This window comes from Neofelis nebulosa, chromosome 2 (assembly GCF_028018385.1).
Source record: "Neofelis nebulosa isolate mNeoNeb1 chromosome 2, mNeoNeb1.pri, whole genome shotgun sequence".
NCBI lineage: Eukaryota > Metazoa > Chordata > Mammalia > Carnivora > Felidae > Neofelis > Neofelis nebulosa.
Window position 1 is genome coordinate 166,672,491 of NC_080783.1, and position 144,179 is coordinate 166,816,669.

The following is a 144,179-nucleotide window of genomic DNA, read 5'->3' on the forward strand; positions in this document are numbered from 1 at the left end:
GTAGGATAGAAGGAAACGGTTAGAACTATAGTGCTTACATAATTGTGCCTTTCTGTAAATTTACCTGCCTGTTGTGGATTGAAAATATCTCCATTTTCCCTGTCCATAGGCAACACACATTGTCATAAACTAACTGACTACTAGAAGGAACTCCTCAAAGTAGATTAGTTAGGATCTCCCAGTTTAAGATGTATAGCTGGGTCAAGACTGGGAATTGCTATTGCCTACAACACTGGTCTACCCATTGGGGAGCAGGCTAGAGGGCTCTATCTTGCCTCAGGGCCCAGATGCCATATGTGGGTGGGAATGAGCAGAACAAGGAGTAAACTGTTGACCCCTGAAATGGGAACCTAGTGACTCTTGACTCTGAATAGAGATGGAAAGCCTACCGCCTGTATATGGGGAAGTGATATAGCAGCCCCAGCGATTTGAATAGGCCTGGTTTAGGGCTGGTAATCTGGCTAGAGAAAGGGAGTAGGAAACTTGTCCTGAATTTGTGCTTGCATAGAGGGTACACTGTTTTTCCTTAGATGACTGCATTTCTTTGTGGTAGCTTTAGTAGGGGTGAGTGACTGAATATTACAGTGTGTAAAGCTCCTGAGACATTCCCTTGGAGGTATGACTAAATATGCAAATCCCATTAGGTAGACTTGATTTGGGAGGCTTAAGATGTTGTATGGTGGTCTAGCACTTCTGTACTAAAGGAATAAATCAATATTATGGAAGGGTGTGGAAAATGGTGGGTGGTTGGATGAGATGGTTTTTAAAGTAGCCCATAAGAGCCAGAGCATGTCCCCTGATATATGAGTATGCTCAGGGGAAGATGCTTTGTACATATCTACCCAATTCTTGGTATGTAGGATGCAGTGGTACAGCCCAGTCCTCTCTACACCTGTGTGTAAAATAGGTGCCCCCATTTGAGAGGGCTTACTGTACTACAATGGGTAAAGTGTGAAAAGGATCCCTTCCCACTCCCTGACTGGGACAAGACACATATCCACCTTCCTTCCTGGGTAGGCACAAATGGAACCAAAATGACAGAAGAGGGCCTTTAGAAAAGCAACACAAAAAGGGGCAAGAGAGGATGGCTTTTTTTGTTTTTCCTAAAGCAAACCACAGCTTTGAAATAACTCCCCAATTCTTTGTAGAATAAAAGTCTAATTGTTTAACAGATGTTTGACTAGGGAAGTGGTTTCCTCCTCCCAATTTCTTCTCTAAAGAACCAAGAGAGAGGCAGCTGCATGGATGGGTGCCCGGAAATTGAGGATGAGAGCAGAAAAGCCCACTGTGATTGCAGATGGTCATATGCAGTGAGCCACCCTTCATGGCCTGAAGGTATTTCTGTATATACCATATTAAGGAGCTTGATCCTAGGATAAAGAACTCTTCTATACTTTCCAGTATACTGTAGACTATATGAAGTGAAGACTTATTTTGCTAATTTATTGTGACATCCTGTCTTTCTGTTGTTATAGGCCCAATGAAGGGGCTGCATATTCTTGGGTGTCTTCTAGGTATCAGCATACACTGTACTTGAGGCTATGGCTACAGAGAAGATGTTAATAGCTTTCAAGGATCCTTAAGTGGGAAAGAAGACAGAATTTAAAAATTAAAATGCAAAAGAATGAATTTTTGCAAGCTTCAGGACTGAACGCCAGCTCCTGTAGGATAAAGTTTACCTGATGTGAGTCAAGCTCTCAGGCTCAGTTTCTTGCCTGGTCCCTCAAGTTTGATCTCACACCTTTGCCTCTGAACTTGATTTTATGGTATCAGCATAACTCTTTCAACTGCCTCTCCTGCTGCCCCATCATCCTCCAATGGATGTGTACCATACCACGTCCACTTTGCTTCACCAGTGGGGTCCACCTCACTGTCTCAGCCTGCCCTACTTTTCAACACTCACAAGTCTGAGTAATTATGAAAAGTACAATTTTAGTTCTACAGTCTTTCTTTAAGAAGGTAACAGAAAATGTTATTCATTTCAGAAAGCTTTTAATAGAAAATATTGAACTTATTTTTCTAACTTCAAGGCCTTGAAGTTATGTTTTAATTATCTTGAGGGTAGTCTTACCTGGAAGAGCTCATTATTCACATATGCCAGATAAATGAGGTGTCATTTTATTAATTTTCTCAACCACTGAATTAATAACCCCATTATTCATAAAGAGATATGTAGACTCTTTGAAGAGAAATGAATACCATAAATCTTATGACTCATCCAGAGGATGGTACCTACCTGTAGCTGCCTGATTCTTCTCAGCCTCAAGCACCTGATAGCACATTGAGCTGTGTTGGAAGAATGGGTGCTACAGGCTGAATCATTGCTATTTCCTGTGAGGTGTGCATTAAAGGTCATCTTTACCTTACTTCCTTATGAGTGTGTTAGAGACTTAAGAATGCTAAGAAGTGGAGATGATTTTAAAACTTTCAGTGCACATCTCAAGCTTTTAGATTGCATATATACTTTTAAGGGGGTCAATTTCCAGAGTCTCAATTTCCATTACGTACCCTTTCCTAAATTTGATTCCTCTGAGAATGATCCTGGGTTCACAGTAGTCATCCTCTCATTTCATAAGGAATGGTATCCCTCCATGCCAAATCTCAGCATGCTGAATTACCCTGGGTATAAATAGCTGCAGTGTACCAAACAAACAGATAAATGTAAATACTGGTTTCAGGGAGACCTCTGTGGATAATTAGTCAGGGGCTTTAAATACTTAAGGCTTCTCTAGCCTTTGCCTGTGAAGCTTACCAAAATACTTGTATTTCAGCTCATGTTGAGATACTCTGAATTTTAGCCAATTTGGGGATATTTGGATCTCTTTTGGAATAGTCTGACTACCAGGCATCAGAAGCAATATGGAGGACTTACGGTTATTTTCTTGAATGTAAATGAAATTTTTGATGGACTGTCATATTTTTTCTAGACACATTGGATAAAACTCATGGTTAAAGTTTTACTTGATTTTGTTCAGACTTAATGTACTTTATTCCATAAGGTAGTTCATGGCATATTTGTTCCTATTACAGCTTAGTTGAACTTACTTCACCATCTAAAATGTTTAATAATTTCTATTGTTTATTTAAAAAGAAATAAACTTACTTAGACTTATGTTTAACATTTTAGATGTTAATTAAAAATATACAAGTGGGTACATAATTTTAAAAGCTTCTTTTAAGAGTATTTAAGGAAAATATTTGGAAGACCACTGCACTAGAGCTCAACTATGCAAGCCAATCAAAACCATGGTGGAAAAAATACATCAAAATCTCAATAGTGGTTTTTTTGATTATCAAATTATCAAGTTTTTTTTTTCTTCCTTTTGCTTTTCTGTAACTCCCTGTTTTTAGGGTGAGTATATTATATATGATAATTTTAAAACATTGAAAAAATACTAAATACAATAAGGACAAGGAAAAGTTTAAATGAAGGGATATAAAGGGGAGTTTCCTTCCTAGTCAACTCTGAAATATGAGACAGTTGGAGGGAATTATTGCTATGTCTGCTGATGTACATATTTTATTTATGCAAATTTAACTATAAGGGGCAGGAATGAGGACAGTTTTTCTTCCCATAGAAGAAAAATCAATTCTTCTATACCTTAAGACTTGGACCTTAAGCCCTTAATGATTCAAAGAAAAGAAGACCAATGAAAAATGCAATAATAATAATAATAATTTTTTAAATTGAAGTAAAATTGACAAATAAAATTATATATATTTCAGGTGTATAACATGATGATTTGTGTATATGTGTGTGTGTGTGTGTGTGTGTGTATGTATGTATGTATTAAATGATTACCCAAATCAAGTTAACACATCCATAACCTCACATAGTTACTTTTTTTTTTTTTTTGGTGAGAACACTTCAAATCTACCCTCTTAGCAAATTTCAAGCGTATAGTACATTATTATTAACTTGAATCACCATGCTGTACATTAAATCCTCAGAACTTGTTCATCTTATAACTAAAAGTTTGTACCCTTTAACTAATACCTCCCCATTTCCTCCACCCCACAGTCCTTGGCAACTACCATTTTACTCTCTGTTTCTATGAGTTTGACTACTTTTTGGATTCCCCACATAAATGATACAATACAGTATTAGTCTTTCTTTTTCTGGCTTATTTCATTTAGCATAATGTTCTCTAGATTCATCCACGTGGCAAAGGACAGAATTTCCTTCTTTCTCATTGCTGAATAATATTCCAGTGTGTGTGTGGGTGCACACGTATGCATCATATCTTCTTTATTCACCTTGTCAGACACTTAGCTTGTTTCCGTATCTTACCTATTGTATATAATGCTGCAATAAACATGGATGTGTAAGTATCTTTCCAAGATAGTGATTTCCTCTGGATATATACCCAGGAGTAGGATTGCTGGATTATGTTGTAGTTCAATTTTTAATTTTTGAGGATACTTCATAATGTTTTCCATAATGACTGCCCCATTCTACATTCCCACTAATGGTATATAAGGGATCCCTTTTCTCCAGATCCTTGCCAACATTTGTTATCTGTTGTCTTTTTATAAAAGCCTTTCTAATAGGTGTGAGGTGATATCTCATTTTGGGTTTGAGTTGCATTTCCTTGATGATTAGTGATGTCGAGTGCCTTGTCATGTACCTGCTGCCCATTTGTATATCTTTTCTGGAAGAATATCTATTCAGTTCCTCCAATTTTTAATCAGATTATTTGTTTTTCTGCTATTGAGTTGTAGGAGTTCCTTATATATTTTAGATACCAAGTCTTATCCAGTATATGGTTTGCAAATATTTTCTCCCATTCTATAGGTTGCCTTTCCATTTGTTGATTGTTTTCTTTGCTGTGCAGAAGCTTTTCTGCACAGTTTGATATAGCCCCACTTGCTTACTTTTGCTTTTGTTGCTTGCACTTTGGTATTATATCCAAAAAATCTTTGCCAAAATCAAGGTTGAGGAGCTGTTTCCCTGTTTTCTTTCAGGAATTTTAGAGTTTGGGGTCTTAAATTTAAGTCTTTAATTCATTTCAAGTTACTTTTTGTGAATGTGCAAGATAGGGGTCCATTTTCATTCTTTTGCATGTAGATATCCAGTTTCCCCAGCACCATTTATTAAAGACTATTCTTTTCCCATTGTGTGTTCTTGGCACCTTTGTCAAAGATTAATATGTGCGTGGGTTTATTTCTGGGCTCTTTATTCTGTTCCATTGATCTGTATATCTGTTTTTATGCCTGTACCATATAGTTTTGATTACTATAACTTTATAATATAGTTTGAAATTAGGAAGTGTGATGACCTCAGCTTTGTTCTTTCTCAAGATTGTTTTGCCTATGTGGTCCTCTGTGGTCCCATAAAAAGTTTATGATTGTTTTTTCTATTTCTGTGAAAAATGCCATTGGAAGTTTGATAGGGATTGCACTGATTCTGTAAATTGCTTCAGGCGGTATGGACATTTTCACAATATTAATTCTTCTAAGCCAAGAACACAGGATATCTTTCCATTTATTTGAAACTTCTTCAATTTCTTTTATCAGTGCCTTCTAGTTTTTAGTGTACAGATCTTTCACCTTCTTGGTTAAATTCATTCTTAAGTATTTTATTGTCTTTGATGTTATTATAAATGGAATTATCTTCCTTAATTTCTCTTTTAGATACTTTACTACATAAAATGCAACTGATTTTTATATATTGATTTTGTACCCTAAAAGTGTACTGAATTTGTTCTAATTATTTTTTGGTGGCACTTTTAAGGTTTTCTATATATAATATCATGTCATCTGCAGAGACAACTTTACTTCTTCTTTTCCACTGTGGATACCTTTGATTTCTTTTTCTTGCCTAATTGATCTGACTTGTTGAATAGAAGTGACAGGAATGGGCATCCATGTCTTGTTCCCGATCTTAGAGGAAAAGCTTTTCACTGTTGAAAATGATATTACCTGTGGGATTGTTACATGTGGATTTTATTATGTTGAGATACATTTATTCTGTACCTAATTTGTTGAGAGTTTTTATCATGAAAGAATGTTGAATTTTGTCAAATGCTTTTTCTACATATGTTGAGATGATTATATGATTTTTATTCTTCATTCTGTATCACATTTATTAATTTGTGTGTGTTGAACCATTTTTGCATTCCAAGGACAACCCCCACTTGATTATGGTGTATGATTTTTTTAAAGTGCAGTTTAATTCAGTTTGCTAGCTTTTTGTTGAGGATTTGTACATCTCTGTTCATTAGGGATATTGGCCTGTAATTTTCTTTTCTTGTGTCCTTGTCTGGCTTTGTTATCATGATAATGCTGCCTTCATAAAATGAATTTTTTCCACCTTTTTGGAAGAGTTTGAGAAAGATCAGCATTAATTCTTTAGAGGTTTGGTAGAATTCACAAGTGAAGCCATCTTGTCCTGCACTTCCCTTGGTTAGAAGATTTTAGATTACTGATTCAACCTCCTTTTTACTTATAGGTCGTTCATATTTTCTATTTCTTCATGATTTAGCCCTGGTAGGTTGTATGTTTCTAGGAACTTATCTGTTTTTTCTAGATTATTTAATTTGTTGGCATATAACTGTTCATAGTAGAATTTCATGATCCTTTGTATTTCTGCAGTATCAGTTAAAATGTTTCCTCTTTCATTTCTGATTTCATTTATTTGCATTTCTTTTTTATTTGTCTAGATAAAGATTTGCCATTTTTGTTTATCTTTTTAAAAATCAGATCTTTGTTTCACTTTTGATCTTTTATATTGTTTTCCTGGTCTCTGCTTCATTTACTTCTGCTTTGATCTTTGTTATTTCTTTCCTTCTGCTAACTTTGTGTTTAGTTTGTTCTTCTCTATAGTTTCTTGAAATGTAAAGTTAGGTTGTTTACTTGTGATCTGTTCTTTTTCTTAATATAGGTGCTTGTTGCTATAATAATAATTATTAACAATGAAACATACTATCATTAATTATTATTATTATTATTAATGTTGGCTTTGATGGAAAATTTATATCATTTTAAAAAACATATTATTAGAAGAAAAAAAGTTTTCCTTATCTGTTCACCACTGTCCATTGGTGGGAAAAATATTTATGAATTCTTTCATGATGTTCAAGATATTTTTAGAGAATTTTTCAGATAGAGAACAATGGAAATGAACATGATCAAGGCACACACTCATCACTCTGTTTTGCAGAAGCACACCCCTCCTTCACTTGGCCTTTGCATATAATTCTTTTTTTTTTTTTTTAACGTTTATGCATCTTTGAGAGACAGAGGGAGACAGAGTATGAGTGGGGAAGGGGCAGAGAAAGGGAGACACAGAATCAGAAGCAGGCTCCAGGCTCTGAGCTGTCAGCACAGAGCCCGACACGGGGCTCAAACTCACGAACTGTGAGATTGTGACCTGAGCCAAAGTCGGACATTCAACTGACTGAGCCACTCAGGTGCCCCAGTCTTTCCATATATTTCTAATGGAGGCTTGCATTGTAAGGATGACTTTAGGCTATTCAAATTAGCAAAGATATTGATAAGATATTTTAATGTTCAAATCCATTCATGAAAACAGTTTTGAAATTTAAAGTTTCCTCCAATAAGATTTAGAGTCCTGTCAACTCAAATGAAAGAGTGAGGACCCAGCTACATGAAATCTAAGGATTTTCAGTGGTTTCATTGCCTCTGTTCATCTCCCTGAAAGGAAAAATCTGATACTTAAGAGGACTTTGGATGATACAGTTAACATTTGAAAAGCATCATTTAAATACTTATCTTCAGTTTGCAAGTAGGTGCTCAACGTTTTTTGTGTTTGTTTGCTTTGCTGGTGCATCCAAACAGTAACTAGATTATGCTTTCAGGGTAACCACTTTAATGCTCCAGTTATCAGCTTCTCAAAGTGACATTTCATTTTTTTTTTCTTTTTCAAGTTTTTATTTAAATTCTAGTTAGTTAAAATATATTGTAATATTGGTTTCAGGTGTAGAATTTAGTGATTCATCACTTACATTTAATACTCAGTGCTCATCAAAATAAGTGCTCTCCTTAATACCCATCACTCATCTAGCCCATCCCCCACTCTCTTCCCTCCACCAACCCTCAATTTGTTCTCTATAGTTAAGAGTCCCTTAGGGTTTGTTTCCCTCTCTTTTTTTTTCCTTCCCATATGTTCATCTGTTTTGTTTCTTAAATTCCACACATAGAACTACCTTACAACCCAGCAATTGCACTACTAGGTATTTACCCAAAGCATACAAAAATACTGATTTGAAGGAGCACATGCACCCAATGTTTGTAGGAACATTATCAATAATAGCTAAATTATGGGAAGATCCCAAATGTCCATCAACTAATGAATGGATAAAGATGTGTGTGTGTACACACACACACACACACACACACACACACACACACACACACAATGGAATATTACTCAGCAACCAAAAAGAATGAAATCTTGCCATTCACAATGACATGGATGGATTAAAGTAACATTTCAATTTAGTGCTAAGAAGAATTCAAGAATGGGCTTGAAAATTCAGTATGTAATAAAACATACTAGTGAACAACATCATTGAGGTTATACATTCCATGAACAGTTCCAGGAGAAAATTCAGTCATGGAGATTCACAGCAATCATGGGCAGACCTGAAGCCCCCTTCTGTGATTCATGTAGTATTCAGATTACCACACTTCTACTTGCTTTAGCCTTATCCAAAAAAGTAATGTCCAGAAAAATCACAGTTCTGATATTCTGGTTTTATTTTTTCTAATACATATTAAAATAAACACATTGATATTAAGTGTAAATGGTTATCTGTGTACACTCTAAAATTACTCATTTATCACCAGAAATATACACACTGCATTAAATAAACTTGTTATGTGTATCCCCTATAGCAAACTGAATTTTTTTAGAGAACCAAAAAACCTTTTTTTAAAACTGCTATACTTTGGCTAGCATATTTTCTCTGCCATTCTACCCATAGATATACTTTAAAATAACTGAATGAGAGTGTTTTTTATTAAACAATGTAAAATATATTGTGGAATCATTCTTGCCTTCTATATGCATTGATAGGTATAATTCAAGGGAAAGAAAAATGATTCTTTATCATTTTGTTCTACACATATTTGTTCTGACCTTACATTCATTTGTTGAAGAGATATTTACTTTTTCCTATGTTCCAGTAACTATTCTACTGAAAATAAAGCGGTAAACAAAACAGAAAAGAAAATCTAGTCCTCATGGAGTTTACTTATATTCAAGTGTAAGGAGACAGGTAACAAGTAAAATAAATAAGAAAAGTATAGTTTTAGATGATGATAACGTTTGGTGAAATTTAAGTAGGAAAGGCAGACAGAGGTCAATGTGCTCAAAGATCTTGCTGGAATGCATCATTTGAGCAAAGATCTAGTAGAAATGAGGGAGTTGCTACAGAGGTAATTTGAAGAAGTGTGATTCAGGCAGAAAGAACAGTTGGGGACAGGGGAGGGGGGAGAAAAAAGAAGCTCTGGGGTGCTTTTGAGGGCCAGGAAGGAGGCCAGTGTGGGAGGAGCAAGGTAAGCAAGAGGGACAACAGTAAGAGATGAAAACAGAAGGAAATGAAGTCAGAGAAATAACTGCAGTGAGGGGGGATGGGCCATAGCATAAGGCTCCACAGGGCTCTGGGCTCTTCTGATGATTGAGATGAGAAGTCATTGGAGGGTTTTAGGTAGCAGAATGATGATGATTTGACTCCAAGAAACAAGAAACAAGAAAAGAAAGGAAGAACAGAAGACCCAAGGAAGTAGACATTGTATGTTTATGGGTTTTCATTATGAAGGTGCAGCTTGTAGGAAATGTGTATGGGTGTGTTTTTAAGTTATGTATGTTACATAGAACAGGAAACAAATATTAAAATAAACAGTGCTGTAAGTATGGGAGAAAAAAGCAACTAGAAAGGTTGGGTAAAGTAGCCACTAATTGATATGAGGTAAAACTTGAAGAGGAAAATATTTTGCAGAGGAATGGGGAAGGGAATTAGGCATTTGTTTTGGGACATTATCAGTTTAGAGTCCCCATTTTGCATCCAGACAGAGATCAGTGGGCAGTTGGTCACATCAGTCTAAAATTCAGAGAGACAGTTAAGATATAAAATTTTGAGTGTCATCTGCACATAGATGGAACTTAAAGCCACTAACATGACTGAGATTACTAAGAAAGTAGATATAAACTAGAGATTGAAAAGGACTGTGCCCAGAATATTCTTATGCAAAGATATCAAGAAAAATAAACCAAGGCAAATTTTCTACCAAGTATCCGTAAGATCGTTACCAGAAAATTCATTTATTTATGATTGGAAAAATAATTACCTGCCTATATCACAAAGAAAGCTAAAGAAACTTGAAACTAAAATAGACCTTAACCTTAATAGGGATGATGACATTCAACATGTTGGCCTTTTGGCAACAACTATTTTGACCTTTAAAAAACCAGGTGATTGAGTCATTCATTAAATTCTAACTTAGGGTTTTAATTTCAGTCAAATGATGGGTAATGATTGAATGTGAACTTCCAGTATAAAGTAGGTAGATTAGAATAAATATGGGTTTACTCGTACAAAAAAAAGGGATCTAGTTTTTAACTCCAGGGTTTGGATGGGGAACCACTCAATTTCACAAATATTTATTCAGTGCCTATTATCACTTGAAAGGATAATTTGGAAAATATAGATAATATAAATAAGTTGCTCTTTTCCTTCAGAAATATTAAAACAGAATAATGGCGAATGAGATAAGTAAAATGTGATAAGAGACATAGTGAGGCAGAAACACCTTATGAAGGTTTGTGCTAACGAAAGTGATACTTCATTGGCTGCATTTTAGAAGTACCATACAGGACACAGCATTTAAGATAGCCCCTAAAGTATGGGCAGAATTGGATATTGACAGGTAGAAGATACAGTATGAGCAAAGGCCTTCCAGTGGGAAAGCTCAGGAGTATGTTTCACTAGTGGGTGGTCATGTCCCCAGACTACTGTTATTGTCATCCTATTTCTTTCATTTTTTTCCTTCCAAAGTAGGTAAGCAGAGATTGCACAAATAATTATTAGCCTGACTCCATTAAGAAAATAAGTGTATATTTGCATACTTATGTTCATCGCAGCATTATTCACAATAGCCAATAGGTAGAATCAATCTAAATGTCCATCAATGGATCAATGAATAAGAAAAATGTGGTATATACTTGTAATGGGGGCATTTTTCAGCCTAAAAAGAAGGAAATTCTGTCAGGTGTTACAACTTGATTGAACTTTGAGGACATTATTCTTTTTTTTTTTTTTTAATGTTTATTTATTTTTGAGACAGAGAGAGACACAGCATGAACGGGGGAGGGGCAGAGAGAGAGGGAGACACAGAATCGGAAGCAAGCTCCAGGCTCCGAGCCATCAGCCCAGAGCCCGACGCGAGGCTCGAACTCGCGGACCGCGAGATCGTGACCTGAGCCGAAGTCGGACGCTCAACCGACTCAGCCACCCAGGCGCCCTGAGGACATTATTCTAAATGAAATAAGCTGGTCCCAAAAGGACATACTGAATGATTCCACTTATATGAGATATCTAAGGTAGTTAAGCTTATAGAAATGAAGAGTAGAATGGTAGTGGCAGGGATAGAGAGGAGATGGAAAAGAGGAATCATTGTTCCATGTATGTAGCATTTCAGTTTCACAAGACAAAAATGTTCTAGAGATCTAGAACAATGTGCACATCCTTAACACTACTGCACTCTAATTTGTTAGGTACTACACTTAAAAATGGTTAAGATGGTAAATTTTATGTTACATGTTTTTTACCACAATAAAGAAAAACAAAAATGTTTATGTGCCGATACTCATTTGATTGTAATTAAACCCAACCAAATTAGCTTAGTGAAACAAAGGAGAATTTATTGGCTCAGAGAACCTAAGAAAGGGTAAGGAAGCAGCAGAGCCTTAACAAGAACTGCAACCAGAGACTCTAAACAGCCTCTAGGTGTCGCTCTCTGCCTCCTGACTCATTTCCTTTCTCATTACAAGTATGCTTTCTCTACAGGCTGATAACTCCCAAGGTTTACATCTTAGACTTTCTGCCATAGAAAGTGTGCCTGATGTTCTCCCTCCGAATTCAAAGCATTGAGAAGAACTCTAAGTAGCCCAGTCAGCCTCTGGACCAACTGTTGATAGGATCTTGTAAGAAGATATTACAAGGAGTCAGATCTTATAATAACTTGGTAAGTCCTGTGGGAACCATATGATGGGGAGTGAATGGAGTAGGGTGACAAGTATACCAGCTAGCTATTATCACTTTAATGCTGTATAACAAACATCCCAAACTAGTGGTTGAAAACAACTGTCAATTATTTCTATGATGTGCAGATTGGCTGGTGCTGCTCTACTTCAGTCTGTGGTGACCATGGTGTCCATATTCCACACATTGGTCAACCTCCCCGGGGACAGTAAGCTAGCCAGGGCTTGTGGAAGTCCTCTGAAGTTTAGACTCAGAACCGTCTTAACACTTCTACCCCCACCCACAAGCCATCAGTCAATGTATATCCCATGGCTAGCCAATAAGGGCCAGGGAAACACTTTCTGGCCAAAGTGAAGCTATAGTCAGAGTGGGATGCAGCAGATAGGGAAGGATGAGACTGAATAATTCAATCCACCATAGGGGGTAAATGTGAGAAACAGCTCTCAGAGAAAGATGGGATGTTGGGCAAACAATAGGTATCCAATATGGTATTATTACATAGATACAAATGTAGTAAAAACAAGTAGTAAATATTGTCAATCCCCAAATGTTACAGAGCAATTGGAAGAGAAATAGTCTCATAATGTAACAAGTACTGTACTAAGAATCTAACAGATAGAATCTCAAAGGAGAAACAATAAAAGCTGTATTTAACTGAGACAATGTCATTTTGTCTATAAACTCTCTTAGTTAAGCTCCAAAGAAAGTGTCCTTGAGGATTCCAAATTAGTATCTCTTTTCCAATTGCTGCTTTTTTAGGAGTAGGTCATGCCCTCATTTAATCTCTTTGTCTATAAGAGAAAGACACTAACTAGCATGCTGCCTCCTTTTCTTTCCAGTATTGGGAAATCAAAGAGTTCACACTTATAAACACATTTAAAAAGGCAACTTATAGTACAAATTTTTACTTTCTCATTTAACAAAGTAAATCTTGGCTAATGAATTTAAGTAATTTGCCTTCTTTAGATACCTTTATACTTTATACATTTCATATGGCCTTATTTATAAGAACCTTTATATTTTGCTGAGATATCTTTCTTCAGGTAATACTGATCAGTTGTTAAAAAAAAGAATGATCCAATTTTCTAGAGTTAAATCTTTGTTCATGTTTTACTCTAAAATCAATAGAAAACTTTATTAAGTCCAGAGCATAGTACTGTTCAGTAGTAAAGAATTTTCAAAGAGTTTCATTACTTCATATTATATATCTCGTATTTTCTGGTTAGCAAAATTATAGAGACATTCTTTTTTTTTAAAACAAAAGTTTCAAATTGGAGTTGCAAGAGAAAATAGTAAAGCTGAGTAAGTTTTAAAACTGTCATTTTATTCCAACAAAGCGTATATTTTCCATAAATTTTTCCCATTACAAAAAACTCCAAAAATCTAATTTCCTTTTCTTGAACAATTGTTAACCATATTGGATCATCGCAACCACAAGTTACACAAGCACATTGATTTCTAATTATATAACTCTAAATATGTGCAACTTCAGCTCTTTTTACTTTAAGTCATTTTCCCCATTTTCTCATTATGAATGTAAGACAGATCATTTAAAACAAAAAAAGATATTTTTACCATTTTGGCATGCTTGTATTTTCAATAGTCAGAATTTTTTTTACTATGCCTGATAGAAATCCAACCCAAATTACCTACATAAAAAAATGAGAATTAATGGCAAAATAATGGGGCATATTATAGAATTAGTGGAATTTTTGTGAGGAGCAGGTCACTTCAGGTATCTTGAGGAGAGAAACTTCTAGCTTGACATGATCAGGACTCATTCTTTTTTATACCATTCATCTCTCATCTGTTTAATTCTTCTAGACTTTGTTCTTTCCAAGTATTGTCCACAGAGAGGCTCAGATTACAACCTTATTCTATACCTCAAGAATGAAGGAGTGTCTTCCTGAAAAAAATCTCAAAGAAGGATTCTGATTGCCCTATCATTGGGTCATTACTCATCCTTTAGAATAATCCCTTTTCCTGGAGAAATGAAGTATCATTGACCAGAACATGTTTGTGTTCCTATCCCTGTGGGCTATTATCCCTCTACTATAATTGAAAGTCCAACCATAGCTAATCAGAAAGAAGGAAGGGCAGTTTCTCTAAGCAGAAGGGTAGCTGTTAGTAAATGAAGTTGAGGTGAGGAGAGGTACTCTGCACTGATTAAATAAATAAACAAAAAACATTAAATGTCTTCAGTCTTAATTCCCTAGAATATGGGCATGCTGAACCTCTTGGTTTCAGCCTTCTCTAGACATATCTGATGTCTGGTGATGCTCGTATCCTTGGATCTGTTTACATGATGGACCTTGGTGCCTCTTTGGAAATACTTCAATCCCAGGGAATGGAATTTCATGGCACAGAACTATGGCTTAAGGACAATGGCCAAGGTAAAGGAGGATAAATGATTATGAATGCAGCACAATTTCTGTCTATCAGTCAGATTGGTTTTTGGCCAAGCCCCCATAGATTCAAGCCTGAGTCCTAGGATGAAAGGGGTACACTTAAAATGTGAGTCAATCAGAAGAGCCGTTGTACAGTGATCTCTGTGGGACACTGAAGTACAAGAAGTCAGCAGCATTCATGACAAAACTTCTGTAGTGACCTGAGGCCACACCCCAGTGTAGACATCTACACTCTCAACATCAAGTACCAGCAGCATTAGCAAAGACATTGGCAGGCACTGATAACCAGTCTGGTGAGGCAAAGACTTGGAAGGCAGCAGAATTGTCACTTTTGTCATCATGTGCATAGAAGACATGATCACATTAAGCCTGAATAGGAGCAAAGCTGTTGACTGGGCTGAGAGGTTCTTCTGTCCCACATGATGTTGACGGGACATGTAGTCATCTTGGCTCAATGGGTCTGGAATATGAAAATGGGTCATGCATGGGGCTCATAGCTTGCACTGGCTAGCATTTGGGAAATCAGCTGGGACTGTTGACCAGAGTGCCTCAGTTTTCCTCCTTCTGTCTTCTCCATGGCTTGGGCTTCTGAAAGCATGTTGCCTGGTTTCCAAAGGGGAGTCTCCAAAGCAAAGAAATTAGCAACTGTAGATATTTTAAGTCCATTCTTATAAATTGCACAGTGCCACTTTTTTCCACATTCTATTGACTAAGAGTGACCATAGGGCCAGTCCACTCAATATGGGAATGGTTTGCCTAAGATATGAGCACTGGGAGGCATGGTTCACTGGGGGCTGTTTCAGCAAACTGGCTACCTCAGCCAGAGAATGTAGTTTTGTGCCTTTTTAAATGATCCTGCTTTCCCTACAAGTTATGTGGCAAATATAATAGCTACAAATATTATTCGTTCGTGTATTCATTAATTCATTCAACAGATATTCAGTTATCTAATATGTGCCAGTCCCTGTGCATGGTAATGAACATATTAACATGAGTCTGACAGTGAAATGAATTCTGACATGGGAATAAAGAGCTACATGCAGTGCATAAGGTCTAGAAAAGAGTGGGTCCTGGGAACACAGAAAAGAGGAGATGGAACAAAGTGTCAGGGAGGATTTCTTCCTAAAAGGCAACAACTTCCTAAAAGTTAAATTTCTAAAGATGCATAGGAGAGACATTCCCAGGAGGAGCAGCATATTAGAAAAGCAGAATAAGGTACCTTTGAGAACTGAATGGGATGAATATGAGCCTGAGGGGAGTGGCCAGTGAGGTAAGTGTTAATCAGGTTTTTCAAGCATCCTAGAGCCCATGCTGTGGAATTAGGATATTATCTGCTGGGGAATGGGAAACCATTTAAAAATTTCAAGTGAGAACAGGGAATTAATATAATATTATTTTAGAAGGGTCACTCTGGCTGCACAGTGGAATATGCATGGGAGATGGCTAAGGATGGGTGCAAGAAGACCAGTTACTTAGAGGCTGTCCCAGCTAGAGAGACAATGAGGACTTAGTCTCTGGCAGTGTGGAAAGAACAGAGAGGAAGAAGAATTAGGGAGGAATGAGATTTGCTGATTGGTTGGATGTGGAGAGTAAAGGAGAGGGAGGAATTTATTGGCATATTGCCTGTACCAGTCAGGACAAGCTAGGATACACTGTGCTCATAACAAACCCAGAAATTTCCAGAGCTTACCACAGAAGTTTTATCCTTAGTCATATGGAATCTCTTTCATCTTGTAGCTATGCCATCTGGAATTCATGGCCTCTTAAGGTTGCCATAGCTGAGGAACAAAGAGATCGAGAGGAACACCATTTTTTAAGTGCCATGGCCTGGAAGAAACATACATTACTTGCATTCACATTTCATTGGCCAGAACTAGATAGATGGCCCCAACCTAATTGCAAGGCAGGTGGGAAAATTGTTAGACACATATGGATATTTGGTGCTATTATCACTAACAGTGTGGATTAGTAGTATGGGCTCTGAAAACATACTGCCTGAGTTTAAATCCCACTTCCTCTACTTACTAGCATGTAGCTATGGACAAGTCTCTGTTCCTCATTTGTAAAATGATCTGAACAATAGTACTTACTTGTTTTGAGTATTAAAAAGGTGACACACATAAAAGACTCAGTGCCTGGGACAAGGTAGGAACTCAATTAGTAATATTATTATTCACATTAAAGTGATTTTAATATGTCACTCTCAATGATGGGACCTCCAGTGGAGATGTTTAATAGGTAATCACAAAAATAAAACTAGAGCTTCAGAGAGAGTTGGGGCTGGGAATATAAGTCTAGGAATTATCAGTAAGTGGGAGGAGGTGAAACACTTTAGATATGGGTGAGATTGCTTAGGGGCGGTGACTAGGTTGAAGGAAAATAGAAGTTTGAAGATAAAACCCTGGATAATACCAAAATTTAAAAAATGAGGAGACAGTGGTGTGCCTAGGTGGCTCAGTTGGTTAAATGTCTGACTTCGGCTAAGGTCATGATCTCACAGTTTGTGGGTTAGAGCCCACGTCTGGCTCTGTGCTGACAGCTTGGAGCCTGGAGCCTGCTTTGGATTCTGTGTCTCCCTCTCTCTCTGCCCCTCAGCTGCTTGTATCATGTCTCTCTTTCTCTGTCAAAAATAAATAAACATTAAAATAATTTTTTTAAATGAGGCGAGAAAGAAGAGCCCACAGTAGAAACGATCTAATCAGTAGGAGGAAACCAAAAGGAAGTAGAAAAGGGAGTTTGAGAACATATCGATCCTTTTATTTTTTTATTTTTTTGAGAGCTTATCAGTCCTCTTAGCATTAATAATAATTTATCAATGTTTAATTTTACATTTAGTTCAAAGATAATGATGTTATTTTATACAAGCTTTTTAAAAAAAGGTCTGTTTATTTATTTTGAGAGAGAGAAAGAGAAGCAGAGGGAGCCAGATTCTGGGCTTGATCTCACAAACTTGTGAGATCATGATCTGAGCAGAAAACAAGAGTCAGATGCTTAACTGACTGAGCCAACCAGGTGCTCCTTATACAAGCTTATGATTAAGTGTACTTAATAGAGTTTTTAATTTATCATTGTTAGGTAGTGTAAGAAGAAATATGAGTATAACACAAGAAATGAATACAGAAAAATGGTTATCATTATCAGCATTTATAATTTTGGTCAGCATTTTGGTTAGGAAAACAGCTCCTCTCTTACTGAAAAGAAAGATATTTTTGTTTCTATAAAAAATGCCAATATAAAGAGAGACAAATCAGGCCTTAAGTAGCAGTAGAGTAAAGAGATACACAAAGTAAGAAAGTGGTTTAAGTATTAATTCAACAGTTTCACTGCACTGTAATAGTAATTTCATGACTATAATAGGTATAAAAATGGTCAGGGCTAGGGGGAGAAGGGAAGCACTCTTACAATATAGTAACAGTAGCTTAATCTCCAACTGGAGAAGGGCACATTCTGGGGAAGTTGTTTTGGGGCCATTATTATGAGATATTCAGTGTCATTTGAAGACTTTCTTTCCCTTCCTTCCTTCCTTCCTTCCTTCCTTCCTTCCTTCCTTCCTTCCTTCCTTCCTTCCTTCCTTCCTCCCTTCCTCCCTTCCTCCCTTCCTCCCTTCCTCCCTTCTTCCCTTCCTCCCTTCCTTCCTTCCATCTAAACTTTGGTAAACTGCCACCAAGAGGTAGGAAGATGTATATAAGTAAGAGAATATAATTTTTCTCTTCATTTTATTCTATTGAAAATACTTATCTTCTGAAACTGTGTTTTATTTATTGAAGCTACACACATGCACAGACACACATGATATTATTTATTGGTCTCCATGGTCAATTTTGTTGATGTCCTGCCTATATATTCCTTCAGTCTACTCCTAAAGGTCACCTGCAGCTTCATGGAGAATTTCTTTATATTCCAGTGACATCTTATTTCAGTCATCTGTGGTCTCAAAAGTGAGCTCAGCCCACTTGTGGGCAGGGTGGAAGTGCCAGGGATATAATGACACAGAATAACCATCATTCAATGAGGGATGAGTGTTATAGATAAATACCCTAGCTTCTTCACCCATAGAAGGGACAATTCTGTTGTGTGTTCTACATCAATTCCAACAGCTCTCAGAGCTACCCAGGGGAACTGAGCCCCAGTTGCCAGCAGCAGTGACCTACTCATTAACATATTAAATTTTCTTCTTCCCTTGCTTCACTACCTCATCACACTTCCTGGGATTACTTGCTAAGTAAACTCCTTGTACTGAAATCTTTGTCTTTGCTTGGTCTGCTTTTGGGACAATGCAAATAAGATCGTAGAACCCTTTGTTTATTATTTTTTTTAATGTTTATTGTTTTTGAGAGACAGAGCGTGAGTGGGAGAGGAGCAGAGAGAGAGGGAGACACAGAATCTGAAGCAGACTCCAGGCTCTGAACTGTCAGCACAGAGCCTAATGTGGGGCTCGAGCCCACAAACTGTGAGATCATGATCTGAACTGAAGTTGGATGCTTAACCGGCTGAGCCACCCAGGCGCCAACAGTAGAACACTTTGTAATGATCTTTATATTTTCATTATCTATTCACCTTTAATTTTACTTTTGAAGGAAAAATTCTTCCCAGCACTATATCCCAAGTTATGCTACTCATTTCAAACAATCTAAAGATTGCCTATCTCTTAGGAGACTGTCCAATTTGTCTTGAGTCACAGACAGGATATTACACTCTACTTACTCTACATGAAGCACATGTATAGCTTTTGATTTTGTTATGCTGGGGAGGGTGGGGAGGAGGAGAAAGATCCTGGCTTTGAAAGGAAAATAAAAACATCCTCTCACTACCTAAGTAACTTTGTCAAATTACTTCATCTATCTGAGTGTCAGTTTTTTTGTCTATGAAATGGGGATAATAATACCTTTTTCTTAAGCTTGTGGGGATGATTGAACACAGTTCAATCAACAGTGATTTATTTCTGGGGAGCCTAGGTGGCTCAGTCAGTTAAGCCTCCAACTCTTGATTTCAGCTCAGGTCATGATCTCATGGTTCATGGGTTTGAACCCTGCATGGGGATCCATGCTGACAGTGAGGAGCCTGCTTGTGATTCTCACTCTCTCCCTGTCTCTCTGCCCCTCCCCTATTTGCATGTGCCCTCTCTCTCAAAATAAATATTAAACTTTTTAAAAAAGTGGTTACTTTTTAAATGAAATAACAGAAACAAAACATCTAGCAAAATACCTCATACATGTTTCTTTGCTCTTTCTCCCTGCCCTCTTTCTCTTAAAGTTTCACCTTCTTTCTCTAAATAGTACCAAAAAGAAAATAACAAAAGAGCTATCCAGGACATATTCTTATATGTACCATAAAACCCTCCATGATTATTAAAGAATTTATTTGCTCTTTAATCCCCTCCCCCACCTATTCAATTCATTCTGATTTCTCTCTCCTTCTTCCCTTCCTCCTGCCTTCTCTATCAACACTCCCTTATCCACCTTTGCCTGGTTCGTCACTGGTCTATGAGGGCTATAATAATATTTTTCTAATTTGGTTTTAGAGTATTTTTTTAAATATTTTAAAATAATAAGACAGATTTCTGAGAACTTTTAAAAAAAGTAACAGAATCCCTTGCAAAATTTCAAATAAAACATATAAATATTTCAAACTCACATTAAACTGCTTTTCTGTCACTGTTCTAGAAGAGTTGAAAAGCTGATTTTGGAATTATAATAAGATTCCGAATGCTAACTTAATCTAAGCAGGAATTTTATGTTCAATTCAGCATTAGAGACTCTATTTCAATTTAATTGGATGTATCCTCACTAGTTTTGAGTAATAAAAATATTTACATTTGATTTTGAGTCATAGGAATAACTAATCTATTATTTCCACGGTAGGATACAATCAAAACTTAGTAGTTTTGAAGTCAGAGCTAAAATGTCTTGCTCATTTCGGATTTTTCCTGCCTTACAAAGAAAACAGATTGCCTTATTGTATTTGTTTTTTTGGTTTTTTTTTCAATTTTTTTCAATTTGTTTTTATTGTGGTAAAATACATATGATGTAAAATTTACCATCTTGATAATTATTAAATGTACAGTTCAATGGTATTAGATACATTCAAAATGTTTGTTGTGCAGCCATCACCACTATCTATCTCTATAACTCTTTTTATTTTGTAAACCTGAAACTCTATACTCATTAAAAACAAAAACAAACAAACAAAACCAAATAAACAAACAAAAACAAAACTCTTCATTCGCCCCTTCCCCTAGCCACTGGAAATCACCATTCTACTTTCTGTACAATGGCTTTGACTACTCTAAGTATTTTATGTCAGTGAAATCATATCGTACTGTCTTTTTGTGACTGGCCTATTTTATTTAGTATAATGTACTCAAGGTTAATCCATGTTGTAGCATGTGTCAAAATCTCCTTACTTTTTAAGGCTGAATAATATTTCATTGTATATGTGTACAACATTTTGCTTATCCATTCATCAGTTGATGGACACATGGGTTGCTTCCACATTTTAGCTATTGTGAATAATGCTGCATCATACATGGGTATACAAATATCTCTGAGATTCTGCTTCCAATTCTTTTGGATATATACATAGAAGTAGAATTGCTGGATCATATAGTAATTCTATTTTTAACTTTTTGAGAAACCATCATACTGTTTCCACAGAAGTTGTCCCATTTTAGACTTCTACCAATAATGTACCAGTGTTCTAATTCTTCAAATCTTAACAGCCATCATAATGGATATGAGATAGGATTTCATTATAGTTTTGATTTGCATTTACCTAATGATTGATTATGTTGAGCATCTTTTCATATGCTTATTATCCATTTGTAATTTTTCTTGGAGAGATGTCTATTCAAATTCTTCACTCATTTTTGCATTGCATTGTTTGGTTTGCTATTTACTGAGTTTCAGGAGTTCTCAATGTCGTCTGGATATTAATCCTTTATCAGATATGATTGCTAAATATTTTCTCCCATTCTGTGTGTTCCCTTTTTACTCTGTTAATATTGTCTTTTGATGCATTATTTTTTTTAAATTTTACAAAGTTCAATTTGTCTTTTTTTTTTATGTTTTGTGATCTTGGTGTCATATCCAAGAAATCATTGCCAAATCTAATACTGTGAAGCTTTTGCCCTGTTTTCTTCTGAAAGTTTTTTAGTTTTCAGTTTTACATTTAGATCTTTGATCCATTTTCAATTACATTTTGTATATGGTTGGGTAAGGGTCCAACTTCATTCTTTTGCATACGGATATCCAGTTTTAGCAACACCATTTGTTGGAAAGATTGTCCTTCCGTTGAATGGTCTTGGTACCCTTGTCAAGAATCAGTGAACCATATATAAGAAGGTTTATTTCTGGGCTATCAATTCTATTTCATTGATAATTATGTCTGTCTTTATGCCAGTACCATGCTGCTTGGATTACTGTTGCTTTATAATAAGTGTTGAAGTCAAGAAATGTGAGTCCTCTAGCTTTGTTCTCCTTTTTCAAGATTGTTTTGGCTACTTGGGATCCCTTGAGATTTGATATGAATTTTAGGATGGGTTTTTCTATTTCTGCAAAAAACATTGCTAGGATATTGATAGGGATTGCATTGAATCTGTAGATTTCTTTGGGTGGTATTTACATCTTAACAAAATAAGTCCTCCAATCCATGAACATGGGGTGTGTTTCCATTTATTTATGTCTCCTTAATTTCTTTTGGCAATGTTTTATAGTTGTCATTGTACAAATCTTTCATGTTCTTGGTTGATTCCTAAGTGTTTTATTCTTTTTGGTGTTATTATAAATGAAATTGCTTGCATAATTTCCTTTTCAGATTGTTCATTGTTAATGTATAGAAATGCATCTTATTTTTATGTGTTGACATTGTATCCTGCTACTTTGTAGAATTTATTAGTTCTAACGGGTTTTTTTTGTAGAATCTTTAGGCTTTTCCACATATATGATCATATCATCTGCAAACAGAGATAATTTTACTTCTTCCTTTTCAATTTGGGCGCCTTGTATTACTTTTTCTTGCCTAATTTCTCTGGTTAAAACTTTTGATGCAATTAACTCATAGTTTTATTTATTTATTTATTTATTTATTTATTTATTTATTTATTTAATATATGAAATTTACTGTCAAATTGGTTTCCATACAACACCCAGTGCTCATCCCAAAAGGTGCCCTCCTCAATACCCATCACCCACCCTGCCCTCCCTCCCACCCCACATCAACCCTCAGTTTGTTCTCAGTTTTTATCTGTCTTTCTCTGTATGGCTTATTTCACTTAGCATCACACTCTCCAGTTCCATCCACGTTGCTACAAAAGGCCATATTTCATTTTTTCTCATTGCCACATAGTATTCCATTGTGTATATAAACCACAATTTCTTTATCCATTCATCAGTTGATGGACATTTAGGCTCTTTCCATAATTTGGCTATTGTTGAGAGTGCTGCTATAAACATTGGGGTACAAGTGCCCCTATGCATCAGTACTCCTGTATCCCTTGGATAAATTCCTAGCAGTGCTATTGCTGGGTCCTAGGGTAGGTCTATTTTTAATTTTCTGAGGAACCTCCACACTGCTTTCCAGAGAGGCTGCACCAATTTGCATTCCCACCAACAGTGCAAGAGGGTTCCCGTTTCTCCACATCCTCTCCAGCATCTATAGTCTCCTGATTTCTTCATTTTGGCCACTCTGACTGGCGTGAGGTGGTATCTGAGTGTGGTTTTGATTTGTATTTCCCTGATAAGGAGCGACGTTGAACATCTTTTTATGTGCCTGTTGGCCATCCGGATGTCTTCTTTAGAGAAGTGTCTATTCATGTTTTCTGCCCATTTCTTCACTGGGTTATTTGTTTTTCGGGTGTGGAGTTTGATGAGCTCTTTATAGATTTTGGATACTAGCCCTTTGTCCGATGTGTCATTTGCAAATATCTTTTCCCATTCCGTTGGTTGCCTTTTAGTTTTGTTGGTTGTTTCCTTTGCTGTGCAGAAGCTTTTTATCTTCATAAGGTCCCAGTAATTCACTTTTGCTTTTAATTCCCTTGCCTTTGGGGATGTGCCGAGTAAGAGATTGCTATGGCTGAGGTCAGAGAGGTCTTTTCCTGCTTTCTCCTCTAAGGTTTTGATGGTTTCCTGTCTCACATTCAGGTCCTTTATCCATTTTGAGTTTATTTTTGTGAATGGTGTGAGAAAGTGGTCTAGTTTCAACCTTCTGCATGTTGCTGTCCAGTTCTCCCAGCACCATTTGTTAAAGAGACTGTCTTTTTTCCATTGGATGTTCTTTCCTGCTTTGTCAAAGATGAGTTGGCCATATGCCTTATTGTATTTGTAAACTATCTTGGAGAGCAGGCCAATTGGAGAGGCTCCAGCTCTTATTCACACAAAAGCATCTTGGCTCCTCCCTCAGGAAAAAGTGCCACAGCCTGGAACAGAGAACAGAAGCATTTTAAAGGTGATTGCTTGAAAATTATCAATTATCTTTCTTTTGTCTACCTTCAACTTTTCTATTTTCTATTGGTTTATCCTTTACTTTTAAAATCATTAAGTTATTATTGTTTTAATCTTTAGCTTTATGTACTTTTGTAAAAACTTTTTTGGGGTGTTAAATGGAAAGACATTTTAAACTTTTTATTTTAAAAGGCTTTTGACTTTCCAAATCTCACAAGAAGGAAAGAAAACTTAAGGCCATACTGAAGTTTTTAAATAACTCTTTGGCTGCAAAAATAATACATATTTATACGTATTCTCTAGGTGTTAGTCTTTGTGCATTTAGGAAAAACAAGAGTAACAGCAGTAAAAAATTTCTAAGATACAATTTTACCGCCCCAAGGTAACCATCTTTTAGGATGTTTTATCACAGTTCTTTTTCTGTGAACAGAGACCCATATTTTATTTTGTCAAAAAGAAAATAATTCTATGTCTAAAGTCTTACAATATGTTTTTTTCAACTAACAATATCATTAATATTTCCCTAGATAATTAATATTCCTTTATATCACTTTTAATATGTACATCATATGTAACATCAAATGGCTAGATAAGAATTTAGATGAGAAAATCTAAAAATAGGGGCGCCTGGGTGGCTCAGTCAGTTGAACATCCAACTTCCGCTCAGGTCATGATCTCACGGTTTGTGGGTTTGAGCCCCATGTAACGTAACGTTTGTGTTAACAGCATGGAGCCTGCTTTGGACACTGTCTCCCTCCCTCTCTGCCCCGCCTCTGCTTGCTCTTTGTCTTCCTCTCTCTCAAAAATAATAAAATAAAACAGAAAGAAAAAGAAAGAAAGAAAGAAAGAAAGAAAAAGAAAGAAAGACAATTGAGAGGGAGTTAAGATGGTGGAGAAGTAGGGAGACCCGGATTTTCCTCGTCCCTCAGACACAGCTGTATTGAGGTCAGATCACTTGGAACATCCAGGAAATCAGTCTGCTGAGTACAGAAGGATCTCCACAGTTGGAAGGAGACAGCTTGGCAGGATCGAGGTGTGTGTATGTGAATTGCGGGAGATAAAACGGCATAGGCACAAAGGGGAGGGAACTTTTTCTGTGGAGAAACAAAAGGGAGAGAGAGAGAGAGGTGTGAAAGTGCAGTATCGAGTTAGGACAAGAGAAAACCTCTCTGGACCATGGACTGGGGAATGAGAAATATGGAGAGTTCCAGTTTCTTTTTTGCAAACAGCCTTAGGGGCTGAAACTTGAGGTTCAGAAGTGTGTGGCTTTCTCCAGAGCAAAACCGGGAGCCTTGGCTCATGCTCCTGGGAAGTGGGAGTCAGCCCCAGAGTGCATAGTTCAGTGTAGCAATCTCAGGGGTTCACTGGGAGAGAACAGTTCCCTTCCTCAAGTACTTTGGGAAGAGGCTTTATTGCCCTTCCAAGGACAAAAGACCCTGCAGGTGCCAACCAAAGGCCTTTTATCAGCAGGCCAGAGTGGCTCTATTCTGGAACAGGGGAGAGGAACCACACCCAGCTGGGTCCTTTAAGGTTTTGCATTTGACTCCCAGCTGAGTGCCTACAAAGATCGGGAGACTGTGGAGTAGAGCAAGCCGACTGCTCTCACTATTCTGTAAGGGCTGCCTGAACAGCATGGGTAGAGATATCTGGTCAGGGGGAAGAGATGTTCATTTTACCTTCAACACCAACGTGGTGGGACATCAGAGAGCAGCACAGTGGCCTCCAGTGGAGGCGGGACATGCTTACACAAAACCCCGCCACTCTGGACCTGGCAACTGCTTATCTACTGGAGAAAAACTGACACTAAGTGAACCAGATGGCCTCTCCTCCAAACCAGCACAGTCACTAGTCCCAGGCATCTACAGACAACTGTTTTTTTGTTTTGTATTTTATTTTAATTTATTTTATTTTTATTTTTACCCTTTTATTATTTTTCTTTTGGAATCAGGCTTATAGTTTCTGATTTGTTTTTGGTCAGTTCTTATTATATGTGTATATATGTGTATATATATATATATATATATATATACACACACACACATTAAACAATCATATATATATATATATATATATATATATATATATATATATATATATATATATATAAAATAATTATGCATCTCGGGGTGCCTGGGTGGCTCAGTCAGTTGAGTGTCTGACTTCAGCTCAGGTCATCATCTCGCAGTCTGTGAGTTCGAGCCCCACATTGGGCTCTGTGCTGACAGCTCAGAGCCTGGAGCCTGCTTCAGATTCTGTGTCTCCCTCTCTCTCTGCCCCTCCCCCATTCATGCTCTGTCTCTCTCTCTCTGTCAAAAATAAATAAACATTAAAAAAAATTTTAAATAATTATATATCTAAATGTTTTATCAAACATTTTTATTCTATTCTTTTTCCACCTTTTCTCTTTCTTCTTTATTTTCCTTTCTCTTTCTCTGGATTTAGACTTTTTTGATTGATTCTCTGTTTCATCTTCTTTTCGCCCCCTTCATTTTTCTCTTTTTCTGGGATCAGGCTCCTGCCCCCCTCCCCCACTTTTCCTTTCCCCACCCCACACCGCCAGATTTACTTGAACAAACAAATCAAAGCATTCCTGGTAAAAGGTCCAAACACTCCACCACTACAAGCAAGGAGGAGCTTTACAGAGGACTGACCAGTGGGACAGAGCAGCCAAAATGCAACAGCAGAGTGCATGCAACATACACCAAAAACACTTCCTGAAGTGACAGGACCTGGACAGTGTATGATCCCTTCTTAATATGAAAGTACTGGTAGGCTCAGGACAGACAACAAGAATTTAAAACACCCAGGGGTGCCTGGGTGGCTCAGTTGATTGGGCATCCGGCCTTAGCTCAGGTCATGATCTCATGGTTCATGAGTTCAAGCCCTGCATCAGGATCTGTACTGACAGCTCAGAGCCTAGAATCTGCTTCAGGTTCTGTGTCTCCCTCTCTCTCTGCCCCTCCCCAACTTGCACTCTGTCTCTTTTTTAAAAAAATTAAAATACTCAAAAGACAGAAACTTAGACAAAATGACAAAACAGAGGAATTCTCCCCAAAAGAAAGTTCAAGAAGAAATCACAGCCAGAAAATTGTTCAAAACAGATATAAACAATATATGTTGAAAAAGAATTTAGGATAAGTCATAAGACTAATAGCTGAGCTTGAAAGAAGCATAGAAGACACCAGAGAAACTTTTGCTGCAGAGATCAAAGACCTCAAAACTAGTCACAATGAATTAAAAAATGCTATAACTGAGATGCAAAATAAACTAAATACAGTGACAGTGAGGATGGAATAAGCAGAGGAGAGAATAGATGAAATAGAAGATAACACGGAAAATAATGAAGCTGAAAATAAGAGGGAAAGGAAATTACTAGATCACAAGGGGAGAATTAGAGAGCTGAGTGATCCCATGGAATGAAACAATATCCAAATCATAGGAATTCCAAAAGAGTGGGAGAAAGAGGCTGTGGATTTATTTGAGCAAATTATAGCTGAGAACTTCCCTCATCTGGGGATGGAAACAGGCATCCAAGTCCAAGAGGCACAGAGAACTCCCTTCAAAATCAACAAACATAGGTCAAAACCATGACATATCATAGTGAAACTGGCAAAATACAAAGATAAACAGAGAATTCTGAAAGCAGCTAGGGACAAATGGGCCTTAACCTACAAGGGTAGACACATAAGGGTAGTAGCAGACCTGTCCACTGAAATGTGGCAGGCCAGAAGGGAGTGGCAGGAAATATTCAATGTGCTGAATGGGAAAAATATGCAACCAAGACTCCTTTATCCAGCAAGGCTGTCATTCAGAATAGAGAGACAAACGCTTCCCCAGACAAAAACTAAAGGAGTTTGTGATCACTAAACCAGCCCTACAAGAGATCCTAAGGGGGACTCTGTGAGTGGAAAACAGCAAAGACTGTGAAGAACCAGAGACATCACAACAAACATGAAATCTACAGATAACACGATGGCAGTGAATTCATATCTTTCAATAATCACTCTGATGTAAATGGACTAAATGCCCCAATCAAAGGTATAGAGTATCAGAATGGATAAGAAAACAAGACCTGGGGTGCCTGGGTGGCTCAGTCAGTTAAGCGTCCGACTTCAGCTCAGGTCATGATCTCACAGTCTGTGAGTTCAAGCCCCATGTCAGGCTCTGTGCTGACAGCTCAGAGCCTGGAGCCTGCTTCAGATTCTGTGTCTCCCTCTCTCTCTGCCCCTCCCCTGCTCATGCTCTGTCTCTCTCTGTCTCAAAAATAAATAGAAAAACATCAAAAATTTAAAAAAAACAAACAAGACCCATCAATATGCTGCCTAAAAGAGACTAATTTTAAACTCAAGGACAACTGCAGATTGAAAGTGAGGGGATGGAGAACAATCTATCACACTAATGGACATCAAAAAAAGAAAGAAAAAAAGCTGGTGTAGTCATACTTATATCAACAAGCTAGATTTTAAACCAAAGACTGTAACAAGGGATGAAGAAAGGCACTATATCATAATTAAGGGGTTTATCCATCAAGAAGAGCTAATAATTTTAAGTGTTTATGCCCCAATGTGTAAGCACCCAAATATGTAAGTCAATTAATCACAATCATAAATAAATGTATAGGTAACAATACCATGGTTGTAGGGGACTTAAATACTCTACTTATAGCAATGGACAGATCATCTAGGCAGAAAATCAATAAGGAAACAATGGCTCTGAGTGACACATTGGACTGGATGGACTTAACAGATATATTCAGGACATTTCATCCTAAAGCAGCAGAATATACATTTTTCTTGAATGCACACAGAACATTCTCCAAAATAGATCACATACTGAGTCACGAAACAGCTCTCAACAGATAAGGAAAGGTAGAGATCATACCATGCATATTTTCATATCACAAAGCTATGAAACTTGAAATCAACCACAAGAAAAAATCTGGAAAGCCCCCAAATGCATGGAGGTTAAAGAACATCCTACTAAAGAATGAATGGGTTAAAAATGAAGTGAAAGAAACATTTAAAAATACATGGAAGTAAATGAAAATGAAACATGACAGTCCAAATCCTTTAGGATGCAGCAAAGGCAATCCTAAGTGGAAAATACATTGCAATTCAGGCCTATCTCCAGAAGCAAAAACAGGTCCCAAACACATAGTCTAGCCTTACACTTGAAGGACCTAGAAAAGGAGCAGTAAATAACACCCAAAGCCAGTAGAAAAAGGGATATGATAAAGATTAGAGCAGAAATGAACAAGATAGAATCCAAAAAAAAGAGATCAATGAACAGATCAATGAAACTGAGAGCTGGTTTTTTGAAAGAATAAACAAAATTGATAACCCGCTAGCCAGACTTCTCAAAAAGAAAAGAGAGAGGACCTAAATAGATAAAATCACAAATGAAAGAGGAATGATCACAGCTAACACCATGAAATACAAACAATTATAAGAGAATACTATGAAAAATTATATGCCAACAAATGGGACAATCTGGAAGAAATGGACAAATTCCTAGACGTTCACACACTACCAAAACTCAAATGGGAAGAAATAGAAAATTTGAATAGACCCATAACCAGTAAAGAAATTGAATCAATTATCAAAATCTCCCAACAAATAAGAGTCCTGGGCCAGATGGCTCCCCAGGGGGATTCTACCAGACATTTAAAACAGAGTTAATACCCATTGTTCTCAAACTGTTCCAAAAAATTGAAATGGAAGGAAAGTCTCCAAACTCATTCTATGAAGCCAGCATTACCTTGATTCCAAAACCAGACAAAGACCCCACTAAGAAGAATTACAGGCCAACATCCCTGATGAACCTGGGTGCAAAAATTTTCAACAAGATACTAGCAAATTGAATTCAACTCTACATTTAAAGAATTACTCACCATGATCAAGTGGGCTTTACTCCTGGGCTGCAGGGCTGGTTTAAAATTCACAAATCAATCAATGTGATACACCATTTTAATGGAAGAAAGGATGAGAATGATATGATCCTGTCAATAGATGCAGAAAACGCATTTGACAAAATACAGCATCCTTTCTTGATAAAAAACCCTCAAGAAAGTTGGGATAGAAAGAACATACCTTAACATAATAAAATCCATATATGAAAGGCCCACAGCTAATATCATCCTCAATGGGGAAAAACTGAGAGCTTCCCCCTGAGACCAGGAACAAGATAGGGATGTCCATTCTCACCATTCTTGTTCAACATAGTGTTGGAAGTCCTAGCCTCAGCAATCAGACAACAAAATGAAATAAAAGCATCCAAATTGTCAAATAAGAATCAAACTTTCACTTTTCTCAGATAACATAATACTCTACATGGAAAACCCAAAAGACTCCACCAAAAAACTAGTAGAGCTGATACAGGAATTCAGCAAAGTTGCAGCATATAAAATCAATGTACAGAAATTGGTTGCATTTCTATACACCAATAATGAAGCAGCAGAAAGAGATAAAAGTAATTGATCCCATTTATAATTGCACCAAGAACCGTAAAATACCTAGGAATAAACTTAACCAAAGAGTTAAAAGATCTGTATGCTGGAAACTATAGAAAGCTCATGAAAGAAATTGAAGAAGACACAAAGAAATGGAAAAACATTCCATGCTCATGGATTGGAAGAACAAATACTGTTAAAGTGTCGATACTACCCAAAGCAATCTACACATTCGATGCAATCCTTTTCAAAATACCACCAGCATTCTTCACAGAGCTAGAACAAACAATCCTAAAATTTGCATAGAACCACAAAAGACCCCCAAATAGCCGAAGTAATGTTGAAAAAGAAAACCAAAGCTGGAAGCATCACAATCCCAGACTTCAAGCTGTATTACAAAGCTGTGATCATCAAGACAGTATGGTAGTGACACAAAAACAGACACAGAGATCAATGGAAGAGAATAGAGAACCCAGAAATGGACCCACAAATATATGGCCAATGAATCTTTGACAAAGCAGGAAAGAGAAACCAATGGAAAAAAGACAGTTTCTTAGCAAATGGTGCTGGGAGAACTGTACAGCAATATGCAGAAGAGTGAAAGTGGACCACTTTCTTACACCAAACACAAAAATATATTCAAAATGGATGAAAGACCTAAATGTGTGACAGGAAACCCTTAAAATCCTACAGGATAAAAGAGGCAGCAACCTCTTTGACCTAGGCTGCAGCAACTTCTTATTTGACATGTCTCTGAAGACAAGGGAAATAAAAGCAAACATGAACTGTTGGGACCTTCTGCACAGCAAAGGAAACAATCAACAAAACTAAAAGGCAACCAGTGGAATGGGAGAAGATATTTGCAAATGATATATCTGACAAATAGTTAACATCCAAAATCTATAAAGAACTTAACAAACTCAATACCCAGAAAAACAAATAACCCAGTAAAGAAACGGGCAGACAACATGAACAGACATCTTTCGAAAGAAGACATCCAGATGGCTAACAAACACATGAAAAGATGCTCCACATCACTCATCATCAGGGAAATACAAATCAAAACCACAATGAAATACCACATTACACCAGTCAGAATGGCTAAAATGAACAACTCAGGAAAACAACAGATATTGGCAAGGATGTGGATAAAGGGGAACCCTTCTGCACTGTTGGTGAGAATGCAAACTAGTGCAGCCACTCTGGAAAATAGTATGGAGGTTCCTCAAAAAGTTAAAAATAGAACTACCCTATGATCCAGAAATTGCACTACTAGGAATTTATTCAAAGGATACAAAAATGCTGATTCGAAGGGTCACATGCACCCGATGTTTATAGCAGCACTATCAACAATAACCAAATTACGGAAAGAGCCCAAATGTCCATCAACTGATGAATGGATTAAGATGTGGTATATAGAGGCACCTGGGTGGCTCAGTTGGTTGAGCGTCCAACTTCAGCTCAGGTCGTGACCTCACACTCCATGAGTTCGAGCCCCAAGTCAGGCTCTGTGCTGACAGCTCAGAGCCTGGAGCCCGCTTCAGATTCTGTGTCTCCCCCTCTCTCTGCCCCTCCCCTGCTCATGCTCTGTCTCTCTCTGTCTCAAAAATAAATAAAAACATTTAAAAATTTTTTAAAAAGATGTGGTATATATACACAGTGAAATACTACTTGGTGATGCAAAAGAATGAAATCTTGCCATTTGCAACAATGTGGATGTAACTGGAGGGTTTTATGCTAAATGAAATAAGTCAGTCAGAGAAAGAGATATATCATATGATTTCACTCATATGTGGAATTTGAGAAAATCAACATATGAACATAGGGGAAGGGAAGGAAAAATAAGATAAAAACAGAGAGGGAGGCAAACCATAAGAGACTCTTAACTACAAAGAACAAACTGAGGGTTGCTGGAGGGGGTGGTGGGTTAAATGCGTGACAGGCATTAAGGAGGGCACTTTTCAGGATGAGCACTGGGTGTCATACATAAGAGATGAATCACTGGGTTCTACTCCTGAAGCCAAGACTACGCTGTATGTTAACTAACTTGAAAGTAAATAAATAAATAAATAATCTAAAAATAGTAGTAAAGATCATAGATTTTGGAAATAAATACAACTGGGTTTGAATTCTGAATCTGCCACTTAATAGCTTTATGATTTTTTTTCCCTCCCCACCCCTATCCAGTAGGTTTATTATTTTGATCAAGAGGTTTAACATCTCTGAATCAAATTTTTAAATCTATAAAATAAAAACTGAATGAGACAATGTATGTGAAATTCAGTAGACCATTTGATAGACAATAAAGTTAATAAATGGGAATTCAACAATTAAATAATAGATGCCAGTAATCTACTTTCAATTTTTCACACTTATAAAGTATATTGTTACATTTACATCATTATTTCTAATTCTTTGTGGATTTCTATGATTAATTCCCAAATATAAATTCTTGGAAGTGGAATTGTGGGTCAAAGGTTATATATTTTTTGAGGTAAATTGTAAGTTACCATCCTGACAATTTACATTTGCACCAGCAGAGCATAGGTATACATGTGTCTCTGTTCCTTTCTCCAACTTGCCAATACAAGGGAGAGAGTTATATTTTGTTGGTTTAATGAATACACCTTTGATAAGTTTGTTGATATTAAAAATATAATTAATGGTTATTTGTAGGTATTATTTTGCAAATGAACAGTTTATATGCAACACATATTTTTTCTCCCAGTATGGCGTTTGTCTTTTTTTCAAGATTTGTAAGATTTTTAAGATACTCTGTGTTTACACATGTTGGGCAGTTTTCCAAGTGCAATATATTTTAAATTTTTGTTATGATGTTTTTGACATGCAGAAGTTTTAAATATGAAGTCAGATCTGACAATCTTTTACTCTAAATATTATGTTTTTGCATGCATAGCAGGCAAAAAATTTTAAGATGCTATACTAAGGGATGTGTTTAAAATTGTGGTCTTTAATAGGAGGAAAGGATTTATAGAGAAAAAGTCTAGGATTTAATAATTGAAATGCTTGAGAGTATGTATTTTCGTATTACTATAAAATCTGGTGCAGGTAGCCATTTTGAATTATGTTGTGTGGCCTTTGTGCGGATAGTGAGAAGGCTAAGGGGCACAGAAACCGAAAGGAAGTTTTGGGTTATCTGCCTTTTGCTAGGCACTATGCTTGGCACTTCAGACTGTTAAATCATTTAATTCTCAGATTGGCCCATGAGATCATTAATCTCCTAATTTTACCATTTTCATTTATTTGACAAATATTTGTTGAGCACAGTATCCGTTTTTAGACTTCCTCTTGTAGAAAGTGAAAAATAAATCCAAACTAATTTATACACAAAGAGAATTTATTTAATCATGTAAGCTGACAAGGTCTAGCAGTGGCTCGAGCATCAGTGGTAGATTCACCCTGGGCTCAGATGATACCACCAATATCCAATCTTTCAGTTTGTTTCCTTTGGATTGACTCCATTCTCAGGCTATTTGTGGTGGCCCCCAAAGCCCACAACAGATAGGAGAAGAGAGAGAATCTGCTTTCCTGGAGGTTCGATGTCTCAGAATTGAACTTTCTGGGTCCTAATTGACTTCACCTGAGTCATATGTCCCTTCCTGAGCCAGTCACTGTGGTTAGAGAGTTGTGGCCAGTGGTCTCATTGGTATTGCATAGATAAAGTGCTCCTCCCTTGGGACCACAGGGTTGAATAAGTTCTTCTAAAGTGCCTGTGCAGAGGGAGCAGCATGAACAAAGACACAGAGATAAGAAAAACCTGGAACATCTGAAAAACTTACATTAACTGATAAGGTTGTTACTTTGTGTACCATAGGTTGGCTGAGACAAAGCTATAAAGGGAATCAGAACTCAGTTCAACATAGACAAGACTCAGATGATATAAGGTTTCATACTCTATGTTGTATAATTTTGACTGTATTCTGAGGGCATTGTCAAGCCCAGGAAAGGAATGAAGGGAGGAAAAGAAAAACAGGAAAGAATTCTAGGGTACAATAATATTTGAGGAGTGAGCAGAGGAATAGAGGAAAGTAATAAGGAAATTGGCAGTAAGGCAGGAGAAGTAGGAGAGAGTGGGATCATTGAAGCCAAGGGATGAGAATGTTTCAAAAAACCAGAATTAGAAGTGTCGAATTCAGAACAAAGATCAAATAACAGGGTCTGAAAGATGTCTGTTGGGTTTGCAAATGAAAAAGATGGGATTAAGGGGTGATTAAGGGACCAAAGAGCTTACTATCTGGAAGGAAGAGACTAATGGACTAAAGGGATAAGAGATTGTGTGATCAGAGATCTATCAGAGCTCAAGATTAAAGAGTTACAGTTTTAGAGGATAAAGAAGTAAAGATAGCTTTAATTTGGTAGGTGAATGAGTTTAGAGGCAAAACTTTTGCCTTCATGGATTTAATATGGAAAGGAAGACTGACATTCCTAAATTGGTAAAAGTGGGAAATGACTGGAAATTTGTTAGTAAGTAGGTGTGGAGAGACGGTTGGCATGAATCTCATAAGAGGAGGCCTCTCCTAAGAAAGAGGAATAATAAAGATATAAAAGGGACAATAGGGAGGCTGAAGAATAGTGACATGTCTCTCAGACCTCATGGTTTTTGTGGGGCAAGAAAGGAAATGCTCCCTTCTCTAGAGAGGACAGAAGATGGGGATGGGGAATTTCAGGCTTTTCACCATTTCAAAATGGGTAAATAAAAATTTGGATACTTTCAAAACCAAATAGAGTGGGTGTGTAGGAAAGAATTTATAATAAAGAATCTTTTGCTCAAAGAAAATTCTGACCTTTGCCCTGGCTTCTAGGGGGTAATCTTTGAGTCCTAGGGGTGTTGTGCCTGATAGAATTTCTTTGTTTGCTTAGGGGCCTTGGGTCATACTGAATAGTCTAACAGTGTGATTTAGTGTGGAGGCCTGGCCACACCCATTTAGTCTTAAGGTGGGGGCTGGCCACTGCAGAAAGGTCAACAATGTGACTTAAGGTGGGTGCTTTGGGTTAAATGGAAACTGAGATTAACCACGCAGGACAATCAATCAGTCAAACATCCCTATATGATGAAGCCCCACTAAAAACTCTGGACACGAAGCTTAGGTAAGCTTCCCTGGTTGACAATACTTCATATGTATTGTCATATATCCATACTGGAAGAGTAACCTGTCCTGACTCCATAGGAGGAGACAACAGAAGCTCTGCATTTAGTCCTTCTCCTGAACTCTGCCCTATGCACTTTTTCCCTTGGCTGACTCTAATCTGTATAGTTTCCCTGTGTCCTGAATATAATAGCTTTCATGATCTCATTCAGTAATTACTTGTTGAATTTAACTGAAAGAATCCATTTCAATTGTTTGATGTACATCTTACCAAATGTTTTCTATTAAAGAGAAAATATTTTGCATTATATTAATAGTTACTAATTGTATGATGCAGACATAATGTAAATTCTTTGAGTTTTATCGTTTCTAAAACTGAAGATAATACCTTTCCCATGGATAGTAATTAAAGATTACAGATTAATAAGACAAAGAATGAAATGAGATATGTTATTAAAAATTTCTAGTGTAGTATCTCGCACATAGCATGCATCCCATAAATGTTAACTGAAATAATGGTAATGTTCTAAGAATTTTATATAAGATTCATGCTTTATAAATTTTATTGATCATAAACTGGTGAGTAGTTAACATTTCTGAATTCAATTCTTTATTTAAGAAGCTAATGTCACCTTTGTGCAAATTTGTGAGGTGAAAGCATTATAATAATCTTAGACAAATCTCTGCAATCAACTAGATTCTAGTTACTGATTCCCTACAAATCATTATACTTGAATGTATAGGGTTTTATAATATGATAGAATTAAACCACTTTGTACTTTTTATTATTGTATTTGTCATATTTTAAATATGTGAAATAAGTTGATTCCAGTGTTTTCATGCACTAACTATAAAGAAAAATTTCTAGCCAAATTTTGATCACTATATAGCAACAAGCACATTTTTTTGCAAAATTTCTCCCATTGCCACTAGTATGGACTTGTGTTGTGATGTTAATGCTGTTTTTAAAAACTTTTTCTGTTTTGCTTTGCATGATAAAGTAAATTCCTTAAATGCTTATTAACATAACTCTTGACTAACTGTTTAATTAATGTAGAAATGTTCCACCATTATTGATCATATCAAGATTATTTTAAAGTGAGTCATTTTTTTCCCCAAAACCAGACAAAGTACCCACTGAAAAGGAGAATTACAGGTCATTATCCCTGATGAACATGGATGCAAAAATTCTCAACAAGTTACTAGCAAATCAAATTCAACAGTACATTAAAAGAATTAATCAAGTGGGATTTTTTCCTGGGCTGTAGGGTTGGTTCAATATTCACAAATCAAATCAATCAATGTGATATATCACATTAATAAAAGAAAGGATAAGAACCATATGATACTGTCAATAGATGCAGAAAAAGCATTTGACAAAATATAACATCTTTCTTGATAAAAATCCTCAACTAAGTGGGGATAGATGGAACATACCTCAACATCATAAAGGCCATTTATGACAGTCCCACAGCTAATATCATCCTCAATGGGGAAAAATTGAGAACCTTTCCCCTACAGTCAGAAACAAGTTAAGGATGACCAGTTTTGCCATCACTGTTTAATACAGTATTGTAAGTGTTAGTCTCAGCAATCAGACAACAAAAAGAAATAAAAAGCATCCAAATTGGCAAGGAAGAAGTCAAACTTTCACTATCTGCAGACAACATGGTACTCTGTAGAAAACCCAAAAGACTCCACCAGAAAATTGCTAGAACTAATACATGAATTCAGCAATGTTGCAGGATATAAAACCAATGTGCAGAAATATGTTGCATTTCTTTTTTTTTTTTTTTTTTTTTTTTTTCAACATTTTTTATTTATTTTTGGGACAGAGAGAGACATAGCATGAACGGGGGAGGGGCAGAGAGAGAGGGAGACACAGAATCGGAAACAGGCTCCAGGCTCCGAGCCATCAGCCCAGAGCCTGACGCGGGGCTCGAACTCATGGACCGCGAGATCGTGACCTGGCTGAAGTCGGACGCTTAACCGACTGCGCCACCCAGGCGCCCCTGTTGCATTTCTATATACCAATAATGAAGCGGCAGAAAAATAAATCAAGGAATTAATCCCATTTGTAATTGCACCAAAAACAATAAGATACCTAGGAATAAACCTAACTAAAGAGGTAAAAGATCTATTCTCTAAACATATAGACCACTTAATGAAAGATATTGAAGAGGATGCAAAGAAATGGAAAAATACTCCATGCTCATGGATTGGAAGAACAAGCATTGTTAAACTATCTATACTACCCAAAGCAATCTACACACTAAATACAACCCCTATCAAAAAACCACCAGCATTTTTCATAGAGCTATGAAAAACAATCCTAAAATTTGTATGGAATCACAAAAGACCCCAAATAGCCAAAGCAATCCTGAAAAAGAAAAACAAAACTGGAGGCATTCCGATTCCAGATTTCAAGCTATATTACAAAGCTGTAGTCATCAAGACAGTATGGTACTAGCATAAAAATAGACACATAGATCAGTGGAACAGGATAGAAAATGCAGAAGTGGGCCCACATCTATATGTCAACTCATCTTTGACAAAGCAGGAAAGAATATCCAATGGAAAAAAGACCATCTCTTCAATTAACGGTGTTGGAAAAACAGGACAGCAACATGCAAAAGAATGAACCTGGACCACTTTCTTACACCATTCACAAAAATACATTCAAAATGGCTGAAAGACCTACATGTGAGACAGAAAACCATCAAAATCCTAGAGGAGAACATTGGCAGCAACCTCTTTGACCTAGGCCGCAGCAACTTCTTACTAGAGAGAGAGCAACTTCTTACTACTGAAGGTAGGGAAAACAAAAACAAACATGAACTGTTGGGACCTCATCAAGATAAAAAGCTTCTATACAGCAAAGGAAATAATCAGCAAGACTAAAATACAGCCTACAGGATGGGAGAAGATATTTTCAAGTGACATATCTGAAAAAGGGTTAGTATCCAAAAATCTATAAAATAATTATCAAACTTGACACCCCCCAAAGAATAACCCAGTTAAGAAATGGACAGAAGACATAAATAGACACTTTTCAAAGAAGTCATCCAGATGGCTAATAGACACATGAAAAGATACTCAATATCACTCATCATCAGGGAAATCCAAGTCAAAACTATGATGAAATACCACTTCACACCTGTCAGAATGGCCAAAATTAACAACACAAGAAACAACAGGTGTTGGCGAGGATGCTGAGAAAGGGGAACCCTCTTGCACTGTTGGTGGGAATGCAAACTAGTGCAGCCACTCTGAAGAACAGTATGGAAACCAAAGTAAAAATAGAAAGTATAACTAGAACTACCCTATGATCTAGCAATTGCAAATTAAGTATTTACCCAAAGGATATAAAAATATAGATTCGATGGAGTACCATGTACCCCAATATTTATAGCAGCATTATCAACAATAGCCATACTATGGAGAGAGAGAGCCCAAATGTCCATTGAATGGATAAAGAAGATATGGTATACACACACACACACACACACACACACACATACACACATATATATACATATATGTGTGTGTATGTATATGTGTGTATGTATATATATATATATATATATATATATATATTTATACACATATATATAATGGAATATTACCCATCAAAAAGATGAAATCTTGCCATTTGCAATGCCATGGATGGAGCTAGGATGTATTATGCTAAGCGAAATAAGTCAATCAGAGAAAGACAAATACCATATGATTTCACTCATATGTGGAATTTAAGAAACAAAACAGATGAACATATGAGAAGGGGGAGAAAAAAAGAGAAGAGAGGGAAAACAAACCACAAGGGACTCTTAAAGATAGAGAACAAACTGAGAGTTGATGGAGGAGAGGTGAGTGGGGAATGGGCTAAATGGGTGATGGACATTAAGGAGGGCACTTGTTGTGATGAGCACTGGGTGCTTATGTAAGTGATGATTCACTGAATTTTACTCCTGAAACCAATATTGCACCATATATTAACTAAAATTTAAATGAAAAAGGGGAAAAAATAAAGTCATTTGTTTTAAAGTTATGATTCTATGGTATGTGTGTGTGAATGGTGTATGTATGGGGGTGGGTGGTGGGGTGTCCAAACCTGCTATCCAACTTATAAAATACAAGGGTGAAGTGTGATCTTACTAATCACATGGGTAGTTTCTTGATTTTAGGAATAAGAATGTTTTGTTTTGTTTTTTAATGCCATAAGTAATGATAGCAGCCTTTCACAAATGTTCAAATACAGGCTGTTGACTTCACTCAGACCTGCAAGCTGTATGGAAGAAGTTTTAAGCTTCTTTTCAGAATTCTGTGTTTCCAGGAAAGTAAAAAAAGAAGAAACAAAAAAAGAAAAGAAAAGCCACTACTCCCAATCCTTTTATACTTGATCTTTTCTGTAACTTCTTTCTCCTTCTGATCTTTCAGCATAATTGTTTCTATCTCCGTGATATTTGGTGAGTCACTTTCACTTTTAGTGACGTAAGTATGTGGGTGAAACCTCTCTCTGGAGAGAGAAAGCTGACCTTTTCAAGGTATGGAGAGTTCTGGAAGCTTTCCATGGACACAGGATGTTTTGTAATAGGGCTGGAGGTGACTGGGTGGGGAGAAAATGACTATCAGAACCAGAAGAGAAAGAAAGAAGAACAGGCAGAGGTATTGACAGACTGGAAATTAAAATTTGTGTAGTGATGGGAAATGAAATAGGAAAGACATAGTTTTATTAAATCTTAGGCTCTTTTTGTCCTCCCAGTTGGTGGAACTATCTCCAGCCGCGTCTGGTTAGGGAGAGAGATTGAGCAAATGCGCAAAGGGGCATGTATAAAGCAGGGCTGGTGGGTTGCTCCCACCAGGGTTTCTCAGGTGAGTCTGGGATGGAGGTGGGAGGCCAGTCTGGGGCTCTTCCAGGTTTCTTGAAAACAACCTCTGCCTCTTCTATGCTTACTTTTAAGGATCTTCCTCTTTCACCCCTAGTTTTGACTTCCCTTTAGAAGAAAAGCATAGAGCCTTTGAGTTGGTGTGCTTATTTTCTAGCTGCCCACCCCCCCTCCACCAGAGCAGGCCAAGGGAGTAGAGTTGCCACCTGGAAGGTGACCCTGGGGAGGGGATGAGAGGGAGTGGGATGGGGTGGGTGCAAGGTGTGAGCTGGCTTGAGGGGGCCTAATTGGTGCATTTCAAACTGGCCAGACAGAACCAACCTGGAATGGGCTGGTAGGAGTTGATCACTCTTGCAATAATTGTGGAATTTGGAGATTCCTCCAATTGTTATCTGATCGGTTGCTCACAATACTCCCCAGAGTCTATACATCATACTTTTAAAACTTCCTTGGTGTATTTCGTTCGAAGCTTCCTATCCATCCTCAAGTTGGTGACAGGCAAATTTTAGTAAAGTTTCAAAATGAAGAATAAATTCTCTCTCCCTCTCTCATAACAAAAAGGAGACAAGAATAAACAATAAACATTAAATTTTTTGAAAAAACAAAAAGGAGACAAGAAAATGTGTGGTTTATAGATCTAAGCACATGGGCCAGGTTTAATAGTTAAATCTTCTGATAGTGAATTTTAAACTTAGTACTCATAATTTGTGGGCTGTATTAGTTTACCAGGGCTGCCATAACAAAATGCCACAGGGGCGCCTGGGTGGCTCAGTCATTAAGTGTCTGACTTCGGCTCAGGTCATGATCTTGCAGTTCCTGAGTTTGAGCCCTGCATCGGGCTCTGTGCTGACAGCTCAGAGTCTGGACCCTGCTTTGGATTCTGTATCTTCTTCTCTCTCTGTCCCTCCCCCACTTGTGCGCAAGCTCGCTCTCTCTCTCAAAAATAAATAACCATTTAAAAAGTTTTTAAAATGTCACAGACTGGGAGGCTTAACCAACAGAAATTTATTTCTCTTAGCTCTGGAGGCTGGAAGGTCAAGATCAAGGTGCCTACAGGGTTCGTTTCTTCTTGGGCCTCTTTCTTTGGCTTGGGAATGGCTGCCTTGATGTGTCCTCACATGGACTTTCCTCTGTATATGATGTCTGTGTCCTTATCTCTTCTTCTTACATGACACAAGTCAAATGGATTAAGTCCCAGTCTAATGACCCCATTTTTGCTTAGTTACCTCTTAAAATAAAGGCCCTGTTTCCAAAAACAGACACATTCTGAGGTACTGGGAAATAGTGCTTCCACCTAGGAATTTTGGTGAGACATAATTCAGCCCATAATGTGGGCTATTTATTGATATTTTAGACTTAAAGAAAAGGATTTCCTGGTGTCCATACTTGGAATAGGAGGTGGAGAAATTCAGACTGTTATCTCATTAAGTAAAATGTAATATTGAACAGTGAGTGCTTACTATGTGCTCAATACAGTGTTTAGTGAATGTGTAAGATAAAAGTGTAAGACAGAGGCCTTGTTTTCAAGGAGTAAATGTTTGAACTGATGAAACCAGATAATGGAAGTAAATTTTAATTTAAGCCTCCATTTTCTAGATAATTACTCAGTCCTGTCTTTGGTTGATGAGTTGGAGCCTCTTTTGGTTTTCTTGAGCTCTTCCTTTAATAGGAGACATTTGGAACTTGATGATGAAGACTGCTTAGCAGAGCCTATTATGTTGGTAGTTATTAAATTGGGGGTTTTTGTGTGTTTTCTTTTTGAATTTTTTTTAGTACCAAAGGTACTGTTAAAAATGAAGTAGTGCTCTTCAAAGTAACTTTTTAGTTTGATGTCATTATTCTTAGTGTGACTCAGCCTCTGATGTGCTTATAACATTGGCCCTACAACCCTGAAATTGTTCATTATGCAGCCAAGTCTTCACAGTGAGATCCGTGGGAGATTTACTGCAAGAGTGACTGGGAATTTCGTTCTGCCCTAGTTGGCAAGTTCTCTGTTTCATTGTGTTCTTTTGCAAAAACTGTCATTATTGAGCCAGTAATTAAGAACATAAATCCAAGTTTCCTTTGAAAATAATTTTACTGAATTTAGATTTGACAAGAGCCACATTTTATAACCATTTGCTCAACTTTGTGTTTCATCCTGCAGTAAATCATCCCGAATCAACATCATCTATTACAGATAAACTGGGATTACTCCCCATAAAATGATATTGTCAGAGACATCTCCAAATTAAATTGGAGTTTTCAGATCTCAGGTGTAAAATTCTTTGGTGCTAAGATTCAGAAGTGGGTAAGCATTGTTTTAGATGAGTTTCAATACATTGCGGAAGTGATCTGTCAAAGAGTGAATTTCTGTACCGCAGTGTACCAAATTCTGTGGTGAAAGACAAAGTACTTATAGGAGCACATGTGAGGAAGAGACTATCACCAAGACAAGGCATGTGAGGATATCAAGGAAAGTTTCATCAAAGAGGTAGCTTTCATACTAGGATCTGATAAAGAATAGTCTTTTGACTGGAAGACATGAGGAGAGAACATTGCCAGGGAAAGGAAATGCATGAGGAAAAAACACGCTTGGGGAAAAGGCAGGATGTGTCCAGGGAATAGGAGTTGTAGAGTTTGGCAGAAGATCAGATGTGGTGGGAGATTAATTCCAGAGGTTGCTTGAGCCAAAGCCTGGACTGCCTTTTTTTTGAAACATCTCATATGTCATCTAAAAAGAGCTTGCATGCTATTCTGCAGGTAATGGGGAACTAGTTAAGGTTTGTGGAGCTGGACTTGGTCAACAATTCAGTATCATCAAAAATACAGTTCTTATGGAACTGTGAAAAATAAGTATTTGAGGGATAAAGAGGAAGATTGGGGCAGAAAAATTAGGGGCTGTATAGTGCAGTAATCACCTGGAAGGAAGAGTGAAATCTGAAGGCCTGGGGAAGACAATGACAGTGAAATAAAAGCAAGAATCAGAAAAGTCTTGTCCAGTTGGGATCAATGTTGCCTCATGGTTCATAAAATCTTGTGAGAGACTACTGACCTGTTCTACCCCCAAGATTCTGTGAGTTAGGCTTCTGTGACCACATAAGATCCCTACATTCCAGAAGAGAGCATTTCCTCACAAGTGTAAGTACATATAAGAACACTTCAGATGTATCTGTATATATTTAAGAAGTGAGATCATCTCTCCCAACCCAGTTAATGTGTTGGTTGAAAGGGGGATGATTAGATCTATTTTCTTGAGTACAAACTAATTTTGCGTTTTTGATGAGTCTCTAATATGGAGACATAGTAATGTTTATCAGGGTTTTTCCCTAAATACTTACCATATTTTTAAGGCTTACACTTGTGCTTTACAGGAAAATGAGCTTTAGTTTCTTCTCACTGAACGCAGAATAAGAATTTAATAGAAAATTGAGAACAAAACTATGAAAAAATTAGAGAAAGAAAGGAAACAAGATAATCATATGATACAATACAGAAGATACTGAATTGCTGGATTAAAACAGAAGATACAGAATTGCCAGATTAAAATAGAAGATACTGAATTGCTGAATAAAGTCTTGTTGTTTGCCAAGACCCAAGGGGTTAGTGTAGGTAAAATTAAAGAAGTATACTGTGGAAGAAGCAAGCAGGCAATTAGACATATGGAGACCATTGGTGATTGCATGATGGCAGGTATGGCAGAAAAAAAATGAAATGGTATGGAGATGGAGAATATGGATTTTGCAGGATTTATAAGTATCTCACACATCTTATCCCTAATAGGTAAGTGACTCATTACTTGTATCTACTTATTTTATTTACCAAACACTTATGTGTCACTTATATTCATTCAACTGGACCTTGTAACAGTCCCATGAAGTAGGTATTTGCATTACTTCCATTTTACCAATTGGGCGACACAGAGAAGTTAAGCAATTAACCTACAGTCACACAGCTTATAAGTAGCAGAGCCAAGGATTCAAACCCAGGCAGTCTGACTCCAGAGTTTATGTTCTTAACCAAAATACTATGCTGCCTTTCTAAGCTTGAAGGTGGGAGAAAAAGTAATATTTTTTAATGCTATGGCTTGATCTAGAAGAACCTCAACAAGATTTGGACAATTATTTATGCAAACTCATAAATGTAAATGCTAGCTAAAACTGTCATAACATTTATAGTTGTCCATTTCCATTATGGCTGATGGCTAATTCATTCAGATTTTTAGGCAATAGGGATACAAAGATGAATTAGACATGGTTCCTGCTTTCAAAAAACACATAGCCTAGAGGAGGAATAAAATAAGGATATCAAATGGTTTAATAGAGAGTGATAAGTACTTGGATAGCAGTATATATAGGATATGATGTGAGCACAGACATTGGACATTTAAATCAGTGTACCAGAGAAGGCTTCCCTGCAGAGGTGTTATTTGTTTGGGTCTTGAAGGATGAATAGAACTTAGAAATATAGGAAATGGAAGAACAACATGGTAGATAGAGGAAACAGCAAGAGCCAAGCAACAAGTAAAAGAGGATACAACACATTGGAGGCACTGTTCATTAGGTGCCACAGTCCATTAGGACTGGGGTATCAAGTATATATGAGGAAGGAGCAGATGGGGTTAAAGACTTAGAGGCCAAACTATGATTTGCACATGATATATCAAGGAGCTTGACCCTTTGTCCTGAAAGCAGTAGGGATAAATTGAAGCTTTCATCAGGGAGAGGTGTGTGTGTGTGTGTGTGTGTGTGTGTGTGTGTGTGTGTGTGTGTTTTCTTGAGAAAATAAGTCAGACAAATGTGAAGGATAGAATGGAGGATAGAATGGATCAAATGTATAGACATATTTTGAAAACTATGGCAATAATCCAGGCATCAAATGATGGAACCCTAAACCGAGGCAGTAGCAATGTGAATGGATAAGAGAAGAAAAACTGAGAGGATATGTAGGATGTAGGATATACAAGATAAAGTGATTGTGTATGTTTAGGGAGGGGATAAGAAGGAGTTTTCCAGAAGAGTGGTGACCAAATCCTGTTTTGGGGAATAGCTGCATTAGAATGGCTTTAAAAAACAGATTCCGCACCTTCAGCTCCATAAATTCTGACTTAGCAGGACTGGGGTGACAACTGGAAATCTGGATTCCTTGGAAGTTTCTGAATTCATTTGTCATTGAGAAGGATTGAGAACCATTACAATGCCTAAGTTTATGGGCTGGGTGCCTAAGAGATAACTAATGTGATAATAAAGGTTGGAAGAGACTTTTGACTGAAGAAGAGGAAAGGTGTGGACAAGTTTGCTTTTAGATTAATTTGGGTTACCTGTAGGAAATCTGGGTTGAGCTAGGAACATAGGTTTGGAACTCGAAAGAGAGATTTTTGTGTGAAAATAGATGGTGGTAGATGAAGCCAGGAGTTTGGGTGGTCATCCTGAAGAAAATATGGAATAATGAAAAAGATGGCCTGAGCCCTTAGAAACATTAGTATTTAAGGAGTGATCTGAGGAAGAAGGAATCTTCAGAGAGAGTAAGAAGATGTGACTGTTGTCATAGGAACCAAGGGAGGGCAGAATTTCCATAGAAAGGAGTGGCTAACATTAACAAGAGTTGTAGACATTCAAATAAGGTAAATAGGAGCAGAAACGTGCCCACTTATTTATAAGATGGTGACCCTGGTGACCAGAGCAGATATAGTATAGAAGGAAGCCAAATTATGGTAAATTAAGAAGGAAAAGAGATGTAAGTATAGATGAGCATTTTAAGAAATTTGTCAATAAGGGAAGATGAGAGAGAATAACAGCTAGTAGGGTTAGGAGAAGAATTTTTTTTTTTTAAACCAGAAGAGGTGTGAGCATGCTAAGGAGAAGCAACTGGTAAAGAAAAGAGAATGACAGATACTAGAGAGAGGCTACAACAATGGAAATAATTCTTTTAGGACAGAGGTAATAGAGTCTAGAGTACACTGGGAGGGGTTAACTTTGAAAAGGAGAGACAACAATTCCATTAAAATTAAAATACAAGTGAGATGGGAATGGATGCAGATAAGATTTTGGCATGAGAGAGAGAAGTTGAAGTTCTTACTTGATGGTCTCTGTTTTCTTAGTGATACAGGAGAGCCCATCTGCCTTGCCCAGGAAGGTAATATCTATCAGGTCCAACTTCCTCAGTAAATTTGATGGAGTACCTAGCACCGTATCTCTCTTGTAATACAGCTAGGTAGCCAAATGAAGAAATGAACAAATAAATGTATGCCATCAAATGATAATATATGCTCACAGAAATAGAATTCATGAAGTAGAATATGTGCCCATAGAAAAAGAAGTATGAAGTAGAAGTATGAAGCCAATATTCTGGAAATGAAATGAAAGTGCAAATGATTGAATCAAGAAAGGACTGAAACTCGGAAGGTCATATCGAGGAACATATGATGCAGAATTTAGCATTAAAGGATTAGTTTTTAGTTTATGCAAAGCAGTTGGGATACACTGTCATATTAGACCTGCCTGATACAGCTAAGCCCTTGGTACCCTTGGTATAATGATGAAAGTAAGCAAGTTAGTCTAAAGTGTTTCCTCACCTCCACTTTATCCCAGGGCGATTTAGCCATTAGAAACCCTGCCAAAGACTTATGAAAACATTTGCAAACTGAAAAAAAAGTATAGGCTTCAAAATATGAAAATAAAACTACAAAACTGAAATTAATAACATTCTGTCAACTTCATTAACTTCAAATTTAGTATTCATAAAACTGTCATTGACCCTTAAAAATAATTTGTTAATTAGATTTTCTCACTTCAAAACAAAAAAACTCATAGTTGGCTAAGCGTCCAACTTCGGCGCAGGTCATGATCTCACGGTTTGTCAGTTCGAGCCCCGCATTGGGCTCTGTGCTGACAGCTCAGAGCCTGGAGCCCGCTTCAGATTCTGTGTCTCCCTCTCTCTCTGCCCCTCCCCTACTCATGCTCTTTCTCTCTCTCTCTCTCTCTCAAAAATAATTAAACATTAAAAATACCTCATGATATGCACAGTGATTTGCCAGGAATCATATCATAGCTAAATAATTGATAATTTTAAATAACATAATTCCTTCAAATTACAGCTGTGTGTGTGTGTGTGTGTGTATGTGTGTGTGTGTGTAAAATGTGATGATATGGTGCATCCTAAAATGTCTGTTGTGATGTTGAAGATGTGTGGAAAGTGAGAGGTGTAGGACATCTTACTCTTTAAAAATACCTGCTTTCTGTTCCCTCTCACAAGGAAGCCGTGTGTCTCAGTTGTCCCTTGTGTCATTTATACCTTCCCCAAATTGGGAAACCCACTCACTTCAATATGCTGGTTCCTACAGTTAGGAAAGCCTTTGTTTCCCTGATTGAGAAATAGAAATCTTTTGTCTCCAATAAAAGAAATTTTGGAGAGAAATATGGGAGCCTTCTCCACCCCACCTTGAACTCATATTATGCGTAAGAAAAACACAGAAACTAAAATTCCTTTAGTTGCTTTTAGGATATATGAGAGGATTGGTTCCTGGATCACAAAAGACAACACATAGCATCCAGATAATCTAAAATGTCTGCCAAAATCTGTCCCTTACTCTTCAATAGGAGACCCAGAAAGTCCAAGGTACTCATAATTGTGCTAACACCCTTGCCTGCACATCCCGTCTCCAACTTGCAACTTCAAGTTATGATGTTTGTAACAAGGCAAACAATCTGCCTTGCAGCCCCATGGCTCAGAAGAGTCCAAGAGTAGAAAAGATAGTTAAGAGAAATCAAGTACTAAATAATGTGAGCTTTTGGCATAGAATCCTTAATCCTTGGCTTTTCATGTATTATTGTCTTTGTGTCTTTGTGAGATATTGATTGAATAATATGCAATATGGGAGAAATAGCGTAGACATTTTTGAGCCAGAAAGAACCTTAGTGTTGACATTGATGTGTCTTAGAAATATTGATGAATTCAGTACTTCCTATGAACCATACAACTTCTACATTTAAATGCCACTGGAACCCATTCAATTCACTGAGCAAAAATATAGTGGGAGCTTTGGGTTAATACTCTGATTCTTGCCTCTACTCAGCTCCTCCTAGTTATTTGTGTTGCATTGGAAAGGTATTTTGTGTCCTGATGTCTAACATTCAGGTCCCCAAGCCTAATATGGACTGCCTGACCCCAGATGTAATTTTCAGCAATATTAATTGACTAGAGAATATTTATTATTACGGCAGTAGGACCCAACCAGCTTGACAGCTGCTCCTTCTGTGTGACTGATCGCCTTCTAAGTGCTGTATTAACAGTCTTGGATCATTGACCAATTTAATTTGAATGCAATTAATTATACAAATGTGAGCTCTTCACATTTACTTTCATTAAAATTATATCACAACAAAAAGAAAATAGATATAAATCAAGCCACATGTCCTTGCTTCAAGTATGAGTCAATTCTGGTTCAATTTCCCTTTATCATACATTTAAAAATTCCTAAGGTTCACACACATCTGGGAGTTCTGATCATGTGACCTTTTTGTCTAAAAAACTTGGGTACCCCTACAGTTCCATGACCTACTCCATGATCTCTACAGTTCTATTTTGTACCCCAAACAGAAATGTAAATGTGGGTCTCTTATGCCTAAATATTCAATTATATGTTTAAATTTTAATTGTTTTGGAGATTTTTTCTTTTTTCTCCTTTTTAAATAGGAATTTACTGACTGAAAATGGCAGAAAAAATCTTAGAGAAGTTAGATATTCTGGATGAGCAGGCAAAGATGCTCTTGGCCAGAAGAGCAAAGGTTTGTAAATAAAAGCTAAAATAAAATTTAATCATTAAAATGTTATTTCAAATGTGAATGATTATCTTTATTTTTTAGTTAATGATGCAGTAGTATGGAGTTGTAAACTAATTTGTAAAAAGCAAATCATTATATTCAAAAAGTCATCTAGGTAAGTGTATACTATAAAGAATTAATTAGATATACAAGGTAACTTCTGGATAGCTGCCACATTATATTAGGATATAATGTATCTAAGGTGATTAAGATAAAAAATCAAATAAGCAGCCAAATAGTAAATGTGACTACTTCTATAGTTCTCATTAATATGTTAAACATATAAAAAGCTATTTAATTGGTTTATTAAAAGGAAGAAAATATTTGGTATAGTTACCAAATTAAAAGTAAAGTTCATAAAAATTAAATAACATGAGACTTTTATAAAATTCAATATAAAATGTTAATAAAGAATATAATTTTCAAAAACTAGATTTTTAGCACATATGAGCAATTTAATTTGGTTACACAAAGACTTGCAAAATAATTTAACAATGTGGATAAATGAGGCATGAAGAGCATAGAGTCTCAGAAATCAAGGAAGACAGCACAAAGAGGAACTCTGAAGTGACTGAACATATTTGTGAACCTGAAAATGAAAACATTAATGTTTGAATAATAACCTTTCTCTTTTTTTCATAACTGTCTCCTTTTATTAAAAAAAAAAAAAAGAAATATTGGGAAAACCAATAAATTCTTTCTGTCATTGCTACCCAAATTTTGAAATAGCAAACCAGGAGTAACTTACTAATGCAACCATATTAGACTTAAGCACCCCAAAGTTCACTCCTTTTTAATTTTCTTGTTTAAAATGAAATGTATTTTAGAAAATATAATCAGAGATAAATCTTTGTAATTTGTCCTGAAATTCCCTTTTATATGAGTTTTAAGTTATGATTAGTAATAATAATTCTTACCTTTTTTACTAGGGTCTTCTTTTGTGTAAACCATTTCCATAAATATTCTCATTTTGTGTTACTATGTCTAGTTCATGTGTTACTAATAGAGGATTTTCTGGAAATTCTTTTTAAGTATATACAATCAAATTTAAATTTTTTTCTTAATTTTATTTATTATTTTTATTTTAGAGAGAGAGAGCATGAGCGGGGGTGGGGGCAGAGAGAGAGAGAGAGAGAGAGAGAGAGAGAGAGAATCTTAGGCAGGCTCCTTGCTGAGCATGGAGCCTAATGTGGGCTCAATCCCATGACCCTAGGAGCAGTTTTACATATATACATATTTATATATATAAATTATGCTTAAAGGAAATTACATAAAGAAAAATTGTCTTTGGCCTCCTCAACTGCTTCCTTGAGGCAAACAAAATTTAGCAATTTGGGTTTATCCGTCCACATCTTATTTTGTGCTGTTACAAAGATATACAAATATTATCTATGTATGCATAAACCCATTTATCTTTACATATACTCACAATATAAATATACAGGTACACATACACATACATATACCTACATACATTTACGAAGGTGAATTATCTCTATTTTCTTTTTTAACGACCACGAAATGAGATGAAAATATACAAATCACTTTGGTAATTGCTTCTTTATTTTTTTAACTTTTATATTTTGAAATTAATACAAGTCATAGGAAGTTGCAGAGGTACTACAGAGTCCCATGTCCCTTTCACCCAGTTGCCCCCAGTAGTGATCTTATATGGGTAGTGTACAATATCAAAACCAGTATGAATCCCAGCCCATATTAACACTGGCATATTACCATTAACCAGACTACAGATTTCATTTAGTTTTCACCATTTTTAAATCTGCCTTCATTTGTGTGTATAGGTTTATCAATTTTATCCCATAAGAGATTTGTGTAATCACTACCACAATCAAGATACAGCACGTACCCATCACCATGAAAGAACTCCCTCATGTTATTTTTCTGTATTTGTATCCATATCCACACTTCATTCCCCATCTATCCCTGGCAATGGCTAATCTGTTCTCCAATCTTTAAAATTCAGTAATTTTGAGAATGTTATACAAATGGAACCATTCAGTATGTGAATTTTGAGATTGACTTTTCACTAAGCATAATGCCCTTGAGGCCCTGTTAAGATTTTGCATGAATCAATAGCCTTATTATTATAAATAATATATAAATTTTGTTGCTGAGTAGTATGCCATTATATGAATACACAGAGTTTCAACCACTCACCCATTGAAGGACGTTTGGGTTTTTTTCAGTATTTTGCTTTTAAAAATAAAGCTGCTTTAAAAAAAAGATTAAAGAGAGCTGCTGTGAATATTTGTGTACAGGTTTTTGTGTGAGCGTAAGTTTTCATTTCTCTGGGGTAAATGCCCAAGAATGTAATTGTTGGTGCAATTTCCATCTCTTAAACACAACAAGGTCAAGGCCAGAAGGTTTGATGTGAGTTCCCCCTCACTGCTTCTCAGCCAGGAAACTACCTTCAATAAGCAAGCTGAGCCATTGTGGGATTTACCTCATTTGTTTCCCTTTTCTCAGGGATTATGGTTCCCCCTCTGTCTGTTCTCTAATGCCTGATTACAGTTGTTTTCGTATGTTTTGTCTGGGTTTCTAGTTGTTTACAGCAGGAGGGCAATTCCTGTAGCGCTTAATCCTTTCCTGGCAGAAGCAGAAGTTCCTATCCTTTGACTTGCTGTCAAATTTTTCACCACTTTATTCCTCTGGGCATAATTTTTTATTTTTTATTTTTTTATTTTATTTTTTATTTTCATCTGCTGAGATAATTTTTTAGAAAAGATTTCTGGCTCCTTAACTAACTTGTTAGCTATATCCTTTTCCCTCTTCAGTCCATCTATATAAATATTTGAACAAAGTCTTTTGATTGCTTTCTTCACTTCATTTCTGGCTTACGCAACTAGACAAATGTTGGAATGATTCACCACGTGCATGGGGACAGCAAGAGCAGCAGGTTAGAGATCAACTTGCTCTCCTTCCAATAACTCTATGTATCAGTGTTTTCTTTGTGTAATATATAGGTCACTCTTAAATTCTGAATTTTAGAATTAGGAGGGAGCCTTCATGATCATCTAGTCCAACATCCTATCATTTCATCAATAGGAAAAGAGTAGCTCAGGTCACACAGCAATGGTATAAAAAATGTTGGTACACAGGCCCCCCAGCTTTTAATCTGTAATATTTTGCTATTAGTGACTGACACATAAATTCTGTGTGAGTGCATAAAGTGAGACTAATTTCATCCTTTCCATACAGGATTTTTCCTATATGAAAAGTGCTCATTTTTTTTTCAGTGTTGTACTTTGGATTTATTGCAGAAAAACAGACTTCAGAGTCAAGTAAAGAAAAAGACTTTGGTTACACCACTGACATTTGATTTTCAGTTGGAATTTGAAGAGGCTATTGCTCCATCCACATCTAAGAACGTATCCAGGAGCACAGAAGACAAGTCATTTGGTATTAAAAAACCAAAAAGGTAACCATCCTAACTACCTCAAACTTTCAGTTGGACGTTTTTTTTTGTTTTGTTTTTTAATTTTTTTTAACGTTTATTTATTTTTGAGACAGAGAGAGACAGAGCATGAACAGGGGAGGGGCAGAGAGAGAGGGAGGCACAGAATTGGAAGCAGGCTCCAGGCTCTGAGCCATCAGCCCAGAGCCCAATGCGGGGCTCGAACTCACGGACCGTGAGATCGTGACCTGAGCTGAAGTCGGAGGCTTAACCGACTGAGCCACCCAGGCGCCCCTCAGTTGGATGTTTTAAAGCATTACTGTAGATTTGTTTTAGATTATGTAATCTGTATTAAATGTAAGCTTTGTCAAACATAGGCATGTTTCATAGTGCTTATGAGTTACACCATACTTATTCAGCATTCTGAACAAATTAGTTTATAAAATATTTATTGTAGTTTATTATTACAGGTGGTTATTAGATAGTAATTACAATTCTGGATTTTTAAAGAAAGACTTGTCTTGAATTCTATTACATTGCCCCAGATTAATGTCAGGATTTATTTCAAATTTTAGACCAATAGACTGCCAAAAGAAGTCTACCTAGAAAACTAAGTAAGGCAGTTTCTCTATGTACTTATAAGAGATAGCCTGAATATGTCATAGTTGGTCTTTCACTGACATTGTGGACATGCATAATGCTATATAATTTTTCTAGGCATCATAAATGTAGAGGAGAGCCCAGACAAAAGAAATAATAAGATATAGAATCAATAGAACTTCTATCGTACCTTGATGGTAGTGTGGACACTGTTCTTACCTCATTTATTCTGTGTAAACATTCAGTGTGTTCAGTGTAGTTTTATAGATGAGAAGCCCATCTCGGTGGCGTTAGATAACTTGCCCAAGGTCACACAGGTAAGTGGCTCAAACTGGATTTAAACTCTAGCGGTTCGATTTCAGACTTGTGCTCTTTATCACTCATGCAACTGGATGAATGTTGGATGGCAAATTTATCACTGCCCCATTTTGAATGTAGAATGGCTTGCAGCTTTTGGGCTTGGTTACTAAGTGCATTATGACATTTTGTACTTAGGTAGAGAATATATGATGAAACACAGATTGGGGTAGAGAAGAGGATTACAGTGATAAGGTCTGAGTTTCATTTTGGATATATTAAGTTTTAGATGTCTGTGGGGCATTGAGGAGGGGGCATTCTTCTTCTAGGAAGCAACCCATTCTTGGCAGGAAGTCCTTTTTAGCTGTAACAGAATGATTGCTTAAGTAACAGAGCATAAGGCAGAACGTTTCTGTCCTCATATCAACAATGATATTCTGGTTATATGGGTTATATTGGATAAAGTCAGTTCCTCTGTATCTGGAGATACAGTTCCTGGTCTTGTAAGTTTTGTTAATTATAATTCAGGATGCCAGTCTCCACCAGTGCTCTTAAACCTCACTCCTACAGTGAGTTGTGATCGCAGATACACTTCACACAGCTGATTCCTGTGAACACTAATGACAGAGATGCACTGCTCTAGCCCAGTAGGTCTCAAACATGGAGGGCTCCTTAAAACACAGAGTGCTGGACTGCACCTGCAGAGTTTTTGATTTAATATTTTTAGTTCAGTAGGTCTGGGTGGGGCCTGACAATTTGTACTTCTAATAAGTTTCCAGGTAATGCTGGTGCTGCTGGTCCAGGGACCATCCTTTGAGTCTCTGCTCTAGCTTATGTCCTGCTGATCTAGCTGCCCAACACCAACATCTGTTCATTCCAGTTTTCTTCCATAGTTTTCTGAATATCATAGTGCCTCTCAGCCCGGTGCTGTGATCACCTAATTGATGTAAACCTTCCCAGGTTTATTTGTAGCTGTGCTTTGCCTTCAGACTAGTAGTTTTCAACCCACGTGCACATTAGTATTACTTGGGGAGCTTTAAAATAATTGGATTCTACTTTAATTAGTTTGGAGTAGACCCCAGGCATTACTATTTTTAAGATTCCCCAAAAGATTCTTACATAAAACTAAGAATGAGAACTATTCAAATTCTTAGGGCTTTTTTTCTCAGTTACTCCCAGAGACATGTGTCCCATGTAACTATCAGTTCAGGATTTCAGCATTTTTCTGGGATAGATGGGAACCGATAAAATATTAAAGATATCTTTCAGTTAATCTGTGTATAGTCTCTAAGATTTCTCATTAAACACCAAATATACTCTTCTCTGCAACTTTTCATAAATGGACCTTTTACAAAAGAGTCAATTCATTTTAGCAAAACTCCCTTTTAAAAATTACCTGGAATAAAGATAAAGTGGGGCACCTGGGTGGCTCAGTTGTTTGTGTGCAACTCTTGGTGTCAGCTCAGGTTATGATCCTGAGATTCATGGGATCAAGCACCCAGTGCTGACAGTGCAAGACCGCCTTTGGATTCTCTCTCTCCCTCTCTCTCTCTGCCCCTCCCCCAGTGGTGAGTGAGCACTCTCTCTCTTTCTCTCTCTCCTTTAAAAAAAATAAAGGAAAGACAAAGTGATTTCTCTATTACTTAAGCATTTAGTGCTGCATTATCAGTTGAAAATGGCAATTTTACCACTTATAAAGTGGTAAGAAATAGAAAACAAGTTAGGAATAAGGAGGTTGATTAAGGGTATTTAAATTGTCACTGAAAGTTAGCTCAGTAAATAATTCAAGGTTACTGAAGTTACAAAAAATAATATTTTTCTTTTTTTTAACGATTATTTATTTATTTTGAGAGAGAGAGCAAAAGCAGGGGAGGGGCAGAGAGACAGGGAGAAAGAGAATCCCAAGCAGCATTCTCTCAGTGTGGAAGCTGATACAGGGTTCAAACTCAAAAATGGTGAGATCATGACCTGAGCCAAAATCAAGAGTTAGATAGTTAACTGACAGAGCCATTTAGGCTCCCCAAAATTATTTTCCTTTAGATTAATAGATTAATAGGGGCTATTCATTAGAAGAATTATTGTCCTAAAAATAAATCTATAATGAGACCTGTCAAAAGAATATTCCTTTTAGAAATAGTTTTATGACAATAGGATAAACTTGCATACAGAAAAGATAGTTAAATATTAATGAAGGATTCTCTTGCAGCCTATAGTGAAATTTAATTGGCCACATTCCTTCTTCCTTTAGTTCAATATGCATGTCTTATACTCTGTGTGACATTAGACTGGCACAGAGATTAAGAGGATGAGGTTTATAGGCCAGTTGCCAGGTTTGTATCTTAGCTTTACTTACTACTAAGTGTGACCTTGGACAAGTTACATAACCTTTTGTGTCTCAGTATCCTCATATTTACAGTGTGGATAATAATAGTATGTATTCCATAGGGTTGTTTTGCAAATTAAATGTATTGACATGTGTGAAGAGTTTAAAATTCCCCAACATACAATAGTCACTCAGAAAAAAACAAAACAAAAACAAAACCCAGCAATAAAAATATAAACTGTATTAAACATAAGGGAAGGGAAGGAAAAATAAGATAAAAACAGAGAGGCAAACCATAAGAGACTCTTAAATACAGAGAACAAACCAAGGATTTCTGGAGGGGTATTGGGTGGGGGATGGGCACTTGTGATGAGCATTGGATGTTATATATTAATGATGAATCACTGGGTTCTACTCCCAAAACCAATACTGAAATAAATAAATAAATAAATAAATAAATAAGCTGTATTTTTGAAATATGCAATCATATATTCTAATCATTAAAAATAAGATAGTAAATGAGATACACAAGCCATGTTTACATATGGCAATAATTTCTAAAATCTTAGGTAAAGTATGACTTATGGGTAAGTAGGGTAGGGTGGCCTGGGAACAGGAAGGATAGAGAAGATGGAGGCTTTTATGTGAGTGGACGCAGAGATTCATGCCTCATTCCTGCTGCCCACACCATTTCTCAGTTATGTAAGCACAGGCTCCTTCAAGGCCCCAGGAGGATCCTGGGAAGGTAACAACGTCAACTCCAGCTCTCTATGGGGAGAGGTTCGCTACTAGGCTGAACACTGCCTCTTCTCTGTAGCTGGAAGAGGACTCATTATTGCTCATACCTAGAGGAACCTGACATTCTAGAGCAGGGCCTCTTTACAGTAACTGCCCACATGAGAGTTTTTGGAAAATATGCTGAACCCTGCCTAGAGATCTTGATTTAACTATGGGCGGGGGGGTAGGGGGGAAGTCTGGACATCGGTGTTTTTTCAGAGCACCCTAGATGATTCTAGTATACATCTAAAAATTTAAGAAACATTTCTAGAGACCTCTTCATTTGTCACTCCTTTAATCAAGAGACCCTCTTATGACAGCTTGTTTGCCACTGATACTCTGCAAAAGAATCTTATCTGTCACTGACTGATATTACCTGAGTCTCAAATAGCCTCACCTTTATATGTGCTGAGGGAACTCACACTCATTGAAATGAGAGGTTGAAGAGAAATCCCTCATTTAAGGGGACTCATATGAAGGAGGGAGATAAAGACAATCAAAACAAGTGACTCATGATGAGGTAGATAATGGAAGAAACAGAAGAAAACTTAGGAGAATATGTATCTTAAGGACAGAAATAATCAGGGAAAAGGGATTTAAAAATATTTCTGGATCAAAAATTGAGTAGGAAAATAAAAATAGAATACAGTTAAAAACAGGATTGACAGTCTAGAAGGTCAAATAGAAGCAATATCTTATGAAAATACAAAAAAAAGGAAATCAGATTGAAAAGAGATATATACTAAGATTTCAAGATATTCAACCTGGAAATATATACCTAATACATAAATCAGGAAAGTAAGAAACATAGTAAAGAAATAAAGAAATATTAGGGAAAAATGACCTTTTTTTGAAGACAGACTTGAATTTTCAGATCAAAAGGGTTACCAACTGCTAGACTTACAGTAAAATTATTTAAGTCCAAAGGCAGAAAAATAGTGGTTAATTACAAAGGAAGGGAAGTCAAATGAGTTTTATATGTCTCATCTGCATCTCTGAGGCTATAAAACAATAAACAATTTTAAACTTTTGAACAGAATGACAATCCAGGAATCCTCTATTTAGATGAATCATCATTTATATATGAGAACAAGAGAGAAATTTTTGGATATGAAAAACTAGAAGGTAATCCACCTATATATTCTTTCTGAGACATTTACCTGGAGAAATATTTTATGCAAGTTAAAATCAAATGTAATTAAAATAAAGATACAAACTGGATGTCTTTATGACAAAAAAATGTATTTAGAATTCTTCCATGGTACCAGAACGAAAGCTCTGGACCTTCGTTTCACAGTGGCTGTTCTGTAAAAACATAAAACATTCCAAAGCAGGAAAGTTATCCATAACAGATTCCTATTTGGGAAGAGGCAGCTTTTGAAGCAATCCCCATACTTCCATCTGAGCTGTGTCCTGCTCTTGGATTTCTTCCCTTTATGCACCAGTGCCATTTCATATCCATTCCATGGATGTGCGGTAACCTTCCTTTAACTCCAGCCCATGCAGCACAAAATCAAGGCCTTTACCTATATTCCTTTAACTCAACTGCAACAGGATATAATTTCACAGGGTATTTTTCTAAATATAAGACCATAAAAGAGGGAATGAAGGTGGATGAATTAAAAAAATTACAAGCAGCTCAAAACCAATACGACTTATAAAGAGAAGATTTATGATTTTATGCTAGTGAATTAAACCATAAAATTTATAATCCAAGTTTAATTATTTATATTACATAAGAATCTAGTGCTAGGAACTCAATTTTTATTCTTAGGCTCTTAGCCTCCCATTTGTTCTTCCTGCTGCTGGGAAAAAAATTCTCCATGGATCTCTTATATTTCTGTACATCTTATGAGTAGAGGCACTGGTTACCTTGTTCCTAGCTTCTCAAGGATTTTTGTATAACAAATAGCCTTGAAAGAGGTAGTGCTTTTCTTTGAGCAAGAGCAGGTATGTTACTATTCATTATAAAAAATTTGGGTTCTGTAAGCTCAGGATTCCACTCTTGTAACAATGCACTACGTGTGCAGAAGTCTTCTGGCCCTCTGCTTGTTGCCCTGTGGAATAGAGGCTCAGAGAACTGATACAGAAAATGCTATTCCTATCATGGTGAGTAATAAATAGGCCTTTGTCTCTGACTCAGGAGTCTACTTCTTTGCGAGCATAGATCAAACTGTGGCAGCCTAACTCGTTAGCTTGTAAGTAATGTCAAATCTCAGACCTTTCACACCTACTTTTAGGGAAGAAGCTAGAATGACAGAAACTGTGACCACCCTCCTCCCCATCCTTTGCAAAATGAGTGGTAAAATACATTAGGCTCATTATTCGATGAGTAGGAGAACACCCTTATACAGGTCCCTGTGAGCTTAAAAGAACTCTATTTCTATACCCCATTTATCTATCCCATAAGTCTATCTGCTTCTGGGCATCAGGATTTATATTTTAGTTATTAGTCAACTAAATCCTTAAAATTAATCCATATAATAAAGTTTTTAAGAAATAAAACAATATGACAAGAGGCTATATAAACTAGAAAGGAAAGTCAAGGTCAGTTGTGGACAGAGTTTGTGTATAATCAATCTTGTAAACCAACCCAGCGAAGGATAAAACAAATGAACTGAAATTTGACCTCTTCTTATGTCCCAAACATTTTGCTAACCAACTTCTGAACTTTATTTTACGTATTTCTTGTACTAACCCTATAAGATAGCTATTACTGCATTTGGCCTGTGAAAGACAAATTCAGAGGAAATCAGTATTCTGCAGAACTTCACGTAGAGTCAAGATGCAAAGTAAGGTCCAACTCCAAAGTCCACACTCTCTAGTTCACCATGAGGAAATCCATATCCAAACATCTCTATATAGTCTCTGTAAACATATTTGAAAAATACTTTAGTAAGATAAGGATAAAAAAAATTACTCCTTAACAAGACTATATAGCCAACTTCATCCTTAGGATGGAAGCCTTGACGCATTTCCATTTAAATTAGAAGCAGAAGGATGCCCATTCTCACCAATATACTGTACTATTCTAGAAGTGCTTGCCAGTGATATTAAACAAGAACATAATACAAAAATATAAATGTTTTGAAAGGGATAGATAAAATGTTTTATGAAGGTTAAATGAATGTTTACTGAAAAATCCAAAGAGAATACACTAAAATCTCATTGGAAATTATAAGATTATAAGAAAGTTTAGTCAAAATTTACCAGGAAAATTTGTACACTCAGCAGATGTTTATTACACATGTACTATGTGTCAGTCCCTATTCTAGGTGCTGGGAATACGAGTGAACAAAATCCTCACTTAATTTATGTTTTAGGATAAGGTGGGGAGACAGATAATAAACTAAATGAACAAATGAATATTTAATGTCAATCCATTAGTGATAAATACTATGAAGAAAATGATAGTAAATTAAAGGAATTAAGACTGATAGGGGTTACTATTTTAAATAGAGAAAGGGGCAGGATAAAACCTTTGTGGAGAGATGGAAATTGAGCAGAGTCTTACAAAATGCTCTCTTATAACTTAAGGGAGTAACCCTTGGCAATCACTGGGAAATGTTACAGGCAGAAGGATGAGCAAGTACCAAGGTCCTCAAGTGGGAGCTTAAATTCCTTTCCTCAAACCAAACAGTTGGAAAATTCACTCTGCTTCCATGTGGAGGTGGGGCTTGGGGAGGTGCACAGAGATGCCTGAAAGGACATTCAATCGAAGTTCCTCTACTTAGAAACATGAGAACTGGGGACAGTTTCTGTCTTGGAGTGAGGATTTTGAACTTTATTTGAGTCCAGTAGGAGACATTTGGAGGGAAATGGCAATCACATTTATAGTTTACAGATGCCACCATGGTTGCATTAGGAATAGACTGTAGGGGATGAGTGATAGCAGAGAGAGCAGATAGGAGGCGAGAGACACATAGAAGTAGCTCAGATGGGAGATGAAGGTGTCTTGGACTAGGGTAGAAGTAACAAGAAATAAAGTAGTTTGATTTGGGATGTATTTCAAAGAAATATCCAGTGGGGTTTGCCAACAGATGGGAATGAGGAGCGAGAGAAAGAAATCAAAGATATTGTCAAGTTTTTGGCTTAAGCCTTTGGTTGAATGGAGATGGGGAAGCCTCAACGATTGGGAAGAAAGCAGAAGCAAAGATTTGGTTTTGAATGTGTTAAGTTTGAGATGCCTATGATATACCTAACTGCCGAAGTCATGTAGCAGTTGGATATATAAATCTGGAGCTCAGGGAAGAGTTTGAGGGCCTGGATTTATAAATCTCAGGGACATGAGCATATAGATAATACGTGAAGATGTGAGATTAGATATCAACTGAGGCTGAGTGTTTGAGGTCAGAAGACTGAGTCATGGATTACCCCAGCATTTAGAGGTCAGAAATATCATGAATTATGTAATACTATTAACTTTATTACATACTATCAGTAGTCAAAGGATTTAGTGGAGAAAATTTCCTGTATGGTAAATAAATGCTGTGATCCTATCTAGTATATTATTTTGGTATCTGAAGTGACCCTAACTCTGGGTCCCACCACTTTGACTCAGGTCTGACAATGTCTCCAATATCTCATTTAATGAATTTCCAGCATATTTTTTAAAGGGTTAATCAGCTTGTGAACTATAGTTTCCTAGAGTGCCCTCAATCCTATGACAACAGTGGCTTACTATCTGTCTCTACTTCAAGTGATTATCACGAATACTTTCATCTCTGGCTTAGTACCAACGTTTTACACTTTGTACTATAATAGTACTAATACAACAACATTTAATCTGCATTTCACCACATTTCTCAAAATTTATTTTTTAGATTAGTTTTGTAGATTTTTCTGATTACTTTAACTTAGATTAATTTTATTTTTTCTAGATATGTCTCCTTTAAAAATGAGCCTGAATCTACAAAGAGTGATTTTGAAACATTAAATTTAAGACCACACTTTGTACCAACAAATATAAAAAATCAAGAAAGCAAGTCAATAGGTAATGCTCTGCGTACCATATTTACTTCTCCTTTAACTTATTAATGAGTGGTTTTGCTTGTAATATATACTTTATTATTTATTAATGTATATCTTAAAAGCTCTTGACCATTGGATGTCTCTGTGGAAAGAATTTTCTTGAAAGTATATGGTGTATAACTGCAGTGTGAAAGATTTCAGTGAACTATAAAGAATTTCCTAAGCAGTAGAGACGTTAAATATCAGAATAGACAATTTATGCAGTTCACAAATTAAGAATATATTTTTATGTTTATTTATTTTTCTTGAAAGAAAGCTCTGAGTTTCCTTTCAGCTCTACCCTAAGAGTTTCCTTATTGTTAAAAAAAAAAAAAGAAATCAATCAAGTATGGACATCTTGCTTAATAAAAACTTATTTACAGAAAGTGTAAAGGAACTTACTTTCTTAGAACATTAAGGAATCTGTAAGCTAGGAACAAGCACTTATAATATTGTAAGAAAGTTTAATAAAAATTTACCAGGAAAATTTGTGCACCCAACAGATATTTATTACACACGTACTATGTGTCAGTCTCTACTCTAGGTGCTGGGAATACAAGAGTGAAAAAAATCTGCCCTCAATTTATGTTTTAGGATAAGGTGGGGAGACAGATAATAAACGAAATGAACAAATGAATATTTAATGTAAACCCATTAAATTCTCCACATCTTCAGAGAATTTGAGTGTTTTGTGTTGCCTTTTTTTTTTCTTTCTCTGGAATTATCAAAAAAACCATTCGATTGCATCATTCTCATTGATCCCTTTGGGTAAGGCTCCTTGACTCCACATTGCTCCATACTGCCTCATTACTCTGATACTCTTCATCTGTCTCTACTTCCTCTTTTGTTCAAACTTCAGACAACTACAGTCTGGATTCCGCCTCCACCATCCTACTGAAGCTGCACTGATCAAGAATACCAATGATCTCCACTGCTAAATCCAAATAATATTTTTCTGTTTTTATTTTCTTCCACATTTTAATAACAAGTATACTAGGTCAATCATTCCTTCCTTCTTAAAATTTTCCTCTTAGGGGTTTGGGAACCCATATCTCTTGTTTTCCTGCTATTTTACTCCTCAGTCTCTCTTCTTAATTTATTTTCTCCATCATTAAAATCCTGTACACCTTTTGGGATGAGCACTGGGTGTTGTATGGAAACTAATTTGACAATAAATTTCATATAATAAAAAATAATAATAATAAAATAAAATACTGTACACCTGATTCTTTTTTTTTTTTAATTTTTTTTTCAACGTTTTAAATTTATTTTTGGGACAGAGAGAGACAGAGCATGAACGGGGGAGGGGCAGAAAGAGAGGGAGACACAGAATCAGAAACAGGCTCCAGGCTCCGAGCCATCAGCCCAGAGCCTGACGCGGGGCTTGAACTCACGGACCGCGAGATCGTGACCTGGCTGAAGTCGGACGCTTAACCGACTGCGCCACCCAGGCGCCCCTACTGTACACCTGATTCTTAAACAACAGGGTGGTTAGGGGCACTGACTCTAGTGCACAGTCAAAAATCCACATATAACTTGTGATTCCCCTAAACTTAACAGCTATTAGCCTGTTGTTGACCAGAAACCATTACAATAACATAAACACATATTTTGTATTTATATGTATTATATACTATATTATTATAATAAAGTAAGCTAAAGAAAAATGTTATTATGAGAGAAACAAAAGGATGAGAAAATACATTTACAGTATTTTACTATCAAAAGAATCCATATGTAAATGGATTCATGCAGTTCAAACCTATGTTATTCAGGGATCAACTGTATATCCCAACTTATCTATTCTACTGTTGAAATTTTAAGCAGTGTCAAATTTTCCTTTATAGATTTTTAATATAGTTTAGGCCATGTTATCAGTTACATAAATATTTCAAATTATGTTTCTAGTGAATTGAACCCTTTTTCATTATAAAGTAATTGTCTTACTATTTAATATTGCTGTAGTTGCCCAGCTTTCTTTTGGGTACCATTGCATGGTATATCTTTTTCCATCATTTTATGACCTTCTTGTAACATTGTAATCTATATTTATCTCTCATAAACATCATACTATTAAATTAAAAATCTATCATACTCTTTGTCTTTGAAATGGAGCATTTAGTCCATTTATACTTAATGCAATTACTAATATCTTTGGATTTAATTTTGCCATTTTATTTTTTTGTTCTTTCATTTGCCCTGTTGATTTTATACTTCTTTTTCTGTCCTCTCATGTTTTCTCTAGAATTGAGTTTTTTAAGTTTCACTTTTCCCCTTTATCAATTTGGAAGTTATGTACTCTATTTCTATTCTTTAAATGATCACTCTAGAAATTACAACATGTAACCTTTCAAAATCTATTATTATCCTCATTCTGGACAATAAAAGAATTTTGGAACCCTTAAATTATTTTACCGATGTCTGACTTTTATGTTATTGTTAAAATCCAAAGTCTTATTTAAATAGTATCTAAATCAGATATAGGTGAGACTCAAGGAATGATTCAGCCTGATGCAAATTTCCTCTCTACCTGTGAACCTCTAGAACCAAACAGTATATGTGCTTGCAAAATGCAAAGGTCAGACAGGCACAGGATAGGCATTCTCATTCCAAAATGGAGAAATAAAAGGAAACAGGGGGTGATAGGTCCTGAGCAAGTCTAAAATTTAGCAAGGTAAACTTCCTAAGATTTTAAGACTCAAGAATAATTCTCTCTGGCTGCATATTCTTCTGGAACCACTGGGGCAGAGGTCCTGCCTCTATAGCATGCCAGGTAGGGGTCATGACTCCAAGACTCTGGGATGCCCTACCCCAAAGGCGTTGAGTGGAGGCTCTTTGGCCTGTTGAAACTGAGACATTAGTAACCCCATTTGAAACTGAGGAGGCAGCTCTGATGATTTTTGAATTGCCTTCAGGGTCATTCTTTCCCTGTCTTGAAGAATAGCACATATTTGCAGTGAATAGCTCTGTGGTCCTATCCTGTAAAACCCAAGAAGTCCAACAGATTTCATTCATTTTTGTATCATCTCCATCCCCTTCAGTTCAAACTGGCAGTGTCACTGTTGGGATATCTATTTAGGTGTGTGATTCACACCCATACCAATCTCCTTATCAAATAGTCATTCTACCACACTCTTAGTGTTCTTTTTCAAACATGGACATGCTGAAAATTTTCTTATTTTTTGTAATGTGGACAGGCTGAAAAATTTCCAAATCCTTAAGTTCTGATTTATTTTTGCTTAACAGTTCAGTCTTCCAATTCGTTTTTCTCTTTTTGAATTTTACTACAAGCAGTCAGGAGGAACCAAGCCACTCCTTCAATGCTTGCTTAGAAATTTGAGCTAAATATCCAGTTTCATTGCTCACAAGTTCTACCTTTCCCAAAACAGTAGAACACAAACACAGTTCAGCCAAGTTCCTTGTCACTGTATAAGAAGGATAACCTTTTCTTCATTGTTCAATAATGTGTGCCTAATTTCTATGAGACCTCATTGAGAATGGCTTTTACCATCCATAGATCTACCAACATTTCTGTACTTGATTATGTATTCTTTTTAAAAAAATTTTTAATGTTTATTTATTTTTGAGAGAGAGAGAGAGCAGACTGTGAGCAGGGGCAGGGAGGGGCAGAGAGAGAGAGGGAGACATAGAACTCAAAGCAGGCTCCAGGCTCTGAGCTGTCAGCACAGAGCCCGACACGGGGCTCAAATGCACAAACCGTGAGATCATGACCTGAGCTGAAGTCAGACGCTCAACCGACTGAGCCACCCAGGTGCCCCTTTATGTATTCTTTAAGAAGGTGAAAGAATCTTAGAGAACTCGCACCAGAATCTCCTTTAAATTCCCTTCATGGAAATACTGGGTTTTTCTCCTATGCATCTCAAAGCTCTTCTAGCCTCTAGCCATTTCCCAGTTCCAAAGCCGCTTCCCCATTTTTAGTTATTTGTTATAGCAGCACCTCACTTCTCAGTGCCAATTTCTCTATTAGTGAGTTCAGGCTGCTATAATAAACTACTATAGGTTGAGTGGTTTAAACAACAAATATTTATTTATCATAGTTCTGGAGGCTGGAAGTCTGAGATCAGGGTGCTAGTATGGTCAGGTTCTGGTTAGAGCCCTCTTCCTGGTTTGCAGACAGCTGTCCTCTTGCCTGATTCCTTACATGGTGGAGACAGAGATTCTCTCTGTCATGTTTTTTCTTATAAGGACATTAATCCCATCATAGGGGTCTTCACTTTCATTACCTCATATAAACTTAAGTACGTCCCAAAGGCCTCACCTCCAGATATCATCACATTGAGGATTAGTGCTTCAACATACAAATTTTGGGGGGAATAGATTCACTCCATAGCAATGAACCTATCTAAAATATACCTCACTCTGTTGTTCTCCCTCACCAAAATCTATTTCTGTCACAGCAGGTATCTTAATTTATAATTATTCACTTCTTTGTCTCACTTGTTTATTGTCTGTATTACCCACTAAAATGTATGTATCACTGGGCACAGGAATCACAATTACAGTGTCTAACACCAGTGCTGGCATGTAGTAGGTGATCAGTAAGTAACTGTTGGGGTGCCTGAGTGGCTTAGTCGGTTAAGTGTCCAACTTCAGCTCAGGTCATGATCTCACAATTTGTAAATTTGAGCCCCGTGTCAGGCTCTGTGCTGACAGCTTCGAGCTTTGGATTCTGTCTCCCTCTCTCTGCTCCTCCCCCACTCACACTCTCTGTCACTCAAAAATGAATAAACATTAAAAAAATTAAAAATAAATAACTGTTGACTGAATGAATGCCAGATACTATTAAATTAGTTACATCTATTATTTCATTTCCTCCTCACAGCATTCCTCTAAGATAGTACTATTATTTCCCCTTAACAGATCAGAAAACTAAGGCTCATGGAAGTTAAATAACTTATGTAAGGGTATATGACTTACAGACAAAAAAGTAGGCTTTGGTCCCAGGCTATCTAAATCCAAAGTCTGTATGCTTGACCTAACACCATACCTACCTTAAGAAAATCCATTAAAGGATAACCCAGGTTAATAAATAATTAGAGCTGAGATGGGGTTCAGGTTGAAGGGAATATTTCTCTTTTCAAAGGAATTAATGAAAAGATTCCTTTAATTATGATTCCATTTTGTTTAGAAATCCACTTTTTTCCAAGAGCATACCACTTTGTTGTGTGTTCTGAGGTCATAGTTCTGACCTCCATAGTTTCTGATAAGTAGTCAGGAGTTAATAATCAAAAGTTATAAATTCTGTTAATGGAATTGGCTTTTTTTAAAAATTTTTTTATTACATTTCTTTATTTTTGAGAGGCAGAGAATGAGTGGGGGAGGGGCAGAGAAAGAGGGAGACACAGAATCCGAAGCAAGCTCTAGGCTCTGAGCTGTCAGCACAGAGCCTGACGCGGGGCTCAAACTCATGAACTGTGAGATCATGACCTGAGCCGAAGTTGGACGCTTAACCGACTGAGCCACCCAGGCGCCCCTAATAGAATTGGCTTTTAAAGCAAATTACTCTAGAATATATTTAGCTCTGAAAATGTAATGCATATGTAAGCACCTAAGTTTATCAAATTACATTTCTAAAGTTGACTAGAAGTAGAAAAAATATTTTATTGATAGTTAAATTAGAAGTAGCCTAATAGTATAGAAATATCATTTATGTTTCGATTTGTTTCTTTAGAGCCAATGAAAGAAAATCTGAATTCAAGATCTTTTAGACCTTTTCTTTATCTTAAGGATACAGCTGAGGTAGGTTTAATTTGTGTACCTAACAATTACTTTGTAGAAATTCAGATTAGCACTAACAATTTTGTATATACTTCAATGAATCCCAAATTCACATTTATTTTAGGATTCAAAGTGTAAAATTTTAAAGTGATTTCATCTTTGATATTATGTAAAACTTTATGTGAAAGGATAATACAGAAAATAATATATTATTTGCTTGACAGTCCATATAGCAGAAATTCCTTGAATATGATAAGGACTAACAGTTATCATAAAGTTAGTTAAAACAGGACATCATAAAAAAATACATGCATGAATTAAATATTTTATTTTAATTTAAAATATGAAAATATGCATCCATTTGTAATCTTTTGAGGTATAGCCAAGACCATTTCTTTTTAGCATACTATAGTTATTTATATAATTACAGTCACAATTACTATAAACAAGCTTGGGACCAGCAGTATTGATTCTTTTTTTAAATTGCAGCATAATTGTAGTATTGAAGTATAACACACATGTTACATTAGTTTTAGGTGTACAACATAGTGATTTGACAACAATATTGACTCTTGATAACCTTTTGAGCAGAGAGGTTCATGGGCATCCAGAAAAGTAGTTGACTAGCCTTGAGCACTGAGCATGCCTTGGCTATTGTTCATTAGGTTTTATCTAGGAAACTAGGGAGAGAAGTTAACCAGAGAATCAGTAAAGGAAAGTCATTTAAGAGAGTCTCTTAGATATTAATTTATTATTAACCCTGATTACTGCTAATATGGAAAAGGAAGCATGAAGAAATACATACTTTGGACCATAATTAATGATATTATACTTTTTGTTGCATATTCCCCTTTTATAATTTTTAAGAAAATTTACAGGATCCACTGTCCAGAATATTAGTATTATCCTCAACTACATCTTTTATTTAGGTTCATGTTAAATAAATACCTTTCAAGAAATACATATTGTAGCATCACAAGTTTACTCATAATAATAAATTTACTAGTATCTTATATAAAATATGCAACATTTTAATTTTTAAAAAATAAGTTAAAATATACATATGAATTTTTAAAAAATTAAATAATTCAGAAAGTCTAATAAGGATACAAAGCACTTCCATCCCATTCTTCTTGTTCTAATTTCCTCTTTTCAAAGGGAACCATATTTAACTTTTGGGGGGGGGTTAATTCCCTTTATGATTAACTCCGTAATTTTAAAGAATGAACTTCTACTACTTTTTTGCTTTTCAACGTTTAATATTATATAGTCAGTAAAATATATTTGAATTAGCTTATTTATATTGCTGTACATTTCATCTCTCCCCCTGTTTTTTTTCTTCTGGATCTTTGATAGTTACTTTTTTGTTTCCTCAGTTGTTAACTTTTGTACCTATAAATAACATATCTAAATATTTTTTCTTTTTATATTAACTTTAAGCACTACCTCCTGATTCCCCTGTTTGTAAAATGAAGAAACTTAGCAGCCCTATCCTTTTCTCCCATTCTCCTTCACACCTTCTTCCCCAAGTCAGGTATATCTTTACTTTTGCATTGTTGACATCAATGATTATATTCAGTCTTGCAACTCTGATTAAGCCCTCATGTTTGGTCTATAGGTTAATTCTAAAACTCAAGGCTATAAATAGTATCTATGTTATGATCACACTAAATATTCATTGTAATGAATGTGCAACAAAGTAATGTTGTAGGATTTCAATTCTTCTCAATGGGTAAAATGTACAAGCAGAAGGCTTTCTTTTCTTATTCTCCACCAGTTACTCAAAAATAATGCCATGTGTTAGTTTGCCTCATACTGAAACCTTTACTGTCATGTATACACTTTTGTATTTTTTTCTGAAGATTCAACTTGCCTTTTTTTTTTCTTGTGGGAGGATGATAATAATAGCAAACATCTATATAGTACTTACAGTACTTTTGTAGTATAAATATACATATATATGTATATATATATATAAATTTACATCCCTAACAACCCAAGGAAGTACTATTTTTATTCCTATTTTATAGATAAGAAAAAAGAGGTACAAAGAAGATATAAGTAATTTGGCCGAGATCAAATTATAAATGGCAGAGCTAGGAACAACCTAACAGTCTGATACATGCTCTATGCCTGTAAGATATGCAGTCTCTAAAAAAGAAATATACAATTTTATCGTTATATGTGAATATAGTCAAGCTTTCTTACTCATTATTGAGTAGAATCTATTCTATTGAGTAGAATCTATTCTAATCTTCTTGGAGGAATTGTTCAAGGATCTCAGTGACTTTTTGTTCTAAATTTGACCTATTTTAAGCCTGTTCTGCAGTTGTCACTCACTGGGTCATTCCATTCCTGGTTTAGTTGCCAGATTTTAGTACTCCATGTTTTGTTATTTCTTCTGGGATTTCATCTTTATTTTCCTATAATATGTCTTCAAGGAACATCCCTAGAAGTGGTTCATAGATGTCTGGGTGTATATTTATTTTTCCCATTATATGATTGATAATTTAGCTGAGTACAATTATATGTTAATTTCATTTTTTTCCCTAAACTTTGATGACATTGCTAAACTGTCTTATGCCATTCAGTATTGTTAATGAAAGGTTCTCAGTCTTTTGTAAGTTGATTTTATTTTATTTTTCCCCTTGGAACTTTTAGGATCTTCTCTTTATCAATATTGTTTTCACATGTCTTGAGGATATGCCCAAGGGTGGTAATTTTACTTCAATTCATTCTGTTCAGTGTTCTGTGGACCCCACCCTAAAGCAAATGTCTTTCTTTAGATCTTAAAAAATATCTCTGTTATTTCTTTTCCAATTTCTTTCCACTATTTTCTGTGTTCTTTAATGGTCAGATATTAGATTTCTTGGGTTGATTCTCTATATTGCTATTCTCTATTTTTTGTTTCTGAAAATTTACCTTTTATTCTAGTCCTTTGATTGCATTTTGGTTCAGTAATGATATTTTAAGTTTCTTTCCTGTCCTTAGTTGTTGTTGTTTTTCTTTTTGCAGACTCCTGTTACATGTGTTCTCAACATTTTCTGAGGATGTTAGAGTTCATTTCTTTTAACTTATTTTCTGTTTCTTGAATTATCTCTTTTTTTTTTCTGGTGTCAGTATTCCTTTTGTTTAACATGATAGATATTTTTGAAGTTACTGATTTTTATCATACCTAATAAATCTCCATTTGTTCATATTTAAGAGTAAAGATATAAGTTAATTTTTCTATGAAACTGTCATTAATTTTATAAATAAGTATCTCTCCAGAGTGGAGAGTCAGCTGTTCTGTGTATACATCAGAGTTCTCAACCAGCTAGCTTTACTTTAGCATAAGAGGGCAGGGAGCAGGTAATTTGACTGGTAGCCTTTCTTCCAAATGCTAGCATGAAGAGAGTTTCACTCCAGAGAACCAAACATTAGCAGTAAGTTTATTAAGAGAAGGGCACTTATTTTAGCCTGAGATTAATTAAATACAATTTTCTATAACTGTATGTGGGAGAGGGTAACTGGGAAATGGGAGAGGTGGCAGTTGGTTCAGAAAGTCCAAAGAATTGCAGTTAACCTGTCTCTTTACAACTTTTGTTTTCATCCTCACCCTAAATATCTGCCAGCTCTATGCCTGGAGTTTCATCAGAAAAAATGTAGTTATTTTAATACCTGCAAGATTTTAAATATAATTGATAAATTCAACAGCCATCATTGATAAAACTACAAAAAATACTTGCTGTATGATAAAGAATATCAACGTAATTTTGTTTTTAAAAAATTTAAAGTTTATTTACTTATTTTGAGAGAGAGAGAAAGCAAGGTTGGCAAGGGGCAGAGAGGGGGAAAGAGAATCCCAAGCAGGCTCTGCACTGGCAGCTTGGAGCCTGATGCAGGGCTCGAACTCATGAACTGTGAGATCATGACCCAAGCCCAAACCAAGAGTTGGATGCTTAACTGACTGAGCCACCCAGGCACCCCCAGCAAAATTTTAAAAATTATACCTTAAAATAGCCAACTTCATAATTAATGACAATACACTAGTCTATGGCATGGCAAGAGTGACCCTTATTGCCACTATTATTTATAGATGTTTAGGAAGTATTGAACAATGCAATAGGAAAAGACAATAGAGGTAGTAAAAACTCTGGAGAAATATGATTCAGTATGGCTGAGTAAACCCTATTACACCCACCCTGTCTCAGACAATAAATGTAAACTCTAGACAAGATACTCAGAAAACACACACACACACACACACACACACACACACACACACACACATGCACACACATATTATCTGAAGACCCTAGAGAGTAAGTAACCAAAAGCATGTGACAACAAAAAGCATAGAAACTTGGAATAACTTACTTACACAGGGCTATTTTTATGACTTTTAGCTTGAAGGGTAGATGAAGCTGGCACTGCATGGGGCATCGAAACCTCCGATAGGAAACATGTTTTTCCTGGCCAGGGGAACTAGAGAGCAATGTTCAGGGCAACCCAAGCTTCTGGAAAGTGAGTGGAGAGTAATAGAAAGAAGAAAGTCAAAGATGGCAGCCCCATCTTCCATGTATAAACCCTATCCAAGTGTCTCATTGCCCCCTGAACCATGCATGTTTAGGGAGACTGCAAGCAGCCCAGCTAAGGATAAAACAAGTGGACTGAAATGTGAGCTGCTGCTCCAGAGACAGTTTGTATTTTGAACCCGACTAAGTTAATTGCTAAAATAAAAGCATCAATAATCTTTCTAGTGACATAATGGATTCACCAAAGTCTCTCTCCACATTAGAGCCAGTCTGAGACCCTAACCTGGGAAAAGTTGGATCTTTTTTCCAGTTCTCTTATTCTACTCAGAGGTATTCTGCTATATCTACTCAATGAATGAGTCAAGTTTCTTTTTATTTATTTATTTATTTATTTAATTTTATTTTTGGGACAGAGAGAGACAGAGCATGAACAGGGGAGGGGCAGAGAGAGAGGGAGACACAGAATCGGAAACAGGCTCCAGGCTCCGAGCCATCAGCCCAGAGCCTGACGCGGGGCTCGAACTCACGGACCGCGAGATCGTGACCTGAGCTGAAGTCGGACGCTTAACCGACTGCGCCACCCAGGCGCCCCTCAAGTTTCTTTTTAAACTAAGAGGGCTTTTTTCCCCCCTCAGTATTTGAATTTTAGATTTTCCCTGCATTTGGAGAAATAAATTTTATATGAGTATAATAGCTAAGCTTTAGAGGCAAAGAAAATAGAATTTAGTAAAAAGTGTGAACATAGTCCAAGTTTTAAATTTCTGTAGATTTGTTTCTTCCTCATAAAGTGGTACTGACATCCATCTTATAGGGTTTTGTTTTTGAGGATTAAATAAATACTATATTTGGAAGTATTTAAAGAACTAGATGAGGGTGGGGGGGTGCCTGAGTGGCTCAGTAGGTTAAGCATCTGACTTTGGCTCAGGTCATGATCTTGTGGTCCATGAGCTCAAGCCCTGTGTCGGGCTCTTTGCTGACAACTGGAGCTTGGAGGCTGCTTCAGATTCTGTGTCTCCCTCTCTTTGCCCCTCCCTCATGCGGACTCTGTCTGTCTCTCTCTCAAATATAAATTGACATTTAAAATAATTTAAAGAACTATACAGCTGTTAGTTATTATAATTATATATTCCAAGTGTGAATAATCAGATTTAAATTATTTATCAATATACATAGAGAGAAATAATTTCTGAGATAGTTTTCCAGTTTTCCTAATGTTCAGGTAAAAAAAAAATTCTAAGCCTTTTCATGATCTTATTCACAGAATAAACAAGAGCATAGAAGAACATTAGGTTCTACAACCATTTCTCCTATACCCACGATTCAATCTAAGGCTTATAAGAAGGAAAAAGACTCTGCTTTATTTGCAGGTATACACATTGTGTGTTTATATTGAAATTGCTGAAAATTAACTGTATCTAACTTTTAAAAGCATTAAGAAAATCTTTAAAGAATATCATATCTTATCACCACATTATTTCCCTACTTAATAACTGAATGATATCTATTACAAAAATGGTAAAATTTAGATTGCTTATTATGGTATACAAGATTTTTCTAGCCTTCTATTTTGTCTCTTTCTCCTTACTGATTTTAGTCACTGTGAACAGTCTGTTCCAAATACAGTGTAATATGATTCATTCTGGCCTCTATAACTCAGAACTGACTTTTCCACCTGATAGATTCTTACTCATCTTTAATATTTAGGAGACATACAGCTTTAATTAAAATAAAATCTGACTATATATTGTTTAAACAATAAAGATGTTTATATCTCAAATAAGAAGTCTATCAGTAAGGCAGTTCCAGGCATGGTTAATTCAGAGTCTTGATGAGATATACCTGGTCCCTCTGTCTTTTCTCAAGTTTCTTAGTAAGTAGCCTGTCCTCCTAGTTTTGCTGTACAATATGGTTATTGCTATTCAAGATAACTTGTATGGCTAACAACATCCACTGAAAAAGAGAAAAGCTCTTTGGTTCCTTTTTAAAAATGAGGAAAATGCTCCTCAAAGCCCTCCAGCAGACCTTCCCTGGTGTCTCCTTACTAGAATAGCTTAATGCACCCATATTTTAACCAACAAATCATTATCAGCTTAGGTAAGTTTTTCCAGCTTTAAACATGGTGTATACATATATATATTGTATATAAACTATTTCACATATATTTTATGATATATAGAGTGAGCAGAAGATTTAGCTTCATGGTGTCCTAATTGTCTTTTTCTCTGTTAGTTGAATTTTGATTGCAGTATTTTAGTGTTTTGTACAGCTGTTACTAAGGACACAAGTAATACACTGTATGCTGTTCTATTTTGTTTTTTAAAATGTTGGTCAAAGTATGCTAAATTAATTTAGTGTCTAAATTGATGGGTTATAGCTCACATTTTTAAAAGCACAGGCTTAGATCATTTAAAGATTCACTCCCTTGGGTGAGGAAGGAGCCCAGCCTCCTGTGGAAGATATGGTTGTTTGGAGAAAGATAAATAAAATCAGAGCTCTGTCAGCATAAAAGGGAGAAAGGGGACTATTAAGTAGGCAATCCTCTGTTTACCACATAAGTTGCCTCTGAAGTATTTCCTAACAGTGGGGCAGACTGTTCTACTCTTTCAGCAAAGCAAATTTCCCTTTATAAAATTTCTTGAGTCTCTCTACAGAAGAAAAATTACAGTTCTTTTATCAAAGTCCCAAATTAAGACTTCTGGGAAAGTTGGCAACATAAATACAAATTTATCCTGGCCAAAATGAATAACAAAAATAAGAAAAATAGACAAGAAAAATTCATTAAATTGAAACTAAGACATTTTATCTCAAACTGAAAGGAAATCTACTACATATTACAACATGAAGTAGTTTGAAAGAAGATTCCAGAAGTTGATTCAGAATTCCATTTCCTAAGAGAAAGAAGAGTATTTAAAAAGCCAGTAGAAGATAATTCTGAAAATTCTTCTTTTAATACCACTCCCTAGCCCCACCACCCAAATACTCAAAGAAAAGGGGTTTGTTACTAATGATGGGTCACAGAAAGATGGAAATTCCTCCCTTTTGGGATCCCTTTCCTCACTGCAAGTCAATAGCAGTCCAAGTCTGTGTTAGCAGTGTTTTTAAAGAAATGTGATGACCATACTTAGCCCTTTCTTTCTTTGGCTTCCTAGTATTGCTTCATACGGACTCAGGGGGGAAAACCTCCTAACTTGGAGGAGCAAGGTCTTGAAAGGGGAGTTGACAACAGAAGAGACAAGATGCAATTTCCTAGGAACCATCTTTGCAAGTGTGAATAATAGCCACAAAGACAATTATGTAAAGAAAAAAATATATGATCCCATAAAACACTCTAAGAACTTTGAGGCCTTTCTTTGACTAAATGTCTCCTCAAACTGAATTGCTTACCCCAAGAGAGAGGTAAAGGACTCTAACCCAAGTGGCACTTCACCAGATCACCCATCACCATCACCACCTCATTAGAGTCATGAAGAGGTTTCACAAAACATACAGTGCACAGGAACAAATTTCCCCATAATGTTTCAGGGCTCCAGCTCCCTCACCAGGCAGCTCAGGCAGCTGAATGCCTGAATTTACAAGGTAACAACATGTGGATTTGCCCATCAATTTCTAAGGGGAGAATTTAACAGTATCCAGATAAGCAGGGAGAGTAGCCAAAGAAATTTACTTCTTTTATATTTGGACTAGGATCAAACCTGGATTTAAGTGTCTGGATTCAAAGGTGAGTAGGGAAAATAAGAACGTGGGGCTTATTAAATATCACATAGCAAATAAAGGAGATAATTTAAAGATAGCTATGGTCACGTTCTGACAGAAATTGTACCCCATGAAACAGGAGAAATTTAGAAAATAATATTTTTATATGTTTAAGAGATTAAAGAACATAAGGAATTCTGTGAAATAAGATTTGAAGATATAAAAGATACATGTCAAAAATGAAATGATGCTGTGAGAGCTAAAAATATTTTTTAAGTTTATTTATTTATTTTGAGAGACAGAGAGAGAGAGAGAGAGAGAGAGAGAGAGAGTGGAGGAGGAGCAGGGAGAGACAGAGAGTCCCAAGCAGGCTCTGAGCTGTCAGTGCACATACCTTGAGATTATGACCTGAGCCAAAATCAGTTATGAGTCAGACACATAACCGAATGGGCCACCCAGGCGCCTCAGAGATAAAAATATTTTTAAGGTAATAAGTAATGATAATGCAGAACCTAAAATTATATTAAAAGTTGTGAAGAGTAGAATAAACATTGGAGTAAACCAAATCAAAGATCTGAAGAGCAAGTTTAGGAAAATCACATAGAATGCAACGTGAAGGGACAGAATTATGACTGGATCAGACAAGATAGTATATTGAGGTATCCAACACCGAGATAAACAATGTGTTTGAAAAAGAGAACAGAACAAATTGAATGAACTTGCTGCAAAAGGGCATAGGAAAACTATCTTTAAATAAGAGAAATAGTCAAAGTCTCAATTTTGTTGATGCTTACATAAGTATATATATATATATATATATATATCAGAATTCATCAAACTATACATGTAAAATGCATGCATTTAATTGTATGCAAATCATACTTCAATAAAGTTAAGTTAAAAAGAAAGAAAAAGATTAACACTGCAAAAGTAAAAAACTCCAAAATAATCTATTATATCTGAAGTGATCTGAAAGAAAATTATTTAATAATAATCTAGAATAATCTGAGGAGGAATATGGCAGAGAAGTAGGGGGACCAGGATTTCCCTTGTCCCTCAAACCTAGCTGTATTAAGGTCAGAACACTTGGAACACCCAGGAAATCTATCCTCGGAGTGACAGAAAAATCTCCAGAGGTGGAGGGTGACAGCTTGGCGGGACAGAGGTACCTGTATGCGAATTGGGGGAGATAAAACAGAGTGGGCATGGAGGGCAGGGATCCCCTTCTGTGGAGAGACAAAAGGGAGAGAGAGAGAGAGAAACTGTGGATTGCGGTATTGTGTTGGAACAAGAGAAAAATCTCTCGGGACCAGGGACTGGGGAACGAGAAATATAATCGGTGCCAGTCTCTACTTTGCAAACAGCCTTAGGAGCTGAAGATCGGAGTTTTCAAAAGTGCGTGGCTTTCTCCAGACTGAAGCTGCTGTAGCGGTGTGAGCATGCCTTGGGAGGAGAGAGGAGAGCTAGCCCCAGGGCACGGGAGCGACCTCAGGGGTGCATAGGGAGAGGACAGTGCCCTCCCTTGAGTACTGGGGGAAGAGTGTATATTGCCCCCCAAGGACAAAAGACCCTGCAGGCACCTGCCACATCTACAGGGCAGATTGGTGCTACCCCAGAACTGGGTCTGTGCAGTGTGGGATCCTTTAAAACATGGGGTTTTGAATCCCAGCTGAGTGCCTAGGAGGCACGGGAGACTGTGGAGCAGGGCAATCCCCCTGGTTGGGGAGGAGAGATTGGGGTGTCGCTATTTTTCTCCCCATCACCAACAGGGTGGGGCTTCAGGGAGCAGCACAGCAGCCCCCAGTGGAGGCGGGACCCACTTACACCAAACCCCACCCCTCTGAGCCTGGCAACTGTTTATCTAGTCAAGTGAGACTGACAAAGAGGGAACCAGATGGCCTCTCCTCCAGACCAGCACAACCACCAGTCCCAGGCACCAACAGATAACTGTCCTGTGGTTTTGTGTGTTAGACTGTTGCTCCTTTTTTTCTTTTTTCTTTCCTTCTCTTCTTTTTTCTCTTCTTTTTCTTTTTACCCTTTTCTTTTTTCCCCCCCTTTGGAATCAGTCTCAAAGTTTCTGATTTGATTTTTGGTCAATTCTTATTTTATATATAAAATATATATTCTTTCTTTCTGTGCTTTGCTTGTCTGTGTAATCAGGCATTTTTACTCTATTCTTTTCACACCTTTTCTCTATTTCCTTTATTTTCCTTTCTCTCTCTCTCTGGATTAAGCCTTATAGTTTCTTTGATTCTCTCTGCTTGGTCTTTTCTTCACCCCTTTCATTTTTCTCTTTGTATGGGATCAGGTCCCTGGCCCTTTCCTTTCTTCCTGGGTTACTTCAATGAACAAATCAAAGCACGTCTGGTGGAAGGTCTAAACAATCTGCCACTATAAGTAAGAAGCAGCTTTGTAGAAGACTGACCAGTGGGATAGAGCAGCCAACAGAGTGCACGCAATACACTACAAAAACACTTCCTGAAGTGCCAGGCCCTGGGCAGTGTATGACCCCTTTATAATACAGTAGTTCTCACAGGTGCAGGACACATAACAAGCATTTAACACACGTAAAAGACAGAAACCTAGCCAAAATGACAGAACGGAAGAATTCTCCTCAAAAGAAATTCCAGGGAGAAATGACATCCAGAGAATTGCTCAAAACAGATATAAAAAATATATATGAAAAGGATAATAGTCATAAAACTAATAGCCAGGCTTGAAAAAAGTGTAGAAGACAGCAGAGAATCTAGTGCTTCATAGATCAAAAGCCTAAGAACTAGTCACGATGAATTAAAACATGCTATAACTGAGATGCAAAATAAAGTAGATGCAGTGACAGAAAGGACGGAAGAGCAGAAGAGAGAATCGGAAGATAAAATTATGGAAAGTGATGAAGCTGAAAAAAAAGAGGGAAAGGAATTTATTAGACCATGAGGGGAGAATTAGAGACCTAAGGGAGTCAATGAAATGAATAATATCCTTATCATAGGAGTTCCAGAAGAAAAAGAGGGAGAGAAAGGGGCAGGAGGTTTATTTGAACAAATTATAGCTGAGGAAACAGGCATCCAAGTCCAAGAGGCACAAAGAACTCCCTCCAAAGTCAACAAAAACAGGTCAACACCATGACATACCATAGTGAAACTGGCAAAATACAAAGAGAATTCTGAAAGTAGTTAGGGACAAACGGGCATTAACCTACAAGGGTAGATATATAAGGGTAGTAGCAAACCTATCCACTGAAATTTGGCAGGCCAGAAGGGAGTGGCAGGAAATATTCAATGTGCTGAATGGGAAAAATATACAGCCAAGAGTTCTTTATCCAGCAAGGCTGTTGTTCAGAATAGAAGGAGAGATAAAGGTTTTCCCAGACAAAAATTAAAGGAGTTCACGACCACTAAACCAGCCCTGCAGGAGATTCTAAGGGGGACCCAGTAAGTGGAAAGCAGCAAAGACTACAAAGGACCAGAGACATCACCACAAGCAAGAAATCTACAGATAACACAATGACACTAAATCCATATCTTTCAATAATCACTTTGATGTAAATGGACTAAATGCCCCAATCAAAAGATAGAGTATCAGAATGGATAAAAAAAAAACAAGAGCCATCTTTATGCTGCCTACAAGAGACTCATTTTAGACTGGTTGACAATTGTAGATTGAAAGTGAGGGGATTGAGAACCATAGATCAGGCTAATGGACATCAGAAGAAAGGTGGAGTAGCTATACTTGTATCAGGCAACCTAGATTTTAAACCAAAGATCGTAACAAGGGAGGAAGAAAGGCACTATATCATAATTAAGGGGTCTATCCATCAAGAAGAGCTAACAATTTTAAATGTTTATGCTCCCAATGTGAGAGAACCCAAATATATAAATCAATTAATCACAAACATAAATAAATTTATACATAACAATACCATGGTTGTAGGGGACTTTAATAGTCCACTTTTACAACAATGGACAGATCATCTAGGCAGAAAATCAATAAGGAAATAACGTCTTTGAATGACCCATTGGACCAGATGGACTTACAGATATATTCAGAAATTTTCATCCTAAAGCAGCAGACTACACATTCTTCTCAAGTGTACATGGAACAGTCTCTAAAATAGATCACATACTGGGTCACAAAACAGCTTTCAACAGTTACAGAAAGATTGAGATTATACTATGCATATTTTCAGATCACAAAGCTATGAAACTTGAAATCAACCATAAGAAGAAATTTGGAAAGCCCCAAAAACATGGAGGTTAAAGAACATCCTACTAACGAATGAATGGGTCAACCAGGAAATTAAAGAAGAAATTTAAAAATACATGGAAGCAAATGAAAATGAAAACATGGCATTAAACCCTTTAGGATGCAGCAAAGGCAGTCCTAAGAAGAAAATACATTGTATTTTCCAGAAGCAAGAAAGGTCCCAAATACATAACCAAATCTCACACCTAAAAGAACTAGAAAGGCAGAAACAAAGAAACCCCAAACCCAGCAGAAGAAGAGAAATAATAAAGATTAGAGCAGAAATTAAAAAATATAGAATCCAAAAAAAAAAAAAAAACCCAGTAGAACAGATCAATGAATCTAAGAGTTGATTTTTTTAAAAGACTAAACAAAATGGATAAACCCCTAGCCAGACTTCTCAAAAATAAAAGAAAAAGGACCCAAATAAATAAAATCAGAAATGAAAGAGGAGAGATCACAACCACCACCACAGGAATTCATACAATTATAAGAGAATACTGTGAAAAATCATATGCCAACAAACTGGACAATCTGTAAGAAATGGACAAACTCCTAGACACACACACTCTACCCAAACTCAAATGGGAAGAAATAGAAAATTTGAACAGACATAATCAGTGAAGAAATTGAATCGGTTACCAAAAATCTCCCAACAAACAAGAGTCCTGAGCCAGATAGCTTCCCAGGGGAATTCTACCAGACATTTAAAGAAGAGTAAATACATCTTCTGTTCAAGCTGTTCCAGAAAAGTAGAAACGGAAGAAAAACTTCCAGACTCATTCTGTGAAGCCAGCAGAGCTCAGAGCAGAGCACAGAGAGTGATCTTCCTGAAGCATAAATCGAACTACTTTCTTATTCTGCTTAATACCTTCTAAATCACCTCTATTATAATCAGAATACTGTCTTAAGTTTTTGGTATGGCTTATGTGGCTCTCTATAATTTGGCTCCTGCTACCTGTCTCATCTTACTCCACTCTCCCCCTCATTCACTACACTCCAACAACATTGGCCTTCAGCTCCTTTACCATTCCAAGCTGATTTCACATTGAAACCTTTACACTTGCTGTTTCCTCTGTCTAGTAGTCTGTTTGCCCAGCTTTTCATCTGGCTGCCTCTTCTTTCTCAGACTTCAACTCAAATATGCCCTCCTGAGAGAAGCCTCTATAGCCACCATAGGTGAAGTACCATGGGTATATGTTTTTATAATTCTTACAAGTGGTTGAAATTATTTTATGTATTTTTGTGTTTGTTTATTTGCTTGTTTGTTGACTATTTCCTTTCTCTAGAATAGAGCTTCTGTGGTAACCTGTTATGCTGAAATACTAATCCTTCAGCCTTCAAGAATGCAAGGGTTGGCCTTATGTCAGTCTGGCTACAAGAATACTCAAGTGTTTGTCCTCAGTGTACTGTATAAAAGAATATTAATTAGTATGTTTGCCATGATGTGGAAAATGTTGGGAAGCACTGCACTAGAATACAAACTACTTCAGGACAAGAGAAAAGTTGAATTTACTGCTCACATCATATGTGTCTGGGAGCACTTCAAAGAAAGTAGGGAAATATTGAAGTGTCCACCAGGCATATTTGGAAGAGTTCAACCCTAGACACTTCCTTCCTGCTAGGTGGCAAGATCTGTTTGACCTGTGCTAACCAACCTCCCCATTTACCAACAGTGTTTAACCATCTGAGGCTTCCTACTGGCTAATAATGACTTACGTGTTAGATTTGAAAATTTGAGAATGTCTTTCTTCCACAAAAATCTCCAAGGCCAGTTTTATGTTTGATTTGCCTGAGCCAAATATTAGATCCTTGGCTGCAGTTGTTTCCAGTTCTATCTTGTTCACTTAAGAAATTCTTACTTGGGTAGCTAGTACAGATCAAGCACTATACTGGAAGCTTTCTATTGTTATTTTACACTGGAAAATATTTTATAGAAGGTATTTTCTAAATGCCATGATATATGAAAATCTTTTATAATTTCAGCTCAAACTGGAGAAAAACCTAGGGAATCATATGATTTGGCTGGTCACTTAGAAGATTCTGTCAGTAAAAGGTAATTTATTTTAACATTTTTCATATTTTATTGTGTTCAGTGTTTTTAATAGGAAGAGTTATTTGTTTTATTTTTTACTGGACTGGAATGAATTTATTCTGGCTTATTATTACTTATAGTATGGGCCTATTATTATAGTATGGGCCTATTTAGGCCCATACTACAATCCAGTGACTGGTCTAAGAGTATCCTACTATTATACATTCATACCTTGAGCACATGCTCTATCTGCTTCAAGTTGACAGGCAAATGGAAAGAAGAACATGGGAAAATGAATGGAGAGAATACATTGTGTTTTTGTTGTATAGACAAGATTAATTTTACTACAATATGGATTTAAGAAAAATAGCTTTGTAGTTTTGTATAAAGTTCTGATCTTTCCCAGATCCTCAGACTCTGAGTAAAATCATATTAATCCAGCATGTTTTAAACTTTGGAGCAATAATGTATAGCCTCTTTAAGTTTATTCCAGTCCCTCTCTTTCTTTCTTAAGATGGTTATCTGAGTATGTGAATGAGATGCTCACTGGACTTTGTGACATTGAGGAAAAGGTACTTGAGCAAGTATTTTGGTCAATGTCCTTGTACTGCTGGTCTCATTTCTAGGTGTTCTGTGGCTGCTGACATCTGTGGTTCATGAATATATGGTCTATTCTCTCTGAACTTTTTTTTTTTCAACTTTTTAAAATTTATTTATTTATTTTTGGGACAGAGAGAGACAGAGCATGAACGGGGGAGGGGCAGAGAGAGAGGGAGACACAGAATCGGAAACAGGCTCCAGGCTCCGAGCCATCAGCCCAGAGCCCGAAGCGGGGCTCGAACTCACGGACCGCGAGATCGTGACCTGGCTGAAGTCGGACGCTTAACCGACTGCGCCACCCAGGCGCCCCTATTCTCTCTGAACTTGAATAGGGTCCACTCTCAACTCTCATTACTATGGTAGAACCCTCTGAGCCTCCATCATGACTTTCATCTGTCCTTAGACTGTCCATGCCTCACTTGTGCCAGGCCTTTGATGTGGGTTACCTCACCCCTGACACAGCAACCACTTTGGTAAGCCAAACTCAATGTCCTATGTCACATGTGAACCATAGGAAATATGGAATGAAAACTATATCCTCTTTCTGACTATAACCATACCATGACATTGCATTCTGTTAGCAAAGTTGGGGCCACCCTATGTTGTCAGGAAGCTGCCTTGCAAAACACTTGTTTCCCAGAATCTCAACAAAGGATGTGGCAAATACTTCTTTATCTGTGGTATTCTTCTCAATCTACATAAGATACATCTTCCCCACTCAAAAGCCAAAGAGGCACGCATATATATATATATATATATATATATATATATATATATATATATACTCCTCTACCCCCATTTTTGCTAATTCCCCCAAAAAGGCAGGAAGGAATACTCTTGCCAGATTGAAAGTGTGTGGCTGAGAGTTTGGGGAAGATGTTGTCAGTGACTTTCGGGGATCGGGGAGACAAGCAAGAACTGACAAACTAGAATCAACCCTAAAATCAATCATTATTTATGCTGAACTTGTGCTCATTTTCAGAAGAAAATCTCCCCCACAGTTGGATGATTTTAGCACAAAAGAAAACAAAACCATCATAAATGACCAATTAAGTGAATATTGTTCAACAAGAAAGAAAAGCTTGCTCCCCTTGTGCTTTGAGGATGAATTAAAAAACCCAAATGCCAAGATAATCAACATTAGTCCAGCAAAGACAGTAACTTCTCACATGGTAATAATACCTACTATTGTTCAGGAAATATGTGCATAAGTACTACTTGCAGGAATCTTATATTCTAGTGACTAGAATCTTTGATAAATTATTTTTACTTCTCGGTTTTGCATTACAAAGTGACAACCACCCTTAGATTCTTAGTGCTCTTTTTAGAACTGCCAACCCAAAACTGGGGATGCCTTTGCATCACTGAAAATTTTGTGTTTTTCTTTATGAAAAAGGCTTTGTCAAACTTTCTTGATTATAAAAGAAATATAAAACAGATTTTGTATTTTTTAAATGACTGCATTGCTTTTCACTTTTCTAACAATCTATTTTAGCTAACTGAATGAGAAAATACATACATTAAGGCTATTTGGTAGCTCACAGAGACTGTAGGAAGGCTGGAGAGACAATCTGGCCTGAGAGCTATCCAGTTAGGAGTCACCCATTTGTAACCCTAGACTGCTTCACCCAGACCCATGCTTTTGTTACACAGTTTATGACTCTGATGCTGGGCAGGAGATGCTATTTCTAAGACCCTTGCTACTGCTGCCTTTCAAAGCAGATATATGTGCTACATTCTCACTAGAGTCATTTTCAAATAGCCTACCTTTAGTGCTTGCTTTCTCTGAACTGAAGACTATCTGAGGTGTATCTGATTGGCAGAGCCTGGGTCACATGCCTGTGCCCTAACCTCAAGGAAGGCTAATAAAGTTAGTTTCTGCCTCTATGTAAGAGTACAGAGATTTGTAAGGTGGAGAATTCCCAGAGGCATTGGACAGACCAAAAATAGAACAAATCCTCACTACTGTGGCTAAACAGGTATCACTGACATCCCAATGGATTGGAAAACCAGATCTTTCATTATCTTTTTAGTAATTATAAGCAATAATATACCTTTCTCACTAAGTATACTGATGAACAATTAGATGATCCTGGTTTCTTATGTCTTGAGTTGTCTTTCTAAAAGAAAGGTAGCAATCACTGACTTAAAGTTTGCAAAGTAAAAACTGATAATATGCATATTTGACCTGTTTCTTTGGAGTTAATCTTTTTGCCCTATAATGGAAATATGGGAAAGAGTTTAATAAGTAGCTCATTCATACAAATTTTGCTATTCCTGTAACAAAAATAGTCTATTTTTAAGTCAATCTATTACTTTGGCTATATTATTACACAAATATATATTGAGTGCTTTTTATGTGCTAAGTATTGTGGTAAGGGTTGGAGTATCAGAATAAATATAATATTATAAAGATACTTTTAGATGCTTGGAATTATTTATAACGGTATGCAGACTTTAATTTTGGCTTAAATTTGGCTTATCACCTTTGACTCAATTCATTTTTTGGTATGCCTTTTATTTCTGGACATGGAAACCTAAGAAATGCCAGAGCCATGTCCCATCCCACCAACGATCCTATTTTTCCAATGACAACATCTCAGACATTTAAGGAATGTATTTATTTTGTCATATCTCACTTTATTTCAGAAAGGATTTTCATAGGCCAAAAGTTCAGATTTTACCCCTAACATCTTGACAGAATATTAAGAGAAGGAAGTGTGCCACATATAAGCACATCTTTTTTGTGTGTTTCACTACCATTATTGTTCACATTAAAAACGTCTCTGTAGTCATTTTTAGGATACTTTACCATTTCATTTTCACGTTTAAAAATATATGTAGCCTTCTTGTCTCACTAGACTGATGACTAAGTACTCTTTTCTTTAATCCACAGGAACAAAATGACACAAATCCCATAATTTTCCATGAAACTGGATATGTGCAAATGTTACTTTTGACAAAAAATCGGCTTCCTCCTCATCGTATGGAAGATGAAAACATTTACCCACATAAAAGAGCAGATTTTGTCTTAGAAAGAAATTGTGAAACCCTCAAATCTTTAATTAGGGATCAATTTATTATTCCTTCCAAACCTAAAAGGATTATGGCTACAGCATGGAAAAGAAATATACAAGCAATATCTGTTGATGTGGGCCACAGAGTTGTAGAGAGTAAGCTAAGGAAGAAAACTAGTAAGAAGACATTTGAAAACGTATCCTGGAGTAAATTCTATAATTTCTCACAGACTTTTTCCAGCCTAACAAAAAATTTTATGGGCTTCCTTGATAAAACTGTTATTCAAGAAATGAGTGCTAGACATGGCAACTTTGAAAGAATGTTTTCTACAGTAAAACCAATTAGCAAATTCAGTACCTTACCTGTCAAATATTGTTTAAAGCCTTTAAAAAATATACTCAAAGTCCATAAATTAAATAATGTAACACCCTTGGATGATTTGTTAAACTAGTCAAGTGAAAATTAGGCCCCTCAAAAAATATTGTTTTACAGCAATATTTAGGTAACACAAAGAAAATAGTGAAGCTCCAAGATCATAGAAGAAATTGTTACCTAAATAATATTCTAGTGGATGGTATAAAAAAGCATAACATAGAAATTGCAATTATAAATCAACAGTCATCTGTTCAAGAAAAGCCAACATTTTTAGTAAACAAAAGGACAAAATTAGGAAATAATTATCCACAAGAGGGACTAATACATGAATTTTTATGAACTCAATTAGATTCCTCAATCATCAGCATTTCTACAGTAAAGTGTGATTTGGGACCAAGAATGGCATTCACCATCTCTGGAAATTTGCTGTTGGAAGCCAAACAGCAACAATAACCTTGCTCAATAATTGAATATCAAATAAGACAAATGCACCATTAACTTGATGCATGTGGAATTAATCATATATCAACATTTTGGATAATCATTGGAAAATAGGATTACATTAGTGATTCATGCAATTAAAAAGACTTTGTCAAATTTACAATAGCTTTTTGTTAATAGACATTGAACTCATTCCTATACAATGCCTTTTTCAAGTATACTTTTGGCTTTTTTTGGAATTGTTAAATAATTTAAAAGAATAACTTATTCATGGGGCGCCTGGGTGGCGCAGTCGGTTAAGCCTCCGACTTCAGCCAGGTCACGATCTTGCGGTCCGTGAGTTCGAGCCCCGCGTCGGGCTCTGGGCTGATGGCTCGGAGCCTGGAGCCTGTTTCTGATTCTGTGTCTCCCTCTCTCTCTGCCCCTCCCCCGTTCATGCTCTGTCTCTCTCTGTCCCAAAAATAAATAGAAAACGTTGAAAAAAAAATTAAGAATAACTTATTCACAATAAGCTAAAAATTTTTTGATACCATGTCCTACTGTTTTCAAGAAGTTGTATTTCAAAATTTTATTTTTAATCCATTTGTTTAAACTTTTTTTTTAAAATCTGAACTGTTAGTACATGAGGAGAAGTAAGTTTAATTAGAAACATTTCCTTTAGAGGAAGGCTTTGGGGGTCTCTGGAAACTTTTAAAGGCAAGGACGTAAATATGTTCAAGGTTTCTGTTTCCACTTCAGACTGGAGGTTTTATTTACTGTGCTCCATCAATGCTCCTTTTGGGCACCTCTTCCCAAGTAGAGTCAGGTTTTGGCTCTAAAATAGAATGGCAAGGAGAGAAAATGGAGGTGGGGGAGGGGATGGGGAAGTACAAATGGAAACTCTGTAAATGAGGGAAGAGCAAGAGTGATGGATAAGATGATGAGCTTTTATCTAAGGCAAGAGCTTTAAGATAGGGTGATGCGCTCAGGTATATAGGAGGTAGAGGAGATGCATACATGCATCCTGGCTCTTTACCTTTCTTCTGGTTACTAGAGGAGTAGCAACAGCAGCAGGTCAAAGTTTTGAAGTCATGTGTCTCTTTTCCAGCAAATAAGGATTGATCCTCTTGTTCTCTTGGCTTGCTGTCATCCATTCTCTTCACTCCCCACTCCCGCCCCATCCTCGTTTTCCCTCCTCCCAGGCTCACTGCAAAGCAAAACAGTATCTCTAACTACCATGCTGGCTCAGAAGATAAAACACAAACTTTTAAATCACTAACAATAAAAACAATAAGAAATAGAACACATACCTAGTAATAGCACAAGTAATGATGGTAGTTTTTCGTGATACTCACTATAAGGTAATGAAATGTGGGCAGATATGACTAAACTTGAGCAAACAATGTAAACTGTCTGAGCCTTGGGTTACTGTATCCTTGCCTTGAGATGGGACAGTACCTTATTATAGTATTATTATTTTCAGTGTTAAAAAATTAATGTGGTGTGCCTTGAGCATAGTAAGCATTCATTAAAAATTCCCTTTCTATCTTCACCCTTTCCCCTGCTCTTAATATAACATCTCAAAAGATGTTCCCAAAAGTCTCTCACTCCAATCTTTTCTAAATTAAATGCTGGACCTAACTACAGTGTTTGAACTTTAGCCCAAAGTAGATGCAGATTAGAACTGAAGATTTTTATGTTAGTTGTTTTTGGAAGTTTCTGCTGGAACTTGTGAGCTTTATCTTTTAGGAAGAACTAAATCAACTTAACAATTCCATTTGGCTGAGAATTCTCCATTAAAACAACTGGACAGCTGGGAGCAGTGGATTCTGGGAAGGTAGTGACCTAAGCTCAGTACCTTTCTCTTCTACTCTCAGCTCCCATCTGTCATCTTCTAAGCCAGACAGCTGCTGAGATCGTCAAGCAGCGGGGTGCAAGGTTAGACATGGTTTCTATTCTGATGTTGAGATCTGACTATGGCCCTGGAGACCAGATTCTGAGTCACAAGGCAATGACGGAGATTGTGCTGTGTCCTGAGACCAGCTGGCTGTTGGGATCTGTGGATTACCAGAGGGAAAGATTGCCTTTGGTCTAATAAAAGTGTTTCTGGTCTCACTGGTCCCAAGAGGCCAGGAAGGAAACACCAAGCCTGTGAGAACACTGGGAAGTCAGAGATCAGTGAATTTTCCCTCAGATGCTTCACCAGGGGATTGTGGTCTGCTTGCTTCTAAAGCACCATTCCATAATGGGTTAGACTTTACCTTCCACCACTCAACAGTACTCTAGTTACTAGACATGGCAATAAACAGACCTGCACTTCCCTGAGCCAACTAAGAAAAGTAATAACTCATCTAAAGGGGCCCAGCAGCAGACAGTGGCCAGCCACGCAGGACCGTAACAGAAAAAGGGCAAAATTATGAAAATTGACAGAAATATCATTTCAGGGATGAGGAGGAATAGGTAAACACAATAATTTTGTAGGATTAGCAATGAGAAAAATCATTAGAAAAAATAAAGTTGCTTCCTGTTTGCTAACCCTGCTAAGTCCAACTCTTTCAGTAACCAGCGATTAAATAAACAGAACACATAGAGCTGCTAGAGGAGACAAGGAACAATTTGATAAGAAAAATAATACAAACACTTAAGGAGATTCAAGTATAGCACACTATATGCACACACACACACACACACACACACACACACACTTGCACACTCACTATACTATTTTCCTTAAGATATAGGTTGGATTTGTTATTACTTTCAAGCATAATCTTAATAGAAGAGTTAATGATTAATTGAATAGGATGTATAAGATTTCCAAATAAAAAGGGGAATGGGATTACTATGAAAAAACAAGGAAAATTTTAAAAAGAACCAATATACAATAAATCATAAAAATATTGAAATCAAGTCTCTGTCTTGATACTATATTTGAATAGGTTGAAATTTCCCATTAAAAGACAGGGACTTTCAGGCTGAGTTAAAAAAATAACATTTAACTATATACTGTTTATAAGAAATATAGTTAAAGCAATAAAGAAATCTTGAAAATAAAGTAGTGAGGAAAGAGATACCAAGCCAATGAAACAAAAAGAAGTTGGAGTGGAATTATTAATATCAGATAAACTAAAATTTAAGGTTAGAAACAATAAATAAGGACCTTATATGTTATGTAATAATGAAAATACAATATATTAAAACAGCATCTTTGGTGTTTTTTGTATATGCCAAAGAAGAAAGTGGCTAGTTATATAAAGTAAAAACTACTGGAATTCCCAGGAGAATGTAATAAAAATAAAATTATAGTGGAAGACCTCAGTTCATCTGTTTCAGAGTTAAACAAGTAAAACAAAATAAAACAAAACCCCAAAAATATGGATGCAGAGTAATTATACAATCTAATTAATAAAGTTGATGTAATGGATATGGACCTCAGTTTCTCTGCAACAGAGAAAATAAATTTTGGGTTTTGTTCTTAGAAAATTGATTGTATTGTGGACTATGCAGAAATACCCAATATTTTTAAAATTTTTTTTTTTTCAACGTTTTTTTATTTATTTTTGGGACAGAGAGAGACAGAGCATGAACGGGGGAGGGGCAGAGAGAGAGGGAGGCACAGAAGCGGAAACAGGCTCCAGGCTCTGAGCCATCAGCCCAGAGCCTGACGCGGGGCTCGAACTCACGGACCGCGAGATCGTGACCTGGCTGAAGTCGGACGCTTAACCGACTGCGCCACCCAGGCGCCCCAGAAATACCCAATATTTTTAAAAACTTTTTTAATGTTTATTTTTGAGAGAGAGCGAGAGAGACAGAGAGAGAGAGCGAGCATGAGTGGGGGAGGGGCAATGACAGAGAGAAAAAGACACAGAATCTGAAATAGGCTCTGGGCTCCGAGCTGTCAGCACAGAGCCCGACATGGGGCTTAAACCCACGAACCTCAAGATCATGACCTGAGCTGAAGTCAGATGCTTAACCAACTGAGCCACCCAGGCACCCCAAGAAATACCCAATGTTTTTAAAAATAAATATAGGGATTTAAAAAATCCAATAAAATTAAGAATAAGCATAAGGAAAATTCTAAATTTATTTACTATTTGAAAATAAGGGATGAAGAGGTCAAAACTCAAATTATAAGGTAGAAAATGAAAAGGAAACCATTTCATTCCAAAGCCTGTGGCATAACAGCAAAAACTAGTTCAAAAGAAAATGTAAAGTTTTCATTTTTCTCCCTCTTCCACCCGCTCCTGGTTCTCTTTCTTCCTGGAAAGGATTTAGTAAAAAGGATCCCAAGGTTCTCATCTCAGGAAAATAGAAAAAGCATAAAATAATACACAAGAAATTATGAATAGGAAATTAACACAGAGAAACACTACAAATATTTAAGTAGAAATAAAAATGTAGTATAAAAGGATAAATAAAATCAATAGTTGTTTTGTGTGTTTGTTTAAAATATACATGAAAGCTGGGGGTTAAGATGCAGAGAATGGGTGGAGAATATGGAGCGGAGAATAGGTGTGTAGTACCACCTGGAACGTCTATTCACTAGCCTGATTTCCCCTGTATAAATTACCCTGAATAAAACTCTGTTTAAATGGAATGGAGTGCCTCACTTTGTTTTTTGGTATTAAAGGACTTAAGGGAAAGGAGAAAAAAGGAATATGAATGATAAAAGAAACAACCATAGATATAGAAAAGAGGAAAAGAATCATAATATTACATGCAAGCCAACAAATTTGAAAAATCCAGGAAAAAGTGGATGATCTCCTCTATCAAAAAGGACATGATCAAAACTGACCCCAAGGAATGGATATTTGGAATAGACCAGTTTCCCAGAAAACAGTGACATTCACCAAAACCAGATTGAATTCGCAAGTCATTTTCCTTTATTATTGAAGCCAGTGTGGTAGGCAGAATTCCAAAGTTGTCATCCCAAGACTCAGACCTCTCATTATTCAATCAAACACTAGTTTAGATGATGCTGTGAAAGGACTTTACATAAGGATTTAAGGTTACTAACCAGCTGACCTTAAAATATGGAGAATATTTTGAGTTATCAGTGGGCCCAATGTAATCACATGATCCCTTAAAAGCAGAAGAATGCAGAAATCAGAAAGATGTGGCAGAAGAGAAGGTAAGAAGGATGGATTAGAAGTTGAGGTTGGAGACTTCATAAAGGCAAAAGTTTTGAACACTGTTATTTACAACACTTCCGATTTGTTCACAGTTACTTACTTCCTCCATGATTTTGCTATGCTTCTGCATAATTGGAGTGTATTTCCCCACTCCATTGACTTGGGCTTGGTCATGTTACTTACTTTAACAAATAAAATGTGAGTACAGATGACTAGCATGATTTAACTTTGCTCCTGTCTTCCACCATCACAACAGCATGCCTCAGATAGTGGCCATTCTTTGAGCCTGGATGCCCATATAAGAAAAAATTTAGATCTCAGACCAGCTGAGCAAAGCCCAGAAGAGCATCAGCCCACCGATGACTTTCATGTAACATGATCAAGAAATAATATTTTGATGTTGTAAGTCACTAAAATAATGGGGTTATTTCCACAACAAGAACAGACTAACGCAATGTAGGAATCTGACAATACTGACTTCATCTTTGGCCCTCCATCTTGTTCTCCCCTCTGGCACACAGATGGCACCACTTTAGATAACTACCCTGTGACCTCACCACCATGTTCCTTGCTCCATAAAAGCTAGGGGTTAAGATGTGGAGAGCAGGAAGCAAATATGGAGTGGAGAATAGCTGTGTAGTACCACTTGGACCATCTGTTCACTAACCTGATTGCCCCTGTCAATAAAGTATCCTGAACAAAACTCTATATAAATGGTATGGAGTGGTTTGCTTTGTTTTTTGGTATTAAAGTGGCTTTTTAAAAAAATGTTTTTAAAGTTTATTTATTTTGAGAGAGAAAGAGCAAGAAGGGGAGGGGCAGAGAGAGAGAGAGAGAGGGAGAGAGAGAAAATCCCCAGAAGTCTCTGGCACTTACAAAACAGAGCCTGTCATGGGGCTCAATCCCATGAACCATGAGATCATGACCTAAGCCAAAATCAAGAGTCAGTTGCCTAACTGACTGAGCCACCCAGGCTCCCCAAATTCATTTTACCAGTTTTGGTGGGGGGGGGGGGGGTTGTTTTTGTTTTTAAGTAGGCTTCATGCCCAGTGCAGAGCCCAACATGAGGCTTGAACTCAAGACCCTGAGATCAAGACCCAAGCTGAGATCCAGAGTCAGATGTTTAACCAGCTCAGCCACGGAGACACCTGGTATTAAAGTGACATCTAAGTCTGCAGAGTACACAGTACTGACCCTCTTCTACCTTCTGACACACTGTTATTTTTGACTTTAATCTTTGAATTTCTCACAAGAAATTTTATAATGGGAGGGGGTTTAAATTCAGAATTGGGCATCTCTGTGTTGTTAGCATTTTATTAATGGAGTATGTTAATCTCATAACAGAACCTCTGATGAATCATGCTGGGCAATGGCCTGGCCATGATGTGAGAATGGAAATAAAACAGGAAATGAAATTTTTATTTTGATACATCATGGGCTTGGAGTTAATTAATGTAATGATTGATGGGGGGCACCTGGGTGACTCAGTCGGTTGAGTGTCCAACTTCGGCTCAGGTCATGATCTTGTGGTCTGTGAGTTCGAGCCCCATGTCAGGCTCTGTGCTGACAGCTCAGAGCCTGGAGCCTGTTTCAGATTCTGTCTCTCTCTCTCTCTCTCTCTCTCTCTCTCTCTCTCTCTCTCTCTGCCCCTCCCCCGCTCATGCTCTGTCTCTCTCTGTCAAAAATAAATGAACATTTAAAAAATATATATATAATGGCTGATGTATATTTTAGAGTCTTCTGGAAGCAAAATTCACATAGTTGACCAGCATTCCTAGGAGAATTCAAAAAGATGCAATCTCATAAAGGTAAGAAGAATTGCCCTGATAACTGCAAATCTCCTCTCCACATCCCTGACTGACCATAAACTGAATGACTAAGTTCAACAGGTAAGGTAAAGTTAGGGAAGAATACTTATTTCCCTGCTCCTCATGTTTCCCTGTGGAGGTAGGAACTTCTCTATGGTAATGCCTATGGTCTTCTGCCCCATCCATTACTCACTTTTCCCCGTTGAGAAGCGAGATGCCTCATTAGGGGCGGCAGCAATTAGCCCATGTTTCTTGACTGGGTAAGATTAATCTATTAAAAGATGATAAGCACTAAGGAATTTATTCTTTTCTTCCCTCTTTGCCCCAATTCAGAGGACACAGCAATAAATGCAGTGTGTCTGTTCTGCAGACTAAAATGTTCCATTGGGTAGGCAATCCCACACTTGGAAGCAGGGAGGGAGAAAACAGTCCTAAACAAGTCCACTTAGCACTCAAACCTAAGCAATTTTCTCCAAATGGCTCAAATTGTGTTATGACTGCTATCAATCTGCCTGCTGCATTTATCTCTCTGTTGCTTTCAAATTCAAACTCCAGTGAGGAAGATGGGAGTTATTTTTTAGTCCCCTCCAATTCCAACATATATTTTCCAGTGTACTTTCCTGAAAGTTCTGTTGTCAAGGATATTGATTCCATCACATAACTTTGAGTGTGGATGTAGATGGAGTGGCAAGGAGAGAACTGGCAGGGCAATTGAAACTGTTTTCAAGCCATCAATCTCCCCTTTCTTCCTGAGCCACACTTTCCTGGAACTCAGAGTATAATACCCTGGGGCTCATGTATTTCCATGTCAACCACAGCTTCTGAAATACCAGTCTGGACTGAACTGAGGCTCCTGCTTGTTCCAGCATGGTGACTGGAAATGTAGCATTGGGCTATCTACCAACAAGGAATGCCTTCTTGGAGAATATATATTGTGCTTTAAATCTGAGATGGCATTGTCCCATCTTGGCCATACTGTAAGCACCACATTTGGAAACTTTTCCTTCTGTTACATAGAGTAACAGAGACTTAGCTTGCCCAATTTAAATCTCTACCTGATAACACAAGATATATATACTCTTACCAGGAGTCCATAGCCGGGTACTCACATCTTAAAAGAGCAGACCTAAAATTCTGCTAATTTTGACAGTACAAAATCTCTCCCTTAACTCCACTATTCTCTGTTACTAACCACGATGTTCCTTCCAGGTATCACCAACAAATCTCCCTTGACTACATATTTGTTAGTAAGGCAATAAACTTCTCCTGTTTTACTTTCTCTTTTCTGTCCCTATCCCCATGACTCCTACAAACACCACACACACACACACACACACACACACACACACACAGACTATAGCTTTTGTGTGCGTGAGAGACTGTGCAGTCTCCCTATTTAGAAAACCAGAGTCACATAATTATGCCTTCCTCCAGAGCAGAGAACTCCTTCATGGCTTTGGTGTTCACTGACTAGCATTGGCTTGAACACCTCTAGCAGACAATAAAGCCATTCCTCTCAAAATAGCCCATGCCATTTTCAAGTCTTACTAATTGTGTATCACCCAGGGACTTGACAGGAATCTCATGGTCAAAATTATCCACAAACTGGATAATTTGAGGAGAACTTAATAAGGGGCTGCTTACCAAGGTATCAGATCAGTGTAAGGAAACTACAAGGGATAATGCAGAGCTCCAGAGCTAGTAACCACCCTAGGTCTACAGGCTGAAAGGAAGGGGTGAGGGGATAGAGGAAAGCAGACAGAGAGAGAAGCATGTGATACTAGCCCATGGTAACATCCCAGGGAGGAAGCCAGGGTAATAATAAATACCCTGGGACCTCACTTTCCTTTTGCCCTCTTGTGCCTATAGCCCTTCCCATTGTCTAAAGTCAATCAAAAGTCTGCCATTAAGACAGGGCTGAGACTGGAGTGGAGTGACTAGAGCAAGGTGCCTAGTGCTCAACATACAAGGAGACACTTCCTGTCAGGGCCATGCAAATGCAGCATCAGCACTGAGAGTGAGTGCCTTCTTAAATGTGGTGCCCTAGGTGCCTCTCTTGCCTCATCTAGTCCCAACCCTGGGTGAAGAGAGCCCACTGATGAAATCCATGGAAATCAACCTCCCAGGGCACAGAGCTGGGTTATGAGTCAACTTGAGAATCATTTGGAAGATATTGAGCACACACTGTTAGCAGGGTATTCATTATGGTAAGTTAAAAATCTGTGGCTTCCACTGAACCCACTTGATCCAGGATTACTTGACTAAGTTAGATTTCTTTTAGGTATAATTTCAAAAAGTTAAAAGGCATGACTCTCCTAGAAATATAAAATGAACATATGCCAAGGATTTTTTTCAACCCATTCACTAATGAGTAAAGAATAAGATGTTAAAACCAGTTCAAAGGAAAATGTGAAGACAGATTTATGTAGTCAAGTTAGCCGAAAGAATGTTAAAGTGAATATGCTAATAAATGTAAAACTGGTTAATATCTTACAGGGCAATAAATTTAAAGCTTTAGGGTTATCTTTTCTACTGGAGGGAAATCAATTACATCTCAACATTTAAAATTTATCTGTGCTATACACAAGAATCATTTGCTTCACAATTGATTTTCCACAAGACCGCTTTTCTATTAGAAAGCCAATCTAGGGTGCATACCCTTTTAAGAATTAATTAATACATTGAGAATCCATCTGACAATTCCCAGTATTCCACTAAAAGAATATCCAATAATCACCTTTCTTATTTCTAATATTGGATACTTTTGAAAAGCATTTCTTCTTCTGCCTGGAAGCCTTTTGGATATATAAAGATACGGACACATCTCATTTTACTCCAGGAGTCAGGTGCCCAGGATTAGACCCAGGTGCAGTGTGAGCAGGAAAGTGTTTTGTTTCAGTTCCCCAAGGGAGAATCAAAACCAATCATTTTTAAAGCTGAAGGGATATTGTTAAATGTAAATCCCATTTACTGCCTCCTTCACTCTAAAGAAAACCTTCATTATGTATGTTCTCTGCCCAGAAAAGAGGTAGGGCACTGCCTTTATAGCCATAGCCGTGGGAGGACAACAAGAAAGAGACAAAGAACTAGTCGGACAAGTAGCCACAATGTAGATTCCCAAGTGGCATTTAGTTTGTCAACATACTTAGTTAAAATTTAATCAATAGTTAATTTGATCCCAATACTATACTTTTGTGTGAACTGCAATCAAAATATGGGCTCTCGGTGTCAGGTATGAATTATCCATCTTTAGTGACAATGACTTATAACTGATGCCCCTAAAGACCATTGTGTTCATTCTTTTGGTGTTTTTTTTCCCCCATCATCATCCTTACTATCTTGATCTGTTCCAATTTGCTTGAGACCTCAGAGATAAAAAGGATCTTGAAAATCTTCTGGGTGAGAGCTGTCCAGTACAATGTTCTATACTGATGGAAATGTTCTATATTTGTGCTGTTCAATATGGTAACTGCTAGCCACCTGTGGCCATTATACACTTAAAATGTTTCCAGGACAGGATTTCTCAAACTCAAAACTATTGACATTTGGGCTGGATAATTCTTAATTGCTGCCAAGATTCGTAAGAAAATTCAACCACCTTGCTGAGTTGGTCCACACACAGTCATCCTAATGAATGTCAACCTCATTCTCTCAGCTCTCAGAAATCTTTTAAACTCCCGTTGATTTCTCTTCACAGATTCATGGTGGCTGTTCCAAATTCTCCCACTCTGCTCAAAATCATGACTTCACTCTGCCCACCAGTTCCAAGAATAGGAGGAAAGCAGAATCAGCTGCAGCTGTAGTATGAGATTACTTCCTCATGTAATTCTGGAGTTTACTTAAATCTTCCAGTTCCCATGTGGGTGGCAGTACTGATCAGGTCTGAATTTCTCCATGCTATGAGAAATCCAAAGTGGGAATACCTGATTCCTTGGATATAAGAGAGACAGCTCAGTGTAGTGAAAAGAGCATTGGAAGGAAATGCAAGAGGCCAGGTCTCTATAATCCGTTCTGTTAATAACTCATGGTTATTTGGGCAAGACCTTCAATCTGTCAAGTCTCAGATTACCCACCTTGAATACCAGGGAAAACCTTCAGTGATTTTTTCCCCAAGATTTTAGATAATCTTTTTAGATCTAGACCTTTTAGATTCTACTTTCTTTTTTACTCTTCATCTTCTAATAATAATAATAAAAAAAAAAGTTTATTGAGTACTTACTATGTGCCGTCACTGTACTAGTTTCTGGAAATCTAACAGTGACTAGAATAGACTTGACTTATGCCCTGATGTAGTTTTATGGGGAAAGTGGCTACCTGTTCAATGCCCCACCCTGGGAAAACTCAACTCTAGGGAGAACAATCAATCCAAGCAATAAGGTTGTGTTGCTCTATTCTTATCTAACCCACAAGGCACTGGGAGGGCAAGACTCTGCCTCCTCCAAAGTCATGATTTCTCCCATGCAGCATGTTGATTGTTTAGTAGAACCAGGGATTTTATGCAAAATATTTAATGATGAGCACAGTATAGGCATTGGCCAATGAAACTTATGGCTGAAGCAGGATGTCACTCCTAGACTTATTCCTTTGGTTGCTGATTTGTGGGGAGGTCTGGGGGATTCCAGAGGAGAGACTAGGGTGACCATGGCAGTAGGTCAAGTCTCAGAGAAACTAGGGAAGTTACTTTTTGCCAGCATTTATAGAAATATATCTATATTCAAACTACATAGTGGCCATGCTGGTCAGACTGGTCAGAGGCTACTAGTCAGTTAATATTCATTAACCCTAAGTAGAATTGAGGAGGCAATGTGGACACACAGCTATGTGACTTATCAACAGCATTGGCTTTTCCAGAGTCATCAAGAGAAGACTGCAGTACCCCAACATTTTTTTAGAGATGCCTGCTTGGATGGACATATGTATGTAAACCTAAAAAGTTAACTTCAGCTTCCTCTTTTGACTCTACCCAAGTTTCCATCCAGAACCTTTCTGTCCTTGGCCATCTCATAGTTCTACCCATTCCTGAGTCCAGATATTTCTGAGTCCGGATAACCTCCTTATATTGACATGTCATCTTAAATGTGGAGTTTAGGATTCTAGACTACCTTGTTTGTCCCAATGCATTTTCCTTCCAACAGAAATAACTCTAATGAGTTATTTTCTGCCAAGTATGGGGAAACCACATGTTTCTGTAATGAAATTATGCAATGAACTACTCCACTTCTGCTTTCTCCTCTTCCCCTCCCTCCCCTCCTTCCTTTCATTCCTGTCCCTCCTTTCCTCCCTTTCTTTCTTCTTTCCTTCCACTCTTTTAACATATGTTTATTGTATGCCTACAATATGGCTTTGATTCTAGTTACTGAGAATACAGCTCTGAACAAAAACAAAATCCTCCACTCTTACAGACCTCAGTTATGAAGTTCATGAAACTTAAGCTTCATGCCCCTCATTTGTATGAACTTTTTCTAAGGCTCCAAGAGAGGCCCTAGAAATATGTTTGTCTGCTTTATATACTTTATAAATTTTATAAAATTTATAGAAGAGGGGCACCTGGTGGCTCAGTTGGTTGAGTATCTGACTCTTGGTTTAGGCTCAGGTCATGTCTCACAGTTCTTGCGTTCCAGCCCCACATCAGGCTCTGCACTCTCAGTGCAGAGCTTGCTTCAGATCCTCTGTCTCTCTCTCTCTCTCTCTCTCTCTGCCCCTCCCTCACTGGTGAACTCTCTCTCTCTCTCTCTCTCTTAAAAATAAAAAACAAAAATCCCCAAAAATAAAATTTGTAGATGTTTTAGCTGTAATTGGTGAAGAATGTTGTCTCTTTCCACCTCAATTTTTCCATCATCATGTGTCCCCTTGTATCAGATGACATTTGAATGGCAGAAAATACTTCAAGAATTCTTGTATGGAGAAATTGAGTGAGAAATATATGGTCTGGGTTTGGTAGGATATATATAGGTGGTATGCATCCACTTTTGTATAAAGTTATTTAGCTGTTTTAATGTAGGAATGGGCTTCTAGAATACTTCTCCTGTCTACTATAGTACTTTATCTACCATGTGACACAAAGTTACATGTCCAGAGGACGTATCATGAAATAAAATGTGTCCTACAGTGGCCAGTTCCAAAAGTGTGTGACTGGATGAGGAGAACCAAGATCTGAAACATACAGAGTTGGAAACTATCAATGAAACCTTTCTCTAATCATCAAATAAAATTATTAGTAGGGAATTTGAGTCTCCTCAATACTTAGTCAAAACAAAAGTTCTCTCTTGTTGGCAAAAAACTCAATAATGTGTATACTGTTAAAAAGGAACTGTATATTTTTTCTGTTTAGGTGGAAATCATGCAAAATAGAACTTATCAGAATTTCTGGGTTTATAGGGTACATATTTGTAGCAGCACTACAATGAGTTTGGGTGTTTTATTAATCAATAATAAAAACAAACTAGTTGGGGCTTCTAGGTGGCTCAGTTGGTTGAGAGTCCAGCTCTTGGTTTCAGCTCAGGTCATGATCTCATGGTTTGTGAGTTCGAGCCCCACATTCACCTCCACACTGACCATGTGGAACGTGCTCGGGATTCTTTCTCCTCTCTCTGCCCCTCCCCCACTAGCGTTTTTTTTTTAATGGGCAAAGGATTTGAACAGACATTCTCCAAAGAAGACATACAAATGGCCAACATGTGAAAAGATGCTCAACATCAGGGAAATGCAGGTCAGAATCACAATGAGATATCACTTCACCTGTTGGGATGGTTATTATAAAAAACAAAACAAAAATAAAATAACGTGAGGATATGGAGAAATTGGGACCCGGTGCACTGTTGAAGCAAATGTAAAATGGTGCAGCCATTATAGAAAATAGTGTGGAGGTGCCTCAAAAAGTTAAAAATAGAACTACCATATGATCCAGCAATCCCACTTTTGAGTATTTATGTAAAATAATTTTTTCCAATTTTTTTCTAGTTCCTTACATGTAAAATTAGGTTATTGATTTGATTTTCAAAAATTTTTAAAGTGTTTATTTAGATTCCAGTTAGTTAACATACAGTGTAATATGAGTTTCAGGTATAAAATTTAGTGATTCAACGCTTCCACACAGCACCCAGCGCTCCTCATGACAAGTGCACTGCTTAATCCCCATCATCTATTTCACCCCTCCCCCTACCCACTGCCCTTCTGATAACCATTGGTTGTTCTCTATAGTTAAGAGCCTGTTTCCTGGCTTTCCTCTCTCTCTTCTTCCCCTTATGATCGTTTGTTTTGTTTCTTAAGTTCTACATATAAGTGAAATCATATGGTATTTGTCTTTCTCTGACTTATTTCACTTAGCATAATACTGTCTAGTTGCAACGACATGAGTTTATATAGAGAAGAATTAAAACAGAATTTCAAAGTGATATTTGCACTCTCATGTTCACTGCAACATTATTCACAATAGCCAATATATAGAATCAATCTAAATGTTCTTCAGTGGATGAATGGATAAAGAAAATGTGGTATATATCTACAATGGAATATTATTACATTACATTAATTACAGGAATTACATTACTCCTGTAGATAAATTTGGAGAGAATTAACATCTCAACAATATTGAATTTTCCAATCTATGAACACAGAATAGCTCTTTATTTATTTAGCTCTTCTTTCATTTCCTTCTTCAGTGATGAGAAGACTACTTTGATAAGATGGCATTTAAGACCTGAATAGGGGCGCCTGGGTGGCGTAGTCGGTTAAGCGTCCGACTTCAGCCAGGTCACGATCTCGCGGTCCGTGAGTTCGAGCCCCGCGTCAGGCTCTGGGCTGATGGCTCGGAGCCTGGAGCCTGTTTCCGATTCTGTGTCTCCCTCTCTCTCTGCCCCTCCCCTGTTCATGCTCTGTCTCTCTCTGTCCCAAAAATAAAAAAAAAAAAAAAAAAAAAAAAAAAAAAAAGACCTGAATTAAGTGATATCATGAGCCATGAGGCTATCTGGAGGAACAGTATTCCAGGCAGAGTACAATGAGTACAAAGGTCCTTAGGTATAGTGTGCTTTGAGTGTTCTAAGCAAGGAGACCACTGTTACTGACTGAAGAGAGGTGGAGTGAGGGGGCAGAGAATGAAGTCACAAAGGTAACAAGAGGCCAGATCATGTAAGGCCATGTAGGTCATTGTAAGGTTTTGAATTTTATTTAGAGTAAGATGGGAAGTTGATTAAATAATTTTGAGCAGAGGTGTGACATTTGATTTATTTTTTTAGGTCACTTTGGGTGGTTTGGGGAGAAAAGACTAATAGGGAAAGGTGAGTCCAGGATAGAAGCAGAAAAACCATTACAGAAAAAAATTACAATATTTTAGCAAGCACATATGGTGACTTGGACTAGAATGCCAGTAGAAGTAATAAATGTTGGAATATGGATATATTTTAAAGATAGAGTTGATGGGATTTGCTAAGAGCTAGATGTGGGCAGCTAAATAAAGAGAGGAGTCAAAGATGGCTGTGAGCTTTTGGGCCTAAACAATTGGAAGAATAGATTTTTCATCAGTTCAGTTGGGGAAGACTATACAAGGACATGTTTTGGAAGGGGTTTATCTGGCTTAAAAGGAGTAAGAAGGGGAAAAAGTTTTTTTCTAAAATCGTTATGCACCATTGAGTTTTAAGCACAGAATCTGAGAATTTGCAGCCTATGTTCTGAGTATATTTCAATAGCAACCACCTGCAGTAAACAACAGCCTATGCATTATGGTCTGAACATTTATGGTAAGGAGAAGGCAATAGGCAGAAAGTAGGAAAAGAATATTTCAATTAGTAACTGAAGTGATTATGTCTCTTAAGAGGCATGCAGGAATGGGTGTTAATGAGTCTCTGGGTAGAAAAGACCTCATGGAAGATTCTCTATTTTATTTGAGACTTGAAGAAGTTAGCCAGCAGAGGGGGATGGGGTTTGTGGGGGATGGAAGATTAATCTATAATAAGTCAAATGATGAGCAGGTGCAAGGATCCAGAAATGAGAGGATGTGTTTGAGGAATTAGAGAAAGTCAATCATAAGTATAGAGCAAGGAGAGCCAAAAGAAGAATAAGGCAGGAGATGGGTTTAATCCTAACAATTAGATCTGCAATTTTGTAAAATCACTGTGGCTGCTGTGTGACTCCTGCGTAGAGAGCGAACTGCAGGAGCACAGATGTAGTTATCGAGCCTGAAGACTAAATAGGCTTGTATTCTAACTTGTAGTCTTGGTGAGGGATGATGATGATGGCAGCGGGTTCAAACTTCAGAGATATTTAAGAGCTTATCGGTGGCCAAAGAGAAGAGAGAAGCCCTAAGAATGACTCATTACTGGATTTCTAGGGTGAGCAGCTTGGTGGATGATGGTTCCTTTTAGGAAGATGGGAGTGCCAGTTATTAAATTTTTGTCTCTCAGCTCCAAACCTTAGAGTAGGTTTGGACTATCTTTCTCTATTCCACTTTGTGAAGCTGGTGCTTGTGACTTGCAAACCCCATTCCTGCTTCGCCAGCTGGCTCTCCATCAGGCTCTGCCATTGGTGGTGCTAGGGAGACTGCAAAGCTGGAGGAGAAATGCCCCTTAGTGTCTGCTTCCTCTTAGCATTTCTGCAGCAATGATTCTTCCCCCCAGAAGCAGCCAGCCCTTCCCATACCAGCAGCTGAATGCAGTTGGCAGTTTTCCTGTCACTCGCAGAGCCGGTCTCAACATGCTCCCCACAGCCTACAGGGCCTCTGGATCCCAGACTTATGGGGAGCCTCCTCTGAACTCAAAGATTCAGGTATCAAAGATTCCAGTTAAGCAGCATCTCTTCCTCAGAGGTCTGAGTTTAGCTATTGGTGTGTATGTGGGGGGAACCCTCTAATTTTCTAGGTTTTAATAATTCTAGCCTCTTCCCTTTATTCCCTCTGCCTTTCCTGCAGTAGCTATCTCCATGATACCTTAGAGGATTTTTTAAAAACCTTTTATTTGCATAGTTAGTATTTCTTTACATTAAATTCTCTTTAAGCAAATAACCAGCGTGGTTTCTGTCTCCTAACTGGACTCTGATTGGCACAGAAATTGTTGCTAGGAGTACTCCCAGGAAACAGACCCTAAACAGTGGGATTTGGCCATTAGCTTGCCTTTGTGCTCGGCTTGAATGTAGTGCTGAGCTCCTTGCTAATAGGAAATGAATACTGGTAACCCATGTCATGCAGAAATATCATTATTAATTAAGTCATCACCTGTAGTTGATTGGGATAAAGTGCCTAATGAAACAAGTCTATCTGCCGTGTTTGACTGTTAGAACAGTAACAATGACTATGACAACTGGTGATAAATAGGTTCTTCTGAATACACTAAAGCACTTAGAGAAAGTACCAACCTTGAGTCCTCATACTCTCTGCTCAAGTCTCATCAAAGAGGCGGAGGGATTCCATGACAGCCTTAAAAGAATCTCTCATTTCCACAGGGCACTTGGTGGCTCAATCGGTTAAGCATCTGATTTTGGCTCAGGTCATGATCTCATGGTTCATGGGTTTGGGCCCTGCATCGGGCTCAGTGCTGACAGCTCAGAGTCTGGAGCCTGCTTCGGATTCTGTGTCTTCCTCTCTCTCTGTCCCTCCCCCACTTCTCTCTCTCAACAATAAATAAACTTAAAAAATAGAAAAAAAAAGAATCTCTCATTTCTTATAGCTACAGGGCTGCTACTGCTAAAAATGAACAGATCTTTAATTGTCCAGTTTACAGAATTTACAACATCAGTTGAATGTATACCCTTGCCAGGTCTCTGGTGTAGACGTTAGGAAAGTGATAGGGAAGGAGAGGGACCCCAAAACGTGGATTGGGGATACATCTGGATGGACTTAGGCCAAGGTGAGAATTTTGAAATCTCAAGTCACTTTGAACCTCTTCTGTCAGTGGAAGCAGCTTGTCCTCCTGTGTCTGAGGATATCAGTCTTTCCTTGCTTGAGAACTATCCATTATTCCCGTAACTAGGGTCAGATATCCGCATGCTCCAGGGGAACAAGTACAAAGTCTGATCCAGGAGGAAGCAGCTTATAAACCAAAAAAGCTGATTGCCAGATTTTCCTAACTTACATCAATATAAACCTGAGGAATATGTATAGAAATGAATTTTAAGGAAGATGGGATATAAAACCGGATTAAAATAAACTTAAAAGAAATACATGTTTAGACATAACAGATATACATGGCAACTGGTAAAATCCTTACATTGGCAATTTGACCCATGGAACAAGGACTATAATGGTAGAAAAGAAGCCTCTGGAGCCTTTCCATCCTACTAGGACAGTAAACAAAACGAATAGCATATCTTCAAGGGAATTGCAGAGGTTAGTGCCCATTACCAAAGACTTAGAAAGATGTATGAGTGGTGATACCTATCACATTCCCACATAAGTCGCCTGTTTGTCCAATGCAGAAAGCAGATCTTGAGAAATATCTGAGGATGGTCATAAACTTAATCAGGAGGTGACTTTTGTTGTAGTTAATATTCCACATGTAGTATTTTTACTAAAGCAGATTAACACCATAGCTCCTTGCACCTAGTATTCAGCTAATTAATTGAAATGGCAAATGCTTTTTTCTCTATATCTGTTCATAAGGACCAACTAGAAATAGTTTACTACTTATATAGCAGGGCCAGTAGTACATGATTACAGTTTTATCTCAGGGTTACATCAAATCTCCTACTTTGTGCCATAATATTGTCTATAGATATCTTGATCATCTAAATGTACAAAATCAATTGATTCAATATAGTGATTGAATTATGCTGATTGGACCTGATAAACAGGTAGTAGTAAATATATGGGATGGCTAAGTAAATAGCTGGATAGCAGCCAGTCGGGATTCATTACCTGATACAATAGGGGACAATGGAGGAGAAGCAGTTTGCGGGGGTTGAGGGGACAATGATCTGTTTAGTTTTATACATGTCAAGGGGCCTCAGAGTCATTCAAGTGAAGATGTTCAGGAGACGGTTGTATATACTAATCTGGAGTTCAAGAGAACCCATGTGATAGAAATTTGGGAAGTGTTGGCAAAATGATAAATGGTAAGTGAATCCATTAACTGGGATGAAATTATTAGTAAGAATGTATAGAATGAAAAGACCCAAGACGAAGCCCCGAGGAATGTGAAATTCTACTTAAAAAATCTAGATGAGGAAGAGCCAGTAAAGCAGAAAGAATGAGAAGGAATATCTAGAAAACTAGGAGGTGTTTCAGACGGTGTGGCATCAGAGAAGTAAAGGGAAGTGTGTGTGGCTAAAGGAGAGGAGAGGATCAGTAGTGCAAATGCTGTAGAGTGGAGGAACAAGAGAAGGACTGCGTGTCTGCAGGGTTTACTTCCATGGAAGTCATTGATGACTTAGGGATGGACAGCTTCAGTGTGGTGGAGGCTGTAAAACTAGTTTCAGGTGGGTTGAAGAGTGATGGGGGAATGGTTATAAGAGGGTAGAGCCATGGTCAATCAGTGGATAGTGAGGCCAAGTTCACTGAGATAGGAGGATCAAAACAACTGATTTACAGTCGATTTGTATGAAGTTCAGTTGTAAACACCTTGAGTTCTAAATGCCTTTGTATTTTCAATGCCTACTTTGATGACTAGTATGGTATTTGTGATTGGGTCATGATTGACTATGACTAATAAATTGTCATTTCTTAATCCTAGTTATTCTTCATATGGTTGATAAATACTAAACTTGGTAATTGAAGGAGGAAATGGTATCGCCAGACTTCTTATAAAAGCAAGTATGTTCATCTACCCCACTTGGGGCAGGACTATGTAGTGTAGGAGCACACTGCTAAATACACTGGGCCAAATCTGCACAGTCACTTAGAGCTGTAGGACTCAGGGCATTCCTAAGACTCCTTCTTGGCCTTTGTTTTCCTATTTATAAGTTTTTTTGCCATACCTACTTCCTAGAGTAGAAAGGATGAAATAAAATAATAAACCACAATGATAGCACATGGCCAGGCTCATCATCAGTAATCAATAATTTCATATCTTCGAGCCCAACATAGAGAAGTATGAGGCACTGCAGAGAAGCTCCATTCCCCTTCCAAGCTTTTTAGTTCACAGAATTTTAAAGGCATTGTTTGAATAGGAAACACATATGACTCTTGCTTCCGGGCTAGAAAATAATCAGTGGTACAACACAGTAGGTCACTAGGATGATCTAAGCAGGCAGTGAAATAAGAAACTGGTGAATAGATGTGGGCACCAAAATATCCCACATAAATTCCAGTATAAGAAAAGCAAGTGAGCTTAGGGAAAGGGAGAAGTACAGGGAAAAGAAATAACGTGAGTTATGTTAACAAATAGTATACAGAATCAATTTTTCCTGGTGGAGAAACATGATGGGTAAAGCAGTGTTTTGATAAAAAGACATGTTTTAATTATAAAGAAGATTTTTCCACCAGTAGTTCCACCTAGCAAAATATAAAACATATCAAGGTACAATGTTGACATTTCCAAATAGAGTAGACTTGTATATCAATGAAAATATTTAAATTAAGTGTTCCCAATCTTATACAATTTTAGATACTTCCACCGTTATTCAATTTTATAAATAATATATAAATCTCCAATATATAATTCTGTGATTAATATTACTGAGGTTAGAAAATAGGTCTAAGTAATTGAAATACCTAAAAGTACCAAAAAGTCTAAATACCTATAATAAAAACCCAGCTGGATTGTGCACATCTATCTTTATGGGCACCTGATACAAATGCTTGACTCCATTTGACTTCACAGCACTTTACTGAGGGTCTACAAAGCATTCCTGGTGTGGAGAAAATCCAGTATAGTTCTTGGCCTATCTATGGTAGGTCTTAACAAATATTTATTAATAAATAAATAACATAATCATGCTGAGAAAAACAACAGTAGTTTTTTGGATTAATACTTTTATGAGATTTACTTTCATTCATTGCAATTTTCATCAATTGCAATTGATTGATTGAAGAAATTTGTACCTGGCATTTCATCCCTCCACCAGGAAGCACTCAAACCATCTGGCCTTTTTCAGTGGTCTCTATCGCTGCCATCTGACTTTATAAGAGAGGGGTGCATTTTCATACAGTGCTAGCGGGAATATAAAATTGGTACAATCTCTTTGGAGATCCATTTGTTAATGCTTTTAAGAAACATAGCCTTTAATTAAACAATTCAACATCTAGAAACTTATACCTCTACAAAGTTGAATGGACAAGGATAATAAAGATTGCAGTGTTAATAACCAAAAAGCTGGCAACAACCTCAATGCCCATAGGAAAGGTTACATGAATGAATTATGATGCATCTATAAATGGAATTTTCAGCAGCTGTTAAAAAGAATGAGGTAGAATTTCTTTTTTTTTCTTTTTTAATATATGAAATTTATTGTCAAATTTGTTTCCATGCAACACCCAGTGCTCATCCAAAAAGATGCCCTTTTCAATACCCATCACCCACCCTCCCCTCCCTCCCATCCCCCTTCAACCCTCAGTTCTCAGTTTTTAAGAGTCTCTTATGCTTTGGCTTTCTCCCACTCTAACCTCTTTTTTTTTTCCCCTTCCCCTCCCCCATGGGTTTCTGTTAAGTTTCTAAGGATTCACATTAGAGTGAACACCTATGGTGTCTGTCTTTCTCTGTATGGCTTATTTCACTTAGCATAACACTCTCCAGTTCCATCCATGTTGCTACAAAAGGCCGTATTTCATTCTTTCTCATTGCCACGTAGTACTCCATTGTGTATATAAACCACAATTTCTTTATCCATTCATCAGTTGATGGACATTTAGGCTCTTTCCATAATTTGGCTATGGTTGAGAGTGCTGCTATAAACATTGGGGTACAAGTGCCCCTATGCATCAGCACTCCTGTAGCCCTTGGGTAAATTCCTAGCAGTGCTATTGCTGGGTCATAGGGTAGGCCTGTTTTTAATTTTTTGAGGAACCTCCACACTGTTTTCCAGAGTGGCTACACCAGTTTGCATTCCCACCAACAGTGCAAGAGGGTTCCCATTTCTCCACATCCTCTCCAGCATCTATAGTCTCCTAATAGGTTCATTTTGGCCACTCTTGTGAGGTGATATCTGAGTGTGGTTTTGATTTGTATTTCCCTGATGAGGAGCGACGTTGAGCATCTTTTCATGTGCCTGTTGGCCATCCAGGTGTCTTCTTTAGAGAAGTGTCTATTCATGTTTTCTGTCCATTTCTTCACTGGATTATTTGTTTTTCGGGTGTGGAGTTTGGTGAGCTCTTTATAGATTTTGGATACTGGCCCTTTGTCTGATACGTCATTTGCAAATATCTTCCCATTCCGTTGGTTGCCTTTTAGTTTTGTTGGTTGTTTCCTTTGCTGTGCAGAAGCTTTTTATCTTCATGAGGTCCCAATAGTTCATTTTTGCTTTTAATTCCCTTGCCTTTGGAGATGTGTCAAGTAAGAAATTGCTATCGCTGAGGTCAGAGAGGTCTTTTCCTGCTTTCTCCTCTAAGGTTTTGATGGTTTCCTGTCTCACATTCAGGTCCTTTATCCATTTTGAGTTTATTTTTGTGAATGGTGTGAGAAAGTGGTCTAGTTTCATCCTTCTGCATGTTGTTGTCCAGTTCTCCCAGCACCATTTGTTAAAGAGACTTTTTTCCATTGGATATTCTTTCCTGCTTGGTCAAAGATTAGTTGGCCATACTTTCGTGGGTCTAGTTCTGGGGTTTCTATTCTATTCCATTGGTCTATGTGTCTGTTTTTGTGCCAATACCATGCTGTCTTGATGATTACAGCTTTGTAGTAGAGGCTAAAGTCTGGGATTGTGATGCCTCCTGCTTTGGTTTCTTCAAAATTGCTTTGGCTATTCGGGGTAGAATTTCTTTACTAACACAGAAAGATCCTTAAAAATACTAAGTGAAAACAGAGTTTGCATAATAATAGTATTAATGATAATAATAGTAATTATTATTATAAACACTTGTGAAGTATGTACCATATTCTAAGTATTTTACCTTCGTTACGCATTTCTCACCAAAACCCCATGAGGTGGGTGCTAAGCGAAATCCTCATTTTATGAATAAGGAAACTGAGCACAGTATTGTCAAGTAACTTGCCCAAGGTCACAAAATTAGTGTCAGAGACAGTGTCTGGCTTGAGGATCAGTGTTCTTACCTGGTTCTGTTCTATGTATGTTAAAAAATGTATTAAATATGCATGTGTAAATATACACCTGTGTGTATGGATATGGGTGTGTATACATACATCCGTGTACATGTATGTATTCATATGTGAACAGAACATGGCACTTAATACAACCTCTAAACTGTTAGCAGTTGCTTTCTTTAAAGAGTGGGTAGGGGAGGAAGAGGGGAAGATACTTTTTATGTAATACAGGTCTATTTTGCTTGTTTGCTTTTGTTATGAGGAATATTATTTTTATAGTATTTTTTTTTTACAGAAGATAGTTCCCAAAATAAAACTTTCTAGTTATTTTTCTTCTGCTGCTAGCAATTAGGGAAGAAATATGGCCATTTTTCCTTATTGTTAAAAGTTATTCATTTAGCAAAAACATTTAAACGGTGCTAGGTATCCCACCTGTCCTTGTCCTTAGGGAGTTCACTGTCTGCTGGAACAGACTGACATATAAACACGTAATTCCAGAGCCTCTATAATGGGGATGTACAAAGATGGGGTGCGAGGGGCACAAAAGGAGAGATATCAATTCTATGGAGGTAGTGGAGGGACAGTGTGAAGAAAGGTACCCAAAGAGGCAGTAATGCTTTGGCTAAATACTAAAAGAAAAGTAAGAGTTCTTCAGGAGACTGGGGAGAGGAGAGAGAGAGAAAGCAACCTAGATGGAAAGAATAATGGGAGCAAAGACTCAGAAACAGGAACCCACATTTTTCTTCACGGAACTGGCCATAATTTAATTTAGTTGCAGCTTAGGGAGGGAAATGTGAGGAGTGCCTCTGGAGATGTGGGCAGAAGCCACATCCCCTAAGTCCTTGGGGGGCCATGTTAAGAACTTCATTCTGGGCACCAGTGTTTCACAATATTCAGAAAACAAAGGAGTTCATAGAATAACTCAAAAGATATGGATCAAAAGATATACACAGAATGGAATATTATCCAGCCTTTAAAAGGAAGGAAATTCTGACACATGCTACAAGTAGATAAACCTTGAAAGCATTATGCTAAGTGAAATATCAGACACAAAAGGACAAATACTGTATAATTCCACTTACAGGAGGTACTTAAAATAGTCAGATTCATAAAGACAGAAAGAATAGTGGTCACTAGAGGTTGAGGTGAGGAGGAATGGGAAAGACTGTTTAGTGGTTACATAATTTCAGTTAGCGATGATGAAAAAGTTCTGGAGATGGGTAGTGGTGAGAGTTGCACAATAATGTGAATGTACTTAGTGCCACTGAATTATACACCCAGTGGTAAAATGATGAATTTTATACTAAGCATATTTTACCATAACAATAAAACAGGTTGAGATGGTAAATTTTATGTGTATTTCATCACAATTTAAAAGTAAGGGCTAAAAGAAATAAAAAAGATAGATGAAATATATAGAAAAATAATTCAAAGTTGTTTTTCTGACATTAATATTAGCTATGTCATTTCTTTGTTGAAGCTGATAATAATGATTTGTTTCAGTTATGTAATAATTGACTGCCACTTACTGAAAACTAGCTCTGCACTAGCTTAATATCCATAGAGATATGGAGATGCTGGCCCAGAGAGGTCAACTAATTGGCACATGGCTAGTGAGAGGGCATTTGCAGGAATCCCAGAATTGGAACGCACCTCCCAAACCCTTACTCTGTCATCAACGCATAAGCTGCTTGATTATCTTACTACTTTTTTGGATATGTGTACATTTTTCTTAAACAAATTTTCCTTTGATCTGCAAAGAGTATTGTTTGGTGTTTCTGAGTTCAGAAAATGTAAGAAGCCCGAGGGAATGTAGAATGAAATGCTTGGTGTTTACTTTTATCCGCGTGTGATACTTTTGAAGGGCTTTGACCTTCTGCAGGAGAGACCAAAAGAACAAGGTCTAGACGCGCACACCTTGAGAATAAGTCAGCTAGCCACCTGTTACCGAGGGGAGGATGGTCCGTACTTTTGTTGCGGCTGTTATCTGGAGAATACGGCTTCCAGTTCCCCATGCCTCCAGTCTCCCCAGCTGTAGGTACTCGGCCGCTGAAAGACCTCGCGCAGGCTCGCGCGCAGGCGCCGGGCGGCCGCGGCGTTCGGTGAATTTGCTTTGCCGCCTGGCGCTCAGGTGTCCCCGAGTGGTTGCTCTTTGGCTTCCTTTCCTTCTTTGCCCGGGACTGAGGGTCGCCGCCTCCCCTTCTCCAGGCCCTCTCCAACCCCTACCCAGACCAATCCCGGCGCGGCCCCTACCCTCTGACCCCGCGTTGCACAATGCCCGAGCCCAGTCCCCAAGGGTGTGAAACCCAGCGTTCCTGCCCCTGGGCGGGGACGGGCGGCTACCGTGCGGGGAGCCGAGGCGGCGAGCGCGCAGCCGACACAGCCCGCCGATCAGGGCCCCGCGAGTCCCCCGGGAACTACAGCCACAGGCCCCCCGCGCCGCTCGGCCCTACCGCCGGGCCCGCCCGCCGCTCCTCTCACAGGCCGCCGCCGCCGCAGCCATGGCGGAAGTTCATAGACGTCAGCATGCCCGGGTTAAAGGAGAAGCCCCCGCGAAATCCTCCACACACAGACATGAGGAGGAGTTGGGGATGGCGTCGGCCGAAACGCTGACGGTGTTCCTGAAGCTGCTGGCCGCCGGCTTTTACGGCGTGAGCTCCTTCCTGATCGTGGTGGTCAACAAAAGCGTGCTCACCAATTACAGGTAGGGCCGAGGCGGCGGTGGCGGCCGAGGCCGTGGGGAGGAGCGCGCGGCTGCGGCGGGGCGCCGGCTCCTTGGACTTAACGCTGCCAAAGTTGAAGCTGAACAAAGTTGGGCGGGCGCCGGAGAGGGCTGGCGGCGGACGCGCGGCCCGGGCGGCGGGGCCGGCTTGGCGCATGGGCCGGGGTGCGGGTCCCGCTCTGGGCGCGGGGCCCCGGACGGCCCGGCGCGCGTACCCGCCGCGGTGGGAAAGCGCCCGCCGTGCCTACTGTGCAGCGCCCAGGAGACCTTGCCCTGCGGAGTAACGGAGCGGAGTTGCTTCGTGACTTTTGGCTCCCGTTGCATGCCAGGCTGGGAGCAGAGCGAGGGGATGCCTTCCCTTCCCGGCATCCTGGGCCGGGGTCCGGGGCTTCAGGGTTCCTTGAGTTTGCTGACAGCCTCTGGGGACGTGCGCATCCTCAAGCTCATTTAAGACGATTCTGACGCTGTCACTGGGACCCTGAGGCAGAAGCAACATTTTTGTTTTAAAGATGTGAAGCCGTTGAAGACACCTATGTCTGTCTTCTTCACCGCTTGAAAAATCTGTTGGAGGCAGCTGACTGAAATTGTGGAATCGGACAAGATGAGACAAGTGGCCGCCCGAGGCTACAAAATCAGGGGTGTTGCCTGACAACCAGCAGGGATTTTTCTCAGATTTTCATTTGGATAAAAGGCAGATGTTGGTGTTTGTATCAAAATGCATTTAAATTGAATCGACAGAGCTACGTTTGGGTTTTCCTGACCCCGTATTTTTCTCTCTCTCTACCTTTTTTGTAGATTTCCCTCCTCACTATGTGTTGGACTTGGCCAGGTTAGTTGGAATCTTCAGCATTACGTGGTTTATGTCGTTCGAACTTCTGTGTGTGTCTTTATATGTAGAACAGTGAATCTGTGTTCTCTGTTTACAGATGGTGGCCACAGTGGCAGTTCTCTGGGTGGGAAAGGCGCTCAGAGTAGTCAAGTTTCCTGACCTTGACAGAAATGTACCTCGAAAGGTAAAATAGTAATAATAGCAATAATGATAATAATACTAGTGCTTTTTGCTGAAAAGAAGTCCCTATATATTTTTGTCAGTGCTCCGCCTATTTAAAAATTGCAGTCTTGAAATTGCCCAGAGTGGGTATAGTGAAGGTAAGAATAAATTTAGTAATATGTGTTTTAAAAAGGCCTACACACTCTTGTAAAATTAAGGGAAAAAAGCCCCCTGAGATCTTGTGTTGTTTTAATCGATGAACACTTATTGGGAGGACAGCTGTTTTGCATTTTCTACATCCATCTAATCCAGCCAGTGTATCCTGCATTCGTTGTTCTTTGGGTTTGTTTTCTTATTTTTCTGTCTGCCTGTGCTTAACTCCATGTGAAGATGAAATGCCTTTCCTTTTTCTGCCATGGGCTAATCCATTATATTTTAAAGCAGGTGATGTTACTGTCTCCTATGCTTTGATCATATTCATATTTCTGTTTTCTTTTTCCTTCTCCATTCTTCCCTCTCTCTGCCACAGTAGTGCTGTTTATCCAGGAATAATGTTTTTTGGGTGCTTCACGGGGGCCAAAAATGTGTGTGAGTTCTAATCTTATGTTTTAAGTGGAAAGATTTTGATCATATAAACAAAACTGTTTCTGTTTGAAAGGACCTTGTTTTAGCTATCTTTATTATTGAGTTTTGTTATCCCTTTTTAAATTTTCTAGACGTTTCCACTACCTCTACTATATTTTGGGAACCAAATCACGGGACTGTTCAGCACAAAGAAACTGAAGTATGGATAACTTTATTTTACTAGTGAGGTTAATATAATGTATTCTTAAAACTGTACTTGAATGTCAAATATTTAACACATTGTTTCTGATTTTGGAAGAAAATGAAAGGACTGGAAAGCTTCTGTTAGTAAATAATGAAGATTACACCAAAAAGATTTTAGTTTAAATTCTTTAAGTTTGAATAGAAAGAGTTTTATTTGCTTTGGGGTTTTTTTCCCTCCTCACTTTGCTAATAGAAGTCTTAAAATGTTATAAAATGCTGTGATAGGAGATTTTCATTATTTTTCCAGACCTATATAGTAGTGGAGAATATATGTTAGGCTTCTGGGGTTTCAATTCTTTAATACAATTTATAAATATCATATTTTAAGCAAATTCTGCAAGCAAAATCAGAGGGTGGTATGAGAACTTTTGTAGTGTTTCTTTTAACATGAAGTAGTTAAAATAACATCAGATGGAACTCTGATACAAATATTGCACCCATGGCCATATCACTGTAGAAGCAGCGTATTCACTTCTAGAAAAAAGCAGTAGTTCGCTGCTCTACAACAAAACTGTTTAATTATCCTCTAACCTCCCAATTCTTGGCTTCTCCACTTGAGGAGTATAGTATGTATTGGGTGTATGTGATACTAAAATTATACACATAGGGAAGCCGTTTAACAGAAATCCATGGTTTCACTACTTCCACTTAAGGTAAACCTTTGGCATAGTAGATGATTGTAAAACAATGGGGAGATCTCTGAGGATGAGAGACAAAGCGTTTTTCATTTCTTCTTTCTCCAGACCCAAGAAACCTGACAGAATAACCATGATGATATCTCTGGGAGAGGGTTCATGGAAGTTAGATTTCTCATGGGTGGGGCATCCTTTTCCATCTCATTATCCACTTGGAAAGAAATGCAGACATGCTACAAAGTGCTGCTTCTATAGAATTTGCTCTTCTTCATCCATTGTCATCCATCTATCCATCCTCAGCCTATTTTTTATTGCCAACTAAGTATAAGGCACTTTGGAGTGAGATGAGGTATATTCAGAAATAATTATATCACAAGAGGATATGTGTTTGACTAGTGCAAGCAAAATGCTGTGGTAATTTAGAGGAAGACCAAAGTATTTCCACAAAAGAACAATCAAGGAGTGTTTCATGTGGGTAGATTATCATAGATGCTTTTTGGAGGGTTGGACGTGTTCAGGGGGAGTGGAGTGGGTGGGAAGTAAGGTCAGTCTCACTGGTTACTGTTAAGGGTATTTGTATAAAAGTAGAGTGAGATAAAGTGGCTGTTATTAGTCTTTGATAATAGATACATGATCTCTACCATTTTTTATAGTTAGCTTGGTATTTCTCACTTCTAGTAGTTTTATAAAAGCAATTCTTTCAGATTTCAAATAAGAATCCTAGAAAGAAACAAAGGTTTAATCACAGATTAATCAATGTGGAATGGAATTGATCAGCATAATAGAAGGAAGAGATTAACATTATTTTAAGATATTTGGGGAGTCTTAGTTAAAAAAGTAAATTGTTAAACTTTATTTTACCTAATCATATTTTTTCCTTTTTTTTTTTTTTTTGCAGCTTGCCAATGTTTACAGTTCTGAGAAGGTTCTCCATCCTGTTTACAATGTTTGCTGAAGGAGTTTTACTCAAGTGAGCTGATTTCTAATATATGTAGTCTTTAACAAACTTTTAATTATCTTGAAAAGGGGCCCAGCATATTGAAATAGTAAAATTATTTGTCTTGGGGCGCCTGGGTGGCGCAGTCGGTTAAGCGTCCGACTTCAGCCAGGTCACGATCTCGCGGTCCGTGAGTTCGAGCCCCGCGTCAGGCTCTGGGCTGATGGCTCAGAGCCTGGAGCCTGTTTCCGATTCTGTGTCTCCCTCTCTCTCTGCCCCTCCCCCGTTCATGCTCTGTCTCTGTCTGTCCCAAAAATAAATAAAAAAACGTTGAAAAAAAAATTAAAAAAAAAAATAAATAAATAAAATAAAATTATTTGTCTTGTCTCAACTTTATCTTTTGAGAAGTTTAAGCAACTTTCTTCCTTTGCTATAGGAATTGATAGTTTATGGGAGCAGTAGTTGGGAAGATTATGAATTGTAGTTGGAATCTGTCTGAACATGAGATACACTTCTAAGAATTCCTATACTTACTGTTGCCACTGGGTGAAGCTGGGTCAGAAACATCAGTATAGGTTTTAAATAGTGTTCACGTCTTGGCTACTTTTACCACAAGTGCGTGTGACCTTTTTCTACTTAAAGAAATTCTGATTTACAAAAATGCAAACTCAATAATGGTAAATATAAGAATCAAAAAATGAATACACTTTTTTGTATAACTTTTTGCTTCATGTGAAGGGGTTCTTTGAAATATCCAATTTCTTGGAAGCATTTAAAATATGATTGTTTATAGCTTTTTTTAAAGAAAACACACACATACACATATATATATATATTTTTTTTTGCCTGTGTTGCAGATTGAGTCTTTGTGAATAAAGGCACATGTATGTATTTTTTAATTGTTTTATTTTGTAGGAAGACTTTTTCTTGGGGTATTAAGATGACCGTGTTTGCGATGATTATTGGAGCCTTTGTAGCTGCCAGGTAAGAATGTATTAAGAACATATTGGAAATTATCAATAATTATTAATAATAATCAATTACCAGTAAAGAGATTTTTTTTTTAGGCTAAGTAAGAATCATGTCTTTGAAAAACATCCAAAAGACTCTTCAGAGAGTTCAATCTTTTTGACTGTATTAAGGTCAAGGCTGGCAAAATCTGATTCTTCTACTTATTGAGCACATACCATATGCCATGGTTGGCATTTTACACATATTATTTATGCATTCTTTACAACAACTCTGAAAGCTATGGGTATAATTTTCCTATTTTTAGTTGAAGAAACTGAAACCAGAGTTCAGTAACTTGGTCAAGGTTACACAGCTAGTAATTGGCAGAGCCAGAATTTGAATTTGTGCCTGACTCCAGAGCCTGTGTGCTTTTATAAATCATGTGGTATTCGTTTACTTTGCATAGTGCTAAAGAAAATAGTGTCTTAGAAAAGGCAGATGATAATGAATTATTTGCCTTGTGGAATAATAAATAATAGAATTTCTTTATTTGTGCTCACTTAAGATATATCACAAATGCTATAACTTAGACATTCTGTTAAATTACTGAAGCTTTTTCCATTGTTCTTAAGTTTAAGTTTTAAAATGCGGGAAGAGGAGCACCTGGGTCGCTCAGTCATTTCAGGTCATGATCTCATAGTTCTCTGCTCCTACCCTGTGTGCACATATGCTCTCTTTCTCAAAAATAAATTAATTTATTAATTAGCTAATTAATATTTAAAATGTAGGGTGAAAATGTATGCCCAAAGACTCAGAAAATTAAAGTTATAGCTAGAGGCCTTCTACATTTTACTTAGCCCAAGGCATACATACGTGGGGTTGCTAATGACACAAATTCTGCCCGGCATACATTTTCCATCTGGGAATTCAGTGCGCTTCTTGGATTAGCTCATTTACCTTCATCATCCCTGTGGTATAGGCAGGAGGAAATATTAAAGTCAGATTCTATTCTACCCTAAATTTCCAAGTGAAATTGCATTCCTTTTTTTTTAAGATAGAATAGTTACTAGAATTTTGTTATATAGCTAACTATTTTTCCCATTAGGTGATATTACCTCCTTGAAGAAAAATTGTATATGAGCCTTTAACCTTTCTTTTTAGAGATGCCTTGCTAGTCTTTGGAGCATTTCCTTGAAGCTGGTGGGGCCCCAAACAGAGTCAAACAACAGGAGTTCCTCAGAGCCAACCCTGGCCTGCAGATTTGGACCAGCCTTATCTAATCAGAACCTTTTACTTGGGAAACAGATTGGGTGGAAGGGAGTCTGAAGTTAAAAGGTTGTCAGGCTGTTTGGAAAAGGGACTGTACATGGGCTAGTTCTGCCTAAAATAGCAGTGGCATAGAGCTCCTTAGAAGTCTCATTCCATGTACTAGTTAGCTATAAATATGTACTAGTTTTGCACAATCACAGAATGTGGAATGTGGGGCCGCTATTTTAGCTAGGGTGCTAACATTTAATGAAGACATACTCTTCTTAGATTTTCATTATTCTGTTCAGTTTACTAAGTTCTTATCTTGTGCCTGGTGGTCAACTAAATAATAGAAAACTTTAATTTCCCTAATCCTGCTAGTTATACCTGATAGGCTTTTAAAGCAGTCATTTAAGTATTTGAGTTCCTACTATGTGCTTAGACACTGTTGTAGCTTGATCTCAGAACTAACTATAATCTATACCTCAGATATTCCACCCAGTGACCCAACCACTTGTACGCCTGCCTTTTGTGTGAATGAATCCTTGGAAAAGTGACATGTTAACAGCTTCATCTTTTTGGTTTCCTTGTCTTTGAAATTGAGTTCCAGTGCCTTCTTTCTGCTTCAGATGTATTATAATGGTGAATTTGGTTACGTGGTCTTGTCTGACTTTGATTTCAGAGCAGTGTGCTATTAACTGATGTGATTGATTAATTACTAATGATTATGTTTAGGTGTTAGTATGTCTCATTTCTGAAGACTTCCCTATTGAGTATGAAATTGCAAACTATAACCAGGAATCAAGAAATGCTAATAGCTGGTAAAATGCCTAATGTTCACTTACCTAGATAAGAATATGTTCTTCCATATATTGTACTTCAGACCTACTTAAAATTACATGCATGTTCTTTAAATGTAAGTTATTAAAGTGTTGCTTGTGTTTTACAGCTCTGACTTGGCATTTGACCTGGAAGGATATGTTTTCATTCTGATAAATGATGTCCTGACAGCAGCAAATGGCGCATATGTAAAACAGAAATTAGATTCAAAAGTAGGTAGCAATCTACATCTTTAAGAGATGTTTACTGTTGTTAGGAGTGGTAATGTCAATTTGTCAGGAAAAAAGCAGAAAATAAAGAAATACTTAGGGGAGAGGGGAAAGACCTAGGGATCTCTGAAGGTAAAATATCTGTTTGTTGCTGCTCACATAAAAGCTTTATTTTGCAGTTATTAATTAGCAATTAGACTTTATTCTTATTCCTTTTCTGGAAAGGATTGGGTGAATATTGACTTTGGGAGAGGGAAATAATTAAGGGTGTTCATTGGAGAAAAGTGTCATAAATATTCATGGCTATGAACTGGACAAGAAGGAAATATCTGGAAGACCTTAAGCAGATTTGAGGAGTGAGTGTTGAAAGGAGCTGCAGAACAAGAATGGACTTTGCATATTTGTCCCACAAATAATGGGAAAGCATTTAAGGAGCATTAGTATCATTCTCTCTCAAGAGCAATGCTGGATTCCTTGGTCTAGATCTCGTACACATGAATGTTACATACCCAGCTCTTTTAACTTGCAGCATGCTTTAAAGATATTTTTTGTTGGTCTATTATACACTTTGAATATATACATACTAAATTTTATTTTTAGGTCAAGCCATAAAGCAGAGAATTTGAGTCACATTGCTTTTACTACATTATGGTATAAGTTCACATTATTGTAAGAAGAAGCTATGTGGAACTCAGCTGTATACATCATAGGGTTGTTATTTGAAGGAATTGCCCTTTTTATCATGATGTATCCCATATAAGGACCCACATGAGATACTGTCACCATAGTTTTTTCTAAACAGTGGTACATTTTTTATCTCATATTTAAATCTTGTGTTTCCCTACCCATGTTTTCTCTTCTAAGTCAGATGACCTTATTTTCTTAATTTTTAGTCTGCCCTATTATATGTACAATATTTCTGAAACTCCTTCAGACCATTTTTTGGAGTTCAGATTGTAAGTACAAATGCCCTACCTAGTCAGTAGTAGTGTTAGTGTCAGGTTTGTATTGTCTTGGCAGGGGGCTTTGCCTTCTTCAGAAAGAGCCATGGAATGAATGTCCTAGTAGTTTTCATTATTCTCAGAGATTGTTTATTTTGAAGGTCTTTGAAGAATAGGGACAATGTGGATTGTTTCCAACAATTTTTTCTTAAGTATACCTTTTGTGTCTTCACTTATTTGTCTTGATGACTTTGTATGATGATTGTATTTTAGTGGAAGCTACTACTATTAAGTAATTTTTATCTTTTTGAAATTGAGAAAAGGGAACAGTTAGAGATTTAGTTTTACTCTGTTTTTTTCTCAGCCCATTTGCTGCTTTGGAAAATATGTACCGGTAAATAACATTCCATTTGTCCATCAGCCTCAGCTGTCTAAAACCGTACTGACTAATAGAATTTTCTGTGTTGCTAGAAATATTCTCTATCTCTACTGTCCATTAACTGTAGCTACCAGCCACATGTGGCTGTTGAGGTACAACTGAGGAACTGAATTAGTAGTTTAAATATAATTAAATTGAAATAGCTGCATATGGCTAGTAACTACTATATTGGACAGCACAATCTAGAGTATATTCTAGAACCTGGACAAAAGCAAAGAGAGTTTCTGCTATTTCATTCCCATGAGAGTCCTTCATTTCCTCCCTTAAAAATTACTTAGGACTCATTTGTATTAGAACTTTTAAGCGTATTGATATGCTTTTCATACCTCATGGATTGGGAGCAGCATACTAGAGGATGGAATTCTAGTTAGAGGCAGAGAGGCAGTGGTATAAAAGGTCAGCTAACAACAAAAGAAAGAAACAGGAAAACTATAAAAGATAGAAGTACTCAAAAACAGGGTGATTAAACAGCATTAAGGACATCACAACATCATATAAGGACCCAATACAGTAATGCATGTTTATGATGATGCCCTCAATTAAATTTTAGTCAATGTACTATGTTTAAGAAGGCAGGGAAGAAGATATTCAAGACAATTAAAAAGAATTTGGTATTTGTCCGTTATCTGGATAGGGTGTGTGTGTGGGGCGGGGGGGTGGGGGGGTGCATCCTTACTTACCAGATCACACTCATGTCTCTGGCTGACTGGGTATCTGTTGTTAAAGGTTGTTTGTTCTATGGCTTTTTTTTTTTTTTCCTGCCTTAGAAATGAGGCACATCTTTTCATTGATGCTTTTGGTGGCCATAGAAATCAGTTATATGGTTTATCTGAGAGGCAGTATGGCCACACTGAGATGCTGTTAATAAATCAGAAGTTTTATTACCTGTAATTTCAGGAATGCTTAAATCATGGTCCTTTGAGCATGAGTCACGTGACATTAAGATTTAGTGCTGCATTTCAGACCTGAATGCAACTATTGAGTTTAAAACATTTCTAACTTTAAAGAAATCACAAATAATACATATTAGAAATAGTAGAAAGTATAATAGAAGTAGTAGAAAATGTAGATAAGCAAGAGGAAGAAAAGATAAATCTCTCTTAATTCTACCATCAAGTGAGAAGTGCAGTTTTGGAGGATAAGAGTATGTGAGCATTTGCATGTGTATGTACATGTTTAACTGTAAAATTTTAAATGAAAGAGCAATAATATATAATGTTTTCTAGTCTGTTTTTCACTAAGTGCAGTTTCATGAACATGTTTACTTATCAATCAGTATTATTTAACATTTTTAGTGGTCGCATAATATTTCATTGTTTGGTTGTATCTAATCAACTGGTTTTCTGTTGTTGAGTATTTGTTTCCAGTTTTCCAAAGCTCCTTTTGAGAAGGTAGTATGACTTTTTACATTGTTCAGTGATCTTTCCTCACAGAAGTTAGGCAGATATCATGCCTCCATCCTCACTACTTCATCCCCATCTTGCCTTTACCCTCCTCTCCCCGCCCCAACTCTGGCCTGCTTCTTCAGGTGACTGCTTCCAGCTGAATGTCTTAGAAGTGTGTGAATGAAAAGTGGACCCAGAGTTCTCAGGCTCCCTGTGTTTGAAGGTGTATGTGGCCCAGTAGCTGAGGGCACAGCAAATTATACTTTTGGGAGTTGTAGATAGAATAATCTTAATCTTCATTGTACTTCACATATCCATTTTCAGAAATACTTCACTGTCAAGTTATGTCTGTCTGTGTTGGTCTAGGTGTGAGTATGTGTGTCGGTATCTGCCCCCCTGTCTCTCTTAAATGGCATTTTGCTGTGGTTCTAAAAGCTCAAGACTGACTTGATGACTTTTGATTCAGTTCTGGAAAGGGAAGGGCTTCAGGACTGTGTTTATATAGAGAGAGGTGTGTATATTCAAAATAAACTTTCCCCTGCTTGCTGTTTTGTGGTAGCCAGTTGAAGTTATTTTTATTTCCCTGGTTTTAAGCACTCAAAGGATTTATTTCAAATAAATTAAAAATCTTGTAGGTTTGATTTTTTTTCTTTTTTTCTTGCTTTTGAAAGCTTAGGTCATTAACGTTTGCAAAACTTAACGACATGGCTGATTTGCCGTCTATATTGTGGGGGAGGGTGTGTGTGTGTGTGTAATGGTAGTGGAATTTTATATAGAGTTTTGTATATCTGTCTTCTAGAACCAAATGAAACACCTAATTATTTACTATTCTAGGAGCTGGGAAAATATGGTCTGCTCTATTACAATGCACTGTTCATGATTCTGCCCACTCTGGCCATTGCATATTTTACAGGAGATGCGCAAAAGGTAGGACTTTCTAATTATGATTTAATGGCTTATGTTCTTGAATTTTATTATTATTTGTGTCCACAAGATACACTGTGGGGTTGTTAAAAAGTAATGTGCTTATTGAATGACCAAAAACAGAGTTTATTTTTTAGCTTGCTAATGTCATGCTAACCTTTTTTCTTGGCATGAGTATTGGATGGTACTAAAATGGCTCAAAATAGCTTTGACTGTTAACATAAAAATAGTGAATGCCAACTAGTGTCCTTCTTATGTGTCAGAAGGATAGAGGAAGGGAATTTTCACATTTCTACTAAACTACAAAATAAGAATAGAGGCAGACTATCCTTGAGAAACAAAAAATCCTAAACTAGTAGAATTCTTCAAATCTAAACAAAATATTTGGCATTTCTAAGAAGCTCTCTGTTTTGTTGTACAATTGTCATGCTGGTTTAAATCCCACGCTGGGTTTTTTCCTTAGGAGATATTTAGCATTATGTGGTAGCAGCTACCCACAGTAGAGTAGCAAAATAAATCCACACAAGAATATTTCTTTAAAACAAACCCCTATTCATAGGAAAAAAAATTGATACCATTTTGTTAGAATTTACAAAATTTTGCAGACTAAATGGAAACCTAGAATTTTGCCAAGATTTCTATAACAAGATTTCTTTTAATGATTCCCCTGGCTAGTAGTTTCTTCAGAATAAATGTATTGGTTATTTACTGTAATGACGGTGACAAGTCTCACAAATCAGTGGGAGCCAAAATAAAGAAAAGGTTTTGAAAGTAGTTAGACTATTAAAAAATTGTTCTTCAGTCAAAGGTAGAAGACCTTATAAAGCTTATAAAGGCCCTTTGTTTTATTCATCAAGAATGCTTTAAAAAAAACAGCATAGATCATCTTGAACATGTATAAATGTTTTAATGAACTGTGACCTGGCTGCTAGCAGGCCTAAAAATGACTCCAAAGTAGGAAATGGAGCTGGTGATCTGACTAATAAAGAGTGCTGAAGAAGTATTTTGTGGCTATGGAAAAAGTGGGAAGAGAAACTAACATTTATTGAGTCCCTATTATGTGTTAGTTACTTTACATATGTAATACAATGCAGTCCCCAGAACAGTTCTAGAAAGTTTGAATTATCTCTGTTGTACCAATGTGGAAATAAGGGCTCGGAGAGACTAAGTAACTTGCCCAATGTTATACTGTTGGTGGATAGAGTTAGGGTTTAAACCCAGGCCTGAACTCCAAAGGCCATGGTCTTTCCGCAGTATTCTCTCTCCCTCTAGGAGACTTTGACAGAAATACCTCTTACACTTTAGCTTTGGGGCAAGAATGTAAGGTAAAGTAACCAGGCATGACAGCACAGATGGATCCAAATCTTGAGGTCAGTCTGTACATGAGAAAGTTGGAAGAATTAATGTGGTTAGGTATTCTATAGACTTGGCAAAATGGAATTCTCATTAATTTGAGACTTTGACTAGTAGCTTGTAGTTACTTGAAAAAATTGACCAAAGGAGATATTTATTCATTCCAGAATGATGATCATTTAAATAGAAGTTATTGGCCAGGTTGTAACATAATTCATGCATATTTGAAAGTTCAGTAACAGTCAACTTGCAATGTTTCTATATGATTGAGAATGTTTACTCATAGTGAAAAAAGTTGCTTTGCTAACTATATTAGAATGAAATTTAGATTTTCATCTTACTGTTTTTTTCTTTTTTATGCAAAGGAGTAGAATTTGAGTAGTCTTTTTGTTATTTCCAACAAAAGTGCCAGGCAAAGGTCAAGAAAGGTTTATTTTGGAAGAAATGTTTTTTTTAAGAATGACAGAGTTCACTTGAATACTTTCAAGTTAGGGTGATAAACTAATAGAAGCTGAATTTTATTGCTCTGTAATCACACCCTATCAGCGTTTTGTGTTTCACATAAATGTTTGTTTGTTCTCACTCTTACTATTAATTAATATTATTCTTTAAAAACATTTTTTTTAATGTTTGTTTATTTTTGAGAGAGAGAGAAAGAGTGTGAGTGGGAGAGGGGCAGAAAGAGAGAAAGACACACACAGAATCTGAAGCAGGCTCCAGGCTCTGAGCTGTCAGCACAGAGCCCAACACAGGGCTTGAACCCCAAGCCATGAGATCATGACCTGAGCCGAAGTCGGATGTTTAACCAAATGAACCACCAAGGCGCCCCAATATTATTCTTATGATATGCTTACTGGGGTGTACATGGACACACTGGCTGGCAGTCTTAGAATCTCCTGCTCTTTTTCTTAACATTCTCTCCTTCATATGTTCTCCATTTAGCATTCTCAAATAGTTAAGTGTTACTGTGTGTCTCATGGTGTTAGGCTCAGGTGATAAGGAAAAAAGATGAATTAGGTGTTTTTCTTGCTTTTGAGGACCATACGGTTGTCTTGGGGAGTAGACCTGCCAACATCAGAGCAATAAACTGTTCTAGGTTCTGTGGGAGAAGTGTTTTGGGGGCATCTTGGGATGTAAAATGGAAGTGGGTCAATTCTGTCTCCTTGTTGGGGACAAAGTGCCTCATGGAGCTTTGCCTACAAAGTAAAAATATAAGTGATATGAGTAGTGAGTATTCTTTTAGTAGGTTATGAATTACATTTGAAACTTAGGAAGAATTCTATTTGACTCTATGCCTAAATTACTTGTATGCTTATGAGACAAGTCACTGCAATTTCACTTTAAGTTCAATTCAGATGAGTATGTCTGAGCATCTTCATTGGGAATATGTGAGAAATATGACCTAGTCCTTGCTACACAAAGAAGACACTGGCATGCTACAGAGATGGAATAAGATCTGGCACCGAAGTGCGTGCTTGTCAGTCATACCATAAATATTTAGGTTAGGAAGAAATTGGTGTGGGTTGAATATCAGGATTGGCTTTTTAGAAGAGATGGGGCTTGGTTTTCTTACCCACTAAATGCAACAAATAAGGCTAACCTGTTCTGGGAGTTGCTGTTAGAGATATAACTTGGAGAGGTGGTTGAGGGGTTTGCTTTTATTCACCAGCGCAGGAACAATGTCCAGAAGCCACCCACAGACAACCTGACGCATCCAGGAGGCCCATAGTGTTCTGTAAGAGGTTGCAGTTTTATTTGCTCCATTGGAAGATTCAGTTTTATAGTAGTCAGTAGGCTGTACATCTGAAGTCCTGGCAAAAAGGGTTTCATATTTCAGAGGGCATATGTAGCATGATTTCAGATAAGAGTTTTCTAGTAAGTTGGGTTCATTTTCAGTATGTATCTTAAGACTTGTGCTTTTCCTTCACGGTATACATAGACATTCATTTATGTGCATGTTTTTTTTTTTTTTTTTAAGAGTGGACACTTTTTTGTGGGCCAGCTTATTTTTTTTCTAAGTTTATTTATTTTGAGGGAAAGAGAGAGAGCAGGGCAGAGAGAGAGAGAGAATATCCCAAAAAGGCTCCGTGCCATCAGCGCAGAACCCGATGCAGGGCTTGAACTCACTAAGTGTGAGATCATGACCTGAGATGAAATCAAAAGTCAGATGCTTAACCAGCTGAGCCACCCAGGTGCCTTGGAACAGTTTATCTTTAAATAAAGCTGTTCCCATATTAACAATTTGAGGCTACTTCTGGCCTTTAGGAAAATTTTGCCTATAAGGTATGATGCCTCGTACCTGACAAGATGCTTCCATGTAAATAATTTCCTCAATCCTCATTATATATTTGTGAGGTAGGTTGTTATTTGATTTATAGAGGTTAAGAACATAATTAAGGTTCCACAGTGGCAGAGTTCAGAACTAGAATCTGTCTGACTCCAGAAAGATCTCTTACTGTTTGTCTGGCTACATCTCTCAGAGCCATTTCTGCCTCTCTGACTTATAGGTTTACCCCTGTTTGGGGCTTCCATGCAGGGCTTTCTCACAGAACAAGCTATTGAATGTGAGAAATGCCTTCAGAGTAATATTGGAAGTGAAGTTTCTGAAACTTGGCCTTATCATTACTTAATCTTTTACAAATAATCATATTTCTTTCATTCAACAAATATTTACTGAGTGTTTACTCAGGTGCTGTTCTAAATTAAAAAAAAAAAAAAGGTCCCTGCTTAAAGGAGCTTGCAATGCAATGGGTGAGATCAACTAAACATAAATTGTATAATAAAAACTACAAGGAGAAATAGAACAAGGAGGAGAGTGATTGGGGAAGTGCTGCTTGGGATAAGGTAGTTAGAGAAAGCATCTTTCTCAGTTTCATTTGAGCAGGGATTGAACTGAATGGACTGAGGCCAGTTTGCTTGGCACTTCCGAAGGAGTCCTCTAGTTGGAGGTAAGAGCAGGTTCTACGTGCTGAGGTGGAAGTAGGAGGGCCTATAGCTTCTTTACAAGAAGCATTTTCTGAGTAAATGACTACCAGGAGAATCAAGGTGGGTCTTGAAAGATGTGGAGGAAGAGAAACAGAAGGTACATTCCGGGTGGAACAAACATCATGAGCACAGGCATAGCTGCGGGGACCAGCCTCTTCAGTATGCTCAGGCTTTGGCAGTCAAAGACATTGGAGGCCTTTGAAGAGACCTTAGAGAGCATCCAGTTCAAGCCTGTTCTTTCACTGTTGAGGAAGCTGGGGCCCAAAGAGGGCCTAGGACTAGAATCCTGAATTCCTGACTATTACTAGTACTCTCGCTTTTCCCCACCACGTCACACCCTTCCAAGTTGGGACAAGGGCTACATACAAGAATTTGAAATTTACTCTGCCGATATGACAAGTCCCTAAAATTTATGACATAAGGGATAGAATGGAGAGAATTTAGGGCAGAATGCAGAAGCAACATCCAGTTCTGTCCTTGACCACTGTCTGATTTTGGACAGGGCCCTTCTGCTCCCCTACCCTGCTTTGTGAAGTGTAAACTGAGTAGGTTGTATCAACTGAGGTGGTTAGTTCTCTAGGTAGGGCCCTTTCCTGGGCTGAGACAGAATTTCTGAGGAGCAGAAGGTATGCCAGTGTGGAGACTAGGCTGCTGTTCTGATGGTTGGCATGAGCCCAGCTGCTCCCTGACTCCTGAATACCAATGCTTATAAACTTGCTCTCATCCGTTGGACTCCTGGCTTTCTTGACCCAGAGCCATTTTGCATGGAAGCTTTGTATGTATTCTATGAAAAGATCAACAAGATAAATTGTTAAAACACAGTATAAAACTGAATATGGTATGCTACATTTTGAATAAGAAAAAGGGAACATTGTATATGTACATTGTATTCACTTATTTAAGTAATGAAACTCTGGAAGAATATACATAAGACTAATAAAGTAACCACCAATTCGTGTGTGAGTGTGTGTGTGAGAACAGAATAAGTATAGAACAGGAATGGGAGGGAGACTTCTCACTATTTGTCTTTTTATATTTTTTTGATTGTAGAGCCATGTGAATGTATCTTAAATTACATTTTATAAAAGGAACAGTAAGAAAAGGATAAAGTTTTTCTATAAATAATGACTATCCTATGATGAATCCTAAAGTTTAAGATAACTGGGGATGGTGGTGGGACAAATTAATTTGTTCTCATTATTCAGGGTTGCAGACTGTTGACCGAGCATGCAAATTAAAGCAAGATCAGATCCAAATTATTTTTTTTCAAAATCTCACTGTTAACTTTAGAAGGCAAAGGAAAGAAAAGTTCCTTGTGTTAGGACAGGAATCCAGTAAGAGGGCTCTGAAAGGTCAGCTCCCCAGGGAGGCAGGAGTTCTACAGAGCAGTTGATAGGGCTGACACAGTCTTTAAGCAAGAATTGAAGGCCAAGGAAGAAAAAACGTAAATTACCATAAAAATTGAAAGGCAGGATCCAATTGAACAACGTAACCTAGTGAGCCCATAATGCAAATCCTTGGAAGCTTTCTGAGAAACCAAATGTGTGTGTGAATGTGTTTGTGTGTGTGTGTAATTTTTTTTTTTTTTTTTTTTAATTTTTTTTTTTCAACGTTTATTTATTTATTTTTGGGACAGAGAGAGACAGAGCATGAACGGGGGAGGGACAGAGAGAGAGGGAGACACAGAATCGGAAACAGGCTCCAGGCTCCGAGCCATCAGCCCAGAGCCTGACGCGGGGCTCGAACTCACGGACCGCGAGATCGTGACCTGGCTGAAGTCGGACGCTTAACCGACTGCGCCACCCAGGCGCCCCAAGTGTGTGTGTAATTTTTTAAAAAAAGTTTATTCAGGTTCTCAAAGTCCTGGCTGTACCAGAAACCAAGGAACCAATATAGTCAACATTTGGTTTTTTAAAACATGGCTTCTAATTTTAAAACATTCTCTTTCTTAAAAACGATGTTTACAAAAGCCAGCTCACTGTTAATAAAAGATATCTAGTTAACATAGATAAAGGTAGATAAAGTATCAGTTGACTAATTGCTTTCCAAAGTGTCAGTTAGGACAGACTGTGTATAAACTTGTTAGTTGTTGCCTCCAGAAGGGAATGTCTGCAGCACAAAGCCAGTGATTCACAGTCACAGGAGCTGGAGCCTGGCTTTCTGACAGCACACCCTGCTAGGTGTTCTCATGTAGGGAAGGAGGAACAGACCCCTTGCTGTAGATCTCACAAGGCTGGTACTGTAGGCACTGGTACATTGTATAATGTCTTCATTATACCACTGGTTAAAATTACATGGCTCAGATGAGTTTTACAGGAAAAGTGGAGGTGTCTCTTTTTGCTGACTAAATAATGAAGAATTTTAGGCTGTTGGTTTAGTCCAGAGTTATTAATCTTTTCTGGGTCACTCTAGACCATACAGGCTGATTTCTCAAACCCTGAATTATTCTTTCCACATACACATGTCCTTTCTGCTTTCTGGGCATTGGCATCCTCATACCAAACAAGTGGGTTGATCAGTTATTCTTCAGTTATGAATGACTCGATCTTTCTCTTTGCCATATATGTTGTTTGACTGACAAAGTAATGTTTTTAACCATTGTTACCTTCGAGGATATGCCTTTTTTCAAATAAGAGTAAATGACCCTGTTAATAAACTGGAATGTGTGGTTTTGCAGTTATATGTAGATTTTATGTAGGTGGTAGAGCCTTGTGAGCAAAGGTAGTGAAGATATCTGGGTCCCAATTCCTCTGAGCCAGGAGGAGGTGGAACAGAAGTGGTGGCAAGTAGTTACAGTAGTGTGGAGGATAGGGTGGGTAACCCAGGACCACTGGCTCCATGAACTTGTCTGGCTTTCCCAAGGTAGGGAGGGAACCTTGCAGATCATTTGCACTACTGATGTTATCTTCTGCCTTAGTCAGTTCCCTAACAGTTTACTTTCTAGGATCACATGTTTCAGTTTTTTTCTCAGTAGATTTCTGGGGAAAGAAGTTTCAAAATACAATGGTGTCATTCATCAACTTTTCCTTATTTACCATGAAGCCTAAAACTGAGCGATTTGTTTATTTTTAGACCTTATAGTAAACGAGTATCAAAGCTTATAAGGTTTCAAAACATGTAAGAAAATATGTCATTCGTGCTTTGGATTTTATTTCAAATAAAGTTGGTGACTCTGCTTAGCAAATTTTCCTTGGAGTGAGAATGGTTATATCTAAGACTCAGGTGAACACTGAAATTATTACATGCTTCTTATTAGGTCAGGGGTGATGAATTGGTGCTTATGTTATCCTGTGTTCATTGTAGACATTGTCAAGTAGTTTGACGATGCTTCCTTGCTAAAGCCCAGGAATAGCTCTGACTGTTCACCAAGGTAGTGGTTCAGACAGCCAGAATCAGTTGATTAGAACTGGAAAAGAAGGCAAAAAAATCTGATTGTATCCCTAGACTTGGTTTTACTGATTATGTGATGTTAGTGCCTAATCTTACTCCTATACTCCCTTTCTTAATTTCCTTAACCTAAACAACTAGAGAATACATTTTTTTATTAAACTTTTTTTTCAAATATTTTTATTTAACCGAAAGTCTTGTTCAAACCAAATGCCTAATTTTCAGAAATGGTAGGTCCATATAACCCATTTGCCCATTGATTTATGCCATGTACTTTTTATGCCTGTGGTGTGTATTGGCATTGTACCACCAGCACCTGTAGAACCAGAGACTTCATTCAAAACAGAAGGAAAGCTAAGCATCTTTGTATGTGCAGCTGTAATCACAGCCATTTGAAGATTGCAGGACTTGTGGAAGGGAGCCCATCGAGCTCTGTGTCACACAATGACCAAGCAGGTCATTTTGTTCACATTGGCTCTTTATTAGCTATCTTTGGAGGCAGACATTTTATTTGGTTTTAACTGTCTCTCCCCCCATCCTTGATTAACAAAATATATGTTCACTGTGCCTTCTGTATTTCCTGTCTTAGGGAGAAGACAAATATGCATGCAAATCTATCACTGAGAGATAACAGTGGTGATGGAAGTATGTGAATTTTGTATAAAGTGTCTGCATTTCATTCTCTGAATTGATTTCTCACAAGAGGCAGATGGAGCAGACTGTTGTCTATATTTGTAATCTAGGTAGAGGCTTAGAGAGGTTAAATGACTTTATGATGGACTCACAGAAAATTAATGGCAGATTTAGAATTTAAATGCCCACTTTTTGGCTCAGTGATCAATAACGATAACTATGTGAAGCTATCTAGAAGAAAAAACTCAGAACATGTTACCTTGCCTTTGTTTTTTCTTGGTACTTAACTAACAGAACAGGCACTTAATAGCTGGATGGTTTGGGGAAAGTTACTTAACATTTCTGAACCCGGAAGTATAATAAGCTCTTAATAAGCAGTAGCTTCAATTGTTTTTTTATGCTATCTTTATGATAAGGAGTAGACTCCATTCTACTAAGGTAGTGTTTGGGTCATATTTATCCTACAGCTATACTTTCAAATGGCTGCTGCTTGTTCTCTTGTAGCCAAAGATCCATTCCTGTGGCAAAGCAGAGGAATGCAATAGGCTGCTTCTGCTGTAGAGTGGTTTTCTCCAGAGACAGGCCTAGTATTTAGGGAGGGAAAACAATCCTGTGAGAATTGTTTTTCAATTTTTGAATTCTATGTAAATTGAATCATGTTCATGGGATTTATTTTAATATTCTATAGATACAGTTATTATGTTCCCAGAGGGGACTGTACAGTATATATTTGGGGCATTTTTCCAAATAAAATGTAATGCTCAGTGTAGAAAAACTTGGGCTTGAGTGTATACACTCAAGCCTACCATGTATTAGCTGTGTTACCTAAAGTAAGTTACTCCTCGTCTTCTGGGGATAAGAAGGCTTGGCCTTTCTACCTCACAGGGTTACTTGGGGATCAAATGACATGAGGTATGCAGAAGCATTTTGTAAACTATAAAGCACTCCACAAATATAAGGTAGTACTTGTTTATTGTCACAATTTGTTCCTTCATTTATTAGCAAACCTGAACTAAATTGTCTTCAGCACAGTACCCGCAGGCCAACTGTGGGACCTGGCACATGATGGGGACTTAGTAGATTTAAAAATACAAAATGAAACCAGAAGAAATGTTTAGAGCTAAAGGAGGGAAGGAGCTCAGGTATATAGAGAGTTTTATTTGAAGCCTTTGCCAAATAACTGATTTCTTTCCACTCCTAGGTCACTGACAAAAAAAATTAAGGTGCACCTGGGTGGCTCAGTCGGTTAAGCATCCGACTTAGGCTCAGGCCATGATCTCACAGGCTGTGAGTTCGAGCCCCGCATCGGGCTCTGTGCTGACAGCTCAGAGCCTGGAGCCTGCTTCGGAGTCATGTATCTCCCGCTGTCTCTGCCCCACCCCTGCTCGTGTTCTGTCTCTCTCTCCTTCAAAAACAAGCATTAAAAATTTTTTTTAATTAAAAAAAAATAGAAATGACGTTTACATGTGAAAACTGACATTATTTCTTGAATGAGATGGACCTCCTTCATATCAGTCATTGTATCCATAATTATCTTTAATTCTGATAGCAACTCTATAAGATAGCCTTGTAGAGTTATTTCTCTTATTATATGTGCAGAAACTAAGGTTCAGAGAATCCTCATGGTCCATCACACCAGCTTATTCTCTTAGTGACTTTGGAGTAAAAGAGTAGCTTATCTAGGAAAGGAGGATAATTTAGAGTTGAGGAAAGTTCTTAGGCCTGAGATTTCTTTCTTCTTTTCTTTTCCTTTCTTTTCTTTTTTTTTCTTTTCTCTTCTTTTCAGAGAGAGAGAGAGGATACGTACGAGTGGGCAAGAGGGGCAAAGGGAGAGAGAGAGAAAATGAGAGAGAGAGAACTTCTGTGCTGACTGTGGAGCCTGATGCAGGGCTCAGTTCCTCAACCCTGGGATCTTGACCTGAGCTGAAATCAAGAGTTGGACGCTCAACTGACTGAGCCAACCAGGTGCCCCAGACCTGATATTTCTTTTATGTGTTTCAGTTTGAAGTAAAGTCTCTCCTTATGAAGCTGATCTAACACTCATGTTAGAGTTGGAAGAAACCTTAATGTGCACCCAGTTTAACTTCCCTCGCAGAAGCTAATGCTGGCATAATGAAACAGTGGTGAGGTGGTGCAAGATACTGGGCTTCGGAATCCTGGTGTGCTGCTTTTTTTAGGTACAATGGCTTCTGTACCAATAACCCTCCCAAAGATACTTCTTCTGTGCCCACCTGCTGGTTTTCTGGGTTATGCCTTTCTCTTCAAAAAAAGAAACTAAACTCGATGCAAAAACTAACAAGTTATAGGCCAGTAAAATGACTTTTGCCATTTTAAGAAAATTTAAAATTATATAGATTTAATCTAAAACTTTAAATCTAATAGTGTGTACAAGTAGTATGTGGGTGTATTAAATGTTTTTCTTTTCCCATGATTTTTTTTTTTTTTTTTTTTTTGAGAGAGAGCATGAGCAGGGGAGGGGCAGAGAGGGGGAGACAGAGAGAGAGAGAGAGAGAGAGAGAGAAAAAGAAAGAGAAAGAAAGAAAGAAAAGAAAGAGAGAGAAAGAAAATCTCAAGCAGGCTCCATGCTCAGTGCAGAGCCTGATGTGGGGCGATGTAATGACCAGACCATGAGATCATGACCTAAGCCAAAATCAAGAGTCAGACACTTAACCGACTGAGCTACCCAGGTGCTTAGGTGTGTGGGTGTATTAACAAGTAAAGTCTAACTCATCTGCCAGTAGAAAATGATACTAAGCCAGAGATCATGGATGTTTAACCCACCTCAGCTATTTGTACCTAACACTTATAAATGCTTGGGGCTATGGAGAAATGACATATATGACATAGTTCCTGCTCTCAAGGAATTTATAGTCTTGCTGGTAGAGGCTGGTCTCCTGAGTCCTCCCAGCCTGTACTTTATTGTGTTTTAATGGTTTTTCATCAGAGAGGAGGGTGTGTTTACAGGTATGAAAGTGCATAGAATGAGACTATGTATGACTTCTTTCATTTATTCTTCATCATTTTACAGTTATGGAACATCTATTTGCTATCACTTTGTTAAGCACTGTGGATACAGAGATAAACCATGAAGGCATTCAAAGTGTCTGGATAGATGATCATGAATATACAAATAGTCACATACATACACGTACTTAGTCACATACATGCAGTGTCAGTGATAAAAGTAGCACTTAGTGTTCTTGACAGTTTGGCAAGAAGGAGCCTGATATGAATGCAGGTTTTTGTGCAAAGCTTCCCAGTGGAGGCGTCATATGAGATAGGTTTATAATTCGAGTCAGTAATTGAATTTGGTCTTTTGCTTCTAGCCATGATGGCATAACAGGGACAGGATTTACCTTTCTGCCTGAACCTACTAGAATACCAAACATATATGAAAAATGTTTTTCAGACATTGGACAACAGGTGGTAAAGGATTGTGGAGAGAAAACGGATGAGAAGAGAAAAGAAGTACATAAAAAAAGACCCAAATGAAATTTTAAGGAAAAATATAATAACCTGAATTGAAAAATAAAGTAGAAGGTATTAAACAGCAGATTAGGCAGTACAGAAGAAAAGATCAGTGAATTAAAGAAATAGCAATAGAAACTATCCAAGATGAAACACATGGAGAAAAAAGGACTGGAAAACAAATGAACAGATTACTAGTGACGTGCAGGGTAGTATCAAGAGATCTATAATATGTGTAACTGTAGTCCTGAAGAAGAGGGTGGGTAGAAAAACTTTTTGAAGAATTAATGGCAGATGTCTTTCCCAATTTGATGAAAACTAAATCTACACATACAAGAAGCTCAACACAAACTATAGTATAGTAAGCACAAAGTATAGTAAACGAAAAGGAAACTATACCATAAAGAGGGACATTTCATAATGCTGAAAGAGTTAATATATTAAGTAGACATAACTGTCCTGCATATGAATGTGCTTAATGAGAAAGCCTCAAAATATCTGAAGCAAAAACTGATAAAACAGAAAGGATAAGTACATTATTGACAATTATAGTTGGAGATTTTAACACTCCTCTTTCAGTAATTGATAAAACAACTAAACTGAAAGCCATTAAGGCTATAGAACACTTGAACAACACCATCAACTAATTTGACCTAATTGACATTTACAGAACATTCGACTCAAAAACAACAGAATATACATTCTTTTCAAGTGCACATGGAACATATACCAAGCTAAACTATATTCTGAGCCATAAAATGATTATTAATAGCTTTAAATAATTGAAATCATAGAAAGTCTGTTCCCTGGTCAGGACAGAATTAAACTAGAAATTAATAACATAAAGATATATGGAAAAATCTTCAAATGTTTGGAAATAAACACTTCTAAATAACACATGGATCAAAGAAAAAAATCATGAAGAAAATAAAACATTTCAAACTGAATGAAAATTAAAACACAACATAGTAGGGGCACCTGGGTGGCTCAGTTGGTTAAGCATCTGACCTCGACTCAGGTTATGCATGATCTCATGGTTTGTGAGTTCGAGCCCTGCACTGGGCTCTGTGCTGACAGCTTGGAGCCTGGAACCTGCTTCAGATTCTGTGTCTCCTTCTCTCTCTGGTCTTCCGCCACTCACAGTCTGTCTCTCTCAAAAATGAATAAACATTAAAAATTTTTAAGACACAACATAGGAAAGCTTATGGGATGCTGCTAAAGTGGTGCTTAGAGGTGAATCCATAGAATTAAATGCATATATTAGAAAAGAAGAAAGGTCTAAAATCAGTGGCCTAAGCCTTTCCCTTTAGAAACTAGAAAAAAATAAGAGCAAATTAAACCCAAAGTAAATATAAGGAAGGTAAGAGCAGAAATCAGTGAAATAGAAAACAGAAAAGCAATAGAGAAAAATCAGTGAACCTAAAACCTGGAGGCCAATGAAAGTTCAGTAAAATTGCTCAACCATAGCCAGTTGATCAGGGCAAAAAGTGAGAATCCACAAATTATCAATATAAGGAATGAAAGAGTGATATCATTACAGAGCTTGCATATACTAAAGGTATAATGGAATATTAGGAACAACATTATGCCATAAACTCAAAAACTAAGATGAAATGAACAAATTCTTTAAAAAGACAAACTACCAAAGCTCACTCAAGAAGAAGTAGATAACATGAAAAGCCCTATTCTACTAAATAATTAAAAAGCTCTACTAAATTACAATAATTAGAAGCTATTTAGCTTCTATTTATGAGGCTATTTAGCTCTATTTCTCTTAAAGAAACTGAATTTTAGTTAACCTTCCCAAAAGGAAAACTCTAGGCCTTGAATTAATTAATTAAGGGGGCTTAATTAATTAATGGGGCTATTTAGCTCTATTTCTATTAAGAAATTGAATTTTAGTTAAAAACGTTCCCAAAAGGAAAACTCTGGGCCTTGAATCTGGAACAGATTGTCTCTCACAGCCCTCAGAAGGAGCCATCCCTGCTGGCACCTTGATCTTGACTTCCAGCCTCCAGAGTGTGACACAAAAGTTTCTGTTGTTCAAGTCACTCAATTGGTGGAACTTTATTTATAGCAGCCCTAGTATAGACTTAAATGTAGAGTTAAAACTTAAAACTTGAAGAAAATATAGGAGAAAATCTCTGTGAAAATCTCAACTTCATAGGAAAGTCATAAAAAGCAAGAATTGTAAAAGATAAAATAAGTTAGACTACATCAGAATTAAATTTTTTTGTTTTTTAAGGCATCATTAAAGAAATAAAAAGGCAAGCCACAGATTGGGAGGATATATTTGCACAACCATGTATATAATATATAATAATCATATATAATATGTAATTTTTTAGAAAATACACAGTCATATATATGATAATCATATATATGTGTGATTTTTATATATGTAAAAAATTAAGAACTTGTATCCAGAATATATGAAAAATAACAACTCAGTAATAAGACAAATAGATAAATTTGGGAGATTTGGACAGACATTTCACCAGAGAAGCAATACTGATGGCAAATAAACACATTAAAATATGCTCAGTCAGGGCACCTGACTGGCTCAGTCAGTAGAGGATGTGACTCTTGATCTTGGGGTTATGAGTGTGAGCCCACCATTGGGTACAGAGATTACTTTAAAATCTTTTTAAAAAAACTTAAAAAAAATAAAATATGCTCAACCTCATTAATCATTAGAGAGAAAAAAAATATGTTCCACTTCGTTAATCATTAGAAAAATTCAAGTTAATATTATAGTGAGATACCATTTACTTATACTACAGTGGTCTCATACAGTTCCAAGTGCTGATGAGAAGGTAAAGCAATAGGAACTCTCATAGAGTGCTGGTGGGAGTACAAGATAGTATAGTTATTTCATCAGTTTCTTAGAAAGTTAAAGATACATTTACTGAAAGAACCAGCCAACCCATTTTCTAGATATCTACCTGAGAAAAATAAAAATGTCCACAGAGATTTGTATTCAAAGGCCCATTATAGCTTTATTAATAACAAGTCATGAAAACAACCTAAATATTTATTAACTGGTGACTAAACAGATTGTGGTATAGTCATAAGATGGAATACTAATCAGTAATAAAAATAAATGTAACAAAAATGATGCCACAGCATAAGTGATTCTCAAAAGCATTATGCCAAGTGAAAAGCCAGACATAAGAGTACATGCTGTGCAATCCCATTTGTAGGAAATTGTTGAAGAACAAAACTCTAGTAACAGACAATAGATCAGACGTCGCCATAGGTTATAATCAGAGGTTGTAAATTTGGGAGGGGATCACCACTTAAGTGGTTGATTTTATTTTTTGCATATTATGCCTCAACAAAGAAAGAACCTTGAACAAATTGAATGTCTACTGTTTGCTGTGTTAGGAATTTGCTTAGGTAGATGTGATGTGGGTCCTCCTGCAGGAAGCTGTAGACACTGTGTAGAAAGACTTGCAGTTTGGAGAGAGAGTCCTAGAGGGAAGTACTGCTGGGGCAGAGGAGAGAGTTCTTATCAGGAAGGCTCCATATAGTGGCTGCTTGTGTTTTAGTTTGATCTGCCAACAGGAGTCAGGAGAGTGTTGAGAAGGACATTCTAAGCAAAGGCACATGAGTGTGAAAATGCGTGTTACATTTTATAAACAATGAAGAGCCTCGTATTGCTGGAGCCTTGGAGCTATGAGATTTATGTTGAAGTGACAAGAATTGAAGCTGATTGGGTTGGCAGAAAGATAAAAGGTGGAGTGTTTATCGTATTTGCTTAACAAACTGATATTGTAAGAGACGTTATGTACTTTAGAGGGAAACCTTCCCTCTTGGTTGAGAGATGAGGTGATCACTACACCCTTTCATTTCTCTTCACTCCTTTGCTTTTAGCTTAAACACAAAACAGCAGCAAAACCTTGCTTTTTACCATCAGCTGTTTTAAAATAGTAATTCACCCTGCATAGACCTCAGCCAAATTTGTGTAACTAACGCTGTATTTGAGTTTTCACATGTTGTAGGAAAGAAGTATGTTTCAATGTTTGAGAAAGTCTTTCATACTAGCCATCTGGGAGAGCTGCTCAGATTAGCCAGGTCTCAGATATGGCTTCTGCCTTCAAGCAAATGTCCGTTTCTTTGAACCAACAGGGAGAAGTACAAGACCTTCCTCACATTACATTTTAGAAAGGAGGAAACCTTCTGAAACTGCTTTTTTGGTTCAGCTCCATATATGTCAAATTCTTAAAAATCACTCTCTATCCCTTGAGTGATGAAGGGAAATGTATATGTGTGTGTGGTGGGAGCAACATAGGATTTTTTTCCATGGGATTTTGATTAAAGAATAGGACAGCTGATTTTGAGGGCTTGCTCTACAATCTGATACTTTTCTTGTGTATTACAGGCAATGGATTTTGAAGGCTGGGCCGACACCCTCTTTCTTCTGCAGTTCACTCTCTCTTGTGTGATGGGGTAAGCCTTTGTTCCTTGTTAGCAGATAGTTTTCCTAGAGAAGTTTGTTCTGGGATCCTTTTGCTTCATTCCTCAGTATACTGTTCTGTGTCTTGAATGTATCAGCATAGGATAATTAAACTTCCAGATTCAGGTGGTTTCACAGCCCTTGGGAACGTAGCCCTAGGGGCTACTAAACTGATCCCAGAGTCATACTCAGAAGGATGGAGACAAGAAATGAATACTTACCAAATAACCTAGTATGTGATAAGCACCATAATATTTCAAAAGGCATTATTTTATTTCTATATTAATCACTGGACACATGTTTCTGTCCACCTACCTATGAGAAAGTAGGCTCAGAACTCAAGTAAATTGTCTAAATTTGCACAGTTAGCAGGCAGCAGTGGCAGCCTTTGAATTGGGGGCTGTCTGACTCTCTCCACCAGGTTATCTTCCTCTCAGAAGAGTGTATGTGGAAAATAAGAGGGTATCTGCTAATGTGCCTCTTCTCTTCACCTTTGTATTTCCCTAATGAATTTTTTCCTTGGCCAGTCAGTTTAGTTGGTGTTTATGACTAGATCTGGCACAAGCCAGGTACATGATGAGCAAGTGCTTCAAAATAAAATTGACATGGTGCATTGGTACTCCAGCTTGGAAGCCTTGTAAATCTGGCCGTTCCAACTGCTGGGCCACTTAGTTGTTAAGTGAACCTGTAGCCCCTCTTAAGGTAGTGCTGATTTGGGTTTCTTCCATCTTTAAGAATCTCTGTTGCCTCCTGGTCCAAGGGTCATATTGTCTCATGGGAGGTGCACACCTGACTCGTGGTCTGTGAGCTCAGCTTTCTATCTGGGTTAGGTGACTAAGTGGGAATATAATATAAAAAGAGTATTCAGGATTAGCAACGGTGGTTTCAAGGGTTTGGTGAGGGTAGCTGGGGAAAACACCTGGTCAACAAATGGACATGTGTTTCTTTTTAGTGAGATTTTTAAAATCTAAAGCTGCAGTACATGCAGGGGTGAGGTGGGGAAAGCTCATAGTGACTACAATGTGCTAGCATGGCCAACGCTGTTTCTCTTGGCTAGAGATTGCTATAAAGTAAGCAACTGGCTCTTACACCTCTTCCTTCTTCATTCCAGGTTTATCTTGATGTACGCCACAGTACTCTGCACGCAGTATAATTCTGCTCTTACAACTACAATAGTTGGCTGTATTAAGGTGAGTTGAAAAAAATACTGTTAGCTTTTGGGTACCTGCTTTGTTTTAAAGTTGTTACTTTAAGTCTCTCTGTGGTCTTAAGCCCCTATAATCCTTTTTTTTCTGACAGAATGTCTTGGTTTGGCAGATTGTGGTGATGGTTTCTAAAATGATCTTTAAGAACTCAAGGGGGTATAATCTCCACTTTCAGGCAACTTGGCTCTGAGGAGTATGGGAAAAGAAGAATGTGTTATCTTAGTGTAGAGGAAGCAGAATTAGGCTTATTTCAGACAGGGTAGGTGATAGGCTTGTCCCTGTAACCCCCAAGAAAACTGTTCTGTTCTCTGCCTTACTCAGTTCTGGCTGTTATAGGGAAAGGGTGCCTGCCAGAAATTAATCAAGGGATTTTTCCAGTGCATGAGCCAGACCTTAAATGGCCCACTTTTAAAAGCTGTGTCTGACATTTCCAGTGATGTCATTTCCTCCAGATCCCTTTTATTTGAGGGAGGCTCATTTGTCTTCAGCCAGGAGAGCCAAGTTGACTTGAATATTGAGCTGAAGTTAGTGGCTTGAAGCCTGAGGCCTGTTTCATCTGATTTTGTGCTTCTAGTGCTTTAATCTCCAACACCACAGCATGCCAGATTTCCAAATGAATTAGCAGGGTAGGCTTGCTTTCTAAAAAAGGTAAGACAGAGCCGGGCGGGGGTGGGCGGGGGGGTAAGACAGAGAGGTAGGCCCTTGATCATTTGGGGAAAAGAATACTATCCCTTGGGACTTCCTTTCTGATTCCCCATTTGTCAATAGTGAGGGAAGGGATTGCACAATAAAGTTTTCATTGCTCTGCTATGTTTCCCTTTATATCTCCATGGAGTGGTGTCCACTTGCCCTCACTTTGGAAACTAGATTTGGGTTAAAATTTCATAAGGTCTGTGACTTCAAATCATGGAATTGGAGTGTTTGGTGTAAATAAAATTCTAAATTAAGCTATAACTAGTTAGTTGTGTGAATTCCCATGAGAGCCAGAGACAAGTTCATCTGAATTCAAAGGCCTAGGCTGCTAAAATAGTTTTAGCCCCTCAAGTTAGCTCTCAGCTCTGTTTTGGTTTTGTAAAGTAAATGGTTCAAGAGCAAAGTGAATGCAGAATAAGAACAGCAAGAACCTGAGAGACAGGCCAGTTGTTGTTACCAGTTTTTAGCCAAAAAGGACAGTGTAGGAAAGTCAGTGTTTCCTTTTTTTTTTTTTTTTTTTTTTTTAAAGATTTTTAATGTCTATTTATTTTTGAAAGAGACAGAGACAGAATATGAGTGGGTCAGGAGCAGACAGAGAGGGAGACACAGAATCCGAAGCAGGCTCCAGGCTCTGAGCTGTCAGCACAGAGCCCAACGAGGGGCTCAAACTCACAAGCTGTGAGATCATGACCTGAGCCGAAGTCGGAAGCTCAACTGACTGAGCCACCCAGGAGCCCCAGTCAGTGTTTCTTTTTAGTAACGAACCTATTTGCTTAAGATTTCTTAGTGTATTTTCTTTTTATTTATCAGCATGGAGTACAAATATAATCACACTCTTATTAACATACAGTCCAGTACCTTTCTTTTGATATTTCCTCCTCCCCACACAACCCTATTAATTTACTCTGTCCCCAAGGGGCAGTTTTACTTCCAAAGTCTAGAGGGAGGGAAAAACTGGACTGTTGGATTAGTTTACAACCACTGTTGGTCCTCGCTGCCTTGTATCACTGCTGAAGGATGTCTTCCATCTTCAGACGGGAGTGCGCTGCTGCCCTTGCTGGTTCAGAGCCTCATGGGCCACAGGGGAGTTTCTTTCATCAGCCTCCCGTCACAGCCCTTTTAGCTCAGTCACTGCCCCAAGAGACTGTCAGTATTTCTTGTTTTTCTTAATCATGGTGGGAAGATTATGTAGGTTACTTAGTTAAAAGTGGAAATTCCTGGGCCCACCTCATATATACTAAATCAGAGGCTCTAAAGTAGAACCTGGAAATCATCATTTTTAACAAGGTTTCCAGGTGATTCTCTGGTAGACTAAAGTTTGAAACTTGCCGTCTTAGTTTTCAGTTACTAGCATAGATTCTTCTGTGGTTGCTAGTTAAGTTCTGCTTTGGGGGCATTGCTGTCTTTTCCTGGTTGATTTCCAGCAGCAAGGTTTGGATTCTGAGTCCTTTCCCTATCTGTAGCTCCCTGGGCAATCTATGCAAATTAACCTGCCTTCTCTCTAGATCTCTGTTTCAAGTGAGATCCTGTTACACATTTTCTCAAGTTGCCTACTGACCTTATTTACTGTTATATGGTATTTATTTTTATTTTTTCCCCTCAAATAATAAGAAAAGCTGTTCTAAGGTAACTTGCTTAGACCTAGAAAAGGTTGACATGATTTTGAATGTTCTCTCAAAGGGCACTCCCATTATACAATTAATTTTGAGGTTTCTTTTTGGCCTTTTAAAAATGCTGTGGTAGTTCTGCTTCCATAGGCCCAATCTAGGAGAGCCCAGGTTCTAAAAATGTTTGTGACATTTATCATTTACGACGGCTATAATAGTGGAGAGGGAGGCAGTGACTTGTGAATGTGAAAGAGAGAAGGTTAGGGAAGAATTGAATAATAGCTTGAACTTTGGGAAAGTTTATTTCACCTCTGTGGTCTGAAGATAATTGAAAGGAAGCCAGAGAAGCAGATGTTTACACCTAGGAGCTTAGGGAATCAGGAGAGGTAATTTTAGGTATGCTACTTTGAGACGACTTTTCATATGTGGTATTTTTTTGTAAGTTTATTTATTTATTTATTTTGAGAGAGAGAAAGAATATCCCAAGCAGGCTGCTTGCTGTCAGTGCGGAGCCCAGTGTGGGGCTTGGTCCCATGAACCTCGAGATTGTGATCTGAGCCAAAACCAAGAGTTGGACACTTAACAGACTCAACTGAGACACCCAGGCGCCCATCATGTGTTTTCTTAAGATACCAAAGAAGCTGCCTCTAAAAACAATGTTGATGTTGGTGAACTGCCTACCATCCCCTTTTTCCTTTTTAGAACAAGAGGGAGAGATGCTTACCTGTGAGGTTTTCCTGTTTCACTTTCCCCTCACAAGTCAATGGTTACCACAATGGGAGGAAGAAGCATTCTTTTCTAAGATTACTAAATGTGCATTATTTTTTCTACCCCTAGTGTTTCTCTATTTAAATTTATAATGTCAGCCTATAACATGGGACAGGGAAAGTGGATAATCTTGTGATAATTATCAGTGAAAGCATTTAGCTTTTGGAGATTTAGATTGGGAAGAAGTTAATGTCATTGTTTCCTTATTAGTGGCCTTACTCATACTGTGCTCATTTTAGGATTGGTGGGTTTTTCTGTTTATCTGATTTTATATTTTAAGGATAGGCATTTGGGCCATTGTGTGGATGAGTTTACATGAATATTGAAAAGCTCATTTAAACCTGTGTAACAGCATATTGCTGTTTTTCTTTGTAGAATATATTAATAACTTATATTGGAATGGTCTTTGGTGGAGATTATATTTTCACATGGACGAACTTCATTGGCTTAAATATCAGGTAAGTAAAAATATTTAAATATAACCACTTTGACAGGAGGGATTTGGATACTCAAATAGTATCACAGTAAGGGGCTATTTAATGCAAATTTGTTTCTTTATTAAACTTTTATGGAGCACCTACAGTGTATTATATATATTTAATGTCTTCACATAATGCTTTTTAAGAAATGGGGATAAAATGGTTCCATATTTTATGCGCACGCTATTTAAGGGATCTTTTCTGGAAGCTAAACTCCTTCTAGCCTTCAAAGAACAATCCTTTACTTATACTAGATGGTAGTACAGTGTTGTCAAGAAAATTCAGGGCTAAAGAATAGCAGCTCTGTTAGAATTGCTTTATATGTGTCTGACCTTGGACATATCACTGGATTCCTTTAGACTTTATCAGTGGTGAGGGTGACTTGTATGAAAGACCTTTTTCAGTTCCAGAATTGATTCCATGGCTTTAAATACTGTCTATGTGCTTGAAAATTCTCAAATTTGTATTTGGGCCAGACCTCTGTCTTCAACTCCAACTTCTATGTCTAACAGGCCACTTTACATCTCTAGCTAACATGTCCAAACCTGAAGTCCCTATTATTTTCTCCAAAGTGTGCTCCACCCATAGCCTCTGTATATCAGCTGATCACACTCTGTCCTTCTAGCCTCTCAGTTCCAAAACCCTGGAGTCATTC

The 144,179-nt window shown here is 37.4% G+C and overlaps 2 protein-coding genes across 3 annotated transcripts in view; both read left to right on the forward strand.

Moving 5' to 3' along the window:
* Nucleotides 1-23,957: 23,957 nt before the first annotated feature.
* C2H1orf141 (chromosome 2 C1orf141 homolog) lies at nt 23,958-86,562 on the forward strand. Of its 2 annotated transcripts, none has more exons than XM_058717038.1 (9): nt 23,958-24,076; nt 49,188-49,279; nt 52,597-52,754; nt 61,608-61,720; nt 67,430-67,497; nt 73,255-73,360; nt 81,915-81,984; nt 83,546-83,735; nt 85,460-86,562. In XM_058717038.1, the coding sequence occupies exons 2-9, from the start codon at nt 49,205-49,207 to the stop codon at nt 86,030-86,032; spliced, it is 1,353 nt and encodes a 450-aa protein (XP_058573021.1). In that variant the 5' UTR covers nt 23,958-24,076; nt 49,188-49,204; the 3' UTR covers nt 86,033-86,562. The 2 variants fall into 2 exon arrangements, with proteins under 2 accessions (XP_058573021.1, XP_058573020.1); XM_058717037.1 differs by lacking the exon at nt 23,958-24,076 and adding an exon at nt 43,612-44,276.
* A 24,942-nt stretch (nt 86,563-111,504) lies between these two features.
* SLC35D1 (solute carrier family 35 member D1) overlaps nt 111,505-144,179 on the forward strand; it is a 51,215-nt gene continuing 18,540 nt past the window's right edge. Inside the window, exons 1-11 of the mRNA XM_058717054.1 lie at nt 111,505-112,141; nt 112,955-112,988; nt 113,086-113,172; nt 113,867-113,934; nt 115,512-115,583; nt 116,466-116,534; nt 118,699-118,801; nt 122,398-122,490; nt 138,698-138,765; nt 139,884-139,962; nt 143,421-143,503. Of these exons, the coding sequence (XP_058573037.1) occupies nt 111,939-112,141; nt 112,955-112,988; nt 113,086-113,172; nt 113,867-113,934; nt 115,512-115,583; nt 116,466-116,534; nt 118,699-118,801; nt 122,398-122,490; nt 138,698-138,765; nt 139,884-139,962; nt 143,421-143,503 (959 nt within the window). The 5' untranslated portion in view covers nt 111,505-111,938. The remainder of the gene's footprint in view (nt 112,142-112,954; nt 112,989-113,085; nt 113,173-113,866; nt 113,935-115,511; nt 115,584-116,465; nt 116,535-118,698; nt 118,802-122,397; nt 122,491-138,697; nt 138,766-139,883; nt 139,963-143,420; nt 143,504-144,179) is intronic.

Bases quoted from the DNA above. Each gene is read 5' to 3' on its own strand.
- C2H1orf141 (XM_058717038.1), top strand. From the start codon at position 49,205: ATGGCAGAAAAAATCTTAGAGAAGTTAGATATTCTGGATGAGCAGGCA. The intron at 49,280-52,596 runs GTTTGTAAATAA...GATTTATTGCAG, and splicing joins TCTTGGCCAGAAGAGCAAAG to AAAAACAGACTTCAGAGTCA. The intron at 83,736-85,459 runs GTAATAATACCT...TTTAATCCACAG, and splicing joins AGACAGTAACTTCTCACATG to GAACAAAATGACACAAATCC.